This window comes from Schistocerca serialis, chromosome 10 (assembly GCF_023864345.2).
Source record: "Schistocerca serialis cubense isolate TAMUIC-IGC-003099 chromosome 10, iqSchSeri2.2, whole genome shotgun sequence".
Taxonomy (NCBI): Eukaryota; Metazoa; Arthropoda; class Insecta; order Orthoptera; family Acrididae; genus Schistocerca; species Schistocerca serialis.
Genome location: NC_064647.1, coordinates 16,751,301 through 16,895,479, shown reverse-complemented (window position 1 = coordinate 16,895,479; position 144,179 = coordinate 16,751,301). Strand labels below are relative to the sequence as shown.

The window sequence follows — 144,179 nt, the reverse complement described above, 5'->3', positions numbered from 1 at the left end:
CAGGCTGTGACACTAACAATGATGACTGCATGATGATTTTGTATGATAAATGCTACAATAATGAAACTGCTCTCGAATTGTTTAGCGAATCTGAGGAGGAAATGCCCGACAGTGCTACCTTGAGACAGTGGGTCACAACTGCAGTGCTGAAATGCTTAAGTGATTAAATCTCAGGAAGAGTACTTTGAATCTTTAATTGATAACTTAGAGAATCACAAAGTCACCACTATATTTCTAAATACCAAACTAAGTTTTTACTTTACGTTTGTGGTTCATGATGCAATACAAGGGTACCACTGGATCAATGACCAGGTGACAGTGCATCCATTTGTTCTGTACTTTAAAAATGAGGACAAAATTTGCAGTTCATCAATTTGCATTCTAAGTAACTGCTTGGAGCACAGCACTTTGGTTTTCCATGTGTATGTAACAAATTACATAAAAGAAAAGTTGTCCAAGGCTGAGAAGCTCATACACTTTTGAGATGGAAGTGGTAGTCAATACAAGAACAAAAAGAATTTTCAAATCTTTGCAACCGCAAAGTAGATTTTGAGTTGGAGACCGAACATTGAAGTAGGAGGTACAACAAAATGTGAAGTGAGTAAATCCAGCATACAAAGAAAGACCACAGACAAATTTCTTACAGAAGAGGATATGTATGCCTTTTCCAAGCATAATATTAAAAATATCACCTATTTTCCCATCAAGAAAGAAGAGATAGTGCTTCATATAGAAACAACACTTCAAATCAGATCTGAAAACTATATAGCAATTAAAGGAACAATGCAATTCCACTTTCACTAATGAAATATTAAATGGCTGGGTAACTGGAAGTCACCCGTTGGGATTTTTTGTGACCTATCAAAGGCTTTTGATTGTGTAAATCACGGAATACTTCTAGATAAGCTCAAGTACTGTGGTATGAATGGGACAGTGCTCTAATGGTTTAAATCATACCTAACTGGAAGAGTGCAGAAAGTTGAAATAAACAGTTCACATAATATGCAAAAAACTGGCGATTTCTCAGACTGGGGAACAATCAAGAATGGGGTGCCGCAAGGTTTGGTCTTGGGTCCTCTGCTGTTCCTAATATATATTAATGACTTGCCATTCTATATTCACGAAGATGCAAAGCTGGTACGTTTTGCCGGTGATACAAGTATAGCTATCACACCCAACAGACAAGAATTAACTGGTGAAATTGTAACTGATGTTTTTTAGGAAATCATTAAGTGGTTCTCTGCAAATGGGCTCTCATTAAACTTTGACAAAACACAGTATATACAGTTCCACACAGTAAATGGAATGACACCATTAATAAATATAGACTTCAATCAAAAATCGGTAGCTAAGGTGGAATATTCAAAATTTCTAGGTATATGCATTGATGAGGGGTTGAACTGGAAAAAACACACTGAGGATCTGCTGAAACGTTTGAGTTCAGCTACTTATGCTATTAGGGTCATTGCAAATTTTGGTGATATACATCTCAGTAAATTAGCTTAACACACCTGTTTTCATTCTCTGCTTTTGTATGACATCATATTCTGGGGTAACTCATCATTGAGTAAAAGAGCGTTCATTGCACAAAAGCGTGTAATCAGAATAATTGCTGGAGCTGATCCAAGATCATCCTGCAGACACTTATTTAAAGAGCTAGGGATCTTCACTATAGCCTCACAATACATATATTCACTTATGAAATTTGTTATTAATAATCCGAATGAATTCAAAAGTAATAGCAGTGTACATGGCTACAACACTAGGAGGAAGGATGATCTTCACTACTCAAGGTTAAATCTAACTTTGGCTCAGAAGGGGGCAAATTATGCTGCCACAAAAGTCTTTGGTCACTTACCTAATAGCATCAAAAGTCTGACAGATAGCCATATAGCATTTGAAAGGAAATTAAAAGAATTTCTTAATGGCAACTCCTTCTACTCATTAGATGAATTTTTGGATATAGTAAGTGGGTCATTCTCCCCCCGCCCCCTCCCCCCCCCCCCTAAAAAAAAATTAAAAATATTGAGTGTCATGTAATATTTTATGTAATGTCATATCTATGACACATTCCACATTATTACGAAGTGTCATATTCACAATCTATGGAACAAGTACTAATCTAATCTAGATTCCTTGGAATTGCAGAATACTAAGTTCGATGTTACAAAACATCAGATACCGAAATTTACCAGGATCATTGTGTCAGTAAAAGTACTTCTCTGTCTTTAACACTGAATGACACAGGAGAATGTGTGTGTGATAGACAATGGTGGCATGCAGAGGTTGAAAGTCATAAGTTTGGAAAATAATTATGTTTCTGTGCATTTTTACCACCCTGCTGGCCCAATAACACCATTCAAGAAATTGAATAGTGACAAAGTTTTTAAGGACTTCAGGAAGGCAGGAAGGCTGTGAGGGACACACGTGTATTCAGGGGATTCCTTGACGACACTGATCATTATTTAATCTGCAGTGAAATTGGGATTGCGAGGCCGAAAGTGCAGGAGGTCAGGTCCATATGTAGGAGGATAAGAGTGGAGAAACTTCAGGATAAGGAAATCAGGCACAAGTACATAACAGCGATCTCAGAAAGGTACCAGTTAGTTGAATGTAGTCAATTACAGTCATTGGAAAAGGAATGGACAAGGTACAGGGACACAGTACTAGAAGCGGCTAAAGAATGTCTTGGAACAGTAGTGTGTAAAGGTAGGATGAAGCAAACAGCTTGGTGGAACGACACAGTCAAGGCAGCCTGTAAAAGGAAAAAGAAGGCGTATCAAAAATGGCTACATACTAGAACTCAGGTAGACAGAGAAAGTTATGTTGAAGAAAGAAACAAAGGCAAACAGATAATTGCAGCATCCAAGAAGAAATCTTGGGAAGACTTTGGAAACAGGTTGGAGACTTTGGGTCAAGCTGCTGGAAAACCATTCTGGAATGTAATTATCAGTCTTCGAAAGGGAGGTAAGAAGGAAATGACAAGTATTTTGGACAGGTCAGGAAAACTGCTTGTGAATCCTGTGGATTCCTTGGGCAGATGGAGGAAATATTTTGGAGAGTTGCTCAATGTAGGTGAAAATACAATCAGTAATGTTTCAGATTTCAATGTACAATGGGATAGGAATGATGATGGAAATAGGATCACATTTCAGGAAGTGGTGAAAATGGTCAATAGATTGCAGTGCAATAAAGCAGCTGGGGTGGATGAAATTAAGTCGGAACTCGTCAAATTCAGTGGAATGTCAGGTCTTAAATGGCTACACAGGATAATTGAAATGGCCTGGGAGTCGGGACAGGTTCCATCAGACTGGACAAAAGCAGTAATCACACCAATCTTTAAACATGGAAACAGAAAAGATTGTAGCAACTACAGAGGTATCTCTTTAATCAGCATTGTGGGTAAAATCTTCTCAGGTATTGTTGAAAGGAAAGTGCGACTATTACTTGAGGACCAATTGGATGGAAATCAGTGTGGGTTTAGGCCTCTTAGAGGTTGTCAGGACCAGATCTTTAGCTTACGGCAAATAATGGAGAAGTGTTATGAGTGGAACAGGGAATTGTATCTATGCTTTATAGATCTAGAAAAGGCATATGACCGGGTTCCTAGGAGGAAGTTATTGTCTGTTCTACGAGATTATGGAATAGGAGGCAAACTTTTGCAAGCAATTAAAGGTCTTTACATGGATAGTCAGGCAGCAGTTAGAGTTGACGGTAAATTGAGTTCACGGTTCAGAGTAGTTTCAGGGGTAAGACAAGGCTGCAACCTGTCTCCACTGTTGTTCGTATTATATATGGATCATATGTTGAAAACAATAGACTGGCTGGGTGAGATTAAGATGTGTGAACACAAAATAAGCAGTCTTGCATATGCGGATGACTTAGTTGTGATGGCAGATTCGATTGAAAGTTTGCAAAGTAATATTTCAGAGCTAGATCAGAAATGTAAGGACTATGGTATGAAGATTAGCATCTCCGAAATGAAAGTAATGTCAGTGGGAAAGAGATATAAACGGATTGAGTGCCAAATAGGAGGAACAAAGTTAGAGCAGGTGGACAGTTTCAAGTACTTGGGATGCATATTTTCACAGGATGGCAACACAGTGAAAGAACTGGAAGTGAGGTGTAGCAAAGCTAATGCAGTGAGCGCTCAGCTTCGATCTACTCTCTTCTGCAAGAAGGAAGTCAGTACTGAGACTAAGTTATCTGTGCACCGTTCAATCTTTCGACCGACTTTGCTGTATGGGAGCGAAAGCTGGGTGGATTCAGGTTACCATATCACAAGGTTGAGGTTACGAACAGGCTTAGATGGTGGGGTCATGTTACACGCATGGGAGAAGCAAGGTTACCCAAGAGACTCGTGGATTCAGCCGTAGAGGGTAGGAGGAGTCGGGGAAGACTGAGGAGAAGGTACCTGGATTCGGTTACGAATGATTTTGAAGTAATAGGCTTAACATCAGAAGAGGCACCAATGTTAGCACGGAATAGGGGATCATGGAGGAATTTTATAAAGGGGACTATGCTCCAGACTGAACGCTGAAAGGCATAATCAGTCTTAAATGATGATGATGATGATCATGATGATTTCAGTTCTTGAACTTGCCACAACAACTGGGAGGTCGTATTCTATATCCCTCAAGCTGTCTGAAGAAATAAGTGGTCTTAACAGAAACTACTAGGATTCAGAAGCACCACATCTTGAAAAATTACTGAACTCAACATTTGTATTATGTTGAAAAATTTTAAATAAATATTTTCAGTTAACGTACTTCAGAGTTTATGCATATAATTCAGTACCTTAACTTCAATTTGATTACGTCTAGCCAATATCACACATGAATTAGGCAACAGCCATAAGATCAATTGTAATGTGATGGGAATTATTTCCTCATTTTCAAAAATTCGTATCTATGTCCACAGTCAAATGTCAATGTTGAGTTTTTTACAGTACTTTGCTATCATATAGGTGCACAAAATGTGCAAAAATCAATCAGTCCCACCAAGGATAACTAGTCCCACACTTTACAAAAAATTAAGATTTTCAAATTTCAAATATTTATAAAAATTAAGGAAACATTTGTCAGTGTTCTTGTTCTGTATAAGGCTCTATATAAGGCTAGTAGTTTATGATGTCTAACTAGAAAAAAAATTGTTTCTTGGTTGTCATTTATGAGCCTAAAAAGTGGCTTTTCTAAATTTTCAATACCAAACTTTGGAGGTTATTTTGACTGGTTATTTTTGAATTTAGGATATTTTGGGTAATAAACAATGTTGTAGAGGAGACTTTTCTAAAAACAATCATGTCAGTTGCAGTGTTGTAACTTAACACAGTGCAGTGATATTAAAATTAACCTAATGTCTCCAAATTGAAAAACCACCATGTGCTTACAAACAAAAATGGCTGCCATTCGGTAACGGTGCAAGGTAAAATTTGTTTCAAAAACTATTTTGAACTTTTCAATTACAGGGTAATCACCCATAAAAAATCAAAATATTTAAAAATGGTCAAGCAACTGACTTAATTTTTATTGGATCACTTCATTAGGACTGGCCCTAAAGTAAGCTGCCAATTTGTGCAACAATTTGAAATCGTATATAGGTATCTGACTGGATATGTTTTTGGATAGCACTCAATTCGATGACTGCGTAATCTGCAAAAAGTCTGAGATTCTTGATGTAGCTGTTACTTCCTGGTCTCCAAATTGAAAAACCACCATGTGATTACAAATAAAAATGGCCACCATTCAGTATCAGTGCAAGGTAAAATTTTTTTAAAAACTATTATGAACTTCTCAATTACACCTGCATAGCATTAGTTCGTCCTTGTACTTCCCATGTTAATCTCCCATACTTCATCAGTGATATTGTAATAATTACTTTAATTGTAAAATGTGATGTAGAACAGATAACATTTTTTAAATTTTAAACTTTTCACACAATTTGCAACTGAAGATGCGATATATATTCCTATACTTTATGTACATTGATAACTTGTACTATTCAAATGTTTTTATCGTTGCTCATAAAAGATTGATATCAAATTCAGAAATGTATCTCCCTTCCAGTTCACCATTTTTATTGTCGATATAACAGTTCTTGAGAACATTGCACATCTCCAGGGCAGGATGGCGACCCACGAAATGCTTACTGCCATGTCCGAGCAGCTGTTTCCTCTCACTAAGTTGCTGCAACTGCAGTCCCATGCCGAAGATGCATGTCATCTCTCAGTATCCACTACACAATTTGCACCACACAAGGAAACAGCTACTAAGGTAGCAGAGTAATTCTGGAGTGCACATGGGATTTTTTTGGCTAGGCAGCAGTTTGAGGTGCTCTGACGGACACTCACCATTCAATAAGCATCGAGGGGAGTCAAACGGCGTTCAGAATAAAGACATTTTGCCTGTCAATTTTATGAGTAAACTGTCGAAGTCTTCGTAATAACGTACCTGAATGTACTGCCCTCCAGGAAAGTTCTCACGCTCAAATTATTCTTGGGCTGAGAGGTAGCTGAAACGTGAAGAGTAAAGTTAAGAGATATTTAGCTAACTGTGGAGTGTATATTGGAAAGACAGATTAGAGGCCATAGGAGGGGAAGTATTCGTTGCAGTTGACAAAAATGTTGTCTTTGAGGTCAAAGTGGGTGTGACAAAGAAGTCACATATAACAGGTGTAGGTGAAACCAAGTTAATTGTTGGATGTTTTTACTGTCCACCCAATTCTGCTGTGACACTTCTAAGAGTCATTAGAAGAAAATGTACCTTCATGCATAAATACTCAGATCGTGTAGTACTAACTGAAGGTGATTTTAACCTACCGAGAATAGACTGGGATGTCTGTCGATTCATTGTGGGAATATACAGACATACAGTCATGCGAAACACTTGTGAACATGTTTTCTGAAAATTGTCTCGAGCAGCTAGCTCGGCAGCCCGCATGCAGTGGAAATACCTTAGACCTTGTAGCAATAAACGGTCTTGACCTTATTGACAGAGACAGTACAGAAACAAGGATTAGCGATCGTGATGTCATTGTAGCAATTATGAGTACGAAAGTTATTAATTCAGTCAAGAAGGCTAGGAGAGAGTTTCTGCTCGATAGAGCATATGGGCAGTTATTAACATCTCACTTAGACTGTTTATTGGCATCATTTACTTCCAGTACCATGGATGTTGAGGAATTATGGCCAAAGTATAAGCCTATTGTAAATCGTGGTCTGGAGAGTTACATAACTAGTAAGCAGAAAACAATGGAAAAGACCCACCACGGTTTAATAACAAAATTCGTCGGATGCTGTGGAAGTAGAGGCTGTTGCACTCTCGGTTCAAAAGCGAGTGCATAATTGATGACAAGTGAAGGTCAGTAGAGATTCGTGTGTCTGTGAGATCTACACGCGAAGCATACAACAACTACCGACGTGATACTTTAGCGAGAGATCTGGCAGAGAACAGAGTAGAAAGATCGAACCCGTAGTGTTCGGATACAGTATTACTAGTGTCCTGGTCGTCACAGTCGAGTCATTTAAATATCTGGGCGTGACATCGCATACCGGTACGAGCTGGAACGAGCGTGTGAGAACTGTGGTAAGGAAGGTGAATGGCTAACTTTGATTCATTGGGAGAATTTTAGGAAAGAGTGGTTCGAACGTAAAGGAGACTGCATATAGGACACCGGTGCGACCTCATCTCGAGTGCTGCTCTAGTGGTCGAGATCCGTACCGGGTCGGACCGAAGGAAGACGTTGGAGCAATTCAGAGGTGGGCCGCTAGATTTGTTGCCAGTAGGTTCAGACAATGTGCGAGTGTTATGGAGGTGCTTTGGGAACTCAAATGGGAATTCCTGGAGGAAAGCCAATGTCATTTTTGAGAAACACTATTGAGGAAATTTAGAGAACCTGCATTTGAAACTGACTGCCAAACGATTGTACTGCCGCCAACATACACTGTGCGTAAGGACCACGAAGATAAGATAGAAGAAATTAGAGCTCACGAGGAGGGGTATCGACAGTCGTTTTTCCCTCGCCCTATTTGTGAGTGGAGCAGGAAAGGAAATGACAAGTAGTGGTACACAGTGCCCTCCACCACATACTGTACAGTGGCTTGTGGAATATCTGTGTAGACATAGATGTAGATATGGCCCACCAAATGTGCAATAAAAATAAAACCAGCACACAATATGTGCCTGTTTATATTAGACTTACACTGAGGTGACAAAACTCACGGAATAGCAATGTGCACGTATACAGGTGGGGTATAAAAGGGCAGTGCATCGGTGAGTTGTCATTAATACTCAGCTGATTCCTGCCGAAAGGTTTCCGACGTGATTATGGCCGTACGACAGAAGTTAACGGACTTTTAATGTGGAACAGTAGTTGGAGCTAGACACGTCGGACATTCCGTTTCAGAAATCGTTAGGGAATTCAAAATTCTGAGATTGGTAGTGTCTGGAGTGTGGCGAGAATACCGGATTTAGGGCATTAACTCTCACCGTGGACAACACAGTGTCCGATAGCCTTCACTTAATGACTGAGAGCAGTGGCATTTGCTCAGAGTTGTCATTGCTTACTCACGAGCGACACTTCGTGAAATAACTGGAGAAATGAATCGGGGACATACGACAGACGTGTCCGTTAGGGAAATTTGGCGTTAAGGGGCCACGGCAGCAGACGACCGATGCGGGTGCCTTTGCTAACAGTACAAGACTGTCTGCAGTGCCTCTCCTGGGCTCGTGAGCATATCGGTCGAATGTTAGATTATTTGAAAACTGTGGTCCGGCCAGACGAGTCCCGATTTAAGTCGGTAAGAGCTGACGGTAGGGTCTGAGTGTGGCACGTAGCCCATGTAGTTGCGGACCCGAGTTGTCAACAGTGTGTTGTGCGAGCTGGTGGTGGCTCCACAATGGTGTGGGCTGTCTTCACACGGAACCAAACTGGTCCATTGGAGCAGTTCTGTTTGGCTACTAGGAGACAATTTACAGCCATTCATTGACTTCTTTTTTGCAAACAGTGATGGAATTTTTATGGATGGCAATGTACCATATCACTGGACCGCATTCCGGACAACTCGAGTGAACAATTCGGCCACCCAGAATGCCTGAAATGCAAATCTCATTGAACATTTGTGGGACGTAATCGACAGGTCGGGCTGTGCACAGTACTGTGCTGTGGCAACGCTTTTGCAACTACTGTGTAAACAGCTACAGAGGCAGCGCGGCTCAGTACTTCCGCAGAGGAAATGTACGTAAATGACCTTGTGGGTGACATCGGAAGTCCACTGAGGCTTTTTGCGGATGATGCTGTGGTGTATCGAGAGGTTGTAACAACGGAAAATTGTACTGAAATGCAGGAGGATCTGCAGCGAATTGACGCACGGTGCAGGGAATTGCAATTGAATCTCAATGTAGACAAGTGTAATGTGCTGTGAATACATAGAAAGATAGATCCCTTATCATTTAGCTACAAAATAGCAGGTCAGCAACTGGAAGCAGTTAATTCCATAAATTATCTGGGAGTACGCATTAGGAGTGATTTAAAATGGAATGATCATATAAAGTTGATCGTCGGTAAAGCAGATGCCAGACTGAGATTCATTGGAAGAATCCTAAGGAAATGCAATCCGAAAGCAAAGGAAGTAGGTTACAGTATGCTTGTTTGCCCATTGCTTGAATACTGCTCAGCAGTGTGGGATCCGTATCAGTTAGGGTTGATAGAAGAGATAGAGAAGATCCAACAGAGAGCAGCGCGCTTCGTTACAGGATCATTTAGTAATCGCGAAAGGATTACGGAGATGATAGATAAACTCGAGTGGAAGACTCTGCAGGTGAGACGCTCAGTAGCTCGGTAGGGGCTGTTGTTGAAGTTTCGAGTACATACCTTAACTGAGGAGTCAAGCAGTATATTGCTCCCTCCTACGTTTATCATGCAAAGAGCCCCTGAGAATAAAATTAGAGCCCACACAAAGGCATACTGACACTCCTTCTTTCCACGAACAATACGAGACTGGAATAGAAGGGAGAACCAATAGAGGTACTCAGGGTACCCTCCACCACACACCGTCAGGTGGCTTGCGGAGTATGGATGTAGATGTAGATGTAGATGTAGATGTAGATGTAGAGGACTCCAGTGACTTGTCGAGTGCATGTCAACTTGCTGGACTGTGCCGGGTAAAAGGAGGTCCGTCAGCAATTTAAAGGGTATCCTATGACTTTCGTGGCCTCAGTGTATTATTGTATGTTCTGTTATTATAAATTACTTTCATTTATAGTATCATTTGTTGGTAAGAAGACGTAGGGATATGTCTCACTTCTGTGTAGTGTTAAGCCCATTACAGGCTACTGTTACTATTGTGTGCCAGTTCATTAACGCACTTCCCTCAGTCACACTTGAAGTTACTTCTACACCTGCCAACGGCACTCCATCTGAGATAAAATGCTGCATTCTCCTCACTGAGAAGTCCTCAGTGTGGTCACAAATTGTAGTTGCTCAGCAATCGAGCCTGCACTAAAGTTTGGGCCACAATTCTGATAGTATACAGTTATGAACTTCTGAATGTACTGCTTTTATACTTTGCATGCTTTGGTTGTTTCTCTCTCACACCGCCTAATGCCCGAGTGCAAAATACTGTGTAGCGAAGTAAGTAAGAAGTTCCTCTTCGTCATGCTTCTGAACCGACAAGTGATAGTCGTGTCGAGATGTACAGTTTTTAATCGGCAGCTGGTGCCAGAGCTCTCTTTGTTTTGCTGTGCTTTGCTGTGACAAGTTTTATGTTGTGATTCACAATTGCTGTGTAAATTAATGAAATGAGTGTGTCATTAAGTAGACAGCATAGTACTACTTTATTATCAACATAACTTATTTACATTATTTTCTTTTAATTGGAAAGCTTGCTGTTAAAGTGAAACAGTTGAATTATTCTTCAACATGGTTGGCACAATTAAATTGTAAACTGAAATTCGTTTACTCCATTTCATAAGAATTCACTTGCTTAGGTTTTTCATTTTGATTTTGACTTGAACATACACTGTGATCAAAAGTATACAGACACCCCTAGAAACGTATGTCTTTCATATTAGGTGCAGTAGGTGCCACAGTATGATTTCATTTGTCTGAGACGCCAGATGTGAGTGCAAGTTGCATTTGTGTGTGTGTGTGTGTGTGTGTGTGTGTGTGTGTGTGTGTGTGTGTGTGTGTGTGTGTGTGGGTATGCGTATGCGTATGCGTATGCGTATGCGTACACATGTCTATTGCTGACAAAGGCCTTAATGGCCGAAAGCTATAATTGTGTGAATCTTTTTGTTGTACCTATCACAACTCAGCATCTCTGCTATATAGTGAGTAGCAACTTTCCTTCCCTAATATTGTTAACTCTGAAAGCATACTCTGGTTGGGATTTGTGGGGAAGATGTAGATGACAAGATGCCCAAATGAATAATGAAAGACAGGTTGTGTTCCACCAGATGGAAGGGCTGACCGAGAGCTAGATGGCGGGATACTGTATCCACTGACCTTACTGAGATAGAGATCTGATGGAGGAGAAAAACAGAGAACAGATACGTATGGAGGAAGAGTATTGAGGAGCTCGAGGTCCACCGAGACCTGTAGTGCCAAAACGAAGAGGAAATATGTTTCATTTTATCAGCCTCAGTCCTTCTTCTCACTGCACACAATACACTCCCTTGCACAAGAGCCCAATTTGACTGTGTTTACATCCCAGTATCAGTATCTGTCCACCTTGCCTCTCCACTCCAGCATATTTGACAGATATTTTTATGAAAAATTTCAACACCAGTATTTATGAGTGGTATAACGCCATACTCGTCTTTTTGAGATATTTTGATTGCCATTTAAGAAAAAGAGGTTTTGATTGCCATTAAAATGTATGCTGTTCCATTAAAACAAATTATGATTGGGAAAAGGGTTAACTGTGCTCACTCCATAACAAATTTAGATGCCCCTGTGCTTACTACCAATTGCTGAAAACCTCGTGTCAGTATCTTGAAGCTGAAGGGGTGTGCCTTGCATGAATCAAGCTGTTTATAATATTCTAGCAAAGTTTTGATAGAATTTAAACTCTTTTTAGATTAAAGGAGACTAGTCACTGAAAGTGTATGTCTGTCTCTGTGTGTGTGTGTGTGTGTGTGTGTGTGTGTGTGTGTGTCTGTGTCAGAATCACAATTTTATTGTCTCATGACATACATAATTGATTTAAAGTAGAGGATGCTTGTAATTGTAAATAATGTACCAGAGGTACATACAATGTAGAAAGAAACCTAATCTATAAAAATCATTACAAATTTGTTTCATTATTCTACAAAAGGAATCTTCCCCGTCATTCAGAAATTCCATGCATGAACAATAACATTTTTGCACTAGGATGGTGCATAATTTTATCTTCAGTGAACCTAGTTCCATACTGAGAAAGTTTTTCATTTTTAATTTATCATAAATTTTTATAGCTGTTTATTGAGGAGCCTGGGAGTAGAGATTTAGCCTATGATATAGCAACAGAAAATTATCTTCGTTTCTTGTGCCATATATAAATTGAAAATGCTTTCCCATAAATAATTCTGGATTGATATGGGCAAAGACAAACAGTTCATAAATGTAAATACATGAAGTAGTTAAAATTTTTAGACCTTTGAATAAAGGTCGGCATGACGCTATAGGATCAATAGTTCATATATTTATGCTAATACTTTTTCAAACTAATAATATTCTATTTACACTACTTTCCCCCCCCCCCCCCCCCCCTCCCAAAAGATTATACTATATCTTATAATAGATTCAAAAGAGTTGTGGTAAACAACATTCCTAGTGAAACTTCCTAGCAGATTATAACTGTGTGCCAGACCGAGACTCAAACTTCACAGAAGCTTTTCTGTGAAGTTTAGAAGAGAGGAAATGAGGTACTGGCAGAATTGAAGCTGTGGGGATGGGACGTGAGTCGTGCTTGGGTAGCTCAGTTGGTAGAGCACTTGCCCGCAAAAGGCAAAGGTCCCGAGTTCGAGTCTTGGTTCAGCACACAGTTTTAATCTTCCAGGAAGTTTCATATCAGCGCACACTCCGCTGCATAGTGAAAATGTCATTCGGAGAACTTTCCTAGTGTCCGTGTCACTTGCATAGAACAGTATTGTCATTGAGATAGGCTTATATGAGAAGACCGGGATAATTTTTTTTTCTAAAAATACCCCAAGGAATTTGACAGATTCTGCTTCTCCAAGTTCCTCGTTTTTATGGATAATTTGGAAGTCCGTTGATTTTGGTTTTTTAAACTGTAGTATTTAGTTCTTTTCCTGTTCAGTTGTAATCCACTTGCACCAAACCAATGTTATAAACTATTTAGGGTGACATTCACACAGTATCTAATAATAGAATTAAGTAATTTCAGTACACATCTTATTTTTGAGGTAAGAAAAAACCTTCAATGTTGTACCGACTGAAAGCAAGTAAAAAGTGTGCAATATTCTAGCATTATCCTATATCCACATCTGCATCTACAGAGTGTCCCAGGATTTGGGAACGTGACAGAAACGATCATTGTAAACAAAAAACGTCACATAAGCATGGGCTCTAAAGTACATACCATAAGAGCTATGAATACACCCTGTATATTGTGTAACAAGTCCCTTGTACTGCAAGCTCTCTGCTTTCCGCATTTTGAGAGGTGGTGGTATGGATCAAAACAAAGAAAAAATTTCCAGTAAGCAGGGGCTCTTAAGTGCATAGCTTAAGAGCTACAAACATTTATTCAGTAGAAGAGATGTTTTTCAAAATAGCAAAGATGAACCAGTGGTCATAGCTTTTAAGGTATGACCACAGGCACATTTTACAGCCCATTCCTACAAAATTTTTTGCTTCAATTGATCATTCCTGTCGTACCTCCGAATATTGACTGTTCCTGTTGGGATATGCTGTACGAAGGAAGGATCGATATACTGGTGGACTTTCGGGAGGTTGACTTCTGGGAACGTACGCACTCGTAATTTTAAAAGTAAGCTATTCTGTGGTACACGACACTCCTCTCGCAGTGTTTACCATTTGAGTTGACTGGACATCTCGTCGATGCTTTCGCACTTACTAAATGAACCTTTACAAAGAAGAACCTACAAGATGTGAAACGTAGAAAAAATGTACATTGTTGCAACACAAGAAGCATCAAACACATATACACGCCTTACCACAGACTATCAAAATCAATAAATAGCTATGAAGTCACAGGGCACAAACTATTTAATAGGCTCCCACATGCTATACAGGATCTTCCTGAACATACATTCAAAGAAAGACTGCATGAATGGTTTATTGCCCACCCGTTCTATGATATCAATGAATTCTTCAACTGTAAAATGCAGTAATCCAACAGATGACCCACTGTACATTTATTGTAATATAAGCTAAAATATTTCAGTAGTCAATACCTTATCACACTGTATTATAAATTGTAACTTCATTTGACGTTGTCAATTGCTGTAATGGCCTAAAGACAATAGAATCTTTATTATTATATGACAAAATGTTCTGCTCTACTTTTGGGTATTGTCTGTTTCTTCTATCAGTCCTATTTGTTACAGATCCCAGACTCACGAGCAGTATTCAAATACAGTGAAACCTCGCACAGTGAGCACAATTCGTTCCGGAATCTTACTCGTAGTGCAAAACACTCTTTAAGGGAAATAATTTATCCCGTATAAAGTGATGTAAAATACGATAATGCGTTCCGTGCAGAAAAAGTACTAAAAGTTTTATCTTCCTTGTGCCATTTGTTCAAAGAAAATTATGCATACAGTATTACGTACGTGATAGGGACAGGGAATGTGAAGTAGGTGGTGACCTGGTAAAGATAGCTACCCAAACATAACACTATGTGCATTTCGTGCAGCGTTTCAGCATCACAATTGGCCTCATCTTAATGTGGCTGTTAGGCATGTTAACATGGTGCTGGAGAAGGCACTGGTGGCAGAGGGGATGGGTCACATTGCAATTGTGCCAGTACAGTCTTATCAGTAGATCAGGTTTCACTAGGCATGGCCTGCACCTCAAAAGATATAGGGAGGGGAGGCTGGCAAAGCTTATAGGTGACAGTGTAGTGGGAGGGGGTGGTGGGATCACTCGTGGAAAAATTCCTGTAGTAGTTGGTGTTAGAGCTGCACCTTTTTTAGATTGAAGTCAGCTGATAGGTATACCTGCTTAAAGGAAGCCCCTCTAACTAAGGAATCACCGTCAGAGGACGTCATGTTCCCGAGTAGGGAAGGAATTAGCGTATTTCATCAAAATGTAAGAGGTATTAGAGATAAAGTTAGTGAACTGCTTATAGATGCTGACTCTGAAATTATTGATATATGAGAGCACCACATAAATAATTTGACAATTCAGAGGCTTCTTTTACCAGGATACAGATTAGCTGGCTGTTTTTCAAGCAGTTCCTTGCAGGATGGGGGAGTGGCTATGTACGTAAAAAATAGTATTCCATTCGAGTCCATAGACGTATCACGGCACTGCACTGAACAGATATTTGAATGTTGTGCAGGGGCAGTTGAATTTAATGAAACTAAACTTGTATTTTTTCTTGCTTATAGGTCCCCCAACTCCGACTTCAGAGCATTTCTGCTCAAGCTAGTGAGGTTTCTCGATTCACTTTATAATAAGTACCAGAAATTAGTTATACATGGTGACTTCAGTGTTAATTTTGTATATGATTGTGCAAGAAAAATGGTGTTGGTAGATCTCCTAAATTTGTGTGATCTGATACAGACTGTGTTTTTTCCTACTAGGGTGCAGGGGAACAGTAGCACAGCCATAGACAATATTTTTATTCATTCTTCATTACCAGATGGGCATTCTGTTAGTAAAAGGGTGAATGTCCTTTCAGACCATGATGCACAAATTTTAGCTCTAAAAGGCTTGTGTACTCAAACGAATGTCACATATAATTACAAACTGTGTAGAAGAGTTAATACAAGGGCAATTGAGAGTTTTTTAAAACTCGTCAAGGAACGAGAGTGTCAGGATGTTTATAGTGCCGATAACATAGATGATGAATATAACGCTTTCCTTAACACATTGCTCCTGCTCTTTCAGAGCTGCTTTCCATTAGAACGTTCTACATGGAGTACTAGCAGTAAAAGGCAGCCTGGGTGGCTGACTACTGGGGTAAGGATATCATGTAGAACAAAGTGGGAATTATATCAAAATGTTAGAAGTAGTCACAAACAAGCTACAGTTGCACATTGCAAGCTGTATTGTATGGTGCTTAAAAATATTACTAGGAAGGCAAGAGTATGTGGTGCGCAAATAGAATAGCTAATTCACAGGATAAAATTAAGACCATATGGTCAGTTGTGAAGGAAGTGTCTGAAGGTTGACAATATAAAGTCAGTTCGTAGTAAAAATATTTCTGTTACTATTAAATCAGATATATGTACAGTATTTAACAATCATTGTCTGAGCATTGCTGGTGAATTAAATAAAAATTTAATTTCTACAGGGAATCATATAATTCTCTTAGAAAATGCCTTTCCAAGGCTGATGTCTGAAATACTCCTCTGTGATACTGACAAGGGGGAGATTTAGTCAATAATTAAATCACTGAAGACTAAGGATTCTCATGGATATGATGGAGTTCCTTGCAGAGTATTAAAGTACAGTGATGCACATGTAAGCCCTGTACTTAGCCATATTTGTAATTTTTCCTTTAGGTATGGTCAGTTTCCTGAACAATTAAAATACTCACAAGGGAACCTCCACATCGCACTCCCCTGAGATTTAGTTATAAGTTGGCGCAGTGGATAGGCCATGAAAAACTGAACACAAAACAATTGAGAAAACAGGAAGAAGTTGTGTGGAACTATCAAAAAAATAAGCAAAATATACAAACTGGGTAGTCCATGTGGAAGATATGCAACATCAAGGCTAGTGTGAGCTCAGGAGCGCCGTGGTCCCGTGGTTAGCGTGAGCAGCTGTGGAACAAGAGGTCCTTGGTTCAGTTCTTCCCTCGAGTGAAAAGTTTTTTTTCTTTATTTTCGCAAAGTTATGATCTGTCCATTCGTTCATTGACGTCTCTGTTCACTGTAATAAGTTTAGTGTCTGTGTTTTGCGACCGCACTGCAAAACCGTGCGATTAGTAGACGAAAGGATGTGTCTCTCCAATTGGAACCGAAAACATTTGATCGCAAGGTCATAGGTCAACCAATTCCTCCACAGGAAAACACGTCTGATATATTCTATATGACACTGGTGACGCCATGTGCATCACATGACAAGAGTATGTTGTCGATCCACCTAACTTGTGCACTTGGCGAATGGGTAAAAAGATTCTACCTTGCCCGATTTAGGTTTTCTTGTGGATGTGATAATCACTCCCAAAAAAGTGATGAAAACATAAGAGTTTGTCTCATAAACTGCAACAAATGAATGCAACGGTTTCACAGTCACACTGTTTTCCTGTGCTCTGTCAAAACATATGTTTTTAACATTTTCAAATTTTTCCGTGTGCAGACTGTCAAATCCTGCATATGTCCAAGCAAATCTGAACATGTTCTGGAATTTTGGAGAGCGAAGTTGGTTATGTGTAAGTGCCTGAACTTTGATAATTGTCTGAAAATAAAAAATTAAACTTTACACTGGAGGGAAGACTTGCACCAAGGACCTCTCGTTCCGCAGCTGCTCACGCTAACCACGGGACCACGGCACTCCTGAGGTCACACTATCCTTGATGTTGCCTATCTTGCACATGGACTACTCAGTTTGTATATTTTGCTTATTTTTTTCATAGTTTCACACAACTTCTTCCTCTTTTCTCGATTGATCTGTGTTCAGCTTTTCAAGGCCTATCCACTGTGCCAACTTTTAACTAAATCTGAGGGGAGTGTGGTGGGGAGGTTCCCTTGTCAGAAGTAAAGCTGCTTTATAGAAAGGGATAATGTAGACAGTTTTAGACCTATTTCTATGCCATCAGTGTTTGCTAAAGTTATTGAAAAGGCTGCTTATGTAAGGATAATTGATCATTTTATGTCACACGATTTGCTATCAAATGTACAGTTCGGCTTTAGAAATCATTTAACAGCTGAAAATGCTATATTCTCTTTTCTCTGTGAGGTACTGGATGGGTTAAACAAAAGGGTTTGAATGCTAGGCATATTTTTTGATTTAACTAAGATGTTTGATTGTTTTGATCACCGACTATAGCTCCATAAGTTGGTCCATTACAGAATAGTGAGAGTAGCTCAATTGGTTCATCTCTTACTTTAGAAACAGATAGCAAAAGGTCATTACTCACAATGTTGAGAATGTCTGTGATGTGGGATCTGAGTGGGGTACTGTCAAATGGGGGGTTGCCCGAGGGATCAGTGTTGGGGCCGCTCCTGTTCCTTATTTATGTAAATGATATGCCCTCTAGTATTATGGGTAATTCTAAAATATTTCTGTTTGCTGATGACACTAGCTTGGTAATAAGGGATGTTGTGTGCAACAATGGCTTGGTTTCAAATAGTGCAGTTCATGACCCAAGTTCATGGCTTCTGGGAAATAAATTAACACTAAATCACAGTAAGACTCATTTTTAGAGTTTCTACACGTAATTCAACAAAACCTGACATTTTAATTTCACAGAATGGGCTTATGATTAGTGAAACTGAACAGTTCAAATTTCTGGGTGTTCAGATAGATAGTAAACTGACTTGGAAAAGCCCACGTTCAGGATCTCATTCAAAGACTTAATGCTGCCATTTGTACTATTCGAATGGTATCTGAAGTAACTGATGGTTCGACATGAAAATTAGTCTACTTTGCTTATTTCAATTCACTTATGTCATACGGTATTATATTTTGGGGTAACTCTTCTCATTCTAAAAGGATATTTTTGGCTCAGAAATGGGTGGTTCGGGCAATAAGTGGTGTAAGTTCGCGAAACTCTTGTCTGCCCCTGTTCACTAGTCTGGGTATTTTGACATTGGCCTCTCAATTTATATATTCTTTACTGCCGTTTCTTGTTAGCAATATCAGCTTATTCGCAAGAATAAGCAGCTTTCACTCAGTTAATCCTCGGCATAAATCCAACCTGCCTTTGTATCGTACTTCCTTGACTCGTAGGCAAAAAGGTGTGCAGTATACTGCTGCATCCATTTTCAATAAGCTACCACAAGAATTCAAAAATCTTAGCAGTAATCCACGCACTTTCAAATCGAAACTGAAGAGTTTCCTCACGGGTCACTTCTTGTATTCTGTTGTGGAGTTCCTTGAAAAATTAAGCTGATTCTTATGTTGTATTGTTGACTGGGTTTACTTAAACTTATGGACTGACTTTTTTTGGGGTGATGATTTTCAGTGGACGATGCAACCAATTCCCACACTTTCAGCATTTCTCGTATTGGACCAGAAGATTGCTGCTTTGCTGTTACGGCCGCCTCCTCTTTCTCCTCTTCCTCCTCCTTTGAAGAACTCCTCTCCACAACTCCCTGCCGTGAAACACACTGCAACTCTATAAGCTCTTCGGTGCTCATTTCTTGGCTGTAATCTTCCACAAGCTGATTGATATCACTGTTGTCCACTTTTAGTCCCGTGCTCTTAACAAAGACACAATCTCATTGACTACAGGCTCCACAGGTACTGACTCTATTGCCTCCGAGTCACATTCGACAGTGCACTCTGGCCAAAGTTTCTTCTGAGTAGAAGTGGGAGTTCTCTCGGTAATCCCATCCCACACCTTTTTGGTGATCTTGACACAGGTAATCGTGTGTAAGTGATATTTCCAAAACTCTCCAAGAGTGAGATTGGTAACTTCAGTCGACTCAAAGAAATGCCTGAAGAGTGCCTTAGTGTAGGGCTTCTTAAAATTAGAAATAATTTACTGGTCCATAGGCTGGAGTAACGGATTTTGATGAATTGAAATTCTTCAAGGAAGTGGTCTTGTAGGCCTGGAGGATTGGAGAATAGGCAGGAGCGTTGTCCATAGTGAGCAAGATACAGAGTGGTAGATTAATCTCGAGAGAATATTTTTTCATCGAAGGACCGAACACTTCGTCGATCTGATCACAAAAAAGATCGTGTGTCACCCGAGCCTTGTTGTCGGATCTCCACATCACATTTAACCTGCTCTTGTGCCCTTTACACTTTTTGAAGGCTTGAAGAGTTTCTGAATGGTAAACAGGGAGAGGTTTAATTTTCAAATAATCTCTCGCATTGGCACAGAATAGCAGTGTGAGATCGGCTTTGGTTGTCTCACACCTGGGTAATGCATTCTCCTCTGCTCTTACAAAGGTATGCTTCAGTATATTTTTCCAGAACAGACCTGTCTCATCACAATTAAAAACCTGCTGTGGCAGATAACACTCAGAATCTATGAGCATTTTGAAGTTTCTGATGAAAGCTCTCTGCTGCCTCTGTGTCCGCCATGCAGTGGACGCTAGTTCTTCTCTTAAACTTCTCGGACCACCCACCGCTTCCCTTAAACACTTCAGTGAATCATTCTCACCTTTTCACAAATTATGTTCTCATTAATAGTGTTTTGCAATTGCTTTTCATTTATCCATTTTATCTGTATAAGGAACAACCTGTCAGTATCGTCCAGAATACGAAACCATTGTTTGGATGTTCATGTCACTCGCTTTGCAGCCTCTATCTCCTTAATCTTGTCCCGGTTCTTGAGGATAGTGCAAATAGGTGATGCTAAATCAGCAATGCTCACACCACGTCTGCATTTTTTCAATTATTTTACGTTTCATTTCTAAGGTCATTTTCTTACTCTTACGGTCATATTCTTGCAGCTTTAGCTTCTGGGACATTTTTAAGAAGCTTATTAAAATTTGTGCATAAAAAACACTGTGGGAGCACTATTTTAGAAAAAATGTGTGATTGCAAGCTGCAGTAAGGTGGGTAACAGAAAGAGTGCTAAGCCCGGACTGTGGTATGTACTAAAGACATTATTGATATGCTGCTGCTGACAATGAAAGTTGCTCATATTGGCAACCGTTTCCCCCACCGCGTGCATACGGCTGGTGATGTTGCACTAAATCGTCGTGACTCGTGCTTGTTAAGCGTGTCTGTTTTTAATAATTTGTTTAGCTCATTATGTGAATTGCACAATGTGGGAGGTGCTTATTAAGTGAGGTTCCACTGTATTGGCTGAACGAGGACTTTTGGACTAGCTCCTTTGTGGGTGGTCAGCTAATCTCAGTGTGGCATCAACGTTTTCCTACACTTAGTTTTACAAGGATATTCTATTTTAAAATGCTCTGTGCACATATTCCAACATAATAAATATGGCTGCTTCCAGGGATTGTTTGGCAATTGTGTAATTGTCCAGTAATGGGTCTTTCTGTTTATTTATGCGCAATATGTTAATTTGTTTACTTTGGGGGTCAACTAACAGTCACTGCACCAAGTGTCAGTCCACTGCAGTCATCATCTGCAAACTGACTGACGGACCTCTTGATGTTCTCCACAAGGTCATTTATACACTCTGTGGATAGTTACGGTCCTACAGCACTCCTTTGGGGTATCAACTTCCTTTGTTATAATGCTATTGCAATTTTGGCTTACATGCCTTTGTCACACTTAAGATTCAGTGCCGTATTGTTGTTATTGTTCTGATTTTCATTCCAAAGATTCGTGTGATGCACTTCCCCCTGCCACTCTTTCCTGTGCAAGCCCCTACGTCTCCAAATAGCTGCTGCAACCAATGTGATCAATGTGATGTGCATTCCAGCCCAAGATGCTGGATTGGTGGTCATGTGTGCATGGTATATATATATATATATATATGTGTGTGTGTGTGTGTGTGTGTGTGTGTGTGTGTGTGTGTGTGTGAAAAAATAACAAGTCTTCGCTTCAGCTTACGACCTTAGTGCACATCGACAGCAGGAATTATTACCCTGTCACAACTAAATTTTTCTGTACCTTAACTATGTGTCTGAACAATTTCTTTTATTTCATCATCTGTGGAGCTAGTTGGTATATAAACCTGTACTACTGTGGTGAATGTTGGCTTTATATCCGTTTTTGGCCTGCATGGACTCCTATTTTGTATGCATTATTAAACCTACTCTTGCACTACCCTATTTGATTTGTATTTATGGTCCTGTACTCACCTGACTGAAACTCCTTTTCCACTTGCCACAGAACTTCACTAATTCCCACAATATCCAACTTCAAATCATCCAGTTCCCTTTTTAAATTTTCTAACCTACCTGCCCAATTAAGTGATCTAGCAGTCTATGACCTCACCTGTAGATTGTATGTTTGGTTTTTCACGATGACGACATCCTCCTTATCGGACCCACGTGGAGACCCGAATGGGGAACTATTTTACCTCCAGAATATTTTACCCAAGAGAATGCCATCATCGTTTAACTACACAGTAGAGGCAGCATGCCCCCAGGAAAACTAACAGCTGTATTTTCCTGCCGCATTTAACTGTTTGCAGTACTGGCACAGTGAGGTCGTGTCGGTTCTTGTTACAAGACAGTGGCTTATAATCCAAAATTGCAATAGCACAATAAAAACAGTTACAGCTAAAAGTGAAAATGACATCTTTTAAGAACTCCCTTGGGATATTTCAGAGGTTACTAATATGTCTGAAGGTTTCTCTTTACTAAGAATGGCATACTATGTTCCATTTGTTAGGAGCTCTTCTGTTCAGTCACAAAACTGGTCCAATATTCCGTACGCTCATCTTTTGTTTATTAAGCTACAGTGTGGAACCCTGTCAGACATCTTCCAAAAGTCGAGGAACGTCAACCTGGGCACCAGTATTTGCTGCCTTCAAGATCTTGTGGATTAATTCACTATAAATGGACTACACAGTTAACGAGAGTAGTTTTACGCACGAAACTTACGTCAAAGTATAAGAATTCGATCATTATGTGTTTCTCATTGTGCGCCTCTCACACTGCAGGGCACAGAATGGGAGGAGCTGCTGTGGTGTCACCTGCTCCGAGTGCGCGCACTGCAGGTGTGAGAAGACGGACAGAGAGGTCTTACGGACAGCCGGTATGATGCCACAACTCCGGACACTTACGATGATGCGCGGTACCAGAGCTCGCATCTTACGTAAGATCTGCAGGAACTGTCCGAATCTCACAACTTTGCAGCTTCACGGCTGTCAGAAGATGAACTACTCGGTAAGTTGAACCTTCAGCTATAGTGTGAGATATAAATGAGGGCCCACTTGTGCGAGTACTGTTTTTAACCAGATGGACAATTCCTGTTTTCTGTACTTTATAGTGAGGGATTGGACGGGTTAAAAGATACGTGTGCTTCTGAGAAACAGAAAGTGCACGTGATTCAAAATGTAGCAATGTGGGACCTCTCATCTTGCTTTGAGATCACTCTTAGAGTTCATACATGGTATGTTTCTTTTTTTTCATTTTTTAATTTATTTTTGAACTACAGTTACCTGTTAAAATTATATTGTAGGTTACATTTCTCGTATTATCGTTAACTAGCCTTTTCCCAGTGGCTTCGGTCACATACACTTTTGACACATATATTACACACACGTCCTCCTCTCGCTCGCTGTGTCCACTTCTTCCTCTCCCTGTCTCCCTCATCCTCCCACCTCTTCCCTACTCCCACCTCTTCCCTACTCTCTCTCTCTGCCCATCTCTTCCTCCCCTTTTCTCTCTCAGCTTCCTCCTCCTCCCTTTCTCACCGTCAGTCTCTCCTGCGCCCCCACCCCACCTTGCTCAGCTGTGCCATTGCAAGTTGTGCAGATACTACTCACATGACATGCCAGTCATGCAGGGCAGCCTACATGTCAGTGGTAGGAAACCCTTTTGTGCCCATATAACCACTCCTGTGGAAGCTAGAAAGTTCTAACTGCCATAGTGCTGAATGTGATACAGCAACCAGCATGTCTTCCAAATTTGGGTGAAATTGATTATGATGCAATTGACAATTTGCTTATTTCTGTAGTGTGAGAATTTTTGATGCAATGACCAAACTCGGCAATCACGGTTAATAGAATAATAAAAAGTAGCAACCGGGATCACAAATTTGTTTTATATCTGGTGTCAGTAATTGGTTTCAGTCATTAAACCGACTTCAGACCCCAGATGATGGAGGAGCCTGTGCCAAGCTCTGTTGTGTGATGCCTGTTGCTGTCTGGGACAGATACTACTTGATACTGGCTTCTCTCCTCATCTGGAGTCTCACTCTGAAGACAGATGTCATGTTCTCAGCTGTAATTTTTTATCATTACGGTAGAGTGTAATTAGTCTTGTCGAGGAAGCAGCTTCTCGTACAGCTTAGCTGCAGCGTGCTACCTTGGATGACAGTGAGGGAAACCAGACACGGATCAGCTCTGTGCAGCAGATTAATGACCAGGTCTTCTGTTTTTGTTTTAGGGTGCAGGGTCGTACGCACCCGTGTCAGAAATGTAGAATGTCGGTGCCAATGACGAAGGCACCCCTGACATCACGGTCAGTTCGAGAGCTGTCAGTATATGCAAAGGTACTATTGTGAATTTCCGTGTGAAGGTCGTGAAACTGAAGGCGATAGAGCGAGGCTGGAGGTAGTGACTTTAGGAAGCGAATGGAGGCTGAGGCGAACACGGGCCGCTGCGTGAAGTCGAGCTGGTGAAGGATTCACACGCATCAGGAAAGTGGCAGGTATTGTGAAGTTAAGCTGTCGGAGGAAGAGCTGAAAGTGAACTCCGGGAGGTAACAGAGAAAAGGGACGTGCCCCATGCTGGCGATCAAAGGAGTCATTGAAGAAGGAGGCATAGGGTGGGTGGCCTGCACGGCAGACAAACGGTGTGCTTACCTGCTGAGGAGAAAGTAGGATAGCGGTAGTTTGGCAGCTTCAGCATACAGACTCTCAGCCGGTCCAGTGAATAGGTGCCAGTGACCAAACAGATGCCACAATGGTGAATAGTATTGAAACAGGATAAGAGGGACAGATGTGCAGATGCAAAAACGAAACACCCCTAGTCTAGTTTTGAATGGAAAAGGGACCGGTACAAACAGTGGAGGGTGGTTCGATCTGCTCCCCAGGAAGTACCACTGAGGACACGTACAACATTGAGGGACTGCATACAGTGGGCTGTTAGGTAAGACACGTGAGAGGACCGAGAAAGTTTCCTATCGAGCGTGAGACCCAATAATTTCATAGTTTCAACAAACTGAAGAGGTACAGGGCTGAGGTGCAAAGATGGCGGAAGAAACCCGTTGCGCCACAAGAAATATGTACAAACAGTTTTGTCAACAGAAGAACAAAAGCCACTGTCCGTGCTCTACAAGTAGAGACGATCGAGACATCGCTGAAGATGCTGCTCGATGAGCTGAGTCAGTGGAGAACTGGAATAGATGCAAAATCGTCGAAAAAAAGGGAGCCAAAGATGTCCAGTGGGAGTCAGGCCATTATGGGACTAATGGTGATAGCGAAGAGGACGACACTTGGGATGGAACCTCGAGGCACACTGTTTCCCGGATAAAGGTGTCTGACAAGGCAGAACCCTCACGTACTTTGAAAACTCGGTCTTTTAAAAATTCCTGAAGGAAACGGGATATGCGGCTACCAAAGCCCCACCTGTAGAGAGGACAGAGGATACCAGTCCTCCAGCAGTTGTCGTAGGCTTTCTCCAAATCGAAAAACATGGCCACAATCTGGGAGTTCCGCAGCAAAGCGTTTGTGACACGGGTGGACGAAATGAAGAGATGGTCGACTGCAACTAAATCCACAGTGTGCAATGCTTAGTAAATTGCGAGAATCATATGTTCCGTCACCTTGCAAACACAGCTGGTGAGAGAAATGGGGCAGTAGCTAGAAGGAAGGTCCTTACCGGCCTTAGATATGGGTATGACAGTGGCTTCATGCCAGAATCTGGGATGTGATGTCATCAGTCATACGACCACACCACCGCCTGAGACACCGATCCGCCGGATGTGATTCTCTCAATAAATGGAACAGAAGAATGGCTGTGTTAGCCAAAGAGTACACAGCCAGTCACAGTACTTACGCTGCCACGAGGCACTGCTGGGCCATTTCGTGTGCAGCAGGAGAGTAATGCAGTTGTGCCAGTCTACAGTTCGTAGCCGCGCTCAGTGGTCAGCCAGTGCCGACGTTAGTCATCATCTGCAGCTCAGTATTGCTGCCATCGAGTCTTTGTTGCTTCATTTCAAGTTAGTCTTCAAATTCACCGGATTCGACATTTGAGATTACGAGACATTAAGTCATCACTGCACGATCTTTGACATGTACATTATGTCATTCTACAGACGCTTAGTCTAGTCGCACCTTCTATAATTGATGACCAACTGATCGTGGACTGCAGCAAAGTTAAGTAATAACTTCTTTCTTATTTTGTACTCCTGCTAATTAATTGTGTTTTCCTGTTGTAGCTACCGAGCAGTCTTGGCATAGTTGAACCCACGTTTCCACCTCCTCGGCTACCTCATCTTCGCCACCTCGTGTTGACGGACTCGATTATGGTGGAAGATCGAGAGCCGTTGTGGGAAATGTGCCCTCTGCCCAGATGCGGTCGTACATGTTAAGCAGAAAGTGCTTGCCCTGCCCGAGCCTCCTCCACTCATTTCCGATGGATGAGAAGGCAGGAAAATGGCAGCCCAAGGTGTCGGAGATAGCAGTAGGGTCCACTGTGACATTGTCTGCTACTGTCAGGCCTGAAAATCCCAGGGATCTGTCAGAGATTGGCCCACATGGTGGGCGAGGGAGTGGAATGTTAAAAGAGCTAATGAATGAAACCGAACTAGATTGTTTGCTGTCCTGAAGAAGGTGATGACACTGTGCACACAACTGTTTACAATGAATGCAGTTTGCCATTGTAGGATTACGGTTAAAAATGCAGAGAGCACGTGTCCACACACAAATTGCATCGCGGCACGCCTCGGTCCACCGAGGGACCGGGGGGCGCAGCGTGGTGAAGAGAAAGTGTGAGGAATGGAATGTTGTGTCACAGTAATGATAACATCTGTAAGATACTCTACCTGGTCAGCACAATGTTTGTCGAAGGTCACCAGAGAGGAGTAGAGCCTCCAGTCAGACTTAGTAAGCTGCCATTTGGGTGTGCACGTAGATGGGATAGGAGTCAGCAAACGGATATTACACGGGAAAAACGGTCACTCGATTACGTGTCAGAGAACGTACGCCTCAGACAGTGGGCGAGCTGGTCAGTGCAGAAGGATAGCTCCAAATGGGAATAGGTGTGCGTGAAGTCTGAAAGGAACATGGGTGCTCCTACATTAAGGCAGAGGAGGTTAATTTGATTGAGAAGGTCAGCCGAGAGGTCACCTCTCCGACACATTCTGGTAGAACCCCAAAGGGGCCGATGCACATTAAAGTCACTGAGCAGCAGAATGGGGTGAGGTAGCTGCCCAATAAACTCTAGAATGTCTGCCCCGGCGATAACAAATGACGGAGGGACATAAATGGTACAGAAGGAAAAGGTCAAGTGAGGAAAGAAAAGGCAAACTGCAACAGCTCGGAGATGGGTAATCGGAGAGGTGGATCGACTGTAAACATCATCCCGTATGAGCTACAAGGCTCCTCCACGAGGGGGAGGAGGTCAAAACAGACTGGAAAGAAATGCGAGAGCTCAAAGTGGTCGTGAGGATGCAATATTGTTTTCCCGGAGGCAGAGGACGAGTGGACACTGTGATTCTAAGAGCACCCATAAATTGTCGTCGTCGGATCGAAGAACGCAAACGTTCCACCGGAGGAGAGTCACGACGAGGAAAACACGGAGGGGTGTCACCTTGGCGGCTGCCGAGTGCCGGCCTACGTATACCTGTCACTACGGGACACGGAAGCAGGAACATCCCACTCCGTTAAGTCTACAGGAGTGTCGGCATTCTCCGTCTGTCGGCCTGCGTATTCCAGGGCAGAAAAACAGCCGAGAGTGCACACCGGCGACACAGAGTTCCGCCAGGTGAGGGTATCACGTGGCGACAGCGTCGCAGGGGAGACCGGCCGCCTCCGTTCCACTTCTCGGAGCCTTTCCGGTTGGCAGAAGAAGACTCTGATGTCGGCTGGCTGGAGGGATGTACAAAGTCTTTGTAGGAGTGTTCCTTCTGTCCTTTATGCCTGCCGGTTGTGTAGCAGGTGGCTTAACTCTGGGAGGCGAAAGTTTGTCGCACAGCTGGAGGAGGAGACGGGGATGCTACCGGGACACCGAGCAATTTCACAATCGCGGTGCTAAATATTAGGTCGGACGTCTGCACGGCCGGGTCCTCCGTAGAGCGAGAACGATACTGTAGGTGCCAGGCGGTAGGACGTGGGGTTTACGAGTAGCCGACAACTTACGAGCAGCCGGGTAATGCAGTTTTTCCTTCACTCATATCTCCCGGACAGCCAACTCGTCGAGATATGCGGGATAATCGCAGGAGGATTTGGCACGGTCGTCAGCGCTGTCGCTGCAGCGGGGAGAAGGAGGTGGGCACTCGCCCTCGTGAGCGTCACTACCGCAGGTTACACATCTGGCCGGGAGTCGACAGGACTCTCAGGTGTGGTCGTAACGGTGACACCGGTAGCAGTGCGTCGGGTTTGGAATATACAGTCTGACTGTGATAACTTCATCACCTGCTTTGATCTTTGACGGAAGAACCACTCTGTCAAAAGTGAGAAACAGAGTGCGTGCGGGCACTGAGGAGGCATCTACCTTTTTCATCACACGATAGACTGCGATGGCACTCCGATCGGAGAGGTACATTCGAATTTCTGCCTCAGTCAGACCGTCGAGCGGTGTAGTGTAAATAACACCGCAGGAAGAATTCCGCATTCGGCAGGCCTCGACACCAACGGGATAGCCGCGGAGGAGCGGAGCTGCGAACAGTGTCGCGCCTGAGAGTCAGAAGTAGCCTTCGAAAGCAAAGTGACATTGTGTAAATGAGAGCAGGAGTTCACAGGGCCAGCAGTTGCATCGACACCTTTCCAGGTAATATACGGATTTAGCGTAGTGACTGACCGTCTTCAATATGTGAAACCACGTGGAACCGTGGTGCAGCTGGGAGGGTCTTTTGAATCATTGGCCTCATTCCGTTTATGTTTTGTAGACGTTGAAGGTGAAGACGATTGGCTCGTTGCGAGAAAATCCCCCACGATTTTCGGCATCTCCGATGGCGTGCTCCTTACTACGGGGGGGCACACATCAGAAGGGGGCACACTTGCCCCAGACGATTGTTCACACTTCAGATTGCACCTCACGAACACCTAACAGACGTTCCAATTGGCAATTTGAGAAGCTAGCAGCTCGGGCAATCATCTCTCCTCAGGCCCGGCCTCTACGAGGGGGTACGTGCGAACTCTACCTGTCGACTCGGGGCTGGGTTTTACACGTTACCCGTTCGCGTGTTATGTGTCAGAGGCATAGGCGGTGCATGGGGAGGAAGAAGAAAAAAGGAGGACCTCGAACGCCGAAACGGAGGAAGGATAGGAGAAGGGGAACAAGGAAAGAAAAAAGAAATGAAAAACAGTGCAGAGACTGTTCTGATATTGGCCACTGAAAATGCAAAACACCTTTCCAGAAACATTCTGGACACGTTCCCCGAGGGAGAAGAAATAGAACAGTGTGAGGATATACGTACAGCACCGAAGGGAAACTGTGCTGCGCGGCCTCACGGTAGCCGAGCACGGACCCGACGAAGAGTGGCGAGTCCCGTGAGGGGTTGGGAACCGGTGGTCTGGTACTTCGGTCAGCCCGAGTGTGGCTTTTAGGTGGTTTCCTGCACTCATGTAGGGAAATGCTGGGCTGGTCCCCAATCTCCACTCGGTACAAATATCTGTAATATACGGTTACACAAAGGACAAAGTTTACACGATCCATAGTCGTGTGGCAGCCACAGCTCTCCTCCCTGACGTTAACTGGTGACTGTGGCACCAGGAAGGTTATCTGGCCTCAAATTTAAAATAAAAACAAAATCTGCCAAATCATGTTAAATAGTAGTGCCTTATGATGGGGTAAATGCTAGGATAGACAGTCAGTGTTTGTGACAAAATTTTATTTTGCAGAACAACCTGATTTTTGATATTTCATAGTACCGTGCAGTCAATAAATTTCAGCATCAATAATAATACTTCCTAGGACAATGACCTGTACTGCTCTACAGTACTAAGTTCCTTAATTTAAAAAATTCTTTAATTTTTATCTAATTTTCAATAATTTAGAATGTACTTGTATTTAATTATTTAATTTTGCATGTGAACATGTAATCAGGAGTATACTGCATAAATTACACATAAAAAATAGGACATGTTTAATCAATTTACAAATGTATGTGAATTACTGAGAGACATAAGGAAATTTGTGTTAATTATATTACACTGCTTGATAAAATTATACAACCATAAATTATATGAGCCACTGAGAACCATAAGAGGCCAAAGCGTATCATCATTGATTGAGACTGTAGCATTTATTTATGCTTCTGACATCCATCAATCTTAGGCTGTGTCACGTTTGTCTGTGCTCTAGATCCACATTGTATGTATGAACAGTCACGAAAAGCTATCTCACTGGCTTCTCTGATATTCGGTTTGATGATGGTTTGCTTGAGGCCCTTGTGGTTCTTAGTGTGTGTGTGTGTGTGTGTGTGTGTGTGTGTGTGTGTGTGTGTGTGTGTGTGTGTGTGTGTGTGTCAGTTGTACAGAAAGTGCAAAATTGCTAAGCAGGAATGGCTAATGGATGAATGCAATGCTACAGGAGCACTCATTACTGTGGGGAAAGATAGATGCCATGTAGAGGAGCATTAAAATGACTTTCGGAGAAAAGAGAAACAGCTGTACAAATATAAAGAGCTCAAGTGGCTCGCCAGTACTACACAAAGAATAGAAAGCTGAACGGTGGAAGGAGTGTGTAGAAGGACTTTACAATGGAAATCAACTTGAAAGCAAAGGGATGATGACGTAAATGAAAATGAGATGGGGGATCTTATTGTGCGAGAAGCATTTGTTGGAGCACTGAAGGTTGAAATAAGGCCCCTGGAGAAAATGACATTCCCTCAGAATTATTGAGATCCTTGGGAGAGTCAGCCATGACAGAACTATTCCATTGTGTGTGTACAAGGTCTGTTCAAAATATTCCAGAACATTTGTAATTTAGAGTGAAATGTGGTTGGCATCCGCGTATGCTTGTGTTTAATGTGTTTCATTGTTGTATTTCTGTTAGTTATTGTTGAGTGCTGCATTTAATAGAATGTTGTGTTGCACAGTTTGTGAATTTCGAGATGGAAGAGCTAGAGGAGCAATGCATCTGCATTAAATTGTGCACGAAACTCAAGAAAATCTGCAGAGACACTCCAAACGATGCAGGAAGCCTACGGTGATGAGTGATTAAGTCGTACTCTGTGTTACAAATGGCTGACACAGTTTAAAAATGGCTGGACAGAAGTTAGAGATGACCCTCATTCGGGACACCCTCCGACGTCTACCACCGACACTCGTGTCGGTAACATCGACAAAATTGTGCGATCCAGTCACAGACTGACTGTCCGAGAGATTTCGGAAGAATGTAACATTTCAATTGGACCGTGTCATGAAATCTTGACACAGCATATTGGAGTGCTATGTGTTGCCAGCAAATTCGTCCCACAGCTCGTGAGTTGAGACCAGAAAGATCGTCGCCGTGCAACCTGTGAAGGGCTATCGCATCGCACAAATGAGAATGAGATGGTCCTTAAGAGTATCATAACGGGTGATGAGATGTGGGTCTACAGTTATGATGTTGAGACTCAGGTTCAATCTTCACAATGGATCAGGAAGGATTCTCCGACACCAAAACTAGCTCATCAGGTCAGATCAAATGTCAAAGCGACGCAGACAGTTTTCTTTGACTTTGAATGATTAGTTCATCTTCATCACGAATTTGTTCCACAGGGACAAACTGTTAACCAATGGTAGGATTGGGACGTGTTACGAAGCCCAATAAAATGTGAGAAGGAAACAGCCTGAAGAGTGGCGAGACAGTTCACGGCTCTCGCTTCGCGATAACGCGTCCACACATCTCTCCCTGTTGCTGCACGACTGTAGCACAAAAAATGAAATCACTGTGCTGCCTGATGCTCCGTACTCTCCAGACCTGGCCTCTGTGGACTTTTTTTATTTTCGAAGTTGAAATCCCTTTTGAAAGGACGAAGATCTGCAATGATAGACGACGTAAAAGAAGATTTTAAAACAGCGTTTTGCGTAATCCGTCTAGAGGCGTACCAGGACTGCTTCCACATGTAGAAACGACATTGCGAGCGGTGTTATCAATTGTGGTGGAGAGTATTTCGAAAGAGAGCGTGTAGAAATAGAAGGTAAGCATAGACAAATTTTTTGGACAAAGTTCTAGAATTATTTGAACAGACCTCGTAAGGTGTATGAAACAGGCAAAATACTCTCCGAGTTCAAGGAGGGTGTCACGATTCCAATTCCAGAGAAGGCAGTTGCTGTACTTACAGGTGTGTATTCTACTGGACCAACGGTTTACTAAACCATTGTTGCAAAATACTGACACCGTGAGGACAAGTCAATGAATAAGTCACAAATATCAGTTTACCTTATACTGTGTTTAAATCGTGCATACATACTTTGCCAGCAGATAGTGGCATGTGTACACATTTAGAGGCTGCAGGGAAGTGTACACGAGTAGAATAGTATGTGGTCGTGCATTTCTTGTGGGTGGAAGGGCTGTTCACAGGGGAAGTGTATCGTGAAATGGGTCCCGTGTATGTTGACAACTGTTTATCACAGAAATCTGTGTTCACTCGGATCAGGAGTTTATAAAGGGAAGGCAAAGCGTCAGAGATTGGGAGCGTGCTTGCTGTCCTGCAGTGGTTGCAACTGAAACCGAGAAGCAGTGTGTGGAGCAGATAATTCATAACGAGTGGTATGTGGCGATCAGTGACGTAGCACGTGCTGTAGGCTGTTCGTGTCAAACAGCTTACACTATAATGGGTGAGCAGCTGAAGTTTCATAAAGTTTGTGCACAGTGGTTGCCTAGCATGGTGACTGAGGAGCACAAAATGAATATAATGGGCTTTTCTCAACAGCACCTCATTCGATACTCTGGGGAAGGAAGGAGGGAAGGAGAGGATTTAGTGGCACAAATTGTTGGAGGGGTCAAGTTTTGGGTTCACCACTTTCAACCAGAGACCAAATGACCATCCACGGAACGGAAGCATTCTACCTCCTCGACAATAAAAACACTGAAGGCCATTCCGTCAGCCTGTAAGATTCTGCTCACCATGTTTTGGGACACGTGAGGGCTGTACTGGTGAAATTCCGTCCTCACGGTGAGGCACCGAATGCCGTGTCATACTGCACCAGTGTGTGGGAACTCTTGACACACCATTCACCACAAATGTAGTGATTCCTCTAGATGACAGTGCCTGCCCTCGTACAGAAAGACAAATACGGGACCTGTTACCAATATTTAATTGGGAATGCTTTGAACAGTTGCCCTACGGTCCCAACTTACCCTCGGAAGACTTCTTTGCTGCCAGTTATTGAAGGCTTGTAAAAAGGTGGGATAAGTGTCTGAATGTACAGTGTGAATATGTAGCAAAGTGAAACAAATTTCAGGAAGTTACTTCGATTTTTATTGCCTCTAGCCTGTTTTGCAACTTATTTATTGACACGCCATCACGCCTACGGGAAAACTAGTAGAAGCTGGCCTCGAGGAAGGTCAGTTTGGGTTCCAGAGAAATGTAGAAACACACAGGGCAATACTGCCCCTGAAGTTAGCTGGCATAAAATACGGGGAGTGAAAGGATATTTATGGCACGTACAGAAAGTAGACTGCAGATGTAAGAGTTTAAGGGCACGAAAGTTGCAGTGCCGTACAGTATCGATACCGTGCCAGGCAGAACGCATACGCTGCCGTCTTGAAGCCACATCTCTGGTCGTACACGTATGTAGCACCACTGCTGAACTGGATAAGAAGACACTGCAATGAGCCAACTAGTAGTCTATGAGTGAAGGTTATAGTGGCATTTCTGTATTTTGATCATTTATAATGATTAGGCTCTGTCTAATGGAATCTCTTGGACATGCTGTACGAATTTACGTAAACAGCAGTGCCACTGTGATTGTGCGTACTTCTAATCGTATCTGCTCTCTGTCTAAGTACCCGCTATTCCATGACACCCGCCACGTGCGGATCCGACGAAAGGGAAGCAGTGCTGCAAAGCGAGGAAGATGGGGTTGTAGCCTAAACCAGGTGTTGTTCAGTCTGTTCACTGAGCGAGCAGTAAAGGAAACTGGGAATAAATTTGAAAATGGAATTAAAGTTCAGGAAGAAGAAATTAAAAGCTTGAGGTTTCCTGATGACTCTGTAATTTCTGTTAGTGTCGGGAGAGGGCTCGGAAGAGTAGGTGAACAGAATGGATAATGTCTCAAAAGGAGGATATTAGACGAACGTCGACAAAAGCAAGACAGGGTAGCAGAATATAGTCGAATTAAAACGGGCTGTGGCGAGAGAATTAGATTGGGAAATTGGACACTAAAAGTAGTGGAGGAGTTATGTTATCTGAGTAGCAAAATAACATAATTGCTGAATTAGAGAGGATGTAAAATCCAGGTTATCAATAACAAGAAAAGCATTTCTGAAAAAGAGGACTCTTTTAACATCAAATTCAAACTTAAGTGTCAGAAAGTCCACCTCTGCAACCAAACGATTAATGTTGCTGCCTTCAGTGTGGAGGTCGCAGGTTCAATTCCTGGTACCTCTTCAGATATCTTTTGAGATAGGGAGATATGGTACGGTATTCACTCAGCCCTTGTGAGGTCAAATTAAGAAGCAACAGCATCATCAGGATTCATCTGGTGGCTACAATGGCTGGAGCAATTGTCAGCATGCCGATCACACATTCCACCGTCGTAGACCGCTCCTCATAGTGCCTTTTAGGCAGCAGTTGGCCAGCCAGAACAGGCCTGAGGCCTAATCTGTGAGCGGTGTTTACGTTTATGTTAGGAGACCTTTCCTGAAAGTACTTGTGTGGAGTCTACACTTGTATGTAATTGGGACGTGATTGATAAGCAATTCAGACAACAGTAAAACAGATCCTTTTGAAATATGGTGCTACAGAAGAAAGCTGAAGGTTAGATGAGTAACTGACAAAGAGGTACTCTGTGAAATAGAGGTAACATAGATTTAGGATTGTCTGACGACAATGCTCTCACCATTGAAATCCCTTTAAGGTCAAACGATGATAAAGGTATAAATAATATTTACAAAAGAAACTTCTCTGTGGACAGCTGTCATCTGTTCATAAGTATTTTAGAAAAGAAAAACTGGTTAGATGTTATGAAACAAACAAGTACAGATGAGGCATATAGTGTATTTTCATCGAATTATCTGATGAACTTTGATATGTGTTTCCCAAAGAAACTGACCAGAATCAAGTCTAATGGACACATAAAGTCAGGTTCTCGGATGACTCTTGGCATTAATAAATCGTGTGAAAAAATGAAAAAACTCAATTCAGAGTTGAGGGAGTGTGCAGATACTGATTTTATAGAATATGTCAAAACGTATAGGAAAATATGCTGCAGAGTAATTGCAAATGCAAAGTTAATAAGTAATGACATGGAAATAAAACAGTCCAGAAATAAAACTAAAATAGCATGGGAAATTGTGAGAAAAGAAACTGAGGTACCTATCAAAGATAAGGAAATTATTCTAAAAGATGAGGAGAATAAAATGTTAGATAAATATGCCATGCCCAGTTATATAAATAATTACTTTTTAAATATACCCCAGACATTAAGCAGGAATTTTGGGGAGCAGATGAGGAGAGCAGCACCCAAGGCACCCAGCAGTATGATGGCAGTCCCAACATACGAAAAGGAAGTTTTAAAAATGATTAAAAGTCTCAAGTCCAAGATGTCAGCTGGAGTAGTTGAGGTGTCAATAATAATAGCAAAGAAAACAGCTAATCAAATAGCGAAACCATTGGTGCACGTAGCAAACGTGTCAATGGCTGAGGGAGTGTTTCCACAGAAACTGAAAATTTCTAAAGTCATCCCCCTGTTGAAAAAGAGAATTAAGCTTAAAATAGAAAACTACAGACCTGTCTCACTTCTCCCAACTTTCTCAATGTGTGACTCTATATTTCATTTGTATCTGTAAAACCTTAATCTTAATATCCACAATCTGGTAAACAGTAATGAGCACAGTTTTCAAGCTGGGAGAAGTACCGAAACAGCTGTACTGGAATACACAAAAGAAATAATCAGTAAATTGAGAGAGGGAAAAAGTGTAGTTGGATTAAATCTAGATCTGTCAAAAACCTTTGACACTGTTGACCACAGCATACTTTTGGAAAAACGTGAAGCTATAGGTATTAGAGGACCGGTAAAAAAGTGGTTTGAGTCGTATCTGGAAAAGAGGATGCAGGTAGTTGAAATTACAGCACCAAATATTAACCAAAAAATTAAACTAAGGTCAGGTCCAAGGGAGGTCACTGTAGGAGTACCCCAAGGAAGTGTATTAGGCCCTTTGCTATTCCTCATTTACATTAGTGATATCTGGGTGTCAGAGAGAAAAGCTAGAATCGTGTTATTTGCTGATGATACTAGTTTAATAGTTAGTGATATGAAGCAGTCATTGCACAGTGCTGTGGACCATGACCTACAAGATATACAAAAATGGTTTAGCGCAAACAAGCTAACAGTGAATGAAAAAAAAAAAAAAAAAACTAATTATGTGCAATATGGAAAAATAAGTGAACATGATGACCTAAATGCCACCATGGAGGACAAACAACTTGAGTACAGTGTGCAAAATTCCTCGGTATGCACAGTGATGAGAAGATAAACTGGAAGGACCATTTGGTGAGCTTAGCACTAAAACTAAATTCAGCATGTTTTGTACTTAGAATAATTTCAAGAGTTTGTAGTAATGACTGTACCAGATTAGTATATTTTGGCTATTTTCAGTCCATTGTGTCCTATGGGATAGTATTCTGGGAAAAAATAAATTGTCGTCTAAATGAGACTTTCAAATTGCAAAAATGCGCTACTCAGATAATGAGCCAGAGCCCACCTCAAACACATTGTAGGCCCCTTTTTAAAGCATTGAAAATTTTAACAATTCCATAATTATACATTCTGAAATTTCTGTTGATGATCAAAAGAAATCAGGACAAAATTAAAACCAATACAGACTATCATAATTACGATACACGGCAATGTAAAGATCTCCCCTTACAAGCTGTAACAAGGACCCGAAGTCAGAAACATGTTTGTAATCAAGGCATCAAACTTTTTTAATGCACTACCAAAACATATCAAAGAGCTGGAAAATGAGGATAAATTTAAAACTGTTATAAAGAGTCACATGCTTGACAAATGTTGATACAGTGTAAGTGAATTTCTAGGCTCAACTGTATTAGAATATAAAGAACCACATGCTTGACAAATGTCACTACAGGATAAGTGAATAGCTCTGCTCAACTGTATAAGAATATATGATATCATAAATGTGACAAATGAAATCACAACATCAAGGAATAGGTCTGTTAAGCACATAAGAAATTATGTTATAAAAACACTTATTAGTTGTATATTGTATTAAACATAAGATAGATTCATATGAATTCAGCATAGAAAAACATTTTGTTAAGATATTATATAGTTGTTGAAATGTATCCTGACAAATCCTATATCACAAGTGTGATCATTGGGACGATAATAAATAAATAAATAAATAAATTGGGGGAAAATAACTCCCTGGCACAATATGGCTAAAGGAAGGAGTAGCTCGATACAGCACAATCTGCGGCATTGAGGAGTAATTAATTTGGTGGTGAAGGGAAGTATATTTGATTATAATGCTTTACTTGGACTGAAGTTCAAAATACTTTTCAGTTACTGGTGCCTGCTATATGAAGCGGACTTTGAAGGAATATGAGGAAACTCTGTACACCATAATAAATCTCCATTTCATTGCAATAATATAATAGTTTTGTTGTAATACTTCCTTCTTTTGTTTACCCACCTCAGTGTAGAAAACTATTAGTAGATAAGTTTTCTTGGATTTAGTAAAATAATTTGTTCTTATTTTTAAGTCAAAGACAACTACCACTCATTGCTGTAATAAAAGGCTTATTACATTCTCTGAGTTTCTAATTGCAATCTTCCATTTGGGCTAAATGGGTCTTTAATGCTTCTTTTCCATATAACTTCCCAAACTCTGTGCAAAATAAATAAAAATACCCAGTTGCAATTTTTTTTAAATTGTGAATAATTCCTCTCACTACAGATAATGTGATATTGTGAATTGTGATAATTGTGATAATTCCTCTCACTACTCACTATGAATCTACATTATACATTCACAAATCATTTCCTATGATGAACAGGTGGAAAATAATTCTACTGCCAATAGGCAATAACTGAACATTTTCTTAATATAAATTACACGGTACAGTTACAGAGCCGTCACCTTTTTTTTATTGACTACACAGCTGCCGTGTTCTCACCTTTGCTGACTGTCAGCTAAAAAATCGTGGTGCCTGGTGTTGCATCAGATGAGAAAGATGATACCACACTGTCAGTATTGTAAACTCCACACGAAATGGAGAATGAGAAAACATTTGAGTAAATGTATCGAAAAGAAACTAAACTAAACTACGCCCGAACAGGCCGTGAAGGCACAACAGTACCAACCGGCTGCCGTGCCGTCCTCAGCCCACAGGTGTCACCGGATACAGAGGGGGACGTGGTCAGCACACTGCTCTCCCGGCCGTACGTACGTTTAAGAGACCGGAGCTGCCACTTCTCGATTGAGTAGCTCCTCAGTTTGCCTCGCGAGGGCCGAGTGCACCCCGTTTGCCGACAGCGGTCGGCAGATCGGATGGTGACCTGTCCGAGTGCTAGCCCGGCCCGACAGTGCTTAACTTCGGTAATCTGGTGGGAACAGATGTTACCACTATGGCAAGGCCACTGCCAAATGTATTGAGATGAAGCTAACGTAAATGCTGTGAAGTATAAAATTATGAATGTTTGACTGATGTCATTTGGGCAGGGAATGTTAGTAAGTCTACATATTTTAGAGGCAGACCAGAACTTAATTACAGGAAAGAAGGAAAGACATTCAAACAAGTGTAGGCTGAGTGGTTATTCAGAGATGAAGAGGCAGACAGCTGCATCAAACTAGGCAACTCATACAAATCTCTGGATGTAAGAATTTGTAGGGAAATTGAACTGAACTGTTTTGTAGCCTTTGCCATAGGTAAACAGGTGGCAGACTTTGGTTCATTGGTAGAACACTAAGAAAATAGAATGAGTGCACAAAAGAGATTGCTTGCAAAACACTTCTGCAATCCATTCTAGAATAATGCTCAGGTGTGTGAGACCCATACCAGACAAGACTGATAGGGAATATTCAGAGGATAGAAAGAAAGGCAGCCCAAATGATCACAGGCTTGTCTGACCCGTGAGAGAGTGTCACAGATATACTGCGGATACTGAATTGACAGACTCATCTACATCTACATCTGCATCTATACTCTGCAAACCATGGTGAGCTACACGGCGGAGAGTATGTCCCGTTTTACCAGTTACTGGGGTTTCTTCCTGTGACATTCGTGTATGGAGCATGGGAAGAATGATTGTTTAAATGCCTCTGTGTGTGCAGTAATTATTCTAATCGTACCATCGCGCCACCTCTGTGAGCAATACGTAGGGAGTTGTAGTACATTCCTAGAGTAATTATCTAAAGCCAGCTCTTGAGGGATCATTAACAGAGTTTGTTGGGATAGTTTACATTTATCTCCAAGAGTCTTCTGGTTCAGTTCCTTCAGTATCTTTGTGACAGTCTCCCACAGATTAAAAAACCTGTGACCATTAGTGTTCCCCTTCTCTGTATACATTAATATCCCCTGTCAGTCCTATCTGGTACGGCTCCTACCCACTGGAGCAATATTTCAGGATAGGTCACACGAGTGATTTGTAAACAATCTCTGTTATAAACTGATAGCACTTCCCTAGTATTCTACCAATAAACTGAAGTCTACTACGTGCTTTATCCATGACTGAACCTATGTGATTATTCCATTTCATGTACCTACAAAGCATATACAAGCACCTGGTTGTAGAGATGGCTGATTCCAGCAGTGACTCATTGGTATTTTGGTCATAGGTTACTACATTTTTTTCATTTTGTGAAGTGCAAAATTTTACATTTCTGAACATTTAGAGCCAGTTGCCATACTCTGCATCATGTTGAAATCTTATCAAGATCTGACTGAATATTTATGCGGTTTCTCTCAATTAGTACTTCATTATAGATAGCTGAATCATCTGCAAAAAGACTGGTTTTACTATTCATATTGCCTACAAGTCATTAATATACAACATGAACAGCAATGGTCCCTGGTGCACAGCCAAAGTTACTTCTACATCTGATGATGGCTCTCCATCCGAGATAACAGGCTGCACTCTCCCTACCAAAAAGTCCTCAACCCAGTCACAAATTTCATTTGATACCCATATGATCATACTTTTGACATTGCAGTACTAAGACAAATGCTTTTTGGAAATCGAGAAACACTGCGTCTACCTGGTTGCCTTGATCCAAAGCTTTCAGTATGACATGTGAGAAAAGTGCAAATTGGGATTTTCACATGATCAATTTTTTAAAAAACCGTGCATCACTTCTACAACGCTTCTTGTAGATGAGTGTGACCTGTGCCATTTTTTCAAAAATTCGGCACGGCTTTTTGTTCGAGGATCTACGATAGATTGTAGTGAGGAGAGGGGTTAACTTGGCTGCAAATTCAGCAGAGAATCTGACAGGAACTCCATTGGGCCCTGGAGCTTTGTTTAGTTTTAACAATTTCAGCTGTTTCTCAGCACCATTGACACTAACACTTATTTAATTAATCTTTCCAGTGGTTTGAGGATTAAATTGGAGCAATTCTCCTGGGTTTTCCTTTGTAAAGGAACATTTGAAAATTGAGTTAAGCATTTCACCCTTTCATCTACATCTACATCATACTCTGCAAGCCACCTAATGATGTGTGGTGGAGGGTACTTTCACTACCACTTTTTGACCCTGCAACCCTGTTCCACTCCTGAATAGTGTGTGGGAAGATTGATTGTCGGTAAGTCTCTGTATTGGCTCTAATTTCTTGAATTTTCTCCTCGTGGTTAATACACGGGATGTATGTCGGGGCGAAGTAATATGTTGTCGGACTCCTCCTGAAAAGTGCTGTCCTGAAATTTCAATAGGAAATCTCTCCGTGATGCACAATGCCTCTGTTGTAACATCTACCAGTGGAGTTTGTATAACATCTCTGTAATGCTCTCTCGCCAGCTAAAAGATCCCGTGATGAAATGTGCTGCTCTTTGTTGGATCTTCTTTATCTTCTCTACCAGTTCTACCTGATAGGGATCCCAGATAGATGAACAATACTCAAGAATCAGATGAACAAATGCCTTATAAGCCACTTCTTTTGTGAATGAGTTATATTTCCTTAAGATTCTTCCGATGAATCTGAGTCTTGTGTCTGCTTTTCCCAGTATCTGTTTTATATGGTCATTCCACTTAAGGTCACTCTGGATAGTCACACTTGGATATTTTATGGCAGACACTGTCTCAATGTGTTTGTCATCAATAGTGTAGCTGTACAGTAGTGGATTTCTTTTTCTATGTATGCGCAATATGTTACATTTATTTATGTTCAGGGTCAACTGCCAGAGTCTGTTCCATTCATCAATTCTCTACAGGTTGTTCTGCAAATTCTTATTATCTTCTGATGTTGCTACTTTGGTATAGACAACTGTGTCATCTGCGAATAGCCTTAAAGAGCATCCGATGCTTTCTTCTAAATCATTTATGTATATTGTTAACAGCAACGGTCCTATCACACTTCCCTGTGGTACTCCGAATATTACCTTTACACCTGTCGATTTAGTTCCATTAAGAGCAACATGTTGAGTTCTGTCTGCAAGAATGTCTTGAATCCAATTGCAGGTCTGCTGTGATACTCCGTAACCACATATTTTTTTCATTAAATGGCAATGAGGGACGGTGTCAAATGCCTTACTGAAATCAAGGAACATGGCGTCAACCTGAGCACCATTGTCCACAGTGCTGTGGATCTCATGGAGGAATAGAGTGGGCTGAGTTTCACAGGATTCCTATTTGTGGAATCCATGTTGATTTTTATAAAGGAGATGTTCATTTTCCAAAAATGTCATAATTCTTGAGAATAAAACATGTTCCATAATTCTACAACAGATTGACATCAATGATATACGTCTTTAACTGTGTGGATCTGTCTTACGGCCTTTCTTAAAAACGGGAATGACCTGCCTTTTTTCCAGTTGTTAGGTATTTTTCATTGCTCAAGCGATCTGCAATAAATTACTGCTAGAAGGGGAGCAAGTTCTTTTGCATAATCTTTATAGAATCTTATAGGTATCTCATCTGGGTCTCAAACCTTTCCACTATTAAGCTATTGTAGCTGCTTTTCAGTTCCGTGATCAGTTATCTCAATATCTGCCACTTCGATGGTCGTACGATGATTGAAAGTCCACGGTGAAGCAACTTCAGAAGACCGAATTCAGTATTTTGGCCTTCTCTTTGTTATCTTCCATTTTGGTGCCAGTGTGGTCACCAAGAGAATGAATAAATGATTTTGACCCACTTACTGATTTTACATACAACCAAAATCTCGTAGTCTTCGTTGATCCATTATGGACGCTGGCATGAACTTCCTGATGCGATAATTTACCAACAGCCGTATGTATTGTAGAAATTTATTTTATTTTATGAAATTCTATGTGCTATCAGTTTCGGCATTACATTGATGCCATCTTCAGGCCCCACACGTCATAGTCGTAAAATTGCTATACACGGAGGGAGCCATATAACTGGATCCGTGATTCAAATCATTGTGTAACAGCTCTTGGTGGCCAGGCGACACAGCCTCTCTTAGGGTTTTTTCTCAGATTTGTTGACAATGTCTTACTTTCAAAATCATTGAACGCTTCTCTCATTGCTCTCCTTACACTCATTTTCGCTTTGTTCAGCTTTTGTTTGTCACCTAGGTTTTTACTTCTCTTGAATCTGAGTTGAAGTGCTCTTTGTTTATGTAGTGCTTTTCTAACATGATTATTACACCATGGTGGATCTTTTCCATCTCTTAAAACATTACTCATAACATACTTGTGTAGGGCATATTGAACGATGCCTTTGAATTTTTTCCATTTGTTCTCCACATCTTTGTCCTCATCACCGAATATTTGATACTAACTGCTGAGATATTCTGAAATTTATATCCTGTCACCCTTGCTGAGCAAATATGTCTTCCTACCTTTCTTAACATTCCTTGTAGGACCCGTCATCATAGATTCTGTCACAGCCTTGTGATTACTGATACCTTTCTCTGCGTTAACTGATTTTATAAGTTCAGGTATGTTTGTTGCCAGGAGGTCTAAAACGTTATCCTCTCAAGTTGGTTCTCTAACTATCTACTCAAAGTAATTTTAGGGCAAGACTTCCAGGACAATGGCTCATGATTCTCTGTCTCTGGCACCACTTTTGATGGCATAACACTTCCAATCTATACCTGGCAAGTGGAAGTCACCCCCTATTACAGCGGCACAATCAGGAAAATTACTAATGATATTGTGCAAGTTCTGTCCGAAGCATTCTACAACTACAGATCCTGACCCAGGTGGTCTATGAAAGCATTGGATAACCATTGTTGACCGTTATTTGACACTCAATTTCACCCAGATTAATTCACATTCGGAGTCCGTGGTAACCTCACTAGATATTATCAAATTTTTTACTGCAATATGCACGCTGCCACCATTGGCGACTAACCTATCCCTAGGATAAACATTCCAGTCTGAACTTAGGATTTCATTGTCACTGATGTCTGGTTTCAACCAGCTTTCTGTTCCCAATACTAACTGTGCAATGCCACCTTCAGTAAGCGATACTAATTCTTGGACCTTTCCTGGGATGCTCCTGCAGTTTACTAAAATCATATTAATCTTTCTATCTCTGATCTGCGAGGACCAAGAATCTCCGTGGTTGCTGTGGTTGATTTGACATGCAAATCATCTTTGCTCCCAAGGGAGGAGTTCTCTAACCTGAAACAGCTCCGTGTGCACACCACACGTACTCCACTACTCTAGTAGCCGCATCCTGCATTTATAGTTCAATTCTTTTATCTTGGCGGCTTGCGCATGCCCGCCCAGATGCGGGAGATTGCTGCGTTGCCAGTTGCAAACGACGTACACGCCAAGAGAAGCAGCGCCAACTTACGTTTAGGCGGGAGCGCGCAGTTTATGAAGTAAAGCCACCACGGCCGCACTAACCCTTTCGCTGCTAAGAGACGTGCTCCCCGCATTCCGTTTAACAAAAGTCCTGGAGTACTCTAAAATATCAAGCAAAATACCGACAAACACTGTTGGTATGACTACGAATTGCTCACGTTTCATCTAAGTACAATAGGAAATAAACAATTACCGCTTTTCTTTATTGCAAAAAAGCGGTTCGTGAGAATGATACAAACACCTTTCCTTGCTATCACCTGAATTAGGAGGCTTATTGCTTGTTTGGCTTAATTAATTAAAAATACCAAGCAAAATACCGACAAACACTGTTGGTATGACTACGAATTGCTCACGTTTCATCTAAGTACAATAGGAAATAAACAATTACCGCTTTTCTTTATTGCAAAAAAGCGGTTTGTGAGAATGATACAAACACCTTTCCTTGCTATCACCTGAATTAGGAGGCTTATTGCTTGTTTGGCTTAATTAATTAATAGAATATGAAGCAGTTGGTATAAAGAATGCTTTTTCCAAACTTTCTATAAAAAAAAGTCTGCTATCAAGACTTTGCTTTTGTTTGATTACTTTATTTATGACTGAACGTTTCTAAAACTTAAGACACTCGTCCGTGCTCTGCACTGCAGTCGAGTTCTGGCAACGTCATTCTCTGTTCATCGGCTGACTGTGTTTTGTGACGTCAGATGTGCAGAAAGAACCTAAACTTGCCCGCCGTTGTAAATGACGCGCACTTTAGTGCACGCCTGACCTATTAATGGGAACCTTAAAATTCTGCACCCGATAGCGGAGGTCGTGAAATTTGCATCCGATACTGCCACAGAGTCGTCTGAGCCTCTGGTTTAGATCTTCCACTCTGCTCCAAACCGGAGGACCACGATCGACCCTGGGTACGATGCTACAAATAGACAGCTCAGTCTGCAACCTGCGTGCAAATTCTGAGGCAGTGGCTACCTTCGCCTTACACGCTTAATTACGGTTATATCTGTTATTGGTTGCTGATTTTTAAGTACTTTGTCACACACAATGATGATGGTTAACATTCACAACAATCCTCACTGCAATCGACGGTCGTTACTGGCAGACGCGGTTCATGCGAAACACAAAATTCGGCACTTGTCACTTTCGGTTTTATATCACTCACAAATCGGTATTGATGAGGGTCAACCTCACAACGATAATGGGGACGCGCTCATTTGTTACACTTCCGTGAATTTACAATTTACTCCTCATTCGGCACATCCGCCATTGACACCATACTCGGCTCGACCACCCTTCTTGCCCATCTTCTCAGTACTGCCACTCACTCGACACTCCTCTCACTGCCTCCTGCAGCGCTCGACAATCGACTCCTGTCTACTATTGACCTGGGCGTCGGATACTAGTATCTGTGTTCGTGGGATCACAGATCCCTTACAACATTAATCTCATTTCCTTCTTTCAAGACATTGTCCATTCTGTTCAGCTGCTCTTCCAGGTCCTTTGCTGTCTTCGAGAGAATTACAATGTCATCGGCAAACCTCAAAGGTTTTATTTCTTCTCCATAAATTTTAATTCTTTCTCCAAATTTTCTTTTGTTTCCTTTACTGCTTGCTCAATATACAGATTGAATAATATCAGGGATAGGCTACAACCCTGTCTCACTCCCTTCTCAACTGCTGCTTCCCTTTCATGCCCTTTGACTCTTATAATTGCAATCTGGTTTCTGTACAAGTTGTAAATAGTTTTACGCTCCCTGTAAATAACACCTGCTACCTTCAGTATTTGAACAAGATTATTCCAGTCAACATTGTCAAAAGCTTTTTCTGAGTTTACAAATGCTAGAAACATAGGTTTGCCTTTCCTTAACCCATCTTCCAAGTTGTAGGGCCAGTATTGCCTCACATTTTTCAACATTTCTACAGAATCCAAATTGATCTTCGGTGACTCGGCTTCTACCAGTTCTTCCATTCGTCTGCAAAAAATTCGTGTTAGTATTTTGCAACCGTGACGTATTAAACCGATAGTTTGGTAATTTTCACATCTATCAACACCTGCTTTCTTTGGGATTGAAATTATTGTATTCTTCTTGAAGTCTAAGGGTATTTCACCTGTCTCGTACATCTTTCTCACCAGATGGAAGAGTTTTGCCATGACAGGCTCTCACTTGGCTGAGTGTTGTGGAGTGTTGTCTACTTCCCAGGCCTTGTTTTGACTTAGGTCTTTCAATGCTCTGTCAAATTCTTCAGCCGTATCATATCTCCCATTTCATTTTCATCTACGTCATCTTGCATTTCCATAATATTACCCTCAAGTACATTACCCTTGTATAGACCCTCAATATACTCCTTCCACCTTTCTGCATTTCCTTCTTTGCTTAGGGCTGGTTTTCCATCTGCGCTCATCTTTACAGTTGACCTCTAGCCATCCCTGTATAAGCATTTTGCCCTCCCTGTCGATCTCATTTTTGAGATGTTCGTATTTCTTTTTGCCTGCTTCATTTATGGCATTTTTATATTTTCTTCTTTCATCAGTTAAATTCAATAACTGCTGAGTTACCCAAGGATTTCTGCTAGCCCTAATATTTTTACCTACTTGATCCTCTGCTGCCTCCACTATTTCATCTCTCAAAGCTGCCCATTCTTCTTGTATTGTACAGTTAACCATTAGGATTTCAATACTCTCACCTGTGGGAGACATTTCTTTCGATCTTACACTGATACTTCTGGGTTTCCTACATCTATTGTTATCTGGATTGGATGGAGAGTCGCCTAACCTGAGAAACCCTTGTGTGAATCCCACACACAGTGAGTTACCTCTGATGTGTAGTGCATGCCTGACCTACTTAGGGAGTCCCTAAAGTTCTCAACCCTATGGTGCAAGTCCAGGAAGTTTTAGCCTAGTTTGTCACACAACTTTTGAATTCTCTGGTTCAGTCCTTCCACTCTACTCATAACCAAAGGGCCACCATCACTTCCGGGGACAATGCTGCAAATTGTGAGCTTCATTGAAACTCCACGCACAATGCTGGTCCTCTCAACCTTCTCTGCCAGTTGTCGGAATGACACAAGAATGATTTCAGAGCCCAGACGACAGACATCATTTGTTCCAATGTGTGCCACAGTCTGTAGTTGGCTGCAACTTATTCTTTCAATGACTCCTGGAACAGCCCGTTCAACATGTTGAATGAGGCCCCCCCCCCAGGCACTGAGTGCACCTGATGTTCTTTCCCGTCCCTTGCTGCCATTTCCCTGAGGGGTACCACCATTCACCGTACATTCAAAGTGCTGACGATTAATTGACCCCTACCCTTTTGCGTTTGCTTCCTCCCGACACTGGACAAAACAGGTTTCCCCACAACAGGTGTAGTGGGTCCCACTGGCTCAGTTTCAGTGAAAGACGGCACTTCGAACTTGTCAGTTAGGGGGATTGGTACGACAGTCTGAGTCCTCCTCGGTCACCGTCCGCCCTGTACAAGCCACGCAAAGTCAGTTGGACAGGTAATGACAGATCCTGTACTTTCTGCAGAGGAGGCAGGATCCACAGGAGAAGAGGTACCTCTGGTAGAGGTATCACAGGTACACGACACTCGGGAGTTCTTCCGACACACCAATTCGCAGCAGCTGTCAATCGTTTGTCAGTAGTCGTGGTAATTTCCGACTGCTTCTGAACGTCGACCAACTCGTATAGTTTACATATATCTTGAGAAAGCCTGTTAAAAGCTTCAAGAACATGCTTGTAATGATAATTCTATAAATATACTACATCCCCTTATATATATTGCTCACATAAGGATTGTGAGAACAAGAGTAGGTTATTTACAGCATGCAGAGGGGCATTCAAACAATCATTCTTCCTCTGCTCCGTACATGAACGGAATGGAAAGAAACCCTAATAGATGACACAGTGGGTCATCCCCTCTTCCACTCACTTTGTAATGAAGCAGGGTTGCCCACTGATATCCTGTTTTGGTTTTACACTGCTTTAGTAACTTAGTTAAGCAATGAACTTGTATTTTTTTTCATTTTCACTACTCAGATTCCGACTACAGATTCTGTGACGTTCAGCCTCATCGTACAGAATTCAGAAATAGTTTAAATAAAATTCCCCTTGTAAAATCTATTATTTCAGTACATTCTAATGTCCATTCTGAAAGTAATGAGCTAATTAGTTTTATTGGAAATGCATCATATTAACAGTTATGAACAATGACATATATTGTGCAATACATATTAAATAAAATTCGAGTGAGCTAATAGATCGAATTCAGCTAGAAGACTGCATCCAAAAGAAAGCCTAAATTTTACTGATTCCAGCAAAGTGTTTAAATTAACCTAAAGTCTATTAATTAAATAGATATTAAGACTTGAAATCTGCAGCCTGTATGACTTTAAGTGCCAATTGGGACCAAACTACTGTATAATTCCGAGATCTGTTTTGATACTTTTGCTACCTATATTTTCTTCGTAAAATGACTCCAGTCTCAACTTTGTAAGTGCATTAATTAAGAATTAAGTAAATTTGAATATGTAAAAATTATTGTTCAAGAGGTGCCATGGTTATAAGTCGGGAATTCCCACGGCGGATGCATTAGTTAGTTCCCTGTATTTAAATTGATACAGCTCACTCATGTTATTTAAGTAATAAAACCCTATAGTTAACTTCAAAACCAATTAGAAAGGATCATTTTAACCCTGGGAAATTATAAAGTATGATATATTAACTTGACAATTAAGTGTAAGAGGCCTGGTCACATGAATATTGTGTTTGCGAGTGATAACAAATAAATCGCACTGTGGTTGACATAAATGTTCAACAGTGAATACGATCTTGACTTTTGATTTTGGAAAACTTAACCTAGGATCCTGGCTTCTTAATTTCAGTGTGATTTAGGTGAGACAGACGCAGCTACCGGGAAGACAATATTGAATAAGCAAAGCAAGGTAGGTCGAGAACACTGCGCACTATCTACTGGGTGAGGAAATGTTTCAAAACCGGTTCATCCAGTTGTGACATGAACTTTAAGTGGCACTAATACATGATACATGTCCCGGCATGCTCCAACTTCACTGCGGTTTGCTGAGTGTGGATGTAGATGGTGTTCTTACACTCATTTTCACATTAACGAGAATGCAGCTGTATAAATTCGTAGAGAATATTAATAGCAATACTGGTATTGAGAAGGTTGGTTTCAGTGTATGAAATATGACAATAGTAAATGAATAGTTACATCCCATAATGAGATGTAATCTATGGAAAATACTGATGTACTAACAAATACACTGCAATTTGTTCTCCCTGCAGCTCCTGAAGTACATATTTGAGAAGTGTCCGAAGATAGAGAAGCTGATAATCGCCAACAACTTACTGGCCGACCGACAGTACGCGGAGTTGGTGTCGCGCCTGGAACACTTGCAGAGCCTGGAAGTGTTCGAGAATCGGAGAGGTGCGGGGCCCGTGCTGCTGCGCTTCCTGGCAGACACCTGCTCGAAGTTGCGGGAGATAAACCTCAGCTGTGACTACCACCCGCTGGAGGACGTCGAGTACTTCGTGAAGGCCAAGAGGGACACACTCACTTCTGCCACCGTGCGCTGGACCATGGCGGGGAAGAGGTGAGCCTGTCGGCATCTTTCTCCGCGTTCTGGTATGTCACCTAAATTCACACAGACGTAAAATACTCCACGAGCCAGTGTACGGTGCGTGGCGGAGGATACCTTTTACCACCTCTAGTCACTATCTTTCCTGCTACACTTGTAAATGGAGCAAGCTGAAAAGTGGCTATCTGTTCTCCTCTGTACCAGTGCCGATTTCTCTTACCTTACCTTTGTGGTCATTATGTGATACGTATGTCGCTTGCTGTAGAATCATTCTGCAGTCTGTCACAAATGCCAGTTATCTAAATATTCTCAATAGTGCTTCACAAAAATGATATTTTCTTCCCTACAGGCATTCGGATTTCAGTTCTCAGAGTATTTCTGCAATACGCGTTGATCAAACCTGTAACAGATTTCAAATCTGAAATAATTGCATGTATTCCTTTAATCCAATCTGGTACGGATTCCAAACACTTGAGCAGCATTCAAAACACAAGTATTCTATTTGCAGACTTCTTTATAGCTAAGCTAAATTTCCATAAAATTCTCCCAAAAAACTAAAGTCAACCACTTGCCTTCTCTTTACACACTCATTCCATTTCCTATCACTTTGCTACATTATGCCTAGATGTTCTGTCAGGTCACACACCACTAATACTGTATTCAGACATTACAGAATTGTTTTTCGTAGTCATTTTTATTAACTTACATTTCCCCACATTTAGAGCAAGCCGCCATCCATCTCATAAAATAGAAACTCTGTCTAAGACGTCCTGAATCTTCCTACAATCACTCAAAGATGACACTTTCCATAAACTACAGCATCAGAAAATTTTCAGTGTCAATGAACTTATTGTATGAAACTTCCTGGCAGATTAAAACTGTGTGCCAGACAGAGACATGAACTCGGGCAAGTGCTCTACCGTCTGAGCTACCCGAGCACGACTCATGAGCCATCCTCACAGCCTCAGTTCTGCCATTACCTCGTCTCCTACCTTCCAGACTTCACAGAAACTCTTCTGTGAACCATGCAGAACTTATTGTATAGCGTACGGGGCCTGAAGATGGCAACACGAACACGAATTGCCGAAACTGGTTGCTTTCAAAATAAAATAAAATATCTTAAAGTGTACAGCTGTCGGTAAGGTTTATTGACATTGAAAAGTACATACTAGCCGATGTCCCCTAATTGGAACGGACCGACTGAGATTGTCAGAAAATTGTTGCTGTTCACCCTATCTGTCTGGTCATTTGTGTATATAGATGTACAGAGGACAAGAGTGGTCCTAGCACACTTCCCTGGGGAAATCCTGATGGTTACTTTCTCTGTGAGGAACATTCACTGTCCTCATTGATGAGGATTTAAATTGGAAAAAACAAATTTTGGAATTCCTGAAACAACTTAGTTCACCCACATTTGCACTTAGAAACATTGAAAATCCCACGGAAAGACAAAACAGTAAGCTGACATTTTGTATATTTTAATTCTATAACGTCATATGAAATAATTTTCTGGGATAACTCATCTTTAAAAAAGAAAGTCTTCATAACTCAAAAAGGGCTGTAAGAATAATATGTGTTGCTCACCTGTGATCAACTTGTAGACATCTGTTTAAGGAGTTCTGACTACTGCTTCCCAGTGTATTTATCCCCTCTTGAAGTTTGTTGTAAATAATCCACTACAGTTCGAAAGGAGCAATGATGTACAAAATTACAATAGGAGAAGGAGAAATGACATTCATCACTCCACATTAAGGTTGTCTTTTGCACAAAAAGGGGTGCACAGTGCTGCAACTAACATTTTTGATCACTTACACAAGGACATAAAATGTCTGACAGGCACCCAAGTAAAATTTGAAAACAAATTAAAAAACTTTCTACTTGACAACTCCTGTTCTGTACAAGAATTTCCATTATTGTAACATGTAAAATGTTGTGAGTAAGAATTACTAACTCACATCTGTATATTTAATACATAATAAAAAAAACTTATAAATGTTCAGCATATAGCCATATTTACAAATTAATTTGCAGTGCGAACATCAAATAAGACTCGTTTGACGATTACGATTTATCGTGCAAAAATGATCCGTGGAACACGAAATGAACTAACTAACTTTTCTATTACGTAAACACTCTTAGAGACGCTTACTTATCTGAGAACCTATTCTACGAGCTCAAACCTTCATTAACGGTCTGCTGTTTGGCACCGTGTCGAATGCTTCCTGCAGATCTAGGAATTTGCAGTCTGCCTGTTGCCCTCGATTTACAGTTTGCAGGACATCGTGTGAGAAGAGGACGAGCCGAGTTTCACCGGAATGGTGATATCTAGATCCCTATCGATTTTTGGATACGAGCTTTTCTCTCTCGAGAAGATTTGTTGTAATGGAAACTCCGGGTAGGAATATCGGCAATGTAGGAAAAGACAGATTGCTACTTACCGTAAAGAAGACATATTAAGTTACAGACGAGCACAGTTTAAAGACATTTATATAAAGCTTTCAGCCACAGCCATCATCAGTAAAAGAGAGACACGTGCCATTCGTACGTACAAGAAAGCATACCTCACGCAGACACGACCACCGACTTCAGTTTCTCGGGCCGGAATGCGACTGCGATGTGGGATACGAGCGACAATCTGGAGGGGCAAGGAAGTGGAAGGGGCGGTAGTGTACGAGTGCAGAGAGAGACGAACGCTGCCTAGCGGGGTGAGTGGGGACTCAAATGCTGACGAGTGCGGCGTTAGGAGGTCGTGGGACAGGTAGGTAGCGAAAACAAGGAGCAAACGAGGAGAGGAGCGAGGAAACGTGGGCAGGTGTAATGGCAGAGAATAGCAAACAAGGAGGGTGGGAGATGGGAATGGAGAGGAGATAACAGAATGTAGGGGAGTGGAAACTGTCGGATACAGAGTGCAGGAACAGTATGTTACTGTAGGTTGAGTTTGGGATAGTTACAGGAGCACAGTTCGGAAAGGCTGGTAGTGAATGGGAGGACCCAGATGCCCCAGGTAACGATGCAGGCGTCGAAATCGAGCAAATTATGTTCAGCTGCACGCCGTGCCCCAGGGCGGTCCACTTCACTGTCGGCCACAGTTTGGCAGTGGCCGTTCCTCCCGGTGGACAGCTGGCTGGTAGTCGTACTGATATGAAAAGCTGTGGAGTGGTTGCAACAGAGCTGGTAAATGGCGTGGCTGCTTTCACAGAAGGCCTGGCCCCTGATAGGGTGACAGCACTGGAATAGGGAGTGTTGGGTGACTGACTGAGCCAATTTTTCACCTCCGTCTTCCTCAGAGATATCTCGTCAATGTGCTAACACGAGGATCAGTAGTGTGTCACACAATTATGAGGCTAAGTAAGCAACATTGTTAAGCTTCAGAATCACCACTCTACCATTCCAGCATACCCCCATACTAAGGTATTTGGAATAAAACTGGTTGGACTACATTGATTTGTACTATTTTTAGGTCGGGTCCTGCCTTCTATTGCACGATTCCTCCCACGTCGACTTACAAGGGTTGCCCAGAAAGTAATGCACCACATTTTTTTTTCTTCAACAACTCTTTATTGAACGTAATGAGAATTACACACACAAAATAATGGTGTTTCATCTGTTGCTGTTGTTGTGGTCTTCAGTCCTGAGACTGGTTTGATGCAGCTCTCCATGCTACTCTATCCTGTGCGAGCTTCTTCATCTCCCAGTACCTACTGCAGCCTACATCCTTCTGAATCTGCTTAGTGTATTCATCTCTTGGTCTCCCTCTACGATTTTTACCCTCCACGCTTCCCTCCAATACTAAATTGGTGATCCCTTGATGCCTCAGAACATGTCCTACCAACCGATCCCTTCTTCTGGTCAAGTTGTGCCACAAATTTCTCTTCTCCCCAATCCTATTCAATACCTCCTCATCAGTTATGTGATCTACCCATCTAATCTTCAGCATTCTTCTGTAGCACCACATTTCGAAAGCTTCTATTCTCTTCTTGTCCAAACTAGTTATCGTCCATGTTTCACTTCTATACATGGCTACACTCCATACGAATACTTTCAGAAACGACTTCCTGACACTTAAATCTATACTCGATGTTAAAAAATTTCTCTTCTTGAGAAATGCTTTCCTTACCATTGCCAGTCTACATTTTATATCCTCTGTACTTCGACCATCATCAGTTATTTTGCTCCCCAAATAACAAAACTCCTTTACTACTTTAAGTGTCTCAGTTCCTAATCTAATTCCCTCAGCATCACACAACTTAATTGAACTACATTCCATTATCCTCGTTTTACTTTTGTTGATGTTCATCTTATATCCTCCTTTCAAGACACTGTCCATTCCGTTCAACTGCTCTTCCAAGTCCCTTGCTGTCTCTCACAGAATTACAATGTCATCGGCGAACCTCAAACGTTTTATTTCTTCTCCATGGATTTTAATACCTACTCCGAATTTTTCTTTTGTTTCCTTCACTGCTTGCTCAATATACAGATTGAATAACATCGGGGAGAGGCTACAACCCTGTCTCACTCCCTTCCCAACCACTGCTTCCCTTTCATGCCCCTCAACTCTTATAACTGCCATTTGGTTTCTATACAAATTGTAAATAGCCTTTCACTCCCTATATTTTACCCCTGCCACCTTCAGAATCTGAAAGAGAGTATTCCAGTCAACATTGTCAAAAGCTTTCTGTAAGTCTACAAATGCTAGAAACGTAGGTTTGCCTTTCCTTAATCTACACACCCTAATTTTCTATGTAATCTCCATCCTGTTCTACAGCCTTCCTCCGGCACGAGATGAGGGCGTGTGTGCCCTGTCGGTACCGATCCTTGTTCTGGGGTCAGAGCCAGTGCTTCACTGTCTGAATCGTCTCCTCATTGCCCTCAAAATGTCTTCCACGAATTGCATCCTTTAATGGCCCAAACAAGTGGAAGTGCGAGGGGGCTAGGTCAGGTGCGAGAGCTGTCAACGGTCTCCCCGACCGCTGAAAATCGTGGAGCTCTGCCGAACTGCCTTCGTGTCACTTCACCCTCAGTGTCCAACAACTGACTGTACTTCTGTCAACAGCAGGTGCTCCTTAAACTCTGGACAAGAGTTTTTGAGTATTCCCCACAATTTCTTTTCCTGCAGCGAGTCATTCGATGACGGCACATCACTCGTAACGTCTGTCACCTACAGACGCCATTCTGAAACTGTCCCGAAGCTACGCTATCCGTCGGAAGTGACTGAAACTTGGCACACTCTCTCGGGAGACTTCAAATAATACGTATGTAATGTTTTGCATTTGTAGCATTGTTTCTGGCTGAAAAAATAAAATGCTTTGCATTATTTTCTGGGCAACCCTTGTATTAATGAGAGCATGTAGTTGTCTCAGAGATGAGGCAACAGAGCTTACCTCATCAGCTGTGTCATATCTACTAAGAAAGGTAAAGCTGTGCCAATAGACATTTTTGCTGGATCTGAGCTTTGCAGGTTTGTGTAGTCTGTACTTGAAGCAGCCCATTAGTTAGCTGGCTGGCACATACATTCCAGTGTCGACTACAAGCTTGACGAGAGGTGCTTGATAAGTTATGGATGGTGTTGCATAAAGTGTGAAACCTTTTATCTCTTCTATATCTGTCCCTCTCCTCTCTGTGGCAGTGTGGAAGCTAATTTCATCTCTGCAATCTAGCCATTGTCCAGACTCGAAATCAATGTAAGGCGGTCTTGCAGTAGTTTGCGCACACACACACAACCGTTTTGAATTTAAATTCTCAGTTCAGAGGCAGTCAGAATCCAGATAGTGCCCAGCACTTTTAGCATCACTAACGTACATCTACATCTACATCTAATCAAGATTTCACCAATCACTGTGAGGTGCTTGGCAGAGGGTACCTTCCACTGTACCTGTTATTAGGGTTTCTTCCTGTTCCACTCTTGTACAGAGTGCAGGAAGAATGATTGTTAATGCCTCTGTGCATGCTGTAATTATTCTGATCTTGCAACTTCCTGGCAGGTTAAAATGGTGTGCCAGACCGAGACTCAAACTCGGGACCTTTGCCTTTTGCAGGCAAGTGCTCTACCAACTGAGCTACCCAAGCACGACTCACGCCCCATCCTCACAGCTTTACTTCTGCCAGTACCTCATCTCCTACCTTCCAAACTTTACAGAAGCTCTCCTGCGAACCATGCAGAACTAGCACTCCTGAAAGAAAGGATATTACGGAGACATGGCTTAGCCACAGCCTGGGGGATGTTTCCAGAATGAGATTTTCACTCTGCAGCGGAGAGCTTCTGTAAAGTTTGGAAGGTAGGAGACGAGGTATTGGCAGAAGTAAAGCTGTGAGGACAGGGCGTGAGTCGTGCTTGGGTAGCTCAGTTGGTAGAGCATTTGCCTGCGAAAGGCAAAGGTCCTGAGTTCGAGTCTCGGTCCAGCACACCATTGTAATCTGCCAGGAAGTCTCATATCAGCACACACTCCATGCTAGTTCTGCATGGTTTGCAGGAGAGCTTCTGTAAAGTTTGGAAGGTAGGAGACAAGGTACTGGCAGAAGTAAAGCTGTGAGGACGGGGCGTGAGTCGTGCTTGGGTAGCTCAGTTGGTAGAGCATTTGCCCGCGAAAGGCAAAGGTCCCGAGTTTGAGTCTCGGTCTGGCACACCGTTTTAATCTGCCAGGAAGCTTCATATCAGCGCACACTCCGCTGTACAGTGAAATTGTTCCTGTGTGAGTGATATGTAAGGCATTGTAGTATATTCTTAGAGTCAGCATTTAAAGCCAGTTCTTAGAACTTCAGTAGACTTTCCTGGTATGGTTTATGTCTCACTTCAAGAGCCTGCCAGTTCACTTCTTTCAACATCTCTGTGACAGTCTCTTGCTACGGCTCGAACAAACCTGTGACCATTCATTCTGCCCTTCTCCGTATACATTCAGTGTCTCGTGTTAATCCTACATAGTACAGGTCCCACACACTTGAGCGATATTCTAGAATAGGTCGCACGAATGATTTGTAAGCAATCTCCTTTATAGACTGATTGCACTTCCCCACTAATCTACCAATAAACTGAACTCTACTGCCTGCTTTCTTTACTCATTACTGAGCCTATGTGATCATTCAATTTCGTATCCCTATAAAGTGTTACACCCAGGTATTTGTATGATTTGGCCGATTCCAACATTGACTCATTGATATTTTCGTCATAGGATACTACATTTTTTCTATTTTTCGAAGTCCACTATTTTACATTTCTGAACATTTAGAGCAAGTTGCCAATCTTTGTACCACTTTGAAATTTTGTCAAGAGCTTACTGATTATTTATGCAGCTTCTTTCAGGTAGTATTTCATTATAGATAACTGCATCACTTGCAAAAAGTCTGAGATTACAGTTAATATTGTCTTCAAGGTCATTAATATACAATATGAACAGAAGTGTCTGGACACACTTCTGTGGGGCACACCCTGAGTTACTGCAACACCTGACAGTGACTCTCCATCAAGATAGCACTCTGTGTCCTCCCTCCCAAGAATTCCTCAGCCTGCTCACAACTTTCACTTCACAGCCCATACAATGAGCCTTTCAGTAATAAGGATAGCTATGGTACTGAGTCAGACGCTTTTCGGAAATTGAGAAATGTTGCATCTCCGTGACTGCCTCGATCTGTGGCTTTTAAGATTTCCTGTGAGAAAAGTATGAGTTGGGATCCACACGATCAATGATTTCAAAATCCGTGCTGGTTGGGATGGAGGAGGTCATTCTGTTCAACATACAGCATTACATTTGTACTCAGAATATATTCTAAGATTCTGCAGCAGATGGATGCTAAATATATTGGATGGTAGTTTTGTAGATCACTTCTGCCATCCTTCTTGTGGAAGTGTGTGTCCTGTGCTTTCTCCCAACTAAGGGCACAGGTTTTTGTTTGAGTGATCTGCGATAGATTATTGTAAATTAGCCACAGGTCTGGTATGGAATTTGATGGAGATTCCGTCAGGCCCTGTAGATTTGTTCAGTTCTAGTGATTTCAGTTATTTTTCAACACCACTGACACTAAAATCTATATTGCTTATCTTTGCAGTGGTGCAAGAATTAAATTGAGTCAGCACCCGTAGATTTTCCTTTGTAAAAGAACATTTGAAAATCAAGTTAAGCATTTCTGCTTTTGCTTTGCTACTCTCAGTCTCAGTCCCTGTCGTGCCCACGAGTGTCTGGAGACATACCAGCAACAGCCTTTACTCGCGATCTGAATTTCTTTTGGTTTCTCGACAGGTCTTCGATAAATTTCTGTGACGGTAGTCATTACTCTCTTGACAGCCAAATTTGTAGCGCCTCTCTGTTCGTAGCCCAATGTTTTAAGAAAATGAACTGCTCTACTAGGTACATATCTGTCAAATTTATGGGCAATTATTTTTTTAAACCTAAGCCACAGTTTGTCTGCAGTATTCTCACTAGAGCTCAATGTTTTGAGTTCCTTACTGAGATATGGCACTACGTCATCTCTATCTAGTTTACTGAATTTGTGAATGTTTCTACTCATTTTGGTGCTTTTTGTATTTTGATAATCATCGTTACTACAGCTGCCTCAGTCACTGATACCGGCCTATGTGTAAATCCTCAAAGAGCTCAGGTTTATTTATTATTGTTATATCCAATATATTTCTATCGTGACTGGTCTTCCAGACAGTATGAAGTAGGTGGTTTAATAATGTTTTGCAGGGTACCCTGCCATGCCCACCACTTACAAAACTGTATTCTTCTCATCTACTATGAGAAATACACCACATCCATTTACCATTAGCCTACTCTTTCAATACGCATTTAAAGTTTTCACAAAAATCTCACTGCCATCAGTTTCCGGTTTTAACCGGATTTCTGCACCTAGCATTATGTGAGTCACTCTCATCTGAATCCTGCTGCAATTAATCAGTAGGATTTTAAGACTCTCACCTGTACGAGGCATTTCTTTGAATCTTATACGGACACTTCTGCGTCCCCTACATCTGTCATTGTCTAGAGTGAATATTGGGTTACCTAATCTAAAAAGCCCTTGGGTGCACTCAATACACATTCAGCTACCTGGGTAGCAGCCTCTGATATGTAGTGCATTTCTTACCCATTTAGGGGTTATCTTGCTATTCCAGAAAGTTTCAGAACCTTTGAAGCCTGTCATTCGACCCTTCCACTCCATTCAGAACTGTGGTGCCACAGTAAGTTCTGGGGTCAGTGGTGTAAACCGTGACCTTTGAACAAGGATGGTCTCCTCAGCCTTTCCTGCCATCTGCTTGGGATAATTTGAATATGACCTCGGAGCCAAGATGACAGGCATCATTTGTTCCAACACCCACCACAACCGGTTCTCGGTTGTACCTCATTTTGTCAACGGCTGCCAGACTAGCCTCTTCGGTATGCTGAATGAGACCCCCCAGGCAGGTGAATCTGATCTTCCTTTACATCCCTAGCTGACATTTCCCTAACAGGTACCATTATTTGCCATACATTTGAACTACAAATTAGTGATAGACTGTACACTTTCACATTTCCCTTCTCTTGACCTGAGACAGAACAGGTTTCCGACAGTGAAAGTGAGTCTCACTGGCTGAGTGTAGTTTCAGGGGAAGTCAGCATTTTGAACTTGTCTGTTATTGAGATGGGTCTAACACACGGAGTTCTCCCTGGTTCCTGTCTCCCCTGGAAATGTTGCCTAGCCCTCCCACTGACACATCACCCACAGCCGAGTGGATGAATAGTCTTCTGTAGAGGAGACAGGAGAGGATAGTGCTGGAGGTAACTTTGTTGCCTCTGGTACAAAACTCTGGGGAGCTCTCCCAACACACATATTCAAAGCAGTTTCCAATTGTTTGACAATAGTTAGGCAATTTCCATCTATCTCATCCCATGTTTGAGAACAGCCTTCACAGTGAGGCTCCGTTGTGGCGGGTGCAATGTTTTACTAAACAGCAACAAATAACTTTAAAATAAGTCTGCTGATTCTCTTTTAATTTCTGGATTTGTTAAGCTAAAAGTATTACTAATTCCCTTTAAGTGCAGAAGCAATAAGCATACAAAACAGTATTTCCATAAAGCAACCTGGGACAAAAATTACTAATTTCATGAAACTTACTTTCAGAGTTATAGTCGTTAAAATTTACGATAAATGTGGACAGTGGAAATGTCGAGACATTACTGGCTGTCACCTTTGATCCAAGAAGTCACGAATATAGCATACTTAGCCATATTACCTCTGTCCACCACATTGACAAACTCAGTAAATTAACAAAACAAATAAATACAAAATTTGATTATAGTAATTTAAAGAATAACATGAAAGTAACAGGAAACACGTAGGAATTAGGGGATTTTGGGTAGTGATAAACAAAACAAATGACTTTCTGTGTTAACTCACATACCCAAGCAAAATAATACACAGGAATCAATAACATCTACATTGCATGAAGGCCACAAAAACCCACACAATTTGGTATTGTCATTTTTTATTAACCTGTTTAGGTAAACCGAGCTTTATAATACCAATTAATGAGTAAATCTGTAAGAAAATGTATCAAAAAAGTCTAACCAAAAATCCAAACCTCACTACAAATTCTCGTATTGGAAACTTCAATTGACCACATAGCTAGAAAGGAGTCCACGATACTAAGAAAGCGAAACTTGCTACAAAAATTGGCACTGAAATCTCCACTTGACCTATATAACTAGAATTCTGTCCTCAGTACCAAGAAAGCAAAACATGCTGCAAAAACTGTTACTGAAAACATCACTTGATGTACATGCATAACTGACACATTGCCAACCTATGAGCATCAGACACACAGCATTCACTGGCCCTGACACTCATATATTTAGGTATACAACTGAATCACATTCTGCTATATCAAATAAATCCACGACATTCTTCTTAAAATGCAAAAAATTAAAAATGTACTTACCAAGCAAAATCCCCCTTCACACGCGCACGCTTGCGCACGTGCGCACGCGCACGCACACACACACACACACACACACACACACGAACTTCATTAGCAGGGAAAGATGTGTGTGTGTGTGTGTGTGTGTGTGTGTGTGTGTGTGTGTGAGAGAGAGAGAGAGAGAGAGAGAGAGAGAGAGTGGGACAGTGTGATAAAACTTAAGAATATATCTGTATCCAATTAAAAGAGATTGTCATATATCAAAATCAGATTTTAGGCACTGACATGTAGGTAAGAAGTACATCGAACAATGAAAAATCCAGGAAGCTGAAGAGACTGTGGACACGTGCATGCGTGCATGTGCGTGTGTGTGTGTGTGTGTGTGTGTGTGTGTGTGTGTGTGTGTGTGTGTCTGTCTATTTTTACAAAGGCCTTATTTTGTGACAGTCTTTTTGTTGTGCCTATCTGCAACTCAGCATCTCTGCTATATTGTAAGAAGTACGTCATTTTATATAAATCACCAAAATTGCTAAGCAGTGCACTGAAAAGTATCTTTCAAGAGAAATAGATCAAATATGGGAACCAGTGAGACAAAAGCGTATGATAAATGTAATCATGGTGAGTAACTGAAAATACAGGGCGGTATAATGAAATATAGGTGTGCAGAATGCTGACATATGAAATTTAATGCTGTGTAATATTTAAGCTGTTCTTTTAGGCTTCTGTGAAATCACGACCTTGGAAAATGGAGCATTCCAAAACAAAACAAAAACCACACTACGTTTTTGAGATTATTATTTAAACTCCCACATTCAGATGTGACTTAGACTTTGGGCTACACTACAGATCAGTCTGCCGCGGCAGCCAGTTTTCTTCCATTCACATTTGATGGCTTCCCCAACTGACAATTAATTAAACATTCCACATTAACATAAACTTCAGGCTATGCTACATATGTGTTTGTCATCACAGTGAGTTTTCTTTGATTCACATTTGTTGGCTTCACCATCTTGCAACCAAACTGTGACATTCCAAAGTAGCCTAGGCTTATAGCTACACTACAGATCCTTGTGTACTGTGATCATTTTCTTCCATTCACATTCATTGACTTCACCAGTGCCCAACCACACTAACATTTCAACTGTACATTGATCATTCCATAATACTTTGCTCAAGAATGTGTTTATTTTAGGAATGTCTTTTAATTTTGTTTCTCCCTGCCCAAAACTCTATAATTCTCAAGCGTCATGTTAGTTTCATGTTCTGAAGTGAAATAATATGGTCTCCGGTTGTCGGTAGTAACCGAGTCCTTGTTTATAGTTCTGTCTGTCATTCTGATGCTTCACGCGATCACCTTTGTCTCATTTGAGCCCGACGCTTGCCTTCTCGTAGCTCTCTCGACGCTGTGGAAATGCTGCACAGTGCCACTACTTCTGGCCGTGTGACTTCGACTCCTCCTGCAGAAGGTCGAGGTTGTAATACCTCTTTATATTCGATGAATTATTCTGATACAATTCTACCCTTGAATGATGTTTACTAACTTTCTATCTTCATACTTCCAGAATCCATGCTCAAAGTAGTTTCATACAATAGCTATGCCATGAGCACATAATTATTCTTTGTAGTACTCTCTCTGGTGGTTGTCAGAAAAAGCTTCCGAGATTGTCTTCGTGCCGATTAGCCTGAGCTTTGTTTGAAGAATTGTAATCTGAATATTGAAATTTATGACAAAAGATAACTGATACGAAATTGTACGATTAAAAGGGAAATATATATATGTATATATATATATATATATTGCTCCTTTATACAAAAGGTGTGTATTTGACATTTGAGAATTAATGATATCCATCAATATATTGCGTAGTTGTTAATCAGAAGGGATCTTCCGAAAGACTGGATACGAACCTGCATTTAATAATCCAAGAGCTCCATTACTTCTTCAGAAGGTTAAACTTCATCAAAGCCAAATATCCGCATAATCTGAGGTTTCCCGACTGATTATACAACGCTCCCAAAATTACGAGGCATTTTATTTGTACAGATTAGCAGACTGCCACAAAGCACGAGCCTGCAGAGAAGAAGAATCATCGCCTGATTTCATTCTAACAAGTAAAATTTCTGAATCATTTGAGTGACTGAGATATGATTGTGTTTCCTATTATGAATGACTGATTGCTTGAACGAATTGAGAACTACATAACTACATAATTACATAGATAGGTGGAAAAATTACTCAGTCTGTAAGAGAGTGCAGATGTACGTCAACTATTTACACAAAGATGTAAACAGTGTATCGTTAAATCTTCTGTATTATATGTTCACTACTTCTCTGTGTACAACTTCAGTGACACTCTAGGTGAACAGATCTCAGGAAGTCTCAACATACATAAGTCTTGCTTTGATATTAGCCAATGACTGAGTGACAGTTCTAACAACTTTCATCATTTGATTTCTCTGTTGACTTTCTTGCACACTTCTTTTCACTCCTCGTCCTTCAAGCCACCACTGAGCTGCGACGTCCCAAAGAAAAAGCGCTCTGCCACGGCAGGTGGAGTGTTTTATTCACCGTCGTGCCTTGCTGATGTCTGGAGCTGACATTATTTACAGTTCATCTGCACAGACGTAAAATTAGGGCACACACAGTGTAAGGTTGTCCACTTAATAAATACCTAAAATATGTTTTCCGCTCTAATACAGCCGGTATTGGAAATTTTTGTATTTCTGTACATCCTGTATAATAAAAATTTTTAAAAAGCTTAAAGTGTGTCACTTGCCGACAGATGTGTGGTTCCCGTGCTGAAAGAGGCCGCCAGCTCTCTCGAGAAACTGCAGCTGCGCCTCTTTGACGTGGCACCCGATGAGGAGGCCGCGACGTTTGCAGATCTCGGAGAGCTGCACAACCTGCGTGAACTGCACTGCAACCAGCTCTGCCCGCACCGGCCTCGCCTCATCTCTCTCGCCTTCCAGTAAGTCATTCCTCACTATTTATAGGTACGAGGCTGAGTCGATATAAATCAGATTTTATTTTTAAAAAATTCATTTATTGAAAAAAAGGCAGTTACAATTTATTTTTCCACATAATTCCCTGCTTCAGAAGTACATTTTTCCCAGGGAGAAGGAAGGTTTCTTTATTGCAGCATTATAGAATGCAGCTGGTCACGTGAGAAGCCAACTGCGCACGGATTCCTCCACACCCCCGTCATCTTCAAATTGGTGCTCTCCTAGAGCTTTTTTCAAGCTGTCTAAATAAATTGAAATCACATTGTGATAGGTGCGGGCTGTAAGGAGGACGACTAAGTTAAGTCCAGTGCATTTTCTGTAATTTGGAGATCACCAGAGCTGCAGTATCGGGTCCAGCACTGTCACAGAGGACGACGACCTGTCAAAGCGGTCGACCTCGTCTTTTGAGGCGATACGCAGCCCTCACCTTCTTCGGCAGCTCACAGTAGCGTGCAGCACCGATTGTGCATTGCTCGTGTAAAAATGCAGTGAGCAAAATGGCTTACCGGTAAAAATGAAAAATGGTGGAAAGAACCACGCCAGCTGACAGCTGAGCCCTGTCTTTCCCTGGGGCTTCCTCCCCCTTCCTCCAACACTCCTTACTGGCCCGTCTGGATGTGCGAGTGCAGTGGTGGACCGACACACAGGTCACAGCTGACGATCCGACTCAAAAGTGCATCACTTTATTTCTCAAACCTTGCTGTAAGACTTTGACAGACCTCCGAATGTGTCAGCTTCTGATTTTTGATCAAAAGGCGAGGTACCCATGTGGAACAAACTTTCCGGAGTTGTAGGTAATTTGTGACGATCACTCGAAAGCTCCCGTAACTTATTTCTGATACTCTCACCTATCGGTCGCCTTCGAGAATGTATCGAACTGCACAAATGTCTCAGTTTGTAATACTGGTCCGAGGATGATGATCGTATTGCTGATTTTCCACACGTTCCCATTCTTCCTCAAAATCTTTATGCCAGCAAACACACGCATCCTTGACAGTATTTGATCACCGAACTGTGCAATCAGTCTCTGGAAGATTTCTATCACTCTAACTCTTTCACGAGCAAGAATTTTTGTAATAATTATGCATCGTGCAGTGGAGAGGTAGACCTGTCACTCAGATATCTTGCGCATTACGGACGGAGCTGTCGGAGGTATGCGATAGCCGGCTCTCCCTGCTCCTCACGGAACCACCCGACAATACTAGCAGCACAGGTCCGGTCCTACCAACTGTTGGTGCTCAGGAACAAAAATCCCATTTGTATTTGATTCACCCTCGTACCAACTCTGTTAAGTGTCAGGATGGTTTGAAGAAGACTGTAAAAAGAAAATGACAGAGGGAAATGAGGCAAGAAAGAAAATGATAAACAGGGCAACAAAATCTAATACGGAAGATTTCACAAAGGGAAGGGAGGAAGTAAACAGAATCAACAGAAGCAAGAAATGAAAATCAGAGAAGACACGAATTATGGAGCTAGAATAAAAATGTAACGGCGAAGAAGTAAGAAAATTCTATGAAAGGGTTCGTGAACTAAATAAATGCTTTTATTCGAGTACTGTATTCTGCAGTGCTAAAGAAGGAAATTTTATAGGAGGAGAAGAACAGATTCTGGAATGGTGGGCTGAATATTTTAGTAAACTGCTGATCAGAGATATACGGAAACCTCTTTATAACTTTCCCTCAGATAATGTTTCCCCCATGTTCTGTCTTTCTTTTCCAGTCCCGACGAAAAGCCCGTTTGCCCACTGCTAAAGTTTCCTCTTTAGTATGTTTACTCTGTACAACACTTTCCTCCATGTAACATTCATATTTTTGGAACCCTAACCAATTATTTCTCTCCTCATAGCATTTAAGCCTTTGGTGGAGGTGCTTCATTTCCCGTCCTGTGTATTTGCACAAGCTCTGAAAGGTCACACTGGGCGTGAGTCACACGTCAGCGTCAGTGCCCGCGTGATGTGAGATGTGACACACATTGTGCTTGTCGTTTGTCTCGTCGGCACTGTTTTTTTGTTTTTCGTGTGAGCAAACGGTGAACAGCTGTACGGTGTGTTTAACACTCCACCTCAATTACACTATACACCTGAGGTGCACTGCAGGCATACGTGTTTGGAACTGCAGATTGGTTCACGTCAACCAATTACACAGTACACACAGGGTATCCCTGGCACGAATCTGCGTGTTTACACTAGATGGAATAAAATGTGAAAATGGAAGGAGAATTAGTGATTTTTCGTAACATAATTCATTTGAATTAAAAATTTCTGACAGGTGTGACCTTGAGGTTCCTATTTTTTAAAGTAATTGTTGTTCTGTTACGTAGCTAGCACAAAATTATTTTATTACTGTTCTGAATTATGACCCAACTGTTTTGTATTATAATGGTTGTTTGCTCAAGGACACTTTATCTAAATTTATAACAATAATGGAAATTCCAGGATGGAGCAATACGTAAAATAAGGGAAAGGCAATTACCTACGGTCTAACAGATTGGTATGTGGAACATAGAAACACTTAAAAGCAACAACATTCATCCTAGCTTTTGAGCATTTACTCTTCTTCCAGCAGTAGTACACACAACCACACAGGCCATAAATTTACACACGGTAGACGTAGCCGTTTTTCGAATATTTCCCTGGCAGTGCCTGTAACCATTAGGATGAGGGCAGGATGATGATGTCAATGACTGTGATGAAAAAAACAAACGTTTTTGGGTTCACCCTGGATGGGAAGAAGGAATCTGGGGCCTGAAGATCCATTTATACAAAGGTGGCTGAAGGATTTGAAACATTCAAAACATTCAGAAGATTTATGATGACCCCTCGGGTACAACAATAGCACAACTTTCTCATTTGGAGCAAGAAATGGTTCTAATACACCCCAGAGGAAATAGGAAGCAAACATGTTTGCTTGATTACTTCAAAGAACCCTGGGTACAGGATGTTCAATTTGTGTCAGTTCATAGATTTTTGCGAAAGTCTGACAAGTTGTATTTTACAAGTTCATTATTAAAGTAATTATTTGTAGCTAATTCTTTTTTAATTTTTACTATTTACTGTCTTCTTACGTAGTATAACCTCAGTAAAATTTGACTCAACTTTTATAATCATCAATTAGAAGTCTTCACCTTTACAGTGTTTACCTCGATGCAGTGTTGAGAATTCGTGGTCCCTTGAAAAAAAATATCATAGAGAGATTTCACTGTAGTAATACTGGAAGAAAATGAAACAGGGCACGGTCGGCCATGCACAGTGGTAGCTAGGATGAAATATTTGCACCCACAACAATAGTAGAGAAAATTAGGTTGCCAGTTAAAAGCCTGAAGAATAATGGGGTCTCGGAGATCAATAACATTTCAGCAGAGATGACTGAAGGTGGTGGTGAACATCTGTCACACCCTGTCCACCAGCTGATCTTTGAAATATGAGAAAAAGAAGTGATGTCAGACCAGTGGAACTTGGCCATTATTTGCCCGATTTATAAGAAGAAGGAGAAAGCAGATTGTGAAAATTACTGTGGTATCGCCTTATTTGATGTTGTGTACAAAGTCATAGCCAAAGTCATTCCTGTGAGACTCATTCCATTTGCAGAAGAGATACTTGGAGACCATCAGTGTGATTTCTGACAGGGCAGATCAGTGACTGACTGTATATTTACTATAAGGCAAATAATGGAGAAGCACTATGAACATAATGTGGATGTACATCAGCTCATTGTAGGTTTCAAAAAGGCTTACAATAGCTTTAAAAGGAAGAAGCTATATCAGATTGTAATGGGTATGAAATTTCATTATAAACTAATGAGATTGGTACAATTGGTCCTCACCAGCATGAAATGCCAAGTGCAAATAGAAAGAAATTCTTCTAAAAATTTGAAGTTAACCAAGAGTTACGACAGGGGGATCTACTATCTGCACTACCTTTCAACATAGTGTTGGAGAAAGTGATGATAAGTGGAAAGATCAATAACCCATGTGGTACTCTGTTTAACCATGTGAACCAAAACCGAGCATATCCCTATGATGATTGCATGTTGTCCAGAAAATTGAAAGAACTGGAACAAGTATTTGGCAGACTAGAAAAGAAAGCAGAAGAGTTGAGCATTTGAGTAGACGACATCAAAACTCAGTACTTCTTTTCTTCCAGGAGAAATGCTGCTGTTAAAGAGAAATACATCGAGTTGAACGGGACCAACTGTGAGAGATGAGAGATAGTCTAGTGCTCAGAAGTGCCGATAATTGATAATAACAGCATAAGCGAAGAAATAAAAGGTGTGGATTGCTGTGTGAGATAGAGCTTACTGGCCCCCGATTAAGATTATTTAGTCACATAGACCAAGCAGAAAATTGAGGTGACTTTCTGTCAAGCAGTTATGAGGCAGGTTGTAAGATAGACTATGTGATCAAATGTATCTGGACACCTGACTAAAAATGACTTACAAGTTTGTGGAACCCTCCATCGGTAATTTTGGCATTCACTTTGTTGTTGGCCCACCCTTAGTCTTGATGACACCATCCACTCTTGCAGGCAAACGTCCAATCAGGTGCTGGAAGGTTTCTTGGGGAATGACAGCCCATTCTTCACCACAGAGCACTGCACTGAGAAGAGGTATCGATGGCAGTAGTAAGGCCTGGCATGAAGTCAGTGCTCCAAAACATCCCATAGGTGTTCTATAGGATTCAGGTCAGGACTCTGTGCAGGCCAGTCCATTACAGGGATGTTATTGTCATGTAACCACTCCACCATAGGCGGTGCATTATGAACAGGTGCTCGATCATGTCGAAAGATACAATCGCCATCCTTGAATTGCTCTTCAACAGTGGGAAGCAAGAAGGTGCTTAAAACGTCAATGTAGGCCTGTACTGTGATAGTGCCACTCAAAACAACAAGGGGTGCAAGTCCATTCCATGAAAAACACGTCCACACTATAACACCACGAGCTATAAATTTTACTGTTGCCACTACACACGCTGGTAGATGACATTCACTGGGCATTCGCCATACCCACACCCTGCCATCGGATCGCCACATTGCATACCGTGATTTGTCACTCCACACAATGTTTTTCCACTGTTTAATCGTCCATTGTATGTTTATGCTCCTTACACCGAGCAAGGCGTTGTTTGCCATTTACCGGTGTGATGTGCGGCTTATCACCATGAATTCCAAGTTTTCTCACCTCCTGCCTAACTGTCATAGTACTTGCAGTGGATCATAATGCAGTTGGGAATTCCTGTGTGATGATTTGGATAGATATCTGCCTATTACACATTACGACCCTCTTCAACTGTCAGCAGTCTTTGTCAGTCAACAGACGAGGTCAGCCTGTACGCTTTTGTGCTGTATGTGTCCCTTCACTTTTCCACTTTACTGTTGTTGTTGTGCTCTTCAGTCCAGAGACTGGTTTTATGCAGCTCTCCATGCTACTCTATCCTGTGCAACCTTCTTCATCTCCCAGTACTTACTGCAACCTACATCCTTCTGAATCTGCTTAGTATATTCATCTCTTGGTCTCCCTCTACAATTTTTACCCTCCACGCTGCCCTCCAGTACTAAATTGGTGATCCCTTGATGTCTCAGAATATGCCCTACCAACCGATCCCTTCTTCTAGTCAAGTTGTGCCACAGACTCCTGTTATCTCCAATCCTATTCAACACCTCCTCATTAGTTATGCGATCTACTCATCTAATCTTCAGCATACTTCTGTAGCACCACATTTTGAAAGCTTCTATTCTCTTCTTGTCGAAACTATTTATCGTCCACATTTCACTTCCATACAAGGCTACACTCCGTACAAATACTTGCAGAAACTACTTCCTGTCGCTTAAATCTGTACTCGATGTTAACAAATTCCTCTTCTTCAGAAACGCTTTCCTTGCCATTGCCAGTCTACATTTTATATCCTCTCTACTTCAACCATCATCAGTAACTCATTTGCTACTTTAAGTGTCTCATTTCCTAATCTCATTCCCACAGCATCACCCTATTTAATTCGACTACATTCCATTATCCTCGTTTTGCTTTTGTTGGTGTTCATCTTATATCCTGCTTTCAAGACACTGTCCATTCCGTTCAACTGCTCTTCCAGGTCCCTTGCTGTCTCTGGCAGAATTACAGTGTTATTGGCGAACCTCAAAGTTTTTATTTCTTCTCCATGGATTTTAATACCTACTCCGAATTTTTCTTTTGTTTCCTTCACTGCTTGCTCAATATACAGATTGAATAACATTGGGGAGAGGCTACAATCCTGTCTCACTCCCTTCCCAACCACTGCTCCCCTTTCATGCCCCTCAACTCTTATAACTGCCATTTGGTTTCTATACAAATTGTAAATAGCCTTTCGCTCCCTATATTTTACCCCTGCCACCTTCAGAACTTGAAAGAGAGTATTCCAGTCAACGTTGTCAAAAGCTCTCTCTTAGTCTACAAATGCTAGAAATGTAGGTTTGCCTTTTGTTAATCTGTTTTCTAAGATAAGTCACAGGGTCAGTATTGCCTCACGTGTTCCAACATTTCTATGGAATCCAAACTGATCTTCCCCAAGGTTGGCTTCTACCAGTTTTTCCATTCGTCTGTAAAGAATTCATGTTAGTATTTTGCAGCCGGGGCTCCTTAAGCGTATAGTTCAGTAATTTACACATCTGTCAACACCTGCTTTCTATGGGATTGGAATTATTATATTCTTCTTGAAGTCTGAGGGTATTTCGCCTGTCTCATAGATCATGCTCACTAGATGGTAGAGTTTTATGTGGCCTGGCTCTCCCAAGGCTGTCAGTATTTCTAATGGAATGTTGTCTATTCCTGGGACCTTATTTCGACTGAGGTCTTTCAGTGCTCTGTCAAACTCTTCACGCATTATCGTATCTCCTATTTCATCTTCATCTACATTCTCTTCCATTTCTATAATATAGTCCTCAAGAACATTGCCCTTGTATATATCCTCTATATACTCTTTCCACCTTTATGCTTTCCCTTCTTTGCTTAGAACTGCGTTTCCATCTGAGCTCTTGATATTCATGCAAGTGCTTCCCTTTTCTCGAAAGGTGTCTTTAATTTTCGTGTAGACAGTATCTATCTTACCGCTAGTGATATGCACCTCTACATTCTTACATTTGTCCACTAGCCATCCCTGCTTAGCCATTTTGCACTTTCTGTCGATCTCATTTTTGAGACGTTTCTATTCCTTTTTGCCTGCATCATTTACTGCATATTTATATTTTCTCCTTTCATCAATTAAATTTAATATCTCTTCTGTTACCCAAGGATTTCTACTAGCCCTCGTCTTTTTACCTACTTGATCCTCTGCTACCTTCACTATTTCATCTCTCAAACCTACCCATTCTTATTCTACTGTATTTCTTTCCCCCATTCTTGTCAATTGTTCCCTTATACTTTCCCTGAAGCTCTCTACATCCTCTGGTTCTTTCAGTTTATCCAGGGAAATAGAGGGTCTTTCAAAAAAAAGTAAAGAATGTTTTGATCTGAGAGCTGCACAATTCTACCCGCAATCCCGCCACTGTGTCTTACACCTTCATTGTCTTCAGTGCCAGTATGACACAAACAGCATGTGTCATTTACTGTTTATTTGTATGATTTTTAAACGTGTGACAAAATTAATGATCCCACCAAGTGAGAGTGTAGAGTGTTTTTCTGTATGGCTGTGAAAGCTGGGAATTGAAGGCGAGAGAGACAGAATATAATAAATTTAAGAAGAATATAATTAACTTTCTTGAGAATGAGAAGCTTATGTACACGGATCAGCACAGTTTCGCTTGTGTGAGTCAGCTTGCCCTTTTCCCACGTGACATACTGAGAATTATGGATGGTGGGCAACATGCAGATTTCCAGAAAGAATTTGACACGCTACCCCCTTGCAGGCTGTTAACAAAAGTACGAGCATATGGAATGAGTTCACAGATATGTGAGTGGCTCGAAGACTTCTTAAATAATAGAACCTAGTATGTTGTCCTCGACGGTGAGTGTTTGTCAGAGACAAGTGTTACTCCAGGAGTGCCCCAGTGAAGTGTGACAGTAGCGCTGTTGTTCTCTGTATACGTAAATGATTTTGTGGACAGGGTGGGTGGCAATCTGCAGTTGTTTGCAGGTGTCAAAGTTCAGTGACTGTATGAAGATGCAAGATGACTTAGACAAAATTTAGTTGGTGTGATGAATAGCAGCTAGCCCAAAATGTGGAAAAATGTAAGTTAATCTGGATGAGTAGGAAGATCAAACCTGTAATGTTCAGATACAGTATTACTAGTGTCGTGTTTGACACAGTCAAGTCATTTAAATATCTGGGATTAACGTTGCAAAGCGATACGAGGTGGAACGAGTGTGTGATCACTGTGGCAGGGAAGCTGAATGGTGGACTTCAGTTTATTGGGAGAATTTTAGGGAAGAGTGGTTCACCTGTAAAGGAGACTGCATATAGGAAGCTAGTACTACTCGAGTGTTTGGGATCTGTATCAGGCCGGATTGAAGGAAGACGTCGAAGCAGTTTAGAGGTGGGCTGCTAGGTTCGTTACCAGTAGGTTCGAACTGTACGTGAATGTTATGGAGATGTTTCAGGAACTCAAAGGGGAATCTCTGGAGGAAAGGTGAAGCTATTTTCGAGAAACACTATTGAGAAGATGTAGAGAACCCACATTTGAAGCAGGGTGCCAAACGATTCTACTGTCAGTAATATACTCTGTGTGAAGGGCCGTGAAGATAAGATAGAGAAATTAGGGCTCATATGGAGGCATGTAGATAATCATTTTTCCCTTGCTCTATTTGCGAATAGAGCAGAAACAGAAATGAGAAGTATTGGTACAGAACACCCCCTGCCACACACCATATGACGACTTGCAGAATATCTATGTGGATGTAGATCTAGATGTAGAGAGAGAGAGAGAGAGAGAGAGAGTGTGTGTGTGTGTGTGTGTGTGTGTGTGTGTGTGTGTGTGTGTGTGTGTGTGTGTGTGAGGGAGATTTAAAGAATTTGAGATGTGAGGTTGAAAGAAGAATGGAGAAAACAACATGAGTGGGTAAAGTGAGGAGTAATGGGGTAGTGAAAAGCATAAAGAAGCAAAGAAATCTCCTAAACTTCATTAAGAAAAGGGGAACAGATTTAGCGGAACACATAAAATGAGTAAAAGGATTTCTGACAACAGCTCTTGAAGGTTCAGTGAGAGCACAGAAGAAAGTGGGAAGGAGTAGAATAAAAATGTAGGATGAAGTCAAAAGAGGAAGATTCCAGCGCAGGAAGCAGTTGACCTATGGAAAATGGTGTCAGCAAGTAGGCAATAGTCACAGCACGTTGTAATGATCATGAAGTGTGAGGTTCTTAGCATAATGTGGTTTCTGAATGCCAAAAAGTCTGCTGTATTGAAATTTAGAAACACATAACAAAACATTATGGAAGTGTGTTGAATGAAGTTTTAGTTCAAAAATTGTGCATCACATTTAGTGGCAGACAGAGGAAAATTTATGATGAAGAACAATCCGCCAGACTGGCAGTTGCTACTGACAAACGCAGGAAAAAAATTCGATGCCATAAACGTTCCACTTTTGATGGACTGAACTTGTACTTTCCTGAAATTTCATGATCAGTTTTTTCAAAATGATTCTGGTGATTTGGGCTATAGAAAGTGTGTACCACATGGATTTTATCAAACTGATTCTGGTGATTTCGGCTATAGAAAGTGTGTACCAGGTGGTATTCTTGACATTTGGCAGCAACATTTCTCACACAGCATAACAAGTATGGTGGGGGTTTTTGTAACCGCATTGTCACTGGTTGCAAGACGTGGGTTCCATGTAAAAGTACAGAAACAAAGTGCGTGTCATTCAAATGGCACCATTCGTGATTTACATCAAAAAAAAAAAAAATCAACAAATTCTGATCACCAGAAAGGCTACAGCCACAGTGTTTAGGGATTGAATGGGCATCCTGCTCGTTGGCTGTAGGGTTAAAGGAGAGACCAAAAATGCTGCAGCCTGCCGTCAGACCCTTCGGAGACTGTGCCAGGCAATTCAAAACTGATGCATGGGTTGTTTTCCGGCAGCACTGTGGTTCTTCACGATAATGTTCAGCCGCATTCTGCTGCGTCGCCATGGCAGTTTATGTGGAAAGCTTTTGAACAGCGACGTCATAGCCCAGATCTGGTCATGAAATGATTATGATATTTTTCACAAAATGAAGAACTTTTTGAGCTGAGAGCACAATGGTAATGACAACAAACTGAAAGAGGTCAGTAGTGACTGGCTCAACAACTTGATGGCAAATGAGTCTGTGACAGGTATTTAAATTTGAGTGGCAGCTACATAGAAAAGTAGCTCAGCTACCAAAATATGTTGTAAAATAAGTTTTCTTCAAATATCTTCAATGAAAAGTGCTGGAGAACCAAAAACCAAATATTTTTTTCCTCGACTCTCGTATTTGGTACTATTCGAGAGTGTACTTGTTCAAATGTCTTATTAGAACACAGCTGGTGACGTGTTTGACAACCGCCAATTTTTCGATAGGCACACACCCCACCGTTTGAGAGCCACATATGCAATGAGAGATGAGAGTGTGCTGTGCAAGGAAGTTTAAAACCTCGGTATGCTGGTCAAAAAGGACACACACACACACACACACACACACACACACACACACACACACACACACACACACACACACACAGAGAGAGAGAGAGAGAGAGAGAGAGAGTAAATACTAGCTCCACTGCACAACCAAAGATGATGAACACCGGAAGTTATTGATTGTGAATATTAATTATCAGCAGGAGAGGAAGCAACATTAACTCTGTCTCTCTGTTGTTTCAGGAGAGAGAGAGAGGGAGAGAGCTGGATTTTAAATGGAATTTAAGCAAAAACTTCCATTTCTAGAGACGTCACCATTTAGTATTTGCTATTGATAACTTTTGACATCTATCATCACAGTGTTTGTCTGAATGTGACCTGCATATTGAGGTTTTAAACTTCCTCACACAATGCTGCCCTATTGCATTTGTGCTGCGAAAATGAAGGGCTGTTCACCTGGCTACGTGTCATTGGTTGCCTAAAACATCTCCTGACTGTGCTCCCTCAAGTTGTTTGAATATCTTATACATCAGCAGAAATTCAAGTTTCACAAGTTTGTGATTGGCTTTGATACGACCTAAGTGAACATTTGCGTGTGCCAGCAGAGAGTGCCATTCTAAGTGCACCGTACACAAAGTTACTCACCCCATAAAGACATCACATTAACACCTTCACAGTGGCTGAGAGTCCAGACGCTGTTTCAGGTATGCCAAACCCAGCCGGAGCCACTCGTCAATGCTCAGATCATCTAGAGCTACGCCGGCACGGTAGCTCAGCGTGTTCGGCCAGAGGGTTAGCTGCCCTCTGTAATAAAAAACTGAGTTAATCGATCAACAACGAACTTCAATGGACGTCTTACGACGTCCGCCCCGAGCAAATGCAACGAACAAAATGAGATTAAAAAAAAAAAAAAAAAAAAAGAAAGAAAAGAAAAAAAAACAAAGAGCTACAAAAAATGTGGGGATATCGATTGCTACTTCCCACCTCTATTTGAGATAGTCCTACATATTTTTCAGTTGAAACTTCTGGGCTGAGAGGCCGTGGTCGATGTATAAAATTTCCACCTGACGTTTCGTCTCCATCTGCGGGAGACGTCTTCTGAGGTCGACCGGCTACTGCCACTGAGGCACCATGTACTCTCGCATTTATAGAGCGCATAGAGGGCACCACCATTCGTCACGTGATGCCGACGGTATGCCTATCTTTGGGAGGCGTCATCATTCTCGATTAAGAGTAATTGATTGTCATTCTGCTGGCGCAACGTCGACATCCATATTTTGTCCAACTTTAAAACTTCCTCTTTTCTATTAAAGTTGTTATGGTGTTTGTGAATTTCTATTGCTTCTCTACACATGCGAGCATGATAATGGGATGTTCGTGCTAGAACGCTTGTCTCATTAAATTTAATTTCGTGATTCCCATCTCGAAAAACATGCTCAGCTACGGCCGATTTTTCGATGTGTCCTAAGCGACAGTTACTTCTATGTTCGGCTAAGCGGGTTTTTACACTTCTTTTCGTTGTTGAAATATATACTTGTCCACAACTGCATGGAATTTTGTATACCCCAGGTGTTGATAGGGGATGTCGGGCGTCTTTTGCAGTTCTTAAATATTCCTTAAACTTCATGGTGGGTCACGGACCGTATCCAGAAAGTTCTGGCCAAGTATGGGTTCGAAACAATCTTCAGACCCACCAAAAAGATGCCTTCCAAAGATAGGCATACCGTCGGCATCACGTGACGAACGGTGGTGCCCTCTATAAATGCGAGAGTACATGGTGCCTCAGTGGCAGTAGCCGGTCGACCTTAGAAGATGTCTCTCGTAGATGGAGACGAAACGTCAGGTGGAAATTTTATACATCGACCACGGCCTCTCTGCCAGGAAGTTTCAACTGAAGACAACACCGGCTGTGAAAGCCTACATTGTATGAGTCCCACATATTCTCCAATGGGATTTATACTGGCTGGTATAGAGGAGAAGTCAAGGTGTGGCAGGGCTATTGAATGTTCATGAAACTGGGTATGTATGCTTACAGCCCTGTGAACATGGCTGTTGTCATCTCAAATGACAGGAGTGTCCACAGCATACTGATCAGGAACATACACAGAAGGAAAACGTTTGGTTACTGAGAATGTGGAAATAAACACTGTTAATGTTCACAGTAACCTCAACAAAAGTGCTCAAGTCACGGTACATACTGCAGATTAAACACTTCATTGGGTCACCAGTACACTCGATGTCGTACAAAAATGAGCAGTATCACGACCCACTGGACCAAACCGTACAACTCCAACTGGGTACTGTCCAGTCCGTGTCATTTGGCTCGTCGAATGTGTGCAGCTCGTGGTTGCTCCACCTCTTCCTCACGGTGAGATGGAAGGTGTCAGTGTAAAACTATTGCTTAGGTGGTTGGGCTGCAGAGAATTTTCCACTGTGTTCGTGCCGGTTTCACGAGTGTGCAGAGTCGGAGCGAGCCAAGCTAGCACAGAATGTCACCAGGGTGCGATAGCGGTCAGGTGTCGCCACCTGTAGTGTAGGCGTCACTCGTGCTTTGCGTCGTGGCTCGGCTGTGTCTCAGAAGGCAGAGAATAAGACGGGCCACCCAGAATGACGACGTCCAGACGGACGGTTGAAAGGAGCTGAAGAAAGGTGTCATTCTCTTCTGATCTGTTCTGAGATTCCTTTTGGATATGTTTTTCTGATTAACAAGAGATGCAATTATAAGCTCCCGTCTCCTTGGAGATTATATGGCTTAACTAATGATTATTATGTTACATTCCTCTTGTTTTAGTTGACCGTGTATATCGAGATTTCGTTCATTGTTACATGCAGTGGTGTGGTACTAACTGATGGAGACGCATTAAGAACTGGTAAAATTTAATTTTTTTCCCTTATCACACTGCACAAACATAAACACACTATTAATCAAACTGTGCCACTACTATTAAACACAGAGGTAAATCCTTCGCTATGTAACCGCCTTCGGCTCACGCAGCCTACACTGTCCACAACCTCTCAACAACTGCCTCTACTTAGCGACTCTCTGCGCCACTGGGCATTGTCGCCCACCAAAGAACAACCACTTACAGATACTACACACCACTACCCTCACACTGTGTTGTAATTGTTAGAAAGAACAACCGAAAACATAATGGTTCTTCAAAGAGTTGTTACATCATTTAGTAGTGTAAATACTACAAAGCTCTCTTCCCGCCCTCGGTATTTTGTAGACGGAGAAGAAGTCAGACTGCAATATTTGGCATTGTGTAGCAGGTCCTGTGCACCGAGAAAATTTGAGAAAGGCAACTGTGTGAGAATCGAGGTAAAAGTCATCAAGAATAATACTCGGATGACGGACCGCTCGTGAAGTTGTCGACTCAATTACAGTGCGTAACTCGAGCTGCAACTTTGAGCTTTACGTGCGGCTCTGAATGATAGCCTTCTGTGAGGCACCAAACATCGTACGTTCGTTACGTGCAGTTCTCTTTACAATGTTCATCTCGAAAATGCAGCAGTTCTTGTCAGGTACGAAATTATCGTCGAAAAGGCGCGACACTCGTCTCCCTGTCAGTTAGAATCTCGTTAGGACCTCTGTTCTATTATGCTGTGAGTTGTGCAGTAGCCTCTGTAGGCACAGCAGACGCTCTGTGTCGATACCCCAATAAATGCGGCAACTTCGCTGACGGTGTGGCCACGGGCACCTGCAGACGAGACACCTCCTCTGCGCCACTCTGCCACGTCTCCTGCTCAGCACGCCTTACTGCACCGCCTCGTGACCGCTCACTACCAGTTACACACGTGTGCAGCGCTCCAGAGCGATCTGTGTACCGTTGATGTTGTTCTTGTTGTGGTCTTCAGTCCTGAGACTGGTTTGATGCAGCTCTCCATGCTGCTCTATCCCGTACAAGCTGCTCCATCTCCCAGTAACTACTGCAACCTACATCCTTCTGAATCTGCTTACTGTATTCATCTCTTGGTCTCCCTCTACGATTTTTACCCTCCACGCTGCCCTCCAATACTAAATTGGTGATCCCTTGATGTCTCAGAACATGTCCTACCAACCGATCCCTTCTTCTAGTCGAGTTGTGGCACAAATTTCTCTTCTCCCCAATCCTATTCAATACCTCCTCATTAGTTATGTGATCTACCCACCTAATCTTCACCATTCTTCTGTAGCACCACATTTCGAAAGCTTCTATTCTCTTCTTGGCCAAACTATTTATCGTCCATGTTTCACTTCCATACATGGCTACACTCCATACAAATACTTTCAGAAACGACTTCCTGACACTCAAATCTATACTCGATGTTAACAAATTTCTCTGCTTCAGACACGCTTTCCTTGCCATTGCCAGTTTACATTTTATATCTTCTCTACTGCGACCATCATCAGTTATTTTGCTTCCCAAATAGTAAAACTGCTTTACTACTTTAAGTGTCTCATTTCCTAATCTAAGTCCCTCAGCATCACCCGACTTAATTCGACTACATTCCACTATCCTCGTTTTGCTTTTGTTGATGTTCATCTTATATCCTCCTTTCAAGACACTATCCATTCCGTTCAACTGCTCTTCCAAGTCCTTTGCTGTCTCTGACAGAATTACAATGTCATCGGCGAATCTCAAAATTTTTATTTCTTCTCCATGGATTTTAATACCTACTCCGAATTTTTCTTTTGTTTCCTTCACTGTTTGCTCAATATACAGATAGAATAACATTGGGGAGAGGCTACAATCCTGTCTCACTCCCTTCCCAACCACTGCTTCCCTTTCGTGTCTCTCAACTTCTATAACTGCCATCTGGTTTCTGTACAAATTGTAAATAGCCATTCGCTCCCTGTATTTTACCCCTGCCACCTTCAGAATTTGAAAGAGAGTATTCCAGTCAACATTGTCCAAAGCTTTCTCTAAGTCTACAAATGCTAGAAACGTAGGTTTGACGTTCCTTAATCTAGCTTCTAAGATAAGTCGTAGGGTCAGTATTGCCTCACGTGTTCCAATATTTCTACGGAATCCAAACTGATCCTCCCCGAGGTCGGCTTCTACTAGTTTTTCCATTCGTCTGTAAAGAATTTGCGTTAGTATTTTGCAGCCGTGACTTATTAAACTGATTGTTCGGTAATTTTCACATATGTCAACACCTGCTTTCTTTGGGATTGTAATTATTATATTCTTCTTGAAGTCTGAGGGTATTTCGCCTATCTCATATATCTTGCTCACCAGATAGTAGAGTTTTGTCAGGACTGGCTCTCCCAAGGCTGTCAGTAATTTTAATGGAATGTTGTCCACTCCCGGGGCCTTGTTTCGACACAGGTCTTTCAGTGCTCTGTCAAACTCTTCACGCAGTATCATATCTCCTATTTCATCTTCTTCTACACTCTCTTCCATTTCTATAATATTGTCCTCAAGAACATCGCCCTTGTATATATCCTCTATATACTCCTTCCACCTTTCTGCTTTCCCTTCTTTGCTTAGAACTGGGTTTCCATCTGAGCTCTTGATATTCATACAAGTGGTTCTCTTTTCTCCAAAGGTCTCTTTAATTTTCCTGTAGGCAGCATCTATCTTACCCCTGGTGAGATAAGCCTCTACCTCCTTACATTTGTCCTCTAGCCATCCCTGTGTACCGTGTTTACTCGAATCTAAGCCACACTTTTTTTCCAGTTTTTGTAATCCAAAAATCCGCCTGCGGCTTAGAATCGAGTGCAAAGTAAGCGGAAGTTCTGAAAAATGTTCATAGGTGCCGCCACAACTAACTTCTGCCGTCGAATATATGTAGTGCTACACAAGCTTGCTTTGCAGGCACAAAGATAAATACTGGTGCCAAAACCTCTGCGTCAGTAAATAAATTAAAAAAAAAATGGAAGATGAGCTTTTTCCTCCGCCCCGAGTTTCGACCACTGCATTTTCATACATTATCCAACGAAGTAAATACAAATACCGTATTGTTCATCTTCGAATGTAGCAGCATTTCAATGTACTATGAAAATCCGACTGGCAAGACTGTTTGGGGTTTTTGTCAATATGGCCAACTCTACATTCTGAATTTTTACCTACCTGTGAGAAGAGATGGTTGCTAATAGGAAATTTTATGAATTGTGAATCACATGCGGTATTCTCTTCACCACAATATAATAATACGAATATAAACATTTTGAAATGTATTCTTTCGTGTTTGCTGCTATCTCATTTAAATCCTGTCTGCGTAATAAACTACGAAACTAGAGTGAGACAACAGCAAACGCGGAAGAATGTACATATCATGTCATGTTTATATTCATATTAAATGGTTCAAATGGCTGTGAGCACTATGGGACTTAACATCTGTGGTCATCAGTCCCCTAGAACTTAGAACTACTTAAACCTAACTAACCTAAGGACATCACACACATCCATGCCCGAGGCATGGCGACTGTAGCAGTTGCGCGGTTCTGGACTGAGCGCCTAGAACCGCTAGACCTATTCGTATTATTCTTATGCCTATTAGTGATACAGTCAGAAATGAAGCACGGCAATTGACTAGATTTTTAAATCTAAGATGACTCTAATTTCTGTGCAGAATGTAATCTACTAAAGAGGCGTCTGCAAAGATTTTCAAACGGAGAAAAATTTTCGCTAAACTCTCGTTCAGAACATCTTCCACCGCCCCCGCCCCCTCCCCCTCCCCCCCCCCCCCGCCCCCCGCTGCCATTGTAAGCGGCGGTAGCGCGCACATAAGCAAGCCATGCCGCGAGCGGCGACAGGCCGTAAACACTCACTATCATAATGCTACAAACAATGCGTGACACAGTACATTAATGCATTTTCCGCTCAGAGTGACGTAAACACCTATAACAAAGAGAACGGCACTTACGAGATCAAAGAAATATAAGCAATCAATTCAAACCAGACGAAGCACGTGAAAAAGGAAGGGTACCCGTATAAATACCGACGGAGCGCCTGACGCATAGCAATGGCTACCTGGTAAAGCTTAATTGCTAAGCTTACGACTCGAACCAAACTACTGTAGCTGTATCGTCATTCATTCGACCTAAATTGTGTCTCGTATTAAAATGAACCAACTTTGTTTCGATTTGGAGGTGCGGCCTAAAACTTTTCTCTCCCCTTGAATTTCGAGTCTCAAATTTCAGGTGCAGCTTAGATTCGGGAAAATTTTTTTTCCTTGCTTTCGAGTCTCATTTTTCAGGTGCGGCTTCGATTCAAGTGCGGCTTACAAGGGGAAGGCCTCAGACACGGCCAACCGATTCGGCTCAAATTTGGCAGGTCGCTTGTGTACAACCTAAAACGAAGGAATCTAAGTTATTTTGGGTCAACACCCCCGCGTTTTTGAGAAAATCGCCCCTAAAAGTTGTGAAGAGCAATCGACTCGAAATTGGAGGGATCGATAGATAATTGTAAATAGAACATTTTTCATCATCGGGTATGGGGTCCGTAAACGCAAACTTTTCCAGAAATCGAGGAAAGAAACTTTTATAACTGCCGCTTCTGCGCCCACGTGGTAAACGCTATTCGGCGACAGCGCTGATGCGCACCGGCCAAGGTAACTGGCTGGGTCTCGAAGAACCCGGGTTCGAATCTCGAAAAAATATGACACAACAAACAATAACTAGTTACTACAGCATAAACAGACGAGCTAATTACCACAAACTACAGACAATACTCGTCATATGTTACTTACGGAAGGACTGTATTCATTCACAAATCGTATTTCATTCGGCGCATTAACGATGGAAAAATCACTACATGCATCGGCGAGGTTCGCGGCAGCCTATGACGGAAAACAACTCTTTCCGATTGACTTCTATAAGGCTCGTGCTGCACACCTTCACTCTTCCAGGTTCTCAACTATGATATGACGAAGAGGCAACCGGGACAACAAAACTCTCCGCGCGTACATTCTGTCCCGTGCCTCGCAGTAAACAAGCGTCGCGCGGTTGGCTGTCTGTGATCCCTCGTGAGGAATTCGCAGCACTCTTGCTCGGAGTTGTTTTCATGTGACGAGGCTTAAAAGTTTAATACTTTACTAACTCACGGCGTTTGGGAAATTAGTTTGCTTACCTTATTATTATCATTCGTTATTGATTTACTTACCTTATTAACCGTCCTATCCTTATCAATTGAGATATGGAAAAATACAAATGAAAATAATAACATCCGCTAGGTTTCTTCGAGATTCGAACCCGGGTTCTCCCATTCCGAGCCAGTTACCTTTGTGCTATCGGCGCTGCCGGCGGAAAGCGTTTTGCATGTCGGTACAGAAGCGGCAGTTGTAAAAGTTTCTTACCCCCATTTCTGGAAAAGTATGCGTTTTCGGACCTCATACCTGATGATGAAAAATGTAATTACAGTTATCTATCGATCCCGCCAATTTTGAGTTGATTGCTCGCCATAACCTTTAGGGGTGATTTTCTCAAAAACGAGGGGGTGTTGACCCAAAATATCTTAGATTCCTTCGTTTTGGGTTGTACACAAGCGACCTGCCAAATTTGAGCCGAATCGGTTGGCCGTGTCTGAGGCCTTCCCCTTGTTAGATTCGAGTAAATACGGTACTCTTTTGAGGGTCTGACTAATATTTCACCTGTGTGGCTTAGATTTACATTCACAACAGGTGTTGTTTTGAACAACTGCAGGCCCGGCTGCCTACCACTGCTGCAGAAGTTGGACCTGCCGCACGCCACCGACCTCCCGGGTGACGCGGTGGTCACCATTTCTCGGGGGTGCCCGTCACTGCGCCACCTGAGCCTGACTTTTGCGACGAGTCTCACAGACGGAGCACTTGCCGAGATCCACCGTCTTAAACACTTACAGATGTAAGTACCTGACGTCGCTGTTGCGCAGTTTTTGAACATGTTTTATGCTCACGTACAAAGGAAATTCAAATATTAATTTGAATTTTTTGTTTATAAGTTCACTTCAGAAAAGTTCACTTCAGAAAAACTCATACACACAAGTTATTTAATCTGTGTATAGTCTTCTGAATGGGAAATACATTTTTCCCAGGGGATAGGTAGTTTTCTCAACCCCGTTTTCACAAAATGAATGTGGCTGTAACAGCAGGGTTCACACAAACACTTTGACAGCGCAATTGTTGTTAGATCTGTGTCGTCCGACTGCTTCTTTTAGTGGTCCAAACAAATGAAAATGACAGGACAATAGGTGCGGAGTGTAGGGAGGATGTCCTAGTGTGGCACACGACAGCTCCCGAACTTTTTGTCGAGTCCGGGCTGCCGTGTGGGGCCGAGCACTGTCACGCGGCCTAGTCACGCCCCAGATTTGGTATTTTCTGACGATATTCGCTTTCCGATCTATGCAAAAAATGGCAGTAGTATACGGCGCTCACGGTACAGCATTCTTGGACAAAACTGATGAGAACTTCCTTAATATAAAAAAAGACTGTCGCAATAACCTTCCCCACACAGAGACAATTTTAGGCACTCCGTGGGTGTAGAGTCGTCAGTGGGTGTAGATTGGTCTTTTTTGTGCCATTTTGGGCTGCTTTTCTCGATTCCCGTGCGTAACAGTGTACCCACGTTTCATCACAGATCAAAATCCGGTGCACAAAATGTTCCCCTTCAATTTGGTAGCGTACCAGTAGCTGTTTGTACGCTTCAAGACGATGAAATTTGTCGTCTGTGGTGAGAAGATGGGGTACCCACTTTGTGTACTCTGTTTGAAATCCGACGTTGTCACTAATGATCACCTGAGCACTACCGTATGTAATGTCTCTTGCGGCGGTCTCTACGCGATATTTTCAGAAATATTATAAAAATATATAACTCAGTACATATCTCGAAATATCTCTTCTTATCTTTTATCAATGCAAAGTAGTTTCAAGCCCTATTATTGCTTGGAGCGTGCATTTACTCCATGGAATACCTTCTCTGCTATCTATGTTTTCTCTTCTGAAAAGAATGAAGGAGATCTTGCCGATTAGCCGTGAAAGAACGAAGATGTATATGTATGTATTGTTGAGCTAGTCGCCATCTTGATGAGATTCTGTATGAGAAGGAATTTAAGACATGAACTAAACTAAAGTAAGTGTGTTCGCGTATTATTTAACTGATTATTATTGACAGTGTCTGCTTACTACGCTGTGCTGCACGGGATCAGTGGGGAACGTCTGATTTACACTGGACGAACCTGCCGTTCTGTATGCTCAAGATATCCAGTTACTTCAAATAAATGGGCTAACACGGTCTTACCAGCACATCTCCGGTCTTCCCCGTGTGGTCACCGAAAGTTAATAATTATTACAAATGTTTTCAGAAGATCGACTGACAATTTTCGTCGCACCGAGACTTCGAAATTGCTTCACTGCCTTATGGAATTTAAGTTAAGCTCAATTTAATCAGGATAGGACAGCATTGAACTGTGTGAATGTGATAAGCCTGCTTTGTGAATGAAAATTCCCTAAATATTCGCGTGTTTTTTACTATCCTGATCTGTGAAGCTCAATCGGGCCGGTGTGAGAGAGGTTTTTAAATTTCAGATCCCACAAAAAATATTAAACGTAGCTTATGCCAAACTTGTGGCAGGCATCCCACAGAATCACGTGGGTAGCAGCACGTCAGCGTTTACCTGTGGGAGGAGATTTAATGGCCGGGCCAACCTGTGACGACGGTGGAGCACCCAGCGAAGCAAAAGCCAGTGTGAGCTAGATGTCCACGCCTCGTGGACAGTTACGCCTATTTCCGATTCTGTCAGCCACGGACCACGCGGATCGAGTACAATGCGTGGCGCCCCACTGACACCTTGACGGATTTGAACGAGTGCCGACTGTTTGCTTCGTCCTGTCGTGTCCACGAATCAAACGGTGCCAGTGAGATGAGCCGGCCGCGGTGGTCTAGCGGTTCTAGGCGCGCAGTCCGGAACCGCGGGACTGCTACGGTCGCAGGTTCGAATCCTGCCTCGGGCATGGATGTGTGTGGTGTCCTTAGGTTAGTTAGGTTTAAGTAGTTCTAAGTTCTAGGGGACTGATGACCACAGTAGTTAAGTCCCATAGTGCTCAGAGCCATTTGAGCCAGTGAGATGAGACGTAGTTTGCACATTCGGCGGCACGCGACGGCAGTCCGACACAGTTCCGGACTCGTCGTCGTGCACTTGACGTCTGCGTAGCCACCCGGAACGGCTCCACTGTATACCGGAAGCATCCCTGACGTGTCACGGCATCACCCGGACGGACGCACTTCGGCTCGTACTTCTCGACCTGCGAATAATCCCAAGGACGACATCGGTATTCCACCTGTACACCTCGCCTGTGCTCACTCGCTCGCCATTCCCGGTGAATTAGTGGAGGAGGTACTACCGTCACACGCTGCCTCGGTGCCCGACACCGGCAGAACATCTGCGCAGTCGTACAGCCGACCTCCGACTGCACGCGCCGACACGGCACAGTACCGGTGGGTATTTGCTCGAGCCGATTTACACTGTTCCACATTATACAGGGTGAAAAATATTTATACCGACAAACTCTGGGAGGTTGTAGGGGACATCAAAACAAATATTTTTCCCTAATGTCATTTTTTCCTATGAGGAGTATTTAAACCGGTAGAGGAAGATTTCTCTGGCGGCAAATTAATTAAACCAAGAAACACTTTTCCATTTTTTTATGACCAAGAGACAACACATTAACACAACCCAATTTCAATTACAGTAGATTTTCAGAAATGCCTCCATTGACCCACGTAAACAAAGGTTACACCGTCGGATCATGTTATGTCTGACACGGGCAAAACCCCAGCAGTATCCTGAATTGTTCTTGCTCCTGCTGCTACTATCCGGGCAACCAGATCCTCTTCTGATGCAACAGGAGGTGCGTAAACAAGGTTGCGCATCTCTCCCCACACAAAAAAGTCCAGAGGGGACATATCTGGGGATCGAGCCGGCCACGGTACAGGACCACCTCTGCCAATCCACGTTTCTGGGAACCGTCGGTCCAGGAATCGACGCACACGAAGACTGAAATGTGCCGGCGGCCCGTCATGTTGGCACCACGTGCGTTGTCTTGTAGGGAGCGGGACGTCTTCCAGCAATTCTGGCAATGCTCTGGCGAGAAAACTGTAATAGTGCCTGCCATTTAATGGCCTAGGTAGCAGATACGGCCCAATTAAACAGTCCCCAACAACACCGACCCACACATTAACGAAGAACCGCACTTGATGAGCGCTAGTAACTGTGGCATGTAGGTCATCCTCACTCCAAACATGCGAATTGTGCATGTTGAAGACTCCATCACGCCCGAACGTTGCTTCATCGCTAAACAACACAGAGGATGGAAATGTAGGATGCATTTCACACTGTTCCAGGTACCACTGCGAAAACTGTGCTCTGGGTGGATAATCAACTGGTTCCAGGTTGTGGACACGCTATAAGTGAAATGGACGTAACAACTGCTCTCGAAGGACTGTTCTTACATTCGTCTGATTAGTCCCAATGTCACGTGCAATTGCACGAGTGCTGACTGAAGCACCCGGCTCCACATGCTACAAGACAGCTTCCTCAAACTGCAGTGTTCTTACCGTGCGACGGCGTCCCTGTCCAGGTAATGTGCTAAATGACCCGGTCTCACGCAGACGTTGGTACACAGCAGCAAAGGTCGTATGATGCGGGATACGGCGATTAGGATATTGCTGTTGCTAAACCCGCTGTGCAGCTCGTCCGTTGTGGTGCGCTACGTAGTACGCACAAACCGTGTCAGTGTACTCACTCCAGGTGTATCGCTCTACTAGTAAACAGAGACAATGCACTACTACACTGGTGGACAGCAGTTGCCCACAACTGAAGAGCGTAATAAACCCTCTAACATCTCAAGATCGCAATACGGCGTCTAACAACTGACGAGCATAATACAGCCTCCACCAGTTTAAATAATCCTCATAGGTAAAAATGACATTAGGGGAAAATATTTGTTTTGACGTGCCCTACAACCTCCAGGAGTTTGTCGCATTAAATACTTTTGACCCGGTATTATGCGTAGACGTGGCACGGCCACCACTTACGCTGCCATAGAGTGCACCGCACGATCACCGTGACGAGAACATTTTGCAGATCAAATGTAAGGGCGAGCCGACTAAAGTCTCCGTGGACAGAATTGAGACAGCTTTCACCTCAACTACTCCGATTCTCGTTCAGTTCTTCAAACCAGTGGAGGACTTGAATGCGATTTTCACTCTGCAGTGGAGTGTGCTCTGATATGAAACTTCCTAGCAGATTAAAACAGTGTGCCGCACCGAGATTCGAACTCGGGACCTTTGCGTTTCTTGGGCAAGTGCTCTACCCCTGAGCTACCCAAGCACGACTCACGCCCCGTCCTCACAGCTTTACTTCTGCCAGTATCTCGTCTCCTACCTTCCAAACTTTACAGAAGCTCTCCTGCGAAACTTGTAGAACTAGCACTCCTGAAAGAAAGGATATTGCGGAGACATGGCTTAGCCACAGCCAGGAGGATGTTCCCAGAATGAGATTTTCACTCTGCAGCGGAGTGTGCGCTGATATGAAACTTCCTAGCAGATTAAAACTGTGTGCCGCACCGAGATTCGAACTCGGGACCTTTGCCTTTCGTGGGCAAGTGCTCTACCCCTGAGCTACCCAAGCACAATTCACGCCCCGTCCTCACAGCTTTACTTCTGCCAGTATCTCGTCTCCTACCTTCCAAACTTTACAGAAGCTCTCCTGCGAAACTTGCAGAACTAGCACTCCTGAAAGAAAGGATATTGCGGAGACATGGCTCAGCCACAGCCTGGAGGATGTTCCCAGAATGAGATTTTCACTCTGCAGCGGAGTGTGCGCTGATATGAAACTTCCTAGCAGATTAAAACTGTGTGCCGCACCGAGATTCGAACTCGGGACCTTTGCCTTTCGTGGGCAAGTGCTCTACCCCTGAGCTACCCAAGCACAATTCACGCCCCGTCCTCACAGCTTTACTTCTGCCAGTATCTCGTCTCCTACCTTCCAAACTTTACAGAAGCTCTCCTGCGAAACTTGCAGAATTAGCACTCCTGAAAGAAAGGATATTGCGGAGACATGGCTTAGCCACAGCCAGGAGGATGTTCCCAGAATGAGATTTTCACTCTGCAGCGGAGTGTGCGCTGATATGAAACTTCCTAGCAGATTAAAACTGTGTGCCGCACCGAGATTCGAACTCGGGACCTTTGCCTTTCGTGGGCAAGTGCTCTACCCCTGAGCTACCCAAGCACAATTCACGCCCCGTCCTCACAGCTTTACTTCTGCCAGTATCTCGTCTCCTACCTTCCAAACTTTACAGAAGCTCTCCTGCGAAACTTGCAGAATTAGCACTCCTGAAAGAAAGGATATTGCGGAGACATGGCTTAGCCACAGCCAGGAGGATGTTCCCAGAATGAGATTTTCACTCTGCAGCGGAGTGTGCGCTGATATGAAACTTCCTAGCACTTCGAGTCTCGGTCCGGCACACAGTTTTAATCTGCTAGGAAGTTTCAGTGGAGGATTTGTCCACGGACGACACTCCCCGTGCGACCTGTTAGGCAGAGCCCACTCCCCTAGCCGTCAGCGGTGCACGGGTACCGCCAGCTGCCAGTGCGCAGCCACACCTACCTCGTCCCGTCCCCGACCTGGCCGGGCAGCCCCCGAGACCGTGCTCCAAACGGGCACTCCGGCAGCCGGCAGACTGCGTCACGCGAGCTGGCCGCCGCGTCCATTTCGAATGCCCGTGCCGCACCGTAATGACGTCACACCACACGACACGGCCAGCTTGCACCCTGCCTGCCATCTGCTATTAACACACTGTCCCCGGCAGGCCACTTCACTGGCTGTGATCTCGTCTCCAGTTCTCCAGACGTCTCCTCCCGTCTCGTCGGCCGACTGCCCGTCGCAGCTCCCGGGCCCACTGTCGTCGCATCGGGCATTGGGGCCACTGTCGGTGTGCGTGTCACGTTCCCGCTGAGCTCCAGATACTACCCCGACCGCGTCCGGGCTCGTCCGTCGCAGTTCCCGGACCCGTGTTCCGGTCCCAACGACACAGCGAGCCTGTGCTCTCCGTAGTCATGTAGTGATGTAAAACTATGATGTAAAATGTGCCCGTATAAATCAATAAATATATGAAAATGCACCACTCATTAATGAAGACCCTGTACTTTTTCCCCTTAGCTGCAAAGGCCCAGAAGATTGTGCCACGGGACAGAGCTGAGTGAAAGTCTGTTCCCGTGCATGTATTTGCAACAGCTGCTGCACTTAGTGTGCACAGGAAATTACTCACGTGTAAATGCCGCTCTATGTCAAGAAAACGTCACACCACGAAGGAATTGTCCAGAGGGATGGAAACTGGCAGATGTGATGTACGTGCACAGACAAACAAATCATTAAAATTTCAGAAAAGTTGGATGATTTATTCGAGAGAGGAAGAGCTTCAGAAATTGAGCAATTCGACTACGCGTCGGTCTACCTCTGGCCTGTACGCAAGCAGTTATTCGGCTCGGCTTCGATCGACAGAGTTGTCGGATGTCGTCCTGACGGATATTGGGTGCCCAATTCTGTCATCGAAATCTTGACATCATTAAAGCCCTGCCTGTAATGCTCCAAATGCTCTCAGTTGGGGAGAGATCCGGCAACCTCGCTGGCCGAGGTAGAGTTTGGCGAGCGTGAAGACGAGCAATAGCAACTCCCGCAGTGTGCGGGCGGGCATTATCTTGCTGAAATGTAAGAGCAGGAAGGGCAATCAAAAGGGGCGTAGAATATCGTTGACGTATCACTGTGCTGTAAGGGTGCTGTGGATGGCAACCAAATAGTGTCGACTTACTGCTATGCCACAAGTTTTCCGAGGATAACAACCGAAAGTGACCCGCTACGAAAACAAGTGGCACTCCAGACTATCAGTTCCGGTTGTTTTGCTGTCGGTTGGTACCCCACTACATTCCGGGTTGTCCCCAGGCAGGTCTTTGCTGGTCACTGTGGCTCAATTTCAAGCAGAGCTCATCACTGAAGACAATTTTATTCCAGACTGAAGACGCGTCTGGAGGTACCCCGGATAGCAGAGGGATATCAACGTGTCTGTCACCCGCCATACGGTGCGACAACCGGAAGTGACGGTTTGAGGTGCCATTTGTTTTCAGCACTTCTTCGGTTGTCGTCCTCGGAACACTTGCGGCACGACAGTAAGTCGATGCTACTCTACGCCCCGTTTTGTCGCCGTTCGTGGCGAGCTGTCCTTGGCTTACGTTTCGGCAAGATAATGCCTGCCTCCACAGGGCGAGAGTTTCTACTGCTTTTCTTGGTGCTTCGCAAACCCTACCTCGGTCAAAAAGTTTGCCGGATGTCTTCCCAATTGAGAGCATTTGGAGCGCTATGGGTAGAGTCCTCCAACAGTCTCAGAATTATGACGATCTGATGGATCAATAGGACAGAATTTGGCCCGATATTCCTCAGGAGGACACTCGACAACTCTGTCATCAGTGCCAAGCTTGCACAGGTGCCAGAGATGGACCTATGCGCTATTGATTTGCTCAATTTGTGGAGCTCTCTCTCCTGAATGAATCGTCCAGTTTTTTCTGAAATTGTAATGTGGTGTGCGTACTGTAAGACATTCGGTACACACACCATCAGATTATTTGACTTGTCGATCTAACGAAGTAGGCGAGTGTCAGCAATATGTCTCGTGGTCTTATTGTGGCGTGTTTATCTTCTACGTTAGGTCGGACGGTAGATATGCCACTTGCACGCTTAGAGTAGCAGGTTGACGGTGACCGACTTCAAACAGAACTTGATTAATTTTCGCACACATTTATTAAAATGATAACAAGCATAAACATTACGTAACTTGATTCTGGATGCTATTTACAATTGACAATCTGAAGTTCCTTTGGTCTTGGTACGTTAATCTTATTCTCACATATCTCTGATACTTGACAAAGTGTCTATACATTTATCTTCGTGGCTATGTACAGGAATATGATAATCTTATTAGGCGCACACTAAAACTTGACTATAGACTGGTACAGACTAATGCAGACTGACTAATTGGAGGTCTGTACACTCGTTATAATACCTCGCGCGTTCAGGTATCACTGCGCGAGTGTGATCCGCGAGGAGAAAAGGTTCTACGTTAGCAGCAATCTCATTGGCTGCGTTTCATATTAATACGCAGATCGGCGGAAGCAGAATTTGGTCCGTCTCTAAGGCAGCGCCATCTCGTAGTCCGGAGACGGACGAGCGCTGCGCCTGCGCTGTTGTGCTTAACGGGGCGCGCTCTAGTGGGAAAGTTGTGTACGCGCTGACTACACGGAACTATGTATACAACATGTAACCATTTGTTTGTCTGTACATGTACTGATTTCTGTCCCATTTGGATAATTCATTGCCTTTCTTTTTTGTCGTACTGTGTATTACACAGCAAATTTCATGTTGTCACCAACATCTTAAAGTGTTACATTATTTTTCTGTTTGTTCTTCTAGACTGGATCTTTCCGGATGCAGTGGGCTGGGTGGATCTGCCGTGGCGCACGTGGCGCAGCTGCCGGCCCTCCGCACGCTGCTGCTCCAGTACATTGACGACCTGACAGACCTGCAGCCGAGCCTACGGCACGTCCTGGACTTGAAGCAACTGCGCTGCCTCGATATCCTGTACAGCGGCCACATCAGAGCTGTGCCATTTGAAGAATTTTCTGTGAGGCTCGTGAACCTCAGGTAGGTTGCTCCTGCTGCTTCTGTTCACCGTCCGAGCCCGGTTCCGATGACTTTGCGTTTCTACCGTATGACCTCGATGACTTCCACGAGACTGGGAACGGAGTGCTAGTATTAGAGAGAGTGTAAGGCAGGGATGTAAACTTTCAATCCCAACTTTCCAGTTTATATATCAAAGAAGCAGTGAAAGAAATGAAAGAAAGATGGAAGAGTGGATTAAAATTCAGGGAGAATGGATATTAATAATATCATTCACTGATGATACTCCTATTGGCTTGCGAAAGGGAGGAAGAATTTCAGAACCTGTTGAATGGAAGGAACAGTCTAATGAGAACACACTACAGATTGAGAAAGAAACCAGGAAAGATGAAATTAATGAGCATCAGCTATATCAGATTAGTTATGGATTTAACATCAAAACTGGTGTTCATGAAGAAGTGATGCAGTTCTGATACATTTGAAATAAAGTAACACACGATGCATGAAGCAATGATGACATACCAAATGGCTGTAATTAAAGTGCAGATACTCGCAGAGGTCCAGTGTGGGCTGTAATTATCATATGGAAGCGAAACTCGATTTGTATTCTAATGCGTTAACACAGAACAGTTTTACGCTGGAGGAAAATTAGTTTCAATTTTGGCGACCAGGTGCGAATCTGGTGCTGCGAATGCAAATAGTTCCCACTTATTTGTTTTCTCTGTAAGTTCAGTGGTAATCCGTGTTCCCACTTCTAACTTATGCTACCATCTCTGTTAGAGTGTGCTAACTATGTATAGATTGTCAACAGTTAGGCTAAAGCTGTTGTTTTTCTACCTTGTGAGTCAATCATTGCAGAAGCGCAGTTCCCGTGTGAAAACGAGCCACTGTTTCGACCGCTACAGCGTTTTTTGGATAGTGTGCTTTCCTTTTGCGTGTGAAGTGTCTTGTGTTGTATTTATCTATTTTTGTATTTATGAAGGAGATAGTATTCGTGGATATTTGCTGCATTTGACTGAAAATTACATAAATATTACAAGGTAAGTTAGTGGAAGCAGAACTGAAGTATTCTGCCCATTGGCTGTGGCAGAGTATAATAAAATAATGGGAGGAGTCGATAGATTTGATCAGCTGCGTCAACGGTATGCTGTAGGCCGTCGTTCGTGGAAGTGGTGGCACAAACTGTTTTCCTTTCTTGTGCATTTGGCAGTTGTCAGTTCCTACGTTATGTGGAAGCTACAGAAGACAAAAGCAGACCAGCTAACATTTAGATTGCACTTGGCAAGGCAGCTTATCTCTGGCTTCTCAAGTCGTAAGAGAAGAGGAAGGTCAAACACCAATAAGAGGTGTGTCTGGAGTACCAGATGAAGTCCGTCTGGAGAAAGTTGGAACTCATTTCCCTACAAAAGGTACAACAAACAGAAGATGCCGCCAATGTAGCACCAAGAACAAAGAAAAGCGAACAAAAGTAATGAGTAGCAACTGTCGTGTACCTTTGTATGTAGCACCATGCTTCTCTAAGTTCCATAGTACATCACTTTAGTGAACTCAAAGGACAGTATGAACTAATACAAATATAAATGTAATGTTTAACATGTTTTTGTACTAAAAAATAAAGGAAATACATTTGTTTTAAATTAGCAAGTGAAGTTACTCCACAGTTCCAATAGTTCCCACTAATTTTTTTACACTCATAGGCTAAACTCTCATTTCAAGATTTAAACTATGATTTTATGAACGGTTTCTTAGCCCAATAAAGTGTTCATAAAAAATCTACAACTTCCGGAAATAATTTGGTCACTAAAGGGTTAATTCATTCTGTACGAGCACTGGAGATGTCGAATGAGATGCTACTTCTGTAAAACGATGTGATCAACACTTGCTCACAGTAGTTCCGGTGGAATTTAAGCGATGTGTTCCTGCGTACTGGCCTTCAGATCAGGTAGAGACCTAATGTGCCTCTGGTAAAGGTATTCTTTTAGGTATTCCCAGAGTCGAGAGTCATATGGATTCAGATCAGGTCATCTTGCAGGCAATGCATCTGAAAACCTCTCGATATAATATGTTTTAAGGAAGGTTGCACTAAGCAGATCTTTCACTGGGTGAGTGACGTGCAATGTTGGCCCATCTTACATGAAAAGAATGGTTTCCACACAGTTGTGCTCTTCCAAAGCAGGAATCACGTGCTGTACAGGGAGGTCTCCATAACGTAAAGGCATCACAGAGGGCCCCCCCCCCCCACCCCCGACAGGCTCTACGGATGTATCCTCTTCAGAGAACGGACCAAGAATAAAGATGCTTGTGACTCCACACCAAGCAGTCATATAGAGCAACTGCAGTGGTTCTTGGTGCACAACATGCAGTTTAACAGTACCCTTAAATTTGGCAGTTCTGTGTATTTACTGTACCCTGTAGTGTAGAATGTGCCTCTTCACTCCATAGAAAATTGCCTGGTCGCATGTCATCGACTTCTATCTGTCCGAAAACTGAAGAGCTAATTCAGTACGTTGCTGCAGATGACGATTTGGTTGCTGCACCGTCCGGATCTTGTAGGGGCACCAGTCTAAATGCACGCGTTTTAGCTCACGCAGGCTGGCGTGAGGAGGGAAGGACTATGCTGACGTGAGGTCTGGAACATGACAGGGAATGAGAATTCAGAAAGCGGACGTAATTACTTTCATACTTAACTTTAATCCATTGATGATGAACGTCGCTCTTGACGGTACATGATTCACAATATTATTTGTTCAGAATACAGTCTTGAAGTAATTAGTTACAGTAACTGAATATGGCGCCTTGCTAGGTCGTAGCAAATGACGTAGCTGAAGGCTATGCTAAACTGTTGTCTCTGCAGATGAGAGTGTCTGTAGTAAGTGAACCATCGCTAGCAGAGTCGGCTGTACAACTGCGGCGAGTGCTAGGGAGTCTCTCTAGACTAGACCTGCCGTGTGGCGGCGCTCGGTCTGCAATCACTGACAGTGGCGACACGCGGGCCCGACGTATACTAACGGACCGTGGCCGATTTAAAGGCTACCACCTAGCAAGTGTGGTGTCTGGCGGTGACACCACACAAAAACTGTCCACACCATTGACCACAGGATGGACAATTCTCGTGGAAGGGCACAAACACTAGCATTAGCCGGGACACGTGCTGCATACTGAGTTGCAGCAATAATAACTGTGTCAATAACTTCCACTGCGGTAGGATGCATTCCTCTTCCAGGTGCCACACCAAGCCCACCCACGTTTTTGAATTTCATCGTCATTTTCTTTAAAGCATTTAATGACATCCGGCCCCTCTGTCAGTGCAGCATTGGAATTGCTGCCGTTCACATGAAACTGTTTCACTAACAGCACACAGTCTTTCTCCTCAATTATCACTACGGTTCACTCACGTTAAAGCTTGTCGAACGATAGTGTGGATGTCGTACAAACGGTGTACTGTGCCAGATTTTCTCGTAGTGGCTGTAGTTGGAAGTAATTGTTTTTCCAGCATAAATTGGTCCTGCATTAACACATTAGCATACCTACCAAGATTCACTGCCATATGATAATTCAGCCCACACTGGACCTGTGTAAGTGGCTGAACTTTAATTATAACCAAACAATACGTATAAAGCAAATTAGCACAGGCATAGAGGGCATTTCTGGCCAGGAGAAGTCTGCTGGTATCAAACATCAACCTTAATTAGAAGAAGAAATTTCTGAGAATGTACGTTTGGAGTACAGCATTGTATGAAAGCGAGGCACAGACTATGAGAAAACTGGAAGAGAAGAGAAGAAAATTGATAGAAGAGTGTTGAAAGTTAGGTGGGCTGTTGTAAGAAATGAGAGATGGGTTATGTGCAGAATCAGTGTGGAGAACACTGACAAGAAGAGGGATAGGATGATAGGAGAGAAACAGGATGATAGGATATGTGTTAGGACATTGAGCAATGACTTCCGTGGTACTAGGAGGACTTGTGAGGAGTAAAAAGTGTAGAAGGAGAGTGTAATACATCCAACAAATAATTGAGGACACAAGATGCAACTGAAATCAAGAGATTGGCTCACGGGAGGACTTTGTGGTGGGTTGTATTGAACCAGTCAGAAGACTGACTGGAAAAAAGGAAAAATTTTGAAAATATCTTGTAGGATGGTCCTCAGGTATTTAAGGCACAGAGGAAAAAAACACTTTCTTTAAAATCATCAGTCGCAAAATAGTGCATTATTCCAAATTTCATTGGATTTGATGTATTCGAGAAATAATTAGAATGAAAAACACAATAGAAATCATTTAGTACTTACCTCAGCTGCATGTTGAGACCAGTTTTCACTGTTTTTGTAGGTTCTTCATTTCTCCAAGTCCTTTATTGAGATGTCAGTCAAAACACCATATGCTACCCACATATTTCCACAGTTAAAACCTGTTTAATATGAAGATAGGTATTAACTAGAATTTGTATCTCCTAAGTTTAAAAATTCTGATAAATTTCCTTTGCACTTCAATTATGACACAGTTCATCAATGTTTATGGTTTGTAGTATTACAAGAAATAGGGTGTAATAAAATACAGAAATACAAATGTTGCAGTTACTTTTCTCTTTCTTCTTCCAGAGAACTACATGTGACGTATGAGGAAAAGGATGAGGTTTTCTACAAAAATGTTTTTGCTGAGATGCAGAGTCAAATGCCTCGGCTCAGGATAATTAATACTTTCCGATGGACAGAGAATGACTTCCTAACAGATTACGAAACGGATGATGATGATGACACCGACATAGGGTACTGAGAAATAATTTTGGTTTTCAGACTGCAGAATGTAACATTGGAGCCCCTGGATGAGTGAACTGTTTGAAAAGCAAGTAAAAGACAAAATATGGATTTATGAAATTATTGTATAAGAGCCAAGAAAGTGTTGGCCGAAATAAAAATGCAATTTTTCGTGTTTAAAAAAATTTTATTTCACAAAAGAATTCATTATGTCAGCCACTGAAACTGATTTTATTTCCCTCTATATTGAAGCTCATTGTCACAATTATCATTACACAAATGGGAATTTTTGGCACCATAGTGAATGTCATATTCATACCTTTTATTGCCATATCCTTGTGTTGATGAAATTGTCCTTTAAATCTGAATGGGCAGGCAATCCTACCTCCATGTGTCCTGAATGTCTTTCAGATGCCTGTTTCACACTTTTCAGTTATTTCATATGTGCACTATTTTGATGTCACCTGCAGATAGTAATACACTAACGAAAGGACACAACGATTTTTATTTGGGACGAAATGGAAATAAATTAATAAAGTGTCAAACAATGGAAAATCCAGGACGGACTCGGCATTTCCGCTATATGTTGAGTAGCAACTTTCCTTCTCATAATGTTGTTAATAAAGTGTCAGTCATACATACATTACATGCTTTCCATGTTGCACTGATCCAGAGCTCAACTGTCAGATCTGACCAGTTTTCATATTCTAGAGGTTCTGAAACACACTGCTGCACAGTCAGTGTCACCAGAAGTCACACTTCACTGCCATTCCGTTGTTCAGTATTTCTAATCTATATTTCACGATTTACATATAATTAGAAGTTATAAAACATAAACATTAACAACATCACAATTGGAGGGCTCATTAGGAAAACAATTTTTGTCATTTTATTTCATTTGTTGTGGTTTCAGCACACATTGTGGAGTGGCACAAGTGTGGGTTTGGTGATCCACTCCATGAATGATCTGTCACCCTGCTGATGTGTGTGCCAACTTACACATTATAAATATCTTGTGGTCACCATTCTCGATTTTGCTTGCTGACAGACCTGCAAAGCTGTGAGTCTAAAGCATAAGCGACCCTCCACAGCAGGTGGAAACACGCACTCACCGTCGCGCCTTGTCGTCATTCTTATTTGTCTCGTAATACACAATTTGTGGGAGACATGTCAGGATTTAAAATAAGAAACATTTTTAAAGAGAAATGCAATAGTTTACTTTATTTTATGTATACTACTGAGATACTGCTACACAAATGCATACTGCAGTTTCCAGTATACAAAAATAAAATGCATAGTTACCATCTTAAAACTCTGAAACTGTCCCCATTGAATTCGTCAATAGACTAATAACACTTTTCCATTAGAATGGTAAAAACTAATCTTTTAAATGAACCAAACTCCATGTTAAATACATTACTGCCTTTTATTTTATTGTAAATTTTAAGTCCCTTCTACCCTGGTGTTTGGGTAAAAAGTTTTCAGTAGTGTTTCAAGAGTTTAAAATTCTCTCTGTGGTGAGTATTTTAGTTGTGGACGAAACAGAGTTTACTGTATGCTGACTTTTATATAAGAATAACATCACCTCATATATGTAAAGGGAGGGTATAGATAGTGTATTGAAATCTTTTAACAATAGTTGACAGGACACCTGTTGTTTGGTAACACTTATGTTCCTAAGTATTTTCTTCTGTAATACTAGGAGTCTCATTTGTTGAATTTCCCCATAAGATTATGCCATAATGAATAACTGACTCAAAGTAGAAGTTATAGACTACCTTTCTAGTCTGTGTTTCTCGCACCTGCCAAAATACAAATTGAAAATACTAAGCTGTTAAGTAGTCAATGTGTGCCTTCCAGTTTAGATATTTTTGGAGATTTAAGGTGTAAAAACGTCATACGTTTTGCTTCTATGACATCCTAATCATCGTATGTTACCTTTTAACGATTTAGCTTCAAATAGCATCATTTCGGTTTCTCCATTCCCGTCAACCTACAGTCCCCACACCCTCCGTCCGACAGTTTTCGCACCCTCTGTCCCGTCACCTCCTTCCCGTTCTCGCCCGCTCACCCTCTTTGTGTGCCACACTCTGCCAATGCGTCCCCCCGTCTTCCCCCTTCCCCACTCCTGTCCTTTTCCCCTCACCTCCCAACCCCACAACCTGCTGACACTGCGCCTTTCGGCAGTCTGGTCCTACACAGTCCGCCAGTCAGCGTTCCTCTCTCTCTCCCCCCCCCCCCCCACCCATTTGCTGCTGTCCCCCACCCCCCCTCCTCTAGAGATTGTTGTTTCCATCCCACATTACAGCGACATCCCAGTCCCACCTGTCAGAGATGGTGGTCGTGTGTGTGTGTGTGTGTGTGTGTGTGTGTGTGGTGTGGTTGCTCGTGTGAGTGAATGTGTGTGTGTTTCACTTTCTGAAGGCTTTGACTGGAAGCTAAATGTGTAAGCATCTTTTCATTGTGCCTGTCAGCAAGCCAATGTGTCATCTTTACAGTTAGTAGATCTATCTTTTCCTTATACTGTTGAAATTCGAACCTGGAGTTTCCATTGTTTGATTTTTCCCTAACGGGTTTTCTACAATCGCACAACTCTGCAATGTTTTCCTTTGTTACTATTCTCTATAGTATTATTCTTCTCTCTGTACATTTTCTCTCTTCTTTCCAGTGTTTATTCACCGCCTTTCAAACTGCACACACTTCCGAGCAACTCTGTACGAACGATTTCTTCCACTAAAAATGTGGCTTCGTGACTGCACGGGGTGTCGGTGCAGCATCTGATGCTCCAAGTTCTTCCCACTGCAAATGATAATTATTCCTATTGATCCCATTTTATCCCTCATCCTCACTTATTTTTACATTTTATTCTCCACACCTACCTGTGCCACACGAACTTTGATCCTCAGTCTAACCGATCCCCCGTCCCCCACTTTTCCCTTACGCACGCATATCCTGTTCCTCATCAGTTCCTTTTTTCGCGTGTTTCTGTACATTTTTAACGTATCTGTGCATGTTTTTGCGTGTCGTATTTTTTTACTCCTCTTTTCTGTTATTGAGCTCCCCTCACGACAATCTAACTCCTTCATTTGCCCATTTCCGTGTCCTTCCCGTTTTACCTACAGTGTCCCTACCACAATGTACCCGCTCCATCTTTCTGCACCAGTTGAGAAGAGTATCCCTTTCCCTGGCTAAAACCCAGTCCCACATCCTGTTTCTTAAACGCTGCCTAAACCACAGTACACACCCCACCCGTACAATGGTCTAACTGCAAAAATTCCTTTCTCTGGATCCCACCCCTGCTTTCATAATGAGCATCTTCTCAGGTTCCGCTGGTCCCTGGTCCTCACTAAACTGGTACTGCAAATACACATCTGTACGGCACAGGCATGCCAGAACTACCTCAGCAACCCTCCAAGACAAGCTGTATACATCGTGTCTCTGAAACTGAATCCCCAATGTAGATTCTCTGAAAGAGGGTAATAGGAAAAATGACCTTGAAGTATTACTCGGTTCTTTCAATTTGACACCCGTTATTGATTTTCCTACTCGGGTGGTAAAGGATAGCAGCTCACTGATAGATAACTTCTTTATAGACCAAGATAAGTTTAACCAGATAAATGCTCAGCCTGTTGAGAATGGTCTTTCCGATCATGGTGCACAGCTAGTTACAATATATGACATAGCTCCATTCAGCAATACTAAACAGTCCTCCAAAGTAGTACGTTCAGTCAACAATTTAACAATTGCAAATTTCAGGGAAAGCCTACAGCAGTTAGACTGGGATGAGGTGTACCGTGAACCTGATGCCAATTTAAAATATAATTTATTTCATGACATTTTTGTAAATGCATTTGAAAACTGCTTCCCCAAGAAAATAGTTAAATATACTCGTAAGAAACCTTGTAACAAACCATGGCTTACTAAGGGTATAAAAATATCTTGTAACCGGAAAAGGGAAATGTATCTGACAGCAAGAAAGAGTAGTGACCCAGAAACTATCAAAAATTATAAAAACTACTGTGTTATATTAAGAAAAGTTATTAAAAAATCCAGGAATATGTGTATCATGTCTGAAATAAGCAACTCTGATAATAAAATTAAAACAATTTGGAATATTATTAAAAGAGAAACAGGTCAACCAAGAGCAGAGGAAGACAGTATTACCATCAAATTGAATGAAAACTTTATGAACAAAAAGTCAGAAGTTGAAAATATTTTTAATAATCATTTTCTAAATGTTGTAGATATAGTAGGATCCAGGTGTTCATTAGAAGATGCTAGGCTGTTAATGGAAGAGGCCATACCTATGCAATTTGATACAATTGAAATCTCACCCACTTCTCCCTCTGAAATTAGGAAAATAATAAACTTGCTTAAAAGCAAAAACTCACATGGAATTGATGGCATTTCCAGCAAAATACTAAAAGCTTGTTCTCAACAGATAAGTAAGATTCTCAGCCACCTGTGTAATAGCTCTCTGGAACAGGGCATTTTCCCTGATAGACTGAAATATGCTATTGTTATACCTTTGCATAAAAAGGGGGATAGATCTGATGTCAACAATTACCGTCCAATCTCCCTTCTAACAGCTTTATCCAAAATTTTTGAGAAAGTAATGTATTCAAGAGTAGCTTCACATATCTGTAAAAATGAAGTACTAACAAAATGTCAGTTTGGTTTCCAGAAAGGTTTTTCAACAGAAAATGCCATATATGCTTTGACCAGTCAAATTTTGAATGATCTGAATAACCGAACACCACCCATTGGGATTTTTTGTGATCTCTCAAAGGCTTTTGATTGTGTAAATCATGAAATTCTGCTAGACAAGCTCAAGTATTGTGGCATGAGTGGGACAGTGCACAAATGGTTTAATTCGTACCTAACTGGAAGAGTGCAGAAAGTTGAAATAAGTAGTTCTCGTAACATGCAAAGATCAGCACATTCCTCAAACTGGGGGACTATCAAGAATGGGGTTCCACAAGGGTCAGTCTTGGGTCCTTTGTTGTTCTTATTATATATTAATGACTTGCCATTCTATATTCATGAAGAGGCAAAGTTAGTTCTCTTCGCTGATGATACAAGTATAGTAATCACACCTGAGAAACAAGAATTAACTGATGAAATAGCCAATACTGTCTTTCAGAAAATTACTAAGTGGTTCCTTGTAAACGGACTCTCTCTGAATTTTGATAAGACACAGTACATACAGTTCCGTACAGTGAATGGTATGACGCCATTAATAAATATAGACCTTAATCAGAAGCATATAGCTAAGGTAGAATATTCCAAATTTTTAGGTATGTCCATTGATGAGAGATTAAATTGGAAGAAACACATTGATGATCTGCTGAAACGTTTGAGTTCAGCTACTTATGCAATAAGGGTCATTGCAAATTTTGGTGATAAACATCTTAGTAAATTAGCTTACTACGCCTATTTTCACTCATTGCTTTCATATGGCATAATATTTTGGGGTAATTCATCACTGAGGAATAAAGTATTTATTGCACAAAAGCGTGTAATCAGAATAATAGCTGGAGTCCACCCAAGATCTTCCTGCAGACATTTATTTAAGGATCTAGGGATATTCACAGTAGTTTCTCAGTATATATACTCTCTTATGAAATTTGTTATTAACAACCAAACCCAATTCAAAAGTAATAGCAGTGTGCATAACTACAATACTAGGAGAAAGGACGATCTTCACTATTCAAGATTAAATCTAACTTTGGCACAGAAAGGGGTGAATTATACTGGCACTAAAGTCTTTGGTCACTTACCAAATAGTATCAAAAGTCTGACAGATAACCAACAAGTATTTAAGAAGAAATTAAAAGGATTTCTGAATGACAACTCCTTCTACTCCATAGAGGAATTTTTAGATATAAATTAAGGAAAAAAAACAAAAATATTAAAAAAATAAAAAAATAAAATAAAAAAATAAAAATAAAAAATAAAGAAAAACAAAAAAACACAAAAAATAAAGTTGTTATATTAACTTAAGTATGTTGTTAAATTAACCTAATTATGTCATGCATTGGAAAATTCGACTCGTTCCACATCATTACGAAATATCGTATTCATGATCCATGGAACTAGTATTAATCTAATCTAATCCACACTGTCCAGCACCTGGAACGGCATTATGAGCACCGCTTTCATAAGTCATCCAACCTGCTGACATGCTACTGCCACCTCAGTGAACCAGTATCCAGTCCCTATCCTCCCCACAGCGCTCCAAACCCTGCCTAGCTGATCTTTTCAACTTGCCACATCCCAAAAACTCCCTGGTAACACTGCACCAAATCCAGAGCCAGAACATTCCCGTAACACTGTTGTTAACCTTTCCTCCAAAACCCTCAGCCCCACAGAAGTTTCGGTCGTAGGTAGAGGCCTCACCTTCCGCCCGACACCCGAGCTTGACCTTGATGATGTGTCAAAGACCTACTCTCCTTCTCCTGATTCATGAAATGGAAACACGTCTTTTGCCACCAGTCTCTCCAACCAGAGCCAACGTAATCCCAACACTGATCCCTGTCTCTCCTAGTTCATAGCACTGTCCAACCATGATCCTCACCCTCCACCTAACCAGCCACTAGTCACGATCCAGGAATTCCTTACCTCCAGCTTGACCTGTCCCTTCCTCAGAACACCAGCCTTTCAGCAGAAGCAATGTAATACACTACGGGCCATTAAAATTGCTACACCAAGAAGAAATGCAGATGATAAACGGGTACTGATTGGACAAATATATTATACTACAACTGACAACTGACATGTGATTACATTTTCACGCAAGTTGGGTGCATAGATCCTGAGAAATCAGTACCCAGAACAACCACGTCTAGCCTTAGTAACGGCCTCGATACGCCTTGGCATTGAGTCAAACAGAGCTTGGATGGCGTGTACAGGTACAGCTACCTATGCAGCTTCAACACAATACCACAGTTCATCGAGAGTAGTGACTAGCGTATTGTGACGAGCCAGTTGCTCGGCCACCATTGACCAGACGTTTTCAATTGGTGAGAGATCTGGAGAATGTGCTGGCCAGGGCAGAAGTCGAACATTTTCTGTATCCAGAAAGTCTCGTACAGGTCCTGCAACATGCGGTAGTGCATTATCCTGCTGAAATGTAGGGTTTCGCAGGGATCGAATGAAGGGTAGAGCCACGGGCCGTAACACATCTGAAACGTAACGTTCACTGTTCAAAGTACCGTCAATGTGAACAAGAGGTGACCGAGACGTGTAACCAATGGCACCCCATACCATCACGCCGGGTGATACGCCAGTATGGCGATGACGAATACACGTTTCCAATGTGCTTTCTCCGCTATGTCGCCAAACACGGATGCGACCATCATGATGCTGTAAACAGAACCCGGATTCATCCGAAAAAATGACGTTTTGCCATTCGTGCACCCACGTTCGTCGTTGAGTACAGCATCGCAGGCGCTTCCATATTCTGCTAACAGTCATTGGATGTGGAGCAACGCGAGCAGCAATGTCGCGATACGATAAACCGCAATCGCGATAGGCTACAATCCGACGTTTATCAAAGTCGGAAACGTGATGGTACGCATTCCTCCTCCTTACACGAGGCATCACAACAACGTTTCACCAGGAAACGCCGGCCAACTGCTGTTTGTGTATGAGAAATCGGTCGGAAACTTTCCTCATGTCAGCACGTTGTAGGTGTCGCCACCGGCGCCAACCTTGTGTGAATGCTCTGAAAAGCTAATCATTTGCATATAACAGCATCTTCTTCCTGTCGGTTAAATTTCGCGTCTGTAGCACGTCATCTTCGTGGTGCAGCAATTTTAATGGCCAGTAGTGTATATAGATTTTTCCTTGCTACTGCAGTGTTATATTGAAGCTGTGAGAAAGGAGGACAGGCCCACCAAGGTGCGGAAGCAGAGACGATGCTGGGGGCAGACAAAACTGGGAGAGATGCTGTTACTACAGGAAGTAAACCGTAAGGGGAAAGCCTTGCGAAAATGCAGACGGCCCCAGGGCGCTAGTTACTTTTCGGGGAATTCACACGTAACTTCATATGTCGTCTAAACGGTGTGCTAGGTTGCCACCGTAGAACTTTGTAACCTACGGGCATGTAATAGTGTATAAAGCCAGATTGATACCAGCCCTGAGGCCAGCAGCGTCAGTGGGCTCACAAGGCTTAGGAAGAGAACGACAACGCCAAAAAGCTGTTGACCCAGCAGTCCCCACTCCGGGGAGCCCGAAGGGTGGGGCTAAATGACGTGTGACGATAATGTTGCAAGTCTTATTTGGCAGAGCAGTTACGTTTAGCTTTCAGCTGAACAATGTTGATACCAAATACGGACTTAGTGCAACTGCATTATCATCCCTGCCTGAGGAGCAGTAGAGGGGACCTAACTAAACCGCGATTGGCAGGCGCCTGCAAGAGACCTGCGGGTTTGGCTGGGTGGCTTTAAGTGGGAAAAACAGTGCCCCCACGCGACTCTGTAAAACTCCTAGATTCCGCATCTTGGCGGAGTTCTCAGTCAGACGATCTGGGCGCCGAATCCGCGTCCGTCGACTCCAGCCTCGGTCCAGCTCCGCGTAAGTCTGCTCTCTCTCACTTGGAGTGCCTCAGTGAACAGTGTCACATTCAGTATGTTTTGTTTCGCAAGTAAGTTGTTGCCTTAAGATGGTGCTAGTGTTTGCTACTGTGGTTAGCATCCACTCCTGGGACTTGTGCACTGGCTTCTGTTGTAACAGTGTTATTCGTGCTTTTTCTAACCCTAGCCTCCAGTGTATTAGTTAGTCCTCTCTGCAATAAACAACTATTTCAAACCCCTGTTTGTCCGAGAGTCTCCACAACGAGTTCCCTACCGAGTCTCACCGCCTGCTCTTCTAGTAAACGCCTGCACCAGTGCCGGCTCAGATAGATGGAAGCATTCAAATGCCTTCACTGTGAGTTGTCCTTCTGCCTTCTGCTGTGTACTGCTCGGGAGCGCAGACTGACCAGCAACCCCTTTCCTTCCTCTGCCAACTGTGTCAGGACACGACAGCAAGTACAGCCGTACACAGCCTCAAAACAAATCCTGACCTAATCATCGTGCCGAGTAAAACTGTGAGGAACGGGAAAAACCCACCGTGGTTCAACAACAAAGTTAGGAAACTACTGCGAAAGCAAAGAGAGCTTCACTGTAAGTTTAAATGCAGCCAAAACCTCTCACACAAACAGAAGCTAAACGATGTCAAAGTTAGCGAAAGGAGGGCTATGCGTGAAGCGTTCAGTGAATTCGAAGAATGACCAACTTGACAGAAAATCCTAGGAAGTTCTGGTCTTACGTTAAATCAGTAAGTGGATCGAAACAGCATATCCAGACCCTCTGGGACGATAATGGCATTGAAACAGAGGAAGACACGCGTAAAGCTGAAATACTAAACACCTTTTTCCAAAGCTGTTTCACAGAGGAAGACCGCACTACAGTTCCTTCTCTAAATCCTCGCACAAACGAAAAAATGGCTGACATCGAAATAAGTGTCCAAGGAATAGAAAAGCAACTGAAATCACTCAAGAGAGGAAAGTCCACTGAACCTGACGGGATACCAATTCGATTCTACACAGAGTACGCGAAAGAACTTGCCCCCCTTCTAACAGCCGTGTACCGCAAGTCTCTAGAGGAACGGAAGGTTCCAAATGATTGGAAAAGAGCACAGGTAGTCCCAGTCTTCAAGAAGGGTCGTCGGCAGATGCGCAAAACTATAGACCTATATCTCTGACAACGATCTGTTGTAGAATTTTAGAACATGTTTTTTGCTCGCGTATCATGTCATTTCTGGAACCCCAGAATCTACTCTGTAGGAATCAACATGGATTCCGGAAACAGCGATAGTGTGAGACCCAACTCGCTTTATTTGTTCATGAGACCCAGAAATATTAGATACAGGCTCCCAGGTAGATGCCATTTTCCTTGACTTCCGGAAGGCGTTCGATACAGTTCCGCACTGTCGCCTGATAAACGAAGTAAGAGCCTACGGAATATCAGACCAGCTGTGTGGCTGGATTGAAGAGCTTTTAGCAAACAGAACACAGGATGTTGTTCTCAATGGACAGACGTCTACAGACGTTAAAGTAACCTCTGGCGTGCCAGAGGGGAGTGTTTTGGGACCATTGCTTTCACAATATATATATGACCTAGTAGATAGTGTCGGAAGTTCCATGCGGCTTTTCGCGGATGATGCTGTAGTATACAGAGAAGTTGCAGCATTAGGAAATTCCTGCGAAATGCAGGAAGATCTGCAGCGGATAGGCACTTGGTGCAGGGAGTGCCAACTGACCCTTAACATAGACAAATGTAATGTATTGCGAATACATAGAAAGAAGGATCCTTTATTGTATGATTATGTGATAGCGGAACAAACACTGGTAGCAGTTACTTCTGTAAAATATCTGGGAGTATGCGTGCGGAACGATTTGAAGTGGAATGATCATATGAAATTAATTGTTGGAAGCCGGGTGCCAGGTTGAGATTCATTGGGAGAGTCCTTAGAAAATGTAGTCTATCAACAAAGGAGGTGGCTTACAAAACACTCGTTCGACCTATGCTTGAGTATTGCTCATCAGTGTGGGATCCGTACCAGGTCGGGTTGACAGAGGAGATAGAGAAGATCCGAAGAAGAGCGGCGCGTTTCGTCACGGGGTTATTTGGTAAGCGTGATAGCGTTACGGAGACGTTTAGCAAACTCGAGTGCCAGACACTGCAAGAGAGGCGCTCTGCATCGCGATGTAGCTTGCTGTCCAGGTTTCGAGAGGGTGCGTTTCTGGATGAGGTATCGAATATATTGCTTCCCCCCTGCTTATACCTCCCGAGGAGATCACGAATGTAAAATTAGAGAGATTCGAGCGTGTACGGAGGCTTTCCGGCAGTCGTTCTTCCCGCGAACCATACGCGACGGGAACAGGAAAGGGAGGTAATGACAGTGGCACGTAAAGTGCCCTCCGCCACACACCGTTGGGTGGCTTGCGGTCTATAAATGTAGATGTAGATGTAGATCTGCAGACAAAGGTTCTTCCACCACTGTGGTTATGAATCACAGTTAATAGAAGGTGGAAGGTCTCTGCCAGTTACCTGACTCCTCCACCTGTAAACTCTGCCAGAATGATCCCATCCCTGAAGTCCAACGTAACCTTCAATCTGCTTAAAGTGGTAGGCCCTTCCGGCAACCACTGCCCTAAATCCGTATCACGGTCCTGGGAGGACCGCCTGGGCGTCAGCAGGCGACTCCAGCGGCTCCAGCGGCTCCAGCGGCAGCGGGCTACACGACACCACGCCCGGCCCGAGATAGCGCAGCTCTGGACAGGTGGTAGCAACTCGGCTCCAAGGGCAGCATCTGCACGTGCCACAATGGAGCAGCGCCAGCTTGCCTCTACTCAGCACTTCGCATCACAAACACAGCGAGTCATGACGACCCCTAACTCTGCCGATACTGAGAGCAGTATTTCAATAAGCGATGCGTTACAGTTGATCCCTCAGGCCTTTGATGGCACTAAGTCAACATTAAAAGAATTTATAAATAATGTACCTACCACCTTTGGACTATGATGTGAAGGAGATCATACTATCCTTTTAAAATTTGTCAAAACAAGAATCCAGGGTCCTGCACAAAGCAAATTTCTCGTGCGCGAACTACACTACTGGCCATTAAAATTGCTACACCACGAAGATGACGTGCTACAGACGCGAAATTTAAGCGACAGGAAGAAGATGCTGTGATATGCAAATGATTAGCTTTTCAGAGCATTCACACAAGTTGGCGCCGGTGGCGACACCTACAATGTGCTGACATGAGGAAAGTTTCCAACCGATTTCTCATACACAAACAGCAGCTGGCCGGCGTTGCCTGGTGAAACGTTGTTGTGATGCCTCGTGTAAGGAGAAGAATCGCGTTTCATTACTACAGGAACAATGTTGACTTCTCTCCAAGCAACTAAGGCAGCTACGTTCACCGCTTGAAACCTCTCTTCGGAGTCCAGTAGCTTGTTTCCGACAGACCACAGATCATGCACATTAACCCTTCACACCGGCACACTGACGATGCGTCACAGAAATTGCGTCTCGTTTGAATACTACGGGCTCCATGTCGACTGCTCTCCAAGCTACTAACGTGGATACCTTCAGCACATGGAATCTCTCATGGGACGCCAGCAGCCTTTTTCCGATGCTCAACTTCCCATTTGTTGTTACCCTCGCACCTTCACATCGATGATGCAACACAGAATTTCTGTCACAAATGAATGCTACAGGCTCCATGCCGACTTCTGTCCAAGTGACTAATACGGCTACGGTCACCGCATGGAATCTCCCTTCCGAGTCAGTAGCTTGTCTCCGGTGCACCACTGCCCATTTACTATTACCCACGCACCCTCATATTGATGATGCGACGCAGAAACTGCAATGCGATTGAGTACTGCAGGTTCCATCCTGACTTCTCTTCAAGTGAAGCGAATAATCTGTTTCTGATGCACCACTGCCCGTTTATTGTAACCCTCGCACCCTCATATTGACAATGTGACGCAGATATGCCATCACGATTGAATACTACAGACTCCACGCTGACTTCTCTCCGAGCGTCTAACACGGCCACAGTCACTGCATGGGACCTTTCCTGGGAGACCAGTAGGTTGTTTCAAATGCCCTACTGTCTGTTTACTGTGACCCTCACATTGACGATGCGACACAGAAATTGCGTCGCGATGAATACTACAGGCTTGATGACGACTTATCTTCATGTGACTTACGTTACTACGGTCACCAAAAGGAACCTCTCCTGGGAGCCCAGCGGTTTGTTTCTGGTGCACCACTGTCCATTTACTGTAACCCTCGGAGTATCACATTGACGATGCAACACAGAAATAGCGTCGCGATTGAATACTACAGGCTCCATGCCGGCTTCTCTCTGAGCGACTAATGCCACCACGTTCACCACAAGGAACTTATCCTGGGAGGATAGTAGCTTGTTATCGATGCTCCACTGCCCATTTACTGTAAAACCTCTCACCATCACATTGACAATGCGACACCGAATTTCTGTCTCGATTGAAAACTACAGGCACCATGCCGACTTCTCTCCGAGCGACTAACGCTTCTATAATCACTGCATGGAACCTCTCCTGGGGTGCCAATTGCTTGTTTCTGTTTTGCCACTCCCGTTTACTGTATCCTTCACACACTCACATTGACGGACGACACAGAAATTGTATCGATTTTCAAAACTGCAGCCTTCATCCCGAATTCTTATCAAATTACTTACGTGGCTACATTCACCAAAAGGAAACTCTGCTGGGAGGCCAGTAGCTTGTTTCCAACGCACCACTGCCCATTTACTGTAAAACCTCTCACCATCACATTGACAATTCGACACCGAATTTCTGTCTCGATTGAAAACTACAGGCACCATGCCGACTTCTCTCCGAGCGACTAACGCTTCTATAATCACTGCATGGAACCTCTCCTGGGGTGCCAGTTGCTTGGTTCTGTTTTGCCACTCCCGTTTACTGTATCCTTCACACCCTCACATTGACGGACGACACAGAAATTGTATCGATTTTCAAAACTGCAGCCTTCATCCCGAATTCTTATCAAATGACTTACGTGGCTACATTCACCAAATGGAACCTCTCCTGGGAGCCCAGTAGCTTGTTTCCGATGCACCACTGCCCATTTACTGTAAAACCTCTCACCATCACATTGACAATGCGACACCGAATTTCTGTCTCGATTGAAAACTACAGGCACCATGCCGACTTCTCTCTGAGCGACTAACGCTTCTATAATCACTGCATGGAACCTCTCCTGTGGTGCCAGTTGCTTGTTTCTGTTTTTCCACTCCCGTTTACTGTATCCTTCACACCCTCACATTGACGGACAACACAGAAATTGTATCGATTTTCAAAACTGCAGCCTTCATCCCGAATTCTTATCAAATGAGTTACGTGGCTACATTCACCAAATGGAACCTCTCCTGGGAGGCCAGTAGCTTGTTTCCGATGCACCACTGCCCATTTACTGTATAACCTCTCACCATCACATTGACAATGCGACACCGAATTTCTGTCTCGATTGAAAACTACAGGCACCATGCCGACTTCTCTCCGAGCGACTAACGCTTCTATAATCACTGCATGAAACCTCTCCTGGGGTGCCAGTTGCTTGTTTCTGTTTTGCCACTCCCGTTTACTGTATCCTTCACACCCTCACATTGACGGACGACACAGAAATTGTATCGATTTTCAAAACTGCAGCCTTCATCCCGAATTCTTATCAAATGAGTTACGTGGCTACATTCACCAAATGAAACCTCTCCTGGGAGCCCAGTAGCTTGTTTCCGATGCACCACTGCCCATTTACTGTATAACCTCTCACCATCACATTGACAACACGAAACCGAATTTCTGTCTCGATTGAAAACTACAGGCACCATGCCGACTTCTCTCCGAGCGACTAACGCTCCTATAATCACTGCATTAAACCTCTCCTGGGGTGCCAGTTGCTTGTTTCTGTTTTGCCACTCCCGTTTACTGTATCCTTCACACCCTCACATTGACGGACGACACAGAAATTGTATCGCTTTTCAAAACTGCAGCCTTCATCCCGAATTCTTATCAAATTACTTACGTGGCTACATTCACCAAATGGAACCTCTTCTGGGAGGCCAGTAGCTTGTTTCCGATGTACCACTGCCCATTTACTGTAAAACCTCTCACCATCACATTGACAATGCGGCACCGAATTTCTGTCTCGATTGAAAACTACAGGCACCATGCCGACTTCCCTCCACGCGACTAACGCTTCTATAATCACCGCATGGAACCTCTCCTGGGGTGCCAGTTGCTTGTTTCTGTTTTGCCACTCCCGTTTACTAAATCCTTCGCAATCTCACATTGACGGACGACACAGAAATTGTATCGATTTTCAAAACTGCAGCCTTCATCCTGAAGTCTTATCAAATGACTCACGTGGCTTCATTCACCAAATAGAACCTCTCCTGGGAGGCCAGTAGCTTGTTTCCGATGCCCCATTGCCCATTTACTGTAAAACCTCATACCATCAAATTGACAATGCGACACCGAATTTCTGTCTCGATTGAAAACTACAGGCACCATGCCGACTTCTCTCCGAGCGACCAACGCTTCTATAATCACTGCATGGAACTTCTCCTGGGGTGCCAGTTGCTTGTTTCTGTTTGGCCACTCCCATTTACTGTATCCTTCACACCCTCACATTGACGGACGACACAGAAATTGTATCGATTTTCAAAACTGCAGCCTTCATCCCGAATTCTTATCAAATTACTTACGTGGCTACATTCACCAAATGGAACCTCTTCTGGGAGGCCAGTAGCTTGTTTCCGATGTACCACTGCCCATTTACTGTAAAACCTCTCACCATCACATTGACAATGCGGCACCGAATTTCTAACTCGATTGAAAACTACAGGCACCATGCCGACTTCTCTCCGAGCGACCAACGCTTCTATAATCACTGCATGGAACTTCTCCTGGGGTGCCAGTTGCTTGTTTCTGTTTGGCCACTCCCGTTTACTGTATCCTTCACACCCTCACATTGACGGACGACACAGAAATTGTATCGATTTTCAAAACTGCAGCCTTCATCCCGAATTCTTATCAAATTACTTACGTGGCTACATTCACCAAATGGAACCTCTTCTGGGAGGCCAGTAGCTTGTTTCCGATGTACCACTGCCCATTTACTGTAAAACCTCTCATCATCACAATGACAATGCGGCACCGAATTTCTAACTCGATTGAAAACTACAGGCACCATGCCTACTTCCCTCCGAGCGACTAACGCTTCTATAATCACCGCATGGAACCTCTCCTGGGGTGCCAGTTGCTTGTTTCTGTTTTGCCACTCCCGTTTCCTGTATCCTTCACACCCTCACATTGACGGACGACACAGAAATTGTATCGATTTTCAAAACTGCAGCCTTCATCCTGAAGTCTTATCAAATGACTACCGTGGCTACATTCACCAAATAGAACCTCTCCTGGGAGGCCAATAGCTTGTTTCCGATGCCCCACTGCCCATTTACTGTAAAACCTCTCACCATCATATTGACAATGCGACACCGAATTTCTGTCTCGATTGAAAGCTACAGGCACCATGCCGACTTCTCTCCGAGCGACCAAGGCTTCTATAATCACTGCAAGGAACTTCTCCTGGGGTGCCAGTTACTTGTTTCTGTTTTGCCACTCCCGTTTACTGTATCCTTCACACCCTCACATTGACGGACGACACAGAAATTGTATCGATTTAAAAACTGCAGCCTTCATCCCGAATCTTATCAAATGACTTACGTGGCTACATTCACCAAATGGAACCTCTCCTGGGAGGCCAGTAGCTTGTTTCCGATGCACCACTGCCCATTTACTGTAAAACCTCTCACCATGACATTCACAATGAGACACCGAATTTCTGTCTCGATTGAAAACTACAGGCACCATGCCGACTTCTCTCCGAGCGACTAACGTTTCTATAATCACTGCATGGAACCACTCCTGGGGTGCCAGTTGCTTGTTTCTGTTTTGCCACTCCCGTTTACTGTATCCTTCACACCCTCACATTGACGGACGACACAGAAATTGTATCGATTTTCAAAACTGCAGCCTTCATCCCGAATTCTTATCAAATGACTTACGCGGGTACATTCACCAAATGGAACCTCTCCTGGGAGGCCAGTAGCTTGTTTCCGATGCACCACTGCGTATTTACTGTAAAACCTCTCACCATCACATTGACAATGCGACACCGAATTTCTGTCTCGATTGAAAACTACAGGCACTATGCGACTTCTCTCCGTGCGACTAACGCTTCTATATTCACTGCATGGAACCTCTCCTGGGGTGCCAGTTGCTTGTTTCTGTTTTGCCACTCCCGTTTACTGTATCCTTCACACCCTCACATTGACGGACGACACAGAAATTGTATCGATTTTCAAAACTGCAGCCTTCATCCTGAATTCTTATCAAATGACTTACGTGGCTACATTCACCAAATGGAACCTCTCCTGGGAGGCCAGTAGTTTGTTTCCGATGTACCACTGCCCATTTACTGTAAAACCTCTCCTTATGACATTCACAATGCGACACCGAATTTCTGTCTCCATCGGAAACTACAGGCACCATGCCGACTTCTCTCCGAACGACTAACGCTTCTATAATCACTCCATAGAACCTCTCCTGGGGTGCCAGTTGCTTGTTTCTGTTTTGCTACTCCTGTTTACTGTATCCTTCACACTCTCACATTGACGGACGACACAGAAATTGTATCGATTTTCAAAATTAGAGCCTTCATCCCGAATTCTTATCAAATGACTTACGTGGCTACATTCACCAAATGGAACCTCTCCTGGGAGGCCAGTAGCTTGTTTCCGATGTACCACTGCCCATTTACTGTAAAACCTCTCCTTATGACATTCACAATGCGACACCGAATTTCTCTCTCGATTGGAAACTAAAGGCACCATGCCGACTTCTCTCCGAGCGACTAACGCTTGTATAATCACTGCATGGAATCTCTCCTGGGGTGCCAGTTTCTTGTTTCTGTTTTGCCACTACCGTTTACTGTATCCTTCACACCCTCACATTGACGGACGACACAGAAATTGTATCGAATTTCAAAACTGCAGCCTTCATCACGAATTCTTATCAAGTGACTTACGTGGCTACATTCACCAAATGGAACCTCTCCTGGGAGGCCAGTAGCTTGTTTCTGATGTACCACTGCCCATTTACTGTAAAACCTCTCACCATCACATTGGCAATGCGGCACCGAATTTCTATCTCGATAGAAAACTACAGGCACCATACCGACTTCTCTCCGAGCGACTAACGCTTCTATAATCACTGCATGGAACCTCTCCTGGGGTGCCAGTTTCTTGTTTCTGTTTTGCCACTACCGTTTACTGTATCCATCACACCCTCATATTGACGGACGACACAGAAATTGTATCGATTATCAAAACTGCAGCCTTCATCCCGAATTCTTATCAAGTGACTTACGTGGCTACATTCACCAAATGGAACCTCTCCTGGGAGGCCAGTAGCTTGTTTCCGATGTACCACTGCCCATGTACTGTAAAACCTCTCACCATGACATTCACAATGCGACACCGAATTTCTGTCTCGATTAAAAACTACAGGCACCATGCCGACTTCTCTCTGAGCGACTAACGCTTCTATAATCACTGCATGGAACCTCTCCTGGGGTGCCAGTTCCTTGTTTCTGTTTTGCCACTCCCGTTTACTGTATCCTTCACACCCTCACATTGACGGACGACACAGAAATTATATCGATTTTCAAAACTGCAGCCTTCATCCCGAATTCTTATCAAATGACTTACGTGGTTACATTCACCAAATGGAACCTCTCCTGGGAGGCCAGTAGCTTGTTTCCGATGCACCACAGCCCATTTACTGTAAATCCTCTCACCATGACATTCAAATTGCGACACCGAATTTCTGTCTCGATTGAAAACTACAGGCACCATGCCGACTTCTCTCTGAGCGACTAACGCTCTATAATCACTGCGTGGGACCTCTCCTGGGGTGGCAGTTGCTTGTTTCTGTTTTGCCACTCCCGTTTACTGTATCCTTCACACCCTCACATTGACGGACGACACAGAAATTGTATCGATTTTCAAAACTGCAGCCTTCATCCCGAATTCTTATCACATGAATTACGTGGCTACATTCACCAAATGGAACCTCTCCTGGGATGCCAGTAGCTTGTTTCCGATGTACCACTGTCCATTTACTGTAAAACCTCCCACCATCACATTGACAATGCGGCACCGAATTTCTATCTCGATAGAAAACTACAGGCACCATTCCGACTTCCCTCCGAGCGACTAACGCTTCTATAATCACCGCATGGAACCTCTCCTGGGGTGCCAGTTGCTTGTTTCTGTTTTGCCACTCCCGTTTACTATATCCTTCACACCCTCACATTGACGGACGACACAGAAATTGTATCGATTTTCAAAACTGCAGCCTTCATCCCGAATTCTTATCAAATGACTTACGTGGTTACATTCACCAAATGGAACCTCTCCTGGGAGGCCAGTAGCTTGTTTCCGATGTACCACTGCCCATTTACTGTAAAACCTCTCACCATGACATTCACAATGCGACACCGAATTTCTGTCTCGAATGAAAACTACAGGCACCATGCCGACTTCTCTCCGAGCGACTAACGCTTCTATTTTCACTGCATGGAACCTCTCCTTGGGTGCCAGTTGCTTGTTTCTGTTTTGTCACTCCCGTTTACTGTATCCTTCACACCCTCACATTGACGGACGACACAGAAATTGTATCGATTTTCAAAAATGCAGCCTTCATCCCGAATTCTTATCAAATGACTTACGTGGCTACGTTCACCAAATGGAACCTCTATTGGGAGGGCAGTAGCTTGTTTCCGATGTACCACTGCCCATTTACTGTAAAACCGCACACCATGACATTCACAATGCGACACCGAATTTCTGTCTCGATTGAAAACTACAGGCACCATGCCGACTTCTCTCTGAGCGACTAACGCTCTATAATCACTGCGTGGGACCTCTCCTGGGGTGGCAGTTGCTTGTTTCTGTTTTGCCACTCCCGTTTACTGTATCCTTCACACCCTCACATTGACGGACGACACAGAAATTGTATCGATTTTCAAAACTGCAGCCTTCATCCCGAATTCTTATCACATGAATTACGTGGCTACATTCACCAAATGGAACCTCTCCTGGGATGCCAGTAGCTTGTTTCCGATGTACCACTGTCCATTTACTGTAAAACCTCCCACCATCACATTGACAATGCGGCACCGAATTTCTATCTCGATAGAAAACTACAGGCACCATTCCGACTTCCCTCCGAGCGACTAACGCTTCTATAATCACCGCATGGAACCTCTCCTGGGGTGCCAGTTGCTTGTTTCTGTTTTGCCACTCCCGTTTACTATATCCTTCACACCCTCACATTGACGGACGACACAGAAATTGTATCTATTTCCAAAACTGCAGCCTTCATCCTGAATTCTTATCAAATGACTTACGTGGCTACATTCACCAAATGGAACCTCTATTGGGAGGCCAGTAGCTTGTTTCCGATGCACCACTGCCCATTTCCTGTAAAACCTCTCACCATCACATTGACAATGCGACACCGAATTTCTGTCTCGATAGAAAACTACAGGCACCATGCCGACTTCTCTCCGAGCGACTAACGCTTCTATAATCACTGCATGGAACCTCCCCTGGGGTGCCAGGTGCTTCTTTCTGTTGTGCCACTCCTGTTTACTGTATCCTGCACACCCTCACATTGACGGACGACACAGAAATTGTATTGATTTTCAAAACTGCAGCCTTCATCCCGAATTCCTATCAAATGACACGTGGCTACATTCAACAAATGGAACATTTTCCGGGAGGCCAGTAGGTTGTTTCCGATGCACCACTGCCCATATACTGTAAAACCTCTCACCATGACATTCACAATGCGACACCGAATTTCTGTCTCGATTGAAAACTACAGGCACCATGCCGACTTCTCTCCGAGCCACTAACGCTTCTATAATCACAGCCTGGAACCTCCCCTGGGGTGCTAGTTGCTTGTTTCTGTTTTGCCACTCCCCTTTACTGTATCCTTCACACCCTCCCATTGACGGAAGACACAGAAATTGTATCGATTTTCAAAACTGCAGCCTTCATCCCGAATTCTTATCAAATGACTTACGTGGCTACATTCACCAAATGGAACCTCTCCTGGGAAGCCAGTAGCTTGTTTCTGTTTTGCCACTCCCGTTTACTGATTCCTTCACACCCCCACATTCGCGGACGACACAGAAATTGTATCGATTTTCAAAAGTGCAGCCTTCATCCTGAATTCTTATCAAATGACTTACGTGGCTACATTCTCCAAATGGAACCCTCCTGGGAGGCCAGTAGCTTGTTTCCAATGCACCACTGCCCATTTACTGTAAAACCTCTCACCATGGCATTCACAATGCGACACCGAATTTCTGTCTCGATTGAAAACTACAGGCACCATGCCGAATTCTCTCCGAGCGACTAACGCTTCTATAATCACTGCATGGAACCCCTCCTGGGGTGCCAGTTGCTTGTTTCTGTTTTGCCACTCCCGTTTACTGTATCCTTCACACCCTCACATTGACGGACGACACAGAAATTGTATCGATTTTCAAAACTGCAGCCTTCATCCCGTATTCTTATCAAATGACTTATGTTGCTACATTCACCAAATGGAACCTCTCCTGGGAGGCCAGTAGCTTGTTTCCGATGCACCACTGCCCATTTACTGTAAAACCTCTCACCATCACATTGACAATGCGACACCGAAATTCTGTCTCGATAGAAAACTACAGGCACCATGCCGACTTCTCTCCGAGCGACTAACGCTTCTATAATCACTGCATGGAACCTCTCCTGGGGTGCCAGTTGCTTGTTTCTGTTGTGCCACTCCTGTTTACTGTATCCTGCACACCCTCACATTGACGGACGACACAGAAATTGTATCGATTTTCAAAACTGCAGCCTTCATCCTGAATTCTTAACAAATGACATACGTGGCAATATTCACAAAATGGCACCTCTCCTGGGAGGCCAGTAGCTTGTTTCCGATGCACCACTGCCCATTTACTGTAAAACCTCTCACCATCACATTGACAATGCGACGCCGAATTTCTGTCTCGATAGAAAACTACAGGCACCATGCCGACATCCCTCCGGGCGACTAACGCTTTTATAATCACTGGATGGAATCTCTCCTGGGGTGCCAGTTGCTTGTTTCTGTTTTGCCACTCCCGTTTACTGTATCCTTCACACCCTCACATTGACGGACGACACAGAAATTGTATCGATTTTCAAAACTGCAGCCTTCATCCCGAATTCTTATCAATTGACTTACGTGGCTACATTCACCAAATGGAACCTCTCCTGGGAGGCCAGTAGCTTGTTTCCGATGTACCACTGCCCATTTACTGTAAAACCTCTCACCATCACATTGACAATGCGGCACCGAATTTCTATCTCGATAGAAAACTATAGGCACCATGCCGACATCTCTCCGGGTTACTAATGCTTCTATAATCACCGCATGGAACATCTCCTGGGGTGCCAGTTGCTTGTTTCTGATGTGCCACTCTCGTTTACTGTATCCTGCACACCCTCACATTGACGGACGTTACAGAAATTGTATCGATTTTCAAAACTGCAGCCTTCATCCTGAATTCTTAACAAATGACTTACGTGGCTACATTCAAAAAATGGCACCTCTCAAGGGAGGCCAGCAGCTTGTTTCCGATGCACCACTGCCCATTTACTGAAAAACCTCTCACCATCACATTGACAATGCGACACCGAATTTCTGTCTCGATTGGAAACTACAGGCACCATGCGACTTCTCTCCGTGCGACTAACGCTTCTATATTCACGGCATGGAACCTCTCCTGGGGTGCCAGTTGCTTGTTTCTGTTTTGCCACTCCCGTTTACTGTATCCTTCACACCCTCACATTGACGGACGACACAGAAATTGTATCCATTTTCAAAACTGCAGCCTTCATCCCGAATTCTTATCAAATGAATTACGTGGCTACATTCACCAAATGGAACCTCTCCTGGGAGGCCAGTAGCTTGTTTCCGATGTACCACTGCCCATTTACTGTAAAACCTCTCCTTATGACATTCACAATGCGACACCGAATTTCTGTCTCCATCGGAAACTACAGGCACCATGCCGACTTCTCTCCGAACGACTAACGCTTCTATAATCACTCCATAGAACCTCTCCTGGGGTGCCAGTTGCTTGTTTCTGTTTTGCTACTCCTGTTTACTGTATCCTTCAGACTCTCACATTGACGAACGACACAGAAATTGTATCGATTTTCAAAATTAGAGCCTTCATCCCGAATTCTTATCAAATGACTTACGTGGCTACATTCACCAAATGGAACCTCTCCTGGGAGGCCAGTAGCTTGTTTCCGATGTACCACTGCCCATTTACTGTAAAACCTCTCCTTATGACATTCACAATGCGACACCGAATTTCTCTCTCGATTGGAAACTAAAGGCACCATGCCGACTTCTCTCCGAGCGACTAACGCTTGTATAATCACTGCATGGAATCTCTCCTGGGGTGCCAGTTGCTTGTTTCTGTTTTGCCACTCCCGTTTACTGTATCCTTCGCACCCTCACATTGACGGACGCACACAGAAATTGTATCGATAATCAAAACTGCAGCCATCATCCCGAATTCTAATCAAAAGACTTACGTGGCTACATTCACCAAATGGAACCTCTCCTGGGAGGCCAGTAGCTTGTTTCCGATGACCACTGCCCATTTACTGTAAAACCTCTCACCATCACATTGACAATGCGACACCGAATTTCTGTCTCGATTGAGAACTACAGGCACCATGCCGACTTCTCTCCGAGCGACTAACGCGGCTACAGTCACCGCATGGAACATCTCTTGGGGTGCCAGTTGCTTGTTTCTGTTTTGCCACTCCCGTTTACTGTATCCTTCACACCCTCACATTGACGGACGACACAGAAATTGCATCGATTTTCAAAACTGCAGCCTTCATCCCGCATTCTTATCAAATGACTTACGTGGTTACATTCACCAAATGGAACCTCTCCTGGGAGGGCAGTAGCTTGTTTCCGATGCACCACTGCCCATTTACTGTAAAACCTCTCACCATCACATTGACAATGCGACACCGAATTTCTGTCTCGATTGAAAACTACAGCCACCATGCCGACATCCCTCCGAGCGACTAACGCTTCTATAATCACTGCATGGAACCTCTCCTGGGGTGCCAGTTCTTGTTTCTGTTTTGCCACTCCCGTTTACTGTATGCTTCACAGCCTCACATTGACAGACGACACAGAAATTGTATCTATTTCCAAAACTGCAGCCTTCATCCTGAATTCTTATCAAATGACTTACGTGGCTACATTCACCAAATGGAACCTCTATTGGGAGGACAGTAGCTTGTTTCCGATGCACCACTGCCCATTTCCTGTAAAACCTCTCACCATCACATTGACAATGCGACACCGAATTTCTGTCTCGATAGAAAACTACAGGCACCATGCCGACTTCTCTCCGAGCGACTAACGCTTCTATAATCACTGCATGGAACCTCCCCTGGGGTGCCAGGTGCTTCTTTCTGTTGTGCCACTCCTGTTTACTGTATCCTGCACACCCTCACATTGACGGACGACACAGAAATTGTATTGATTTTCAAAACTGCAGCCTTCATCCCGAATTCCTATCAAATGACACGTGGCTACATTCAACAAATGGAACATTTTCCGGGAAGCCAGTAGGTTGTTTCCGATGCACCACTGCCCATATACTGTAAAACCTCTCACCATGACATTCACAATGCGACACCGAATTTCTGTCTCGATTGAAAACTACAGGCACCATGCCGACTTCTCTCCGAGCCACTAACGCTTCTATAATCACAGCCTGGAACCTCCCCTGGGGTGCTAGTTGCTTGTTTCTGTTTTGCCACTCCCCTTTACTGTATCCTTCACACCCTCCCATTGACGGAAGACACAGAAATTGTATCGATTTTCAAAACTGCAGCCTTCATCCCGAATTCTTATCAAATGACTTACGTGGCTACATTCACCAAATGGAACCTCTCCTGGGAGGCCAGTACCTTGTTTCTGTTTTGCCACTCCCGTTTACTGGATCCTTCACACCCCCACATTCGCGGACGACACAGAAATTGTATCGATTTTCAAAAGTGCAGCCTTCATCCTGAATTCTTATCAAATGACTTACGTGGCTACATTCACCAAATGGAACCCTCCTGGGAGGCTAGTAGCTTGTTTCCAATGCACCACTGCCCATTTACTGTAAAACCTCTCACCATGGCATTCACAATGCGACACCGAATTTCTGTCTCGATTGAAAACTACAGGCACCATGCCGAATTCTCTCCGAGCGACTAACGCTTCTATAATCACTGCATGGAACCTCTCCTGGGGTGCCAGTTGCTTGTTTCTGTTTTGCCACTCCCGTTTACTGTATCCTTCACACCCTCACATTGACGGACGACACAGAAATTGTATCGATTTTCAAAACTGCAGCCTTCATCCCGTATTCTTATCAAATGACTTATGTTGCTACATTCACCAAATGGAACCTCTCCTGGGAGGCCAGTAGCTTGTTTCCGATGCACCACTGCCCATTTACTGTAAAACCTCTCACCATCACATTGACAATGCGACACCGAATTTCTGTCTCGATAGAAAACTACAGGCACCATGCCGACTTCTCTCTGAGCGACTAACGCTTCTATAATCACTGCATGGAACCTCTCCTGGGGTGCCAGTTCCTTGTTTCTGTTTTGCCACTCCCGTTTACTGTATCCTTCTCACCCTCACATTGACGGACGACACAGAAATTGTATCGATTTTTAAACTGCAGCCTTCATCCCGATTTCTTTTCAAATGACTTACGTGGCTACATTCTCCAAATGGAACCTCTCCTGGGAGGGCAGTAGCTTGTTTCCGATGTACCACTGCCCATTTACTGTAAAACCTCTCACCATGACATTCACAATGCGACACCGAATTTCTGTCTCGATTGAAAACTACAGGCACCATGCCGACTTCTCTCTGAGCGACTAACGCTTCTATAATCACTGCATGGAACCTCTCCTGGGGTGCCAGTTGCTTGTTTCTGTTTTGCCACTCCCGTTTACTGTATCCTTCACACCCTCACATTGACGGACGACACAGAAATTGTATCGATTTTCAAAACTGCAGCCTTCATCCCGATTTCTTTTCAAATGACTTACGTGGCTACATTCTCCAAATGGAACCTCTCCTGGGAGGGCAGTAGCTTGCTTCCGATGTACCACTGCCCATTTACTGTAAAACCTCTCACCATGACATTCAAATTGCGACACCAAATTTCTGTCTCGATTGAAAACTACAGGCACCATGCCGACTTCTCTCTGAGCGACTAACGCTTCTATAATCACTGCATGGAACCTCTCCTGGGGTGCCAGTTGCTTGTTTCTGTTTTTTCACTCCCGTTCACTGTATCCTTCACACCCTCACATTGACGGACGACACAGAAATTGTATCGATTATCAAAACTGCAGCCTTCATCCCGAATTCTTATCAAATTACTTACGTGGTTACATTCACCAAATGGAACCTCTCCTGGGAGGCCAGTAGCTTGTTTCCGATGCACCACTGCCCATTTACTGTAAAACCTCTCACCATGACATTCAGAATGCGGCAGCGAATTTCTCTCGATTGAAAACTACAGGCACCATGCCGACTTCTCTCTGAGCGACTAACGCTTCAATAATCACTGCATGGAACCTCTCCTTGGATGGCAGTTGATTGTTTCTGTTTTGCCACTCCCGTTTACTGTATCCTTCACACCCTCACATTGACGGACGACACAGAAATTGTATCGATTTTCAAAACTGCAGCCTTCATCCCGATTTCTTTTCAAATGACTTACGTGGCTACATTCTCCAAATGGAACCTCTCCTGGGAGGGCAGTAGCTTGTTTCCGATGTACCACTGCCCATTTACTGTAAAACCTCTCACCATGACATTCACAATGCGACACCGAATTTCTGTCTCGATTGAAAACTACAGGCACCATGCCGACTTCTTTCTGAGCGACTAACGCTTCTATAATCACTGCATGGAACCTCTCCTGGGGTGCCAGTTGCTTGTTTCTGTTTTGCCACTCCCGTTTACTGTATCCTTCACACCCTCACATTGACGGACGACACAGAAATTGTATCGATTTTCAAAAATGCAGCCTTCATCCAGAATTCTTATCACATGAATTACGTGGCTACATTTACCAAATGGCACCTCTCCTGGGAGGCCAGTAGCTTGTTTCCGATGCACCACTGCCCATTTACTGTAAAACCTCTCACCATGACATTCACAATGCGACACCGAATTTCTGTCTCGATTGAGAACTACAGGCACCATGCCGACTTCTCTCTGAGCGACTAACGCTTCTATAATCACTGCATGGAACCTCTCCTGGGGTGCCAGTTGCTTGTTTCTGTTTTGCCACTCCCATTTACTGTATACTTCACACCCTCACATTGACGGACGACACAGAAATTGTATCGATTATCAAAACTGCAGCCTTCATCCCGAATTCTTATCAAATGACTTACGTGGCTACATTCACCAAATGGAACCTCTCCTGGGAGGCCAGTAGCTTGTTTCCGATGTACCACTGTCCATTTACTGTAAAACCTCCCACCATCACATTGACAATGCGGCACCGAATTTCTATCTCGATAGAAAACTACGGGCACCATTCCGACTTCCCTCCGAGCGACTAACGCTTCTATAATCACCGCATGGAACCTCTCCTGGGGTGCAGTTGCTTGTTTCTGTTTTGCCACTCCCGTTTACTATATCCTTCACACCCTCACATTGACGGACGACACAGAAATTGTATCGATTTTCAAAACTGCAGCCTTCATCCCGAATTCTTATCAAATGACTTACGTGGCTACATTCACCAAATGGAACCTCTCCTGGGAGGCCAGTAGCTTGTTTCCGATGTACCACTGCCCATTTACTGTAAAACCTCTCACCATCACATTGACAATGCGGCTCCGAATTTCTATCTCGATAGAAAACTACAGCCACCATGCCGACATCCCTCCGAGCGACTAACGCTTCTATAATCACCGCATGGAGCCTTTCCTGGGGTGCCAGTTGCTTGTTTCTGTTTTGCCACTCCCGTTTACTGTATCCTTCACACCCTCACATTGACGGACGACACAGAAATTGCATCGATTTTCAAAACCGCAGGATTCATCCCGAATTCTTATCAAATGACTTACGTGGCTACATTCACCAAATGGAACCCTCGTAGGAGGCCAGTAGCTTGTTTCCGATGCACCACTGCCCATTTACTGAAAAACCTTTCACCATCGCATTGACAATGCGACACCGAATTTCTGTCTCGATTGAAAACTACAGGCACCATGCCGACTTCTCTCCGAGCGACTAACGCCTCTATAATCACTGCATGGAATGTCTCCTGGGGTGCCAGTTGCTTGTTACTGTTTTGCCACTCCCGTTTACTGTATCCTTCACACCCTCACATTGACGGACGACACAGAAATTGTATCGATTTTCAAAACTGCAGCATTCATCCTGAATTCTTATCAAATGACTTACGTGGCTACATTCACCAAATGGTACCCTCCTGGGAGGCCAGTAGCTTGTTTCCGATGAACCACTGCCCATTTACTAAAAACCTCTCACCATCACATTGACAATGCGACACCGAATTTCTGTCTCGATTGAAAACTACAGGCACCATGCCGACTTCTCTCCGAGCGACTAACTCTTCTATAATCACTGCATGGAATCTCTCCTGGGGTCCCAGTTGCTTGTTACTGTTTTGCCACTCCCGTTTACTGTATCCTTCACACCCTCACATTGACGGACGACACAGAAATTGTATCGATTTTCAAAACTGCAGCATTCATCCTGAATTCTTATCAAATGACTTACGTGGCTACATTCACCAAATGGAACCCTCCTGGGAGGCCAGTAGCTTGTTTCCAATGCACCACTGCCCATTTACTGTAAAACCTCTCACCATGGCATTCACAATGCGACACCGAATTTCTGTCTCGATTGAAAACTACAGGCACCATGCCGAATTCTCTCCGAGCGACTAACGCTTCTACAATCACTGCATGGAACCTCTCCTGGGGTGCCAGTTGCTTGTTTCTGTTTTGCCACTCCCGTTTACTGTATCCTTCACACCCTCACATTGACGGACGACACAGAAATTGTATCGATTTTCAAAACTGCAGCCTTCATCCCGTATTCTTATCAAATGACTTATGTTGCTACATTCACCAAATGGAACCTCTCCTGGGAGGCCAGTAGCTTGTTTCCGATGCACCACTGCCCATTTACTATAAAACCTCTCACCATCACATTGACAATGCGACACCGAATTTCTGTCTCGATAGAAAACTACAGGCACCATGCCGACCTCTCTCTCCGAGCGACTAACGCTTTTATAATCACTGCATGGAACCTCTCCTGGGGTGCCAGTTGCTTGTTTCTGTTGTGCCACTCCTGTTTACTGTATCCTGCACACCCTCACATTGACGGACGACACAGAAATTGTATCGATTTTCAAAACTGCAGCCTTCATCCTGAATTCTTAACAAATGACATACGTGGCAATATTCACTAAATGGCACCTCTCCTGGTAGGCCAGTAGCTTGTTTCCGATGCACCACTGCCCATTTACTGTAAAACCTCTCACCATGACATTCACAATGCGACACCGAATTTCTGTCTCGAATGACAACTACAGGCACCATGCCGGCTTTTCTCCGAGCGACTAACGCTTCTATTTTCACTGCATGGAACCTCTCCTGGGGTGCCAGTTGCATGTTTCTGTTTTGTCACTCCCGTTTACTGTATCCTTCACACCCTCACATTGACGGACGACACAGAAATTGTATCGATTTTCAAAACCGCAGCCTTCATCCCGAATTCTTATCAAATGACTTACGTGGCTACGTTCACCAAATGGAACCTCTATTGGGAGGGCAGTAGCTTGTTTCCGATGTACCACTGCCCATTTACTGTAAAACCGCACACCATGACATTCACAATGCGACACCGAATTTCTGTCTCGATTGAAAACTACAGGCACCATGCCACTTCTCTCCGAACGACTAACGCTTCTATAATCACTGCATGGAACCTCTCCTGGGGTGCCAGTTCTTGTTTCTGTTTTGCCACTCCCGTTTACTGTATGCTTCACAGCCTCACATTGACAGACGACACAGAAATTGTATCTATTTCCAAAACTGCAGCCTTCATCCTGAATTCTTATCAAATGACTTACGTGGCTACATTCACCAAATGGAACCTCTATTGGGAGGACAGTAGCTTGTTTCCGATGCACCACTGCCCATTTCCTGTAAAACCTCTCACCATCACATTGACAATGCGACACCGAATTTCTGTCTCGATAGAAAACTACAGGCTCCATGCCGACTTCTCTCCGAGCGACTAACGCTTCTATAATCACTGCATGGAACCTCCCCTGGGGTGCCAGGTGCTTCTTTCTGTTGTGCCACTCCTGTTTACTGTATCCTGCACACCCTCACATTGACGGACGACACAGAAATTGTATTGATTTTCAAAACTGCAGCCTTCATCCCGAATTCCTATCAAATGACACGTGGCTACATTCAACAAATGGAACATTTTCCGGGAGGCCAGTAGGTTGTTTCCGATGCACCACTGCCCATATACTGTAAAACCTCTCACCATGACATTCACAATGCGACACCGAATTTCTGTCTCGATTGAAAACTACAGGCACCATGCCGACTTCTCTCCGAGCCACTAACGCTTCTATAATCACAGCCTGGAACCTCCCCTGGGGTGCTAGTTGCTTGTTTCTGTTTTGCCACTCCCTTTTACTGTATCCTTCACACCCTCCCATTGACGGAAGACACAGAAATTGTATCGATTTTCAAAACTGCAGCCTTCATCCCGAATTCTTATCAAATGACTTACGTGGCTACATTCACCAAATGGAACCTCTCCTGGGAGGCCAGTACCTTGTTTCTGTTTTGCCACTCCCGTTTACTGGATCCTTCACACCTCCACATTCGCGGACGACACAGAAATTGTATCGATTTTCAAAAGTGCAGCCTTCATCCTGAATTCTTATCAAATGACTTAGGTGGCTACATTCACCAAATGGAACCCTCCTGGGAGGCTAGTAGCTTGTTTCCAATGCACCACTGCCCATTTACTGTAAAACCTCTCACCATGGCATTCACAATGCGACACCGAATTTCTGTCTCGATTGAAAACTACAGGCACCATGCCGAATTCTCTCCGAGCGACTAACGCTTCTATAATCACTGCATGGAACCTCTCCTGGGGTGCCAGTTGCTTGTTTCTGTTTTGCCACTCCCGTTTACTGTATCCTTCACACCCTCACATTGACGGACGACACAGAAATTGTATCGATTTTCAAAACTGCAGCCTTCATCCCGTATTCTTATCAAATGACTTATGTTGCTACATTCACCAAATGGAACCTCTCCTGGGAGGCCAGTAGCTTGTTTCCGATGCACCACTGCCCATTTACTGTAAAACCTCTCACCATCACATTGACAATGCGACGCCGAATTTCTGTCTCGATAGAAAACTACAGGCACCATGCCGACATCCCTCCGGGCGACTACGCTTTTATAATCACCGCATGGAATCTCTCCTGGGGTGCCAGTTGCTTGTTTCTGTTTTGACACTCCCGTTTACTGTATCCTTCACACCCTCACATTGACGGACGACACAGAGATTGTATCGATTTTCAAAACTGCAGCCTTCATCCTGAATTCTTAATAAATGACATACGTGGCTACATTCAAAAAATGGCACCTCTCAAGGGAGGCCAGCAGCTTGTTTCCGATGCACCACTGCCCATTTACTGAAAAACCTCTCACCATTACATTGACAATGCGACACCGAATTTCTGTCTCGATTGAGAACTACAGGCACCATGCCGACTTCTCTCCGAGCGACTAACGCTTCTATAATCACTGCATGGAACGTCTCCTGGGGTGCCAGTTGCTTGTTTCTGTTTTGCCACTCCCATTTACTGTATCCTTCACACCCTCACATTGACGGACGACACAGAAATTGTATTGATTTTCAAAACTGCAGCCTTCATCCTGAATTCTTATCAAATGATTTACGTGGCTACATTCACCAAATGGAACCCTCCTGGGAGGCCAGTAGCTTGTTTCCGATGCACCACTGCCCATTTACTGAAAAACCTCTCACCATCACATTCACAATGCGACACCGAATTTCTGTCTCGATAGAAAACTACAGGCACCATGCCGACTTCTCTCCGAGCGACTAACGCTTCTATAATCACTGCATGGAACGTCTCCTGGGGTGCCAGTTGCTTGTTTCTGTTTTGCCACTCCCATTTACTGTATCCTTCACACCCTCACATTGACGGACGACACAGACATTGTATCGATTTTCAAAACTGCAGCCTTCATTCCGAATTCTTATTAAATGACTTACGTGGCTACATTCACCAAATGGAACCTCTCCTCGGAGGCCAGTAGCTTGTTTCCGATGTACCACTGCCCATTTACTGTAAAACCTCTCACCATCACATTGACAATGCGGCACCGAATTTCTATCTCGATAGAAAACTACAGGCACCATGCCGACATCCCCCCGGGCGACTAATGCTTCTATAATCACCGCATGGAACCTCTCCTGGGGTGCCAGTTCCTTGTTTCTGTTTTGCCACTCCCGTTTACTGTATCCTTCACACCCTCACATTGACGGACGGCGCAGAAATTGTATCGATTTTCAAAACTGAAGCCTTCATCCTGAATTCTTATCAAATGACTTACGTGGTTACATTCACCAAATGGAACCTCTCCTGGGAGGCCAGTAGCTTGTTTCCGATGTACCACTGCCCATTTACTGTGAGACCTCTCACCATCACATTGACAATGCGACACCGAATTTCTGTCTCGATAGAAAACTACAGGCACCATGCCGACTTCTCTCCGAGCGACTAACGCTTCTATAATCACCGCATGGAAACTCTCCTGGGGTACCAGTTGTTTGTTTCTGTTTTGCCACTCCCGTTTACTGTATCCTTCACACCCTCACATTGACGGACGACACAGAAATTGTATCGATTTTCAAAACTGCAGCCTTCATCCTGAATTCTTATCAAATGACTTACGTGGCTACATTCACCAAATGGAACCTCTCCTGGGAGGCCAGTAGCTTGTTTCCGATGCAACACTGCCCATTTACTGAAAAACCGCTCACCATCACATTGACAATGCGACACCGAATTTCTGTCTCGATAGAAAACTACAGGCACCATGCCGACTTCTCTCCGAGCGACTAACGCTTCTATAATCACTGCAAGGAACGTCTCCTGGGGTGCCAGTTGCTTGTTTCTGTTTTGCCACTACCATTTACTGTATCCTTCACACCCTCACATTGACGGACGACACAGATATTGTATCGATTTTCAAAACTGCAGCCGTCATCCCGAATTCTTATCAATTGACTTACGTGGCTACATTCACCAAATGGAACCTCTCCTAGGAGGCCAGTAGCTTGTTTCCGATGTACCACTGCCCATTTACTGTAAAACCTCTCACCATCACATTGACAATGCGGCACCGAATTTCTATCTCGATAGAAAACTACAGGCACCATGCCGACATCCCCCCGGGCGACTAATGCTTCTATGATCACCGCATGGAACCTCTCCTGGGGTGCCAGTTCCTTGTTTCTGTTTTGCCACTCCCGTTTACTGTATCCTTCACACCCTCACATTGACGGACGGCACAGAAATTGTATCGATTTTCAAAACCGAAGCCTTCATCCTGAATTCTTATCAAATGACTTACGTGGCTACATTCACCAAATGGAACGGCTCCTGGGAGGCCAGTAGCTTGTTTCCGATGTACCACTGCCCATTTACTGTAAAACCTCTCACCATCACATTGACAATGCGACACCGAATTTCTGTCTCGATTGAAAACTACAGGCACCATGCCGACTTCTCTCCGAGCGACTAACGCTTCTATAATCACCGCATGGAAACTCTCCTGGGGTGCCAGTTGTTTGTTTCTGTTTTGCCACTCCCATTTACTGTATGCTTCACACCCTCACATTGACGGACGACACAGAAATTGTATCGATTTTCATAACTGCAGCCTTCATCCTGAATTCTTATCAAATGACTTACGTGGCTACATTCACCAAATGGAACCCTTCTGGGAGGCCAGTAACTTGTTTCCGATGCACCACTGCCCATTTACTGCAAAACCTCTCACCATCACATTGACAATGCGACACCGAATTTCTGTCTCGATAGAAAACTACAGGCACCATGCCGACTTCTCTGCGAGCGACTAACGCTTCTATAATCACTGCATGGAACGTCTCCTGGGGTGCCAGTTGCTTGTTTCTGTTTTGCTACTCCCGTTTACTGTATCCTTCACACCCTCACATTGACGGACGACACAGAAATTGTATCGATTTTCAAAACTGATGCCTTCATCCCGAATTCTTATCAAATGACTTACGTGGTTACATTCACCAAATGGAACCTCTCCTGGGCAGCCAGTAGGTTGTTTCCGATGCACCACTGCCCATTTACTGTAAAACCTCTCACCATGACATTCACAATCGGACACCGAATTTCTGTCTCGATTTAAAACTACAGGCACCATGCCGACTTCTCTCCGAGCGACTAACGCTTCTATAATCACTGCATGGAACGTCTCCTGGGGTGCCAGTTGCTTGTTTCTGTTTTGCCACTCCCGTTTACTGTATCCTTCACACCCTCACATTGACGGACGACACAGAAATTGTATCGATTTTCAAAACTGCAGCCTTCATCCTGAATTCTTATCAAATGACTTACGTGGCTACATTCACCAAATGGAACCTCTTCTGGGAGGCCAGTAGCTTGTTTCCGATGTACCACTGCCCATTTACTGTAATACCTCTCACCATCACATGGACAATGCGGCACCGAATTTCTGTCTCGATTTAAAACTACAGGCACCATGCCGACTTCTCTCCGAGCGACTAACGCTTCTATAATCACTGCATGGAACCTCTCCTGGGGTGCCAGTTGCTTGTTTCTGTCTTGCCACTCCCGTTTACTGTATCCTTCACACCCTCACATTGACGGACGACACAGAAATTGTATCGATTTTCAAAACTGCAGCCTTCATCCCGCATTCTTATCAAATGACTTACGTGGCTACATTCACCAAATGGCACCTCTCCTGGGAGGCGAGTAGCTTGTTTCCGATGCATCACTGCCTATTTACTGTAAAACCTCTCACCATCACATTGACAATGCGACACCGAATTTCTGTCTCGATTGAAAACTACAGGCACCATGCTGACTTCTCTCCGAGCGACTAACGCTTCAAAAATCACTGCTTGGAACCTCTCCTGCGGTGGCAGTTGCTTGTTTCTGTCTTGCCACTCCCGTTTACTGTATCCTGCACACCCTCACATTGACGGACGACACAGAAATTGCATCGATTTTCAAAACTGCAGCCGTCATCCTGAATTCTTAACAAATGACTTACGTGGCTACATTCACCAAATGGCACCTCTCCTGGGAGGCCAGTAGCTTGTTTCCGATGCATCACTCCCCATTTACTGAAAAACCTCTCACTATCACATTGACAATGCGACACCGAATTTCTGTCTCTATTGAAAACTACAGGCACCATGCCGACTTATCTTCGAGCGACTAACGCTTCTATAATCACTGCATGGAACGTCACCTGGGGTGGCAGTTGCTTGTTTCTATTTTGCCACTCCCGTTTACTGTATCCTTCACAGCCTCACATTGGCGGACGACACAGAAATTGTATCGATTTTCAAAACTGCAGCCTTCATCCTGAATTCTTATCAAATGACTTACGCGGCTACATTCACCAAATGGAACCCTCGTAGGAGGCCAGTAGCTTGTTTCCGATGCACCACTGCCCATTTACTGAAAAACCTCTCACCATCGCATTGACAATGCGACACCGAATTTCTGTCTCGATTGAAAACTACAGGCACCATGCCGACTTCTCTCCGAGCGACTAACGCCTTTATAATCACTGCATGGAACGTCTCCAGGGGTGCCAGTTGCTTGTTTCTGTTTTGCCACTCCCGTTTACTGTATCCTTCACACCCTCACATTGACGGACGACACAGAAATTGTATCGATTTTCAAAACTGCAGCCTTCATCATGAATTCTTATCAAATGACTTACGTGGCTATATTCACCAAATAGAACCCTCCTGGGAGGCCAGTAGCTTGTTTCCGATGAACCACTGCCCATTTACTGAAAAACCTCTCACCATCACATTGACAATGCGACACCGAATTTCTGTCTCGATTGAAAACTACGGGCACCATGCCGACTTCTCTCCGAGCGACTAACGCTTCTATAATCACTGCATGGAACCTCTCCTGGGGTGCCAGTTGCTTGTTTCTGTTTTGCCACTCCCGTTTACTGTATGCTTCACACCCTCACATTGACGGACGACACAGAAATTGTATCGATTTTCAAAACTGCAGCCTTCACCCTGAATTCTTATCAAATGACTTACGTGGCTACATTCTCCAAATGGAACCCTCCTGGGAGGCCAGTAGCCTGTTTCCGATGAACCACTGTCCATTTACTAAAAACCTCTCACCATCACATTGACAATGCGACACCGAATTTCTGTCTCGTTTTGAAAACTACAGGCACCATGCCGCCTTCTCTCCGAGCGACTAACGCTTCTATAATCACTGCATGGAACGTCTCCTGGGGTGCCAGTTGCTTGTTTCTGTTTTGCCACTCCCGTTTACTGTATCCTTCACACCCTCAAATTGACGGACGACACAGAAATTGTATCGATTTTCAAAACTGCAGCCTTCATCCTGAATTCTTACCAAATGACTTACGTGGCTACATTCACTAAATGGAACCCATCTGGGAGGCCAGTAGCTTGTTTCCGATGCACCACTGCCCATTTACTGAAAAACCTCTCACCATCACATTGACAATGCGACACCGAATTTCTGTCTCGATTGAAAACTACAGGCACCATGCCGACTTCTCTCCGAGCGACTATCGCTTCTATAATCACTGCATGGAACCTCTTTTGGGGTGCCAGTTGCTTGTTTCTGTTTTGCCACTCCCGTTTACTGTATCCTTCACACCCTCACATTGACGGACGACACTGAAATTGTATCGACTTTCAAAACTTCAGCCTTCATCCTGAATTCTTATCAAATGACTTACGTGGCTACATTCACCAAATGGAACCCTCCTGGGAGGCCAGTAGCTTGTTTCCGATGCACCACTGCCCATTTACTGAAAAACCTCTCACCATCACATTGACAATGCGAAACCGAATTTCTGTCTTGATTGAAAACTACAGGCACCATGCCGACTTCTCTCCGAGCGACTAACGCCTCTATAATCACTGCATGGAACGTCTCCTGGGGTGACAGTTGCTTGTTTCTGTTTTGCCACTCCCGTTTACTGTATCCTTCACACCCTCACATTGACGGACGACACAGAAATTGTATCGATATTCAAGACTTCAGCTTTCATTCCGAATTCTAATCTAATGACTTATGTGGCTACATTCATCAAATGGAACCTCTCCTGGGGGGCCAGTAGCTTGTTTCCGATGCACCACTGCCCATCTACTGTACAACCTCTCACCATCACATTGACAATGCGACACCGAATTTCTGTCTCGATTGAAAACTACAGGCACCATGCCAACTTCACTCCGAGCGACTAACGCTTCTATAATCACTGCATGGAACCTCTCCTGGGGTGCCAGTTGCTTGTTTCTGTCTTGCCACTCCCGTTTACTGTATCCTTCACACCCTCACATTGACGGACGACACAGAAATTGTATTGATTTTCAAAACTGCAGCCTTCATCCCGAATTCTTATCAAATGACTTACGTTGCTACATTCACCAAATGGAACCTCTCCTGGGAGGCCAGTAGCTTGTTTCCGATGCACCACTGCCTATTTACTGTAAAACCTCTCACCATCACATTGACAATGCGACACCGAATTTCTGTCTCGATTGAAAACTACAGGCACCATGCCGACTTCTCTCCGAGCGACTAACGCTTCTATAATCACTGCATGGAACGTCTCCTGGGGTGCCAGTTGCTTGTTTCTGTTTTGCCACTCCCGTTTACTGTATCCTTCACACCCTCACATTGACGGACGACACAGAAATTGTATCGATTTTCAAAACTGCAGCCTTCATCCTGAATTCTTAACAAATGACTTACGTGGCTACATTCACTAAGTGGAACCCTCCTGGTAGGCCAGTAGCTTGTTTCCGATGCACCACTACCCATTTACTGAAAAACCTCTCACCATCACATTGACAATGCGACACCGAATTTCTGTCTCGATTGAAAACTACAGGCACCATGCCGACTTCCCTCCAAGCGACTATCGCTTCTACAATCACTGCATGGAACCTCTCCTGGGGTGCCAGTTGCTTGTTTCTGTCTTGCCACTCCCGTTTACTGTATCCCTCACAGCCTCACATTGGCAGACGACACAGAAATTGTATCGATTTTCAAAACTGCAGCCTTCATCCTGAATTCTTATCAAATGACTTACGTGGCTACATTCACCAAATGGAACCCTCGTAGGAAGCTAGTAGCTTGTTTCCGATGCACCACTGTCCATTTACTGAAAAACCACTCACCATCACATTGACAATGCGACACCGAATTTCTGTCTCGATTGAAAATTACAGGCACCATGCCGACTTCTCTCCGAGCGACTAACGCTTCTATCATCACTGCATGGAACCTCTCCTGGGGTGCCAGTTACTTGTTTCTGTCTTGCCACTCCCGTTTACTGTGTCCTTCACACCCTCACATTGACGGACGACACAGAAATTGTATCTATTTTCAAAACTGCAGCCTTCATCCCGAATTCTTCTCAAATGACTTATGTGGCTACAGTCATCAAATGGAACCTCTCCTGTGGGGCCAGTAGCTTAATTCCGAGGCACCACTGCCCATTTTCTGTAAAACCTCTCACCATCACATTGACAATGCGACACCGATTTTCTGTCTCGATTAAATACTACAGGCACCATGGCGACATCTCTCGGAGCGACTAACGCTTCTATAATCACTGCATGGAACCTCTCCTGGGGTGCCAGTTGCTTGTTTCTGTCTTGCCACTCCCGTTTACTGTATCCTTCACACCCTCACATTGACGGACGACACAGAAATTGTATCGATTTTCAAAACTGCAGCCTTCATCCCGAATTCTTCTCAAATGACTTATGTGGCTACATTCATCAAATGGAACCTCTCCTGGAGTGCCAGTAGCTTATTTCCGATGCAGCACTGCCCATTTACTGTAAAACCTCTCACCATCACATTGACAATGCGACACCGAATTTCTGTCTCGATTGAAAACTACAGGCACCATGCCGACTTCTCTCCGAGCGACTAACGCCTCTATAATCACTGCATGGAACGTCTCCTGGGGTGGCAGTTGCTTGTTTCTGTTTTGCCACTCCCGTTTACTGTATCCTTCACACCCTCACATTGACAGACGACACAGAAAATGTATCGATTTTCAAAACTGCCGCCTTCATCCTGAATTCTTATCAAATGACTTACGTGGCTACATTCTCCAAATGGAACCCTCCTGGGAGGCCAGTAGCTTGTTTCCGATGAACCACTGCCCATTTACTATAAACCTTTTACCATCACATTGACAATGCGACACCGAATTTCTGTCTCGATTGAAAACTACAGGCACCATGCCGACTTCTCTCCGAGCGACTAACGCTTCTATAATCACTGCATGGAATCTCTCCTGGGATGCCAGTTGTTTGTTTCTGTTTAGCCACTCCCGTTCACTGTATCCTTCACTCCCTCACTTTGACGGACGACACAGAAATTGTATCGATATTCAAAACTTCAGCCTTCATTCCGAATTCTAATCAAATGACTTACGTGGCTACATTCATCAAAGGGAACCTCTCCTGGGGGGCCAGTAGGTTGTTTCCGATGCACCACTGCCCATCTACTGTATAACCTCTCACCATCACATTGACAATGCGACACCGAATTTCTGTCTCGATTGAAAACTACAGGGACCATGCCGAACTCTCCGAGCGACTAACGCTTCTATAATCACTGCATGGAACCTCTCCTGGGGTGTCAGTTGCTTGTTTCTGTCTTGCCACTCCCGTTTACTGTATCCTTCACAACCCCACATTGACGGACGACACAGAAATTGTATCGATTTTCAAAACTGCAGCCTTCATCCCGAATTCTTATCAAATGACTGACGTGGCTACATTCACCAAATGGCAACTCTCCTGGGAGGCCAGTAGCTTGTTTCCGAAGCACCACTGCCCATTTACTGTAAAACCTCTCACTATCACATTGACAATGCGACACCGAATTTCTGTCTCGATTGAAAACTACAGGCACCATGCCGACTTCTCTCCGAGCGACTAACGCTTCTATAATCACTGCATGGAACCTCTCCTGGGGTGCCAGTTGCTTGTTTCTGTCTTGGCACTCCCGTTTACTGTATCCTTCACACCCTCAAATTAACGGACGACACAGAAATTGTATCGATTTTCAAAACTGCAGCCTTCATCCCGAATTCTTATCAAATGACTTTCGTGGCTACATTCACCAAATGGCACCTCTCCTGGGAGGCCAGTAGCTTGTTTCCGTTGCACCACTGCCCATTTACTGTAAAACCCCTCACCATCACATTGACAATGCGACACCGAATTTCTGTCTCGATTGAAAACTACAGGCACCATGCCGACTTCTCTCCGAGCGACTAACGCTTTTATAATCACTGCATGGAACCTCTCCTGGGGTGGCAGTTGCTTGTTTCCGTCCTGAAACTTCCGTTTACTGTATCCTTCACACCCTCACATTGACGGACGACACAGTAATTGTATCGATTTTCAAAACTGCAGCCTTCATCCCGAATTCTTATCAAATGACTTACGTGGCTACATTCACCAAATGGCACCTCTCCTGGGAGGCCAGTAGCTTGTTTCCGATGCACCACTGCCCATTTACTGTAAAACCTCTCACCATCACATTGACAATGCGAAACCGAATATCTGTCTCGATTGAAAACTACAGGCACCATGCCGACTTCTCTCCGAGCGACTAACGCTTCTATAATCACTGCATGGAACCTCTCCTGGGGTGCCAGTTGCTTGTTTCTGTTTTGCCACTCCCGTTTACTGTATGCTTCACACGCTCACAATGACGGACGACACAGAAATTGTATCGATTTTCAAAACTGCAGCCTTCATCCCGAATTCTTCTCAAATGACTTATGTGGCTACATTCATCAAATGGAACCTCTCCTGTGGGGCCAGTAGCTTAATTCCGATGCACCACTGCCCATTTTCTGTAAAACCTCTCACCATCACATTGACAATGCGACACCGAATTTCTGTCTCGATTGAAAACTACGAGCACCATGCCGACTTCTCTCCGAGCTACTAACGCTTCTATAATCACTGCATGGAACCTCTCCTGGGGTGCCAGTTGCTTGTTTCTGTTTTGCTACTCCCGTTTACTGTATGCTTCACACCCTCACATTCTCGGACGACACAGAAATTGTATCGATTTTCAAAACTGCAGCCTTCATCCTGAATTCTTATCAAATGACCTACGTGGCTACATTCTCCAAATGGAACCCTCCTGGGAGGCCAGTAGCTTGTTTCCGATGAACCACTGCCCATTTACTAAAAACCTTTCACCATCACATTGACAATGCGACACCGAATTTCTGTCTCGATTGAAAACTACAGGCACCATGCCGACTTCTCTCCGAGCGATTAACGCTTCTATAATCACTGCATGGAATCTCTCCTGGGGTGCCAGTTGTTTGTTTCTGTTTAGCCACTCCCGTTTACTGTATCCTTCACTCCCTCACTTTGACGGACGGCACAGAAATTGTATCGATATTCAAAACTTCAGCCTTCATTCCGAATTCTAATCAAATGACTTATGTGGCTACATTCATCAAATGGAACCTCTCCTGGGGGGCCAGTAGGTTGTTTCGGATGCACCACTGCCCATCTACTGTATAACCTCTCACCATCACATTGACAATGCGACACCGAATTTCTGTCTCGATTGAAAACAACAGGCACCATGCCAAATTCACTCCGAGCGACTAACGCTTCAATAATCACTGCATGGAACCTCTCCTGGGGTGCCAGTTGCTTGTTTCTGTCTTGCCACTCCCGTTTACTGTATCCTTCACACCCTCACTTTGACGGACGACACAGATATTGTATTGATTTTCAAAACTGCAGCCTTCATCCCGAATTCTTATCAAATGACTTACGTTGCTACATTCACCAAATGGAACCTCTAATGGGAGGCCAGTAGCTTGTTTCCGATGCACCACTGCCCATTTACTGTAAAACCTCTCACCATCACATTGACAATGCGACACCGAATTTCTGTCTCGATTGAAAACTACAGGCACCATGCCGACTTCTCTCGGAGCGACTAACGCTACTATAATCACTGCATGGAACCTCTCCTGGGGTGCCAGTTGCTTGTTTCTGTTTTGCCACTCCCGTTTACTGTATCCTTCACAAACTCACATTGACGGACGACACAGAAATTGTATCGATTTTCAAAACTGCAGCCTTCATCCCGAATTCTTCTCAAATGACTTATGTGGCTACATTCATCAAATGGAACCTCTCCTGGAGTGCCAGTAGCTTATTTCCGATGCAGCACTGCCCATTTACTGTAAAACCTCTCACCATCACATTGACAATGCGACACCGAATTTTTCGTCTCGATTGAAAACTACAGGAACCATGCCGACTTCTCTCGGAGCGACTAACGCCTCTACAATCACTGCATGGAACATCTCCTGGGGTGCCAGTTGCTTGTTTCTGTTTTGCCACTCCCGTTTACTGCATCCTTCACACCCTCACATTGACGGACGACACAGAAATTGTATCGATTTTCAAAACTGCAGCCTTCATCCCGCATTCTTATCAAATGACTTACGTGGCTACATTCACCAAATGGCACCCTCCTGGGAGGCCAGTAGCTTGTTTCCGATGCACCACTGCCTATTTACTGTAAAACCTCTCACCATCACATTGACAATGCGACACCGAATTTCTGTCTCGATTGAAAACTACAGGCACCATGCCGACTTCTCTCCGAGCGACTAACGCTTCTATAATCACTGCATGGAACCTCTCCTGGGGTGCCAGTTGCTTGTTTCTGTCTTGCCACTCCCGTTTACTGTATCCTTCACACCCTCACATTGACGGACGACACAGAAATTGTATCGATTTTCAAAACTGCAGCCTTCATCCCGAATTCTTATCAAATGTCTTACGTGGCTACATTCACCAAATGGCACCTCTCCTGGGAGGCCAGTAGCTTGTTTCCGATTCACCACTGCCCATTTACTGTAAAACCTCTCACCATCAAGTTGACAATGCGACACCGAATTTCTGTCTCGATTGAAAACTACAGGCACCATGCCGACTTCTCTCCGAGCGACTAACGCTTCTATAATCACTGCATGGAACCTCTCCTGGGGTGGCAGTTGCTTGTTTCTGTTTTGCCAATCCCATTTACTGTATGCTTCACACCCTCACATTGACTAACGGCACAGAAATTGTATTGATTCTCAAAACTGCAGCCTTCATCACGAATTCTTATCAAATGACTTACGTGGCTACATTCACCAAATGGCACCTCTCCTGGGGGGCGAGTAGCTTGTTTCCGATGCACCACTGCCCATTTACTGTAAAACCTCTCACTATCACATTGACAATGCGACACCGAATTTCTGTCTCGATTGAAAACTACAGGCACCATGCCGACTTCTCTCCGAGCGACTAACGCTTCTATAATCACTGCATGGAACCTCTCCTGGGGTGCCAGTTGCTTGTTTCTGTCTTGGCACTCCCGTTTACTGTATCCTTCACACCCTCAAATTAACGGACGACACAGAAATTGTATCGATTTTCAAAACTGCAGCCTTCATCCCGAATTCTTATCAAATGACTTTCGTGGCTACATTCACCAAATGGCACCTCTCCTGGGAGGCCAGTAGCTTGTTTCCGTTGCACCTCTGCCCATTTACTGTAAAACCCCTCACCATCACATTGACAATGCGACACCGAATTTCTGTCTCGATTGAAAACTACAGGCACCATGCCGACTTGCCTCCGAGCGACTAACGCTTTTATAATCACTGCATGGAACCTCTCCTGGGGTGGCAGTTGCTTGTTTCCGTCCTGAAACTTCCGTTTACTGTATCCTTCACACCCTCACATTGACGGACGACACAGTAATTGTATCGATTTTCAAAACTGCAGCCTTCATCCCGAATTCTTATCAAATGACTTACGTGGCTACATTCACCAAATGGCACCTCTCCTGGGAGGCCAGTAGCTTGTTTCCGATGCACCACTGCCCATTTACTGTAAAACCTCTCACCATCACATTGACAATGCGAAACCGAATATCTGTCTCGATTGAAAACTACAGGCACCATGCCGACTTCTCTCCGAGCGACTAACGCTTCTATAATCACTGCATGGAACCTCTCCTGGGGTGCCAGTTGCTTGTTTCTGTTTTGCCACTCCCGTTTACTGTATGCTTCACACGCTCACATTGACGGACGACACAGAAATTGTATCGATTTTCAAAACTGCAGCCTTCATCCTGAATTCTTATCAAATGACTTACGTGGCTACATTCTCCAAATGGAACCCTCCGGGGAGGCCAGTAGCTTGTTTCCGATGAACCACTGCCCATTTACTAAAAACGTCTCACCAACACATTGACAATGCGACACCGAATTTCTGTCTCGATTGAAAACTACGAGCACCATGCCGACTTCTCTCCGAGCTACTAACGCTTCTATAATCACTGCATGGAACCTCTCCTGGGGTGCCAGTTGCTTGTTTCTGTTTTGCCACTCCCGTTTACTGTATGCTTCACACCCTCACATTCTCGGACGACACAGAAATTGTATCGATTTTCAAAACTGCAGCATTCATCCTGAATTCTTATCAAATGACCTACGTGGCTACATTCTCCAAATGGAACCCTCCTGGGAGGCCAGTAGCTTGTTTCCGATGAACCACTGCCCATTTACTAAAAACCTTTCACCATCACATTGACAATGCGACACCGAATATCTGTCTCGATTGAAAACTAGAGGCACCACGCCGACTTCTCTCCGAGCGATTAACGCTTCTATAATCACTGCATGGAATCTCTCCTGGGGTGCCAGTTGTTTGTTTCTGTTTAGCCACTCCCGTTTACTGTATCCTTCACTCCCTCACTTTGACGGACGACACAGAAGTTGTATCGATATTCAAAACTTCAGCCTTCATTCCGAATTCTAATCAAATGACTAATGTGGCTACATTCATCAAATGGAACCTCTCCTGGGGGGCCAGTAGGTTGTTTCGGATGCACCACTGCCCATCTACTGTATAACCTCTCACCATCACATTGACAATGCGACACCGAATTTCTGTCTCGATTGAAAACAACAGGCACCATGCCAAATTCACTCCGAGCGACTAACGCTTCAATAATCACTGCATGGAACCTCTCCTGGGGTGCCAGTTGCTTGTTTCTGTCTTGCCACTCCCGTTTACTGTATCCTTCACACCCTCACTTTGACGGACGACACAGAAATTGTATTGATTTTCAAAACTGCAGCCTTCATCCCGAATTCTTATCAAATGACTTACGTTGCTACATTCACCAAATGGAACCTCTAATGGGAGGCCAGTAGCTTGTTCCGATGTACCACTGCCCATTTACTGTAAAACCTCTCACCATCACATTGACAATGCGACACCGAATTTCTGTCTCGATTGAAAACTACAGGCACCATGCCGACTTCTCTCGGAGCGACTAACGCTTCTATAATCACTGCATGGAACCTCTCCTGGGGTGCCAGTTGCTTGTTTCTGTTTTGCCACTCCCGTTTACTGTATCCTTCACAAACTCACATTGACGGACGACACAGAAATTGTATCGATTTTCAAAACTGCAGCCTTCATCCCGAATTCTTCTCAAATGACTTATGTGGCTACATTCATCAAATGGAACCTCTCCTGGAGTGCCAGTAGCTTATTTCCGATGCAGCACTGCCCATTTACTGTAAAACCTCTCACCATCACATTGACAATGCGACACCGAATTTCCGTCTCGATTGAAAACTACAGGAACCATGCCGACTTCTCTCGGAGCGACTAACGCCTCTACAATCACTGCATGGAACATCTCCTGGGGTGCCAGTTGCTTGTTTCTGTTGCGCCACTCCCGTTTACTGTATCCTTCACACCCTCACATTGACGGACGACACAGAAATTATATCGATTTTCAAAACTGCAGCCTTCATCCCGAATTCTTATCAAATGACTTACGTGGCTACATTCACCAAATGGCACCCTCCTGGGAGGCCAGTAGCTTGTTTCCGATGCACCACTGCCTATTTACTGTAAAACCTCTCACCATCACATTGACAATGCGACACCGAATTTCTGTCTCGATTGAAAACTACAGGCACCATGCCGACTTCTCTCCGAGCGACTAACGCTTCTATAATCACTGCATGGAACCTCTCCTGGGGTGCCAGTTGCTTGTTTCTGTCTTGCCACTCCCGTTTACTGTATCCTTCACACCCTCACATTGACGGACGACACAGAAATTGTATCGATTTTCAAAACTGCAGCCTTCATCCCGAATTCTTATCAAATGACTTACGTGGCTACATTCACCAAATGGCACCTCTCCTGGGAGGCCAGTAGCTTGTTTCCGATGCACCACTGCCCATTTACTGTAAAACCTCTCACTATCACATTGACAATGCGACACCGAATTTCTGTCTCGATTGAAAACTACAGGCACCATGCCGACTTCTCTCCGAGCGACTAACGCTTCTATAATCACTGCATGGAACCTCTCCTGGGGTGCCAGTTGCTTGTTTCTGTCTTGCCACTCCCGTTTACTGTATCCTTCACACCCTCACATTGACAGACGACACAGAAATTGTATCGATTTTCAAAACTGCAGCCTTCATCCCGAATTCTTATCAAATGTCTTACGTGGCTACATTCACCAAATGGCACCTCTCCTGGGAGGCCAGTAGCTTGTTTCCGATGCACCACTGCCCATTTACTGTAAAACCTCTCACCATCACATTGACAATGCGACACCGAATTTCTATCTCGATTGAAAACTACAGGCACCATGCCGACTTCTCTCCGAGCGACTAACGCTTCTATAATCACTGCATGGAACCTCTCCTGGGGTGCCAGTTGCTTGTTTCTGTCTTGCCACTCCCGTATACTGTATCCTTCATACCCTCACATTGACGGACGACACAGAAATTGTATCGATTTTCAAAACTGCAGCCTTCATCCCGAATTCTTATCAAATGACCTTCGTGGCTACATTCACCAAATGGCACCTCTCCTGGGAGGCCAGTAGCTTGTTTCCGTTGCACCTCTGCCCATTTACTGTAAAACCTCTCACCATCACATTGACAATGCGACACCGAATTTCTGTCTCGATTGAAAACTACAGGCACCATGCCGACTTCCCTCCGAGCGACTAACGCTTTTATAATCACTGCATGGAACCTCTCCTGGGGTGGCAGTTGCTTGTTTCCGTCCTGAAACTTCCGTTTACTGTATCCTTCACACCCTCACATTGACGGACGACACAGTAATTGTATCGATTTTCAAAACTGCAGCCTTCATCCCGAATTCTTATCAAATGACTTACGTGGCTACATTCACCAAATGGCACCTCTCCTGGGA

The 144,179-nt window shown here is 43.4% G+C and overlaps 1 protein-coding gene across 1 annotated transcript; it reads left to right on the top strand.

Moving 5' to 3' along the window:
* Nucleotides 1–22,932: 22,932 nt before the first annotated feature.
* LOC126425172 (F-box/LRR-repeat protein fbxl-1-like) lies at nucleotides 22,933–96,812 on the top strand. Its single transcript, XM_050088125.1, has 6 exons — nucleotides 22,933–23,111; nucleotides 49,522–49,829; nucleotides 63,483–63,668; nucleotides 82,894–83,073; nucleotides 91,688–91,918; nucleotides 96,491–96,812. The coding sequence occupies exons 1-6, from the start codon at nucleotides 22,983–22,985 to the stop codon at nucleotides 96,663–96,665; spliced, it is 1,209 nt and encodes a 402-aa protein (XP_049944082.1). The 5' UTR covers nucleotides 22,933–22,982; the 3' UTR covers nucleotides 96,666–96,812.
* The last annotated feature ends 47,367 nt before the right edge of the window (nucleotides 96,813–144,179 follow it).

Excerpts from the sequence above, each read along its gene's own strand:
- LOC126425172 (XM_050088125.1), top strand. The coding sequence starts at position 22,983 with ATGATGCCACAACTCCGGACACTTACGATGATGCGCGGTACCAGAGCT. Across the intron at positions 63,669-82,893 it reads CTCATCTCTCTCGCCTTCCA|GCCCGGCTGCCTACCACTGC; the intron begins GTAAGTCATTCC and ends GAACAACTGCAG. Across the intron at positions 83,074-91,687 it reads CGTCTTAAACACTTACAGAT|ACTGGATCTTTCCGGATGCA; the intron begins GTAAGTACCTGA and ends TTGTTCTTCTAG.